This window comes from Gopherus flavomarginatus, chromosome 6 (assembly GCF_025201925.1).
Source record: "Gopherus flavomarginatus isolate rGopFla2 chromosome 6, rGopFla2.mat.asm, whole genome shotgun sequence".
Classification (NCBI taxonomy): Eukaryota; Metazoa; Chordata; order Testudines; family Testudinidae; genus Gopherus; species Gopherus flavomarginatus.
In genome coordinates, this window is record NC_066622.1 from 136539411 (window position 1) to 136668840 (window position 129430).

The window sequence follows — 129430 nt, forward strand, 5'->3', positions numbered from 1 at the left end:
TATAGGTCTTTCTCCAGTGTCAGGAGAACAAGGAGCTTTGACATTCGCCATGTCTTCGGAAGTCATTCTTCATCGACCACTTGTGTGAAGAACCGTGCCAGCCATTGATGAGCACAAGTTCCAAGGTGCTTCAAGAGCTCTGGTGATATGTTGTCATAGCTAGCAGCAGCACCGCTCCTATCATCACTCAGAATTTTGTCTAACGCTGTGGCTGTGAATAGCTCTCGGAGTGGTGTTTCTCCGATGGAACCGACGCATTCGTCATGGACATTTTCGTCTGACATGTTACTCATTGGGGGCCTTTGACACATTCAGCAGACAGCTGGCCGCTTGGCTTGGCATGACAGGTGGTCGGTTTAGGACTGACGGTTGCTGAGCTGTGCCGAGATGATGAATCAAATCCCAGCATTTCCTGCTTTCCATTGTGCCCATCTAGCACAGGGGTTCTCAAACTGGGGGTTGGGAGGTTATTACATGGGGGTCGTGAGCTGTCGGCCTCCACCCCAAATCCCGCTTTACTTCCAGCATATATAACGGTGTTAGAGATATAAAGAAGTGTTTTTAGTGTATAAGAAGATCACACTCAGAGGCTTGCTGTGTGAAACGGGTCACCAGTACAAAAGTTTGAGAACCACTGAGCTAGCGACTCGATTAGGTGATCAGCAATGTCTGGATCACCAGAGGATTCAGACTGGCTGAGCAGTTTAGCAGGTTCACCATCAAGGTCCAGCGTGTAGACCGGATGGTGGCTGCGCAGTATGGATGCACAGATAGCTTTGAAGATGGCTCCAAACGCAGCATCACCATCAACAAAGAGACGAGATGTGGGGGCAGCCCTTGAAAAACACAAAGCCTGGGTCGGTCAGATGGACAAAAGCTTGGGGCAGTGGACACAAGGTTTTGTAGCAGAGGGGACCTTTTGACTGCTGAACCAGCCAGGAAGTGGAGGATACTGACTGCTGGAGTCAAATAAAGAGACTCCCTATTCCCGAGGAAAAGCTCTTAATAAGATGGTGTCGTGGGGTAGAAACACTCCATTGTGGGATGCCAGGTTGAGGCAGGCAAAGGGGTAGCTACAGCTCAAGCAGCCAGAGTCTGCAGGGCCCGCCCTTGCCCTTGGGGTGGTGCAGCTTAGAGACCAGAGTCCTTAGAGCTGCCCTTGAGAAGTTGTGTCCACCGTATGGGAAGTGACTGCACCTAGTGGTAGGTGCAGAGGTGGGTAGGGGGCCTGGGCCCACCCTACTCCACTAGGTCCCCACCCAGAGCCTTGTTCAACCAGTAGTTCTGGGTTCAGGCTCCGTTTCCTGTTTCAATCTTCGTGTTCCCTGGGCCGCTTTCTATCCTCAATTCCTGCTCTATCAGTTCCCTTGCGGGTAGCTCCTGTCACTCTCGTCCTCCGCGGCAAGGGGAGTTCCGGCTTAGATTCCTTCAGCCTCAGCAGTCTGGAGCTCCAGCAGCTCTCTGGTAGGAGCCTGCAGTGTACATCCACTCTCCTCCTCAGTCAGTCCAGACTGAGCTGAGCAGCGGCTCTCAACCAGGAGTACGCGTACCAGTGGGGGCACATCATCCCATCTAGGTATTTGCCGAGTTTTACAACAGGATACAGGAAAAGCAGTAGTGAAATCTGTACAGACTAAAATGTCATGCAGACACTGACTTGTCTATACAGCTCTATATACTACAGACTGAAAAGTAAGCACAATATTAATATTCCAATTCATTTATTTTATAATTATATGGTAGAAATGAGAAAGTCAGCAATTTCTCAGTAATTGTGCCCTGGGACATTTTTGTATTTTTATGTCCGATTTTGTAAGCAAGTCATTTTGAAGTGAGGTAAAACTTGGGGGTACACAAGACAAATCAGACTCCTGAAAGGGGGACAGTCGTCCAGAAAGGTTGAGAACCACTGAGTTGAAGCATGCCCAGCAGGGGCGAGGGGACGTGGTCTCTTCAGCTGACGTGTGTGGTCAATCTTAGGTAGGCCAGTGTGGGGTAGATACACCCTGTCACAGATGGCTAAGAATTGTCATTATTAAATGTAAAGGAAGCCAGGTCAGAGGAGGGTGTAAAGTGACCAGAATGACCAACCAGAGGGCAGCATCAAGCATGAAGATTCTTGTCAGGATGAATCACAAGGAATTTTTCTAGACCCTCTTTAAGGGCAGCAAGGCTCTACCAGACTGAGCACAGGGCTGGATGGAAGTCAGGAGACCCAAGCTATCTTCCCAAATCTGTCACTGATTTACTACAGCCTTGGACAATTGTTTAATTCTCCCCTGAAGTAATGGGATGGTGATGTTCACCCCATCTCTGTGTTGTGCTTTGAGGTCTATAGATAGAAGGTCGGATTGTCAGTTCCAAGCTGTAGTAGAGCAGGAAGGTTGGAGTGAAGGGGATTAATCAGGGAATCAGTGTGACCTCTTCCATCTTTTGAATCCCTTGTTACCACCTGAGGAACATAAGAACAGCCAGACTGGGTCAGACCAAAGTTCCATCTAGCCCACTATCCTGTCTTCCAACAGTGGCCAGTGCCAGGTGCCCCATAGGGAATGAACAGAACATGGAATCATCAAGTGATCCATCCCATCACCCATTCCCAGCTTCTGGCAAACAGAGGCTAGGGACACCATCCCTGCCCATTCTGGCTAATAGCCACCGATGGACCTCTCCTCCATGAATTTATCTAGTTCTTTTTTTGAACCTTGTTATAGTCTTGGCCTTCACAACATCCTCTGGCAAAGAGTGCCACTGGTTGACTGGGCGTTGTGTGAAGAAATACTTCCTTCTGTTTGTTTTAAACCTGCTGCCTATTTATTTCATTTGGTAGCCCCTACTTCTTGAGTTATGAAAAGGAGTAATACTTCCCTTATTTACTTTCTCCACACCGGTCATGATTTTATATCCTATCCCCCCCCTCAGTCGTCTCTTTTCCAAGCTGAAAAATCCCGGTCTTATTAATCTCTCCTCATATGGCAGCCATTCCATACCCCTAATCATTTTTGTTGCCCTTTTCTGAACCTTTTCCAAGTCCAATGTATCTTTTCTGACATGGGCCGACCACATCTGCACACAGTATTCAAGCTGTGGGCGTATCATGGATTTATGTAGAGGCAATATGATATTTTCTGTCTTATCTACCCATTATCTATCTAACATGCCACGGTTGGGCCTTACTGAGGGGTTAATAGGAAGCAGCAGATCTGTTGCTTCTGGCTTGTCTTCACTGGAGGCCGCCCAGAAGCAGCAGTTGCGTTTCCTCGCAGCACAGAGAGGTTTCTCCCTTAAAACATCCAGTCGGCAGCAAGGCAATGAGGGCCCTCTCCTCCCTCCCCGAGGAGCCGAATGTCATGCCAGATGCTAACCTCGTCGGAAGGAGACCAGGCCAAATTCTCTGTGCTGCCCAGAGCAGTTTATATGTAATTAATTAGTCTATGGCACTGGCTGAGCTTTGCTAACAAGGCAGCAGAGGGTAAAAGGCCATCGAACAAGTGACTTGCTCGTCAGCTCTAGGGTGCCAACAGTCTTTAGCCGCACCACCCAAGAACGCTCCACAGACAGTGGCTCCTGGAGGGCAGCAGTTTGTACAAAATAGATCCCAAAGGGGCAAAAAGACTCCGGCTCCCTAGGCCCTGGGAGACAGAAACCCCGCCCCGTGGAGGAACCCGAGCCCAGCAGCTTGGCTTTAGTTAATCGACATGTAAACTCCTAATGGGTTTAAAACGAGCCTAAGAAGGAAACCAAAGAATGTGTGGGGGCCCAGCAGTGCTTCTCATAGGTTCCAGGAAGTGTTACTGACTAATCTGGTTAAGTCCACACTCAAACAAAACTTGTGTAGGCAGAGTTCAGCGAGCAGCTGAAAGGGAAGAAAGCAGCTGCTGCCGCTGCCTGGCTCAGAGGCCGTCCCAAAAGCTAGAACACAAGTGGGTGTGGAGATGATCTTGACAATTCCTCCCTGCCCCCCCAAGAAGCTAAGTCAGAGGCTTGGGGTTTTTCGGGCTTGATCTAAGGCTGCAACCAAAGCAGCACATGGATGGCCTCCCCTATGCCAACTCCCCCCATCCAAAGGCAGGTTTTGGTGACACAGGCAGGCTTTTCCTTTCTGGCCTGCCACCTTCCTCCAGTGTTTGCACCTTCCCCACTCGCTGCTATGGAAGGGTAGATCATAGCGTCACCTCCACCACGCTACCAACCCATCGCTGCTCTTACCTTGTCTTATATTTAAGCAGAAAACTCTGAGGCAGGGCGCATCTTGTCACGTGCCTACACCCACACTGGACTGAGCACAAGGGAGCCCTGAATGCTGCTTCGGGCCTCTGGGTGCCCCCCAATACCAGTAACTTCCCTGGGGTCCCCAGTTTATTGGCAGGGCTCTCCAACAGAAACAAAACCTAGGCATGCCTCCGGGCACATCCTCTCCTGCAGCGTCTCAGCCTGAAATCCAGCCAACCTGATAGGAGCCAGACGAGTCGCATGTCTTCAGAGCCACCTGCCCTGGCTTCTGGTCAGCACCTCGTTCTCTTGCTCCCTCCCAGATTAGCCCAGCTCCATGAAAGCTGAGCGCTTTGCGGTGCTCAGCGCTACCTCATACCCCAGCTCACGGACATTAACCACTGGGGCATCAAACCCCGATCGGATTAAACCCCCAAATCCTAATACCATTCAGGATGAGCAGTGGAAAGAGTGTAGTCAATTTCAGTTTCACTTGCTGGTTTCTCTCCCAGTAGCAGGATGCTGTACTGTTTATAGGACAAAGGTTATTCCTGTGGAAATGAATGGTTTCCAAGCTCAGACTTCAAAAATAACCTCATGGAACCATTTCTGCTGACAACAGGATATTTGTTTCCATTTAAATTAAAGAGTGGGTGGGGGGAGGGGGGGATGATGTGACCCAACGGTATCTCTCCAAGGACAGAGACAGAGAGAGAGAAAGAGAGAGAGAGAGAGAATTTAGACTGAAAGTGGATTTCTTCTCCTCATCCATCTTCCTCCCTTCTTTTGTAGGCTGTCATTTCCCCTCTCCCAAGCTCAGATATTCCACTCTCCCTCGCTCTGACCTTAAAAGAATTTATTACTGAAGAGTGTAAAAAGATGACGACTGCAAAATCATTCTGCATTACTGGGAAATCATTGCAACATTAGCTCAGTAATATGTTTTTCATAAGTGTTCTCTGTGCTGCCTCTCCTGTGCTCCCCCGCCCCCGATTTACTTGTTCCCTGCAAGCATACCTGCAAATTCCCCCTGCAGCCAAGGGGCTGACGTCCCTGAGGACAGAAACTGGCCCTGAAGTACTTAAGTTCTCTTCTCCTTTCTAACTTCTGAGCTGCCCTAGCAGTTCAGAACAGGTGCCCCCCCCCCGGTAAGACCTATAGTCTAGCTAATTGTAAGACTAAGGAGAGACTGGTTGATAAGCAAGGATCGAACTGCAGCTCTGATAACGAACGTGAATCAATCCATCCCACTTTCTTTTGCAACCACGCACAAAAGAACACAACCAATTATGCCAATATGTTTAATGCACTTAGAATACACGTGAGAAAAAATGTTTAGTGATTCACAAAAATATTACAAAAGTCACGTGCAGGTGGACTGCACTGGCACTCCAATAACAAAGTAAGAATTTACATTAGGAACTAATATAAAATATTTAAAAACCTCTGCTAGCTTAGCTTTCCATTTTTAATTTTTTTTTTTTTTTTGGTTAAAAAAAGTCCAACTACAAAATACTGACAGACTGACTGCAGGAACCCAGGCTCCTTGCAGATCGATTCTGTAGTGTCCTTAGAATTCTAATAAGAAAAATACACACAAACGCACGCAAAAAAGAAAACAGATGAACTACAGAAATGCTCACCTCTGCTGATGGCTGCAAAAGCAACCACAGCAGTCAGGGTTCTGTCCATTTTATGTAACTCACAGATAAATGCTTATTTTCTCCTAGGTTATCCAGCTCAACAGCCTTCCAACAGTTAGTGTCGTCAACAACAGAAACAAAAGCTCTATCTCTTTACAAAAATATTTATAGGTAAGGAAAAGGACTTGGTACCCAACCCTGGCCCTGTGGATATAAAAGAGTTTTGAAAAAGCAAGTAAATCCCTTCGTTGTGAATATGGCTAATCATTCCTTTAAACATCTCCTCCTCTGCTTCTGACTACAGCTGAATCCAAGCCCACAGGGACTTTAAGGGAGGGTGGGAGCTGGATTTGAATGCATTTGGGCCAGTTAAGAATCCTGCATTTGAAATGGCAGGTTCCTAAGCACAGGAAACAGTCTGGTGCCATTGAGCTGTAAATTGCTGCTTCAAGGAAAGGCAAAAGGACAAAATCCTCAGATTCTGTGATCAGTCACTGCTTGAAGGACACAGTCGTTTAAACTCACTTCCCCTGTCTTCTGTCCCCAGTGGGCTTGACATTCTGTAAGGCAGGTGGTATCTTGAAATTCTGTATGTTGTTACAGAGGAAACCGGCAAAGTCACCTTGGACCTAATCTGGACCTACTGGTACCAAGAGACTATTATACTGTGGAATATTCCCTGGATTCTAAACCACTCCACTGTCAAGAAACAACCAACAGCCACAACTCTTTATGTAGGACCTTCATCGAGGCAACGTTTTGCCCCCTCCACTGGCTCTGCAGAAGAGCATTTACAGAGCCGTGCTGTAGTTGGGCCTTGGGGAAGAGAACAAAAACCATGTTGCTTTAACAGCCCCCTTAGCAGAGAAGTGCAGAGAAGGGAAAAAAAAAAAATCAATGTTTGCAAAATAGAACAATCAGCGACAAAGGAAATTTTACTCCTGCTTTTAAGAGGGTGTTGAAAAAAAAAAAGGAGAAAAAATTATTTAAGTCATTTAAAAAATAAAAAAGCATTTGACAGTGTCCTTTTACCATCTACCACATAGTGATTTCTATATTTGTGTAACAGTTATCAGGGACCTAAAATTTCAACCGTGAATAATGAGGCACAGAAGATTATTTAACACTTTTACCATCTCCCATTATCTCATGGAGGGAAGGAAATAGGCACCTTTATGGCAGACTTGAAATGACATTTCTAAACTAATATGCCACTTTTTATGATTTTATGGTCTGTGAGCAATTTTAGGCGAAATAGAATGGTACTAGAAATGAATAAGTGGTGACGTGTATTACACAACAGGTTAATTGCCTGAGAGATACAGGTCAATATGGGGGCTCGGTTTAAAACACACCGCCTGCCACAGGCTTATTCTCGGTTTGAAATTTTGGACTCGCACGGAACGGAAGCTTTCCAAAAAAGGAAAGAACGAGCATATCCCATTATGCTATGGAAGTGTCACAAAAATAACAAGCTGCTACAGATCTCGCTGGAAACTGCAATAGTATCAGAGACCTAAATTAGGCTTAAAATGTTAGGACATGATGACTCGGAACAAAAACATGCAATCCGGATAGATTCCTGTTCAAACATTTGCTCACCACTCATCCCTCACGTCCCTTGCTTTTATTAAGCAGGGAGATCTCTGCTGCTTAACAATTAGTCTGCTCCTGTCGTTTAACAAACTAGAAATAAGGTGCATTTTATATACAAGTGAGGGTGATTAGCCATTGCAAAATCTACCAAGGGAAAGAGCGGATTCTCCATCTAATGTCATCCGGCTAAAAGATGCTTTAGACAAATTCAGGTTATTGGGCTCAGTGCATGGGTGACTGGGTGAAATTCTGTGGCCTGGGTTATACATGAAGGCAGACTAGAGCAAGGGTGGCAACCTATGGCCCTGGAGCCACGTGCGGCTCTTCAGAAGTTAATACGTGGTTCCTTGTACAGGCACCGACTCTGGGGCTGGAGTGACAGGCGCCAACTTTCCAGTGTGCTGGGAGGAAGGGGGGGGACTCACTGCTCAACACCCGGCTCTGCCACGGGTCCTGCCACCACTCCACCCCTTTCCGCCCCTGACCCTGACCCTGCCGTGCCCTTGCTCCTCCCCCCAAGCCTCCTGCATGCCACGGGAGCAGGAGTGAAAGTAGAAATAGGGACTTACCAGTATGGGGCTGGGTTGGGGCCGGCTCTGGCCCCCAGAAGGGGTGGGGATGGGGGGGAGGGGTCAGAGCCAGCTCCAGCCTGTTCTGTACCAGTAAGTGCCCTCTCCTCCCCCGCTGGGGTAGCAGCAGCAGCAGCAGCCGGGGGCTCCAGCAGCAGTTTAAAGGGCCCAAGGCTCAGCCGCCCGTACCGCCCCAGGCCCTTTAAACCACTGCCGATGCCCCCGGCTGCCGCTGCTACCCCAGGGCTCCGGCAGCAGTGCTCTGGGGACTATTTAAAGGGTCCACAGGACTCCCCTGCTTCTACCGCCCTGGCCCTTTAAAGAGCCCCCAGAGCCCTGGGGTACCAGCAGCAGGACTCTGGGGGCTCTTTAAAGGGCCCAGGGCAGTAGAAGCAGTGGGAGCCCCGACCCTTTAAATAACCCCTGGAGCCTCGCTGCCGCTACCCCAGGGCTCCAGTAGTGGGGCTCTGGCAGCAATTAAAGAGGCTTGGGGCTCCAGTCGCTGCTGGGAGCCCCAGGCCCTTTAAATTGCCGCCTGGGGAAGCCGGGCTGCCCTGGTACAGTGCACTGGCTCTTGCCGGTACGACGCACCGGGGTGCACCAGCTTACTTTCACCTCTGCATGGGAGGTGTGGGGAGGGAGGGGCAGGTGCTGATTGGTGGGGCTGCCAGTGTGTGGGAGATGCTGGGAGCGGCGGGGCTGCTGATGTATGACTGTGGCTCTGTGGCAATGTACACTGGTAAATTCTGGCTCCTTCTCAGACTCAGGCTGGCCACCCTTGGGCTAGATGACCTAACAGCCTGTACTATTTCCCGCCCCCTGAAGTTGCAAGAGCAATCCTTGCTAGCAGCTAGTTACAAGGCAACAAAACTGGGGTTACGACTTTGGACGTGAACATGTGAGGCAGGAATAACCAGCAGGTGCAATAACCAGCAGGTGCAGGACGAGCTGTTAAGCAACAAAGATTCCTTTTCCACATAGGCCTTTCGTAGTAATAAAAAGGCCAGAGAGAAGGAAGAGAAGACGTCGCTCGTGCCCACCACCGGAGAAAAATGTGAGCAGCAGCCATGTTTTTCTAGATGGAGCGTCTGAAAGCGTTTTCCTTGGAGGTGCTGCTGACTAGTCTGGTAAATGCACAGCACATGAGTAATGATAACGCAGCTCATTCAATTAAAGTCACACAAGGGGATTGAGAGAGAAGCAGCAGTAACTTCTGTAAACTGTTAATGATTAAAACAGAATAAGAAGCAGCCACGTCATAATTTCACCTTCCATTTGCTAACAAGACAGCCATTTGTGGACAATGTCAGAGAAAACAAATATGACCTTTCGCTCTCTCTATTATAAATGACACTATTGTAGATTTAAAACATTCTCAACTTGCTGTTTATGTCAAGTGGTTACGCTTTGCGCGGACAATCAGCATGGACCGAGGGCCAGTTTCCATGTGAGCAGATCCTGTGTGCCTCACTCACGTCAGCAGGACTGAGCATTGGAAGGAGGATTTGCTCACACGAATCCCTTCGCAGAACTGGGTCCTAAGTCAGATTCACTTTCGTTTTAGTGAATTTCACCGCCAGGTTTGCTTGCAATAGCGCAATTTGCAACACTTGGGTCACGGACACTGCAGGTCAATGTCTAACAAACTATGCATCAATTCATTACGATGTTTAAATTCCATCCTCTAGTACTTCTACTGGTATCAAGTTTTGTAAGAAAAAAAAAAGTTTATTTCCTCAAAGACAATCATGTACCCTGTGACCATTCAGGGGCTACAGATTATTTAAAATGTAGGGCTTTAGCATGTTATCTCAAATCATTCTTGGCAAATCTGTGTACAATCAAACCAACCTACCACTGTTCTCAAAGCCATTACACAGCAGATATCCTAGATCTAAGCCACAGAAAATATTACAATAGGTCACACCAGTTGCAAGGGCTCTCTGGTTTGCTGAGAGCTTAGTTTCTTTAATACTGTAACTTTTTTTTAAACAGTGTGTGAGGGGAAGAGTGTTTACAGCTCTTGTTTGAAGGTGGCTGTCCCCATGATAGACTTTCAAGTCATCACAGGTCTGCCATAAGGAAGTATTCCTATCTATCTGCATTGGGAGATTTCTCTCTTTTTGGGGGAGTAGTGGGAAGAGAAACCTCTACATACTTCTTTTAAAGTACAATTTACATTCAGACCGCAGCTTCCAGCCAACACAAATTGCATGGCTTGTGTTTTTGTATAATCCCTGTTCAAATCTCCGCCAGCCTGAACAAATCTAAAAGCAGCATGAGTGGAACTGCCATTCTCAGCAAGACTGGCCTGGAAAACCACCTTGGAATTAACACTTATGTATTTCCCTTTTCAAGCCATTTACTCATTTAAAAATATATATATATTCAAAAGTTCTCTTTTTTACATGTCACCCCTCCTCCCCCCGCCCAAGACAAAAACAACTAGAAAAGTATCAAAACTCAAGATCTCGTTTAGCTGCCAACTGAATAGTCTTCGGCACGACTGCAAACTTCAACTGCATGCGGGGAAAAATGTTACGGGAGACGAGTTCTCTAAATATTGATTAATGTGCAACTTTCTTGTTCTAAAAGAATGGAGACAGGAGTGGGACAGAGTCAAAAGGTTTCCTTTCACCAGTGAATCCCTTGCAGAGAGGCTGGTAATAGGCCGGAGATTGCTATTTTAGCAATGATTTATTTAATTGGTTTTTTATTTATTTTACTTGCTAAACTAATTAGGAAGACCTGACTTCCTTTCCTTGACACAAACTGTAATCTGGCAGCCTGCAAGGCTTTAAGAATAGGGTTTGTGAAAAAGTGTCTTACAAATAAAAGGTACCTATCTTGCCAACTGTTCATAACTCAAATACTGATGACTGTATATAAATACATGACATATAAACAAAAACACATGGATAACAGCTGGGATTTCCAAAGCACTCAGGTCACGTCTACACTACAAAATTATGTCAACCTAATTTTTTACGACATACAGCCACCGGAGTTATTAAATCGCTCGTGCACTTGGCTCCTTGTGTTGGCAGCACACATCCTCCCCAGGAGTGCCTGTATAGATTGTATTGTCAGCGTTGGCCATTGCAGGATGGCTTCTGAAAGCCAATAACAGTCGACATAAGCAACATAGTGTGTACACTGACATTAGGTCAACCTAATTACATTGACTGTGACGCTACCCTGCTTGGGGAGGTGGCATTACTAAATGGGTGCAGACAGGCACTTACGTCGTCAGGAGCCAAACTGGACAGAAAACACTTCCACAGCTAGGTTGACACAAGGCAGCTTACATTGACCTAACCATGTAGTGTAGGCCAAGCCTCAGTGTGCTCCCTTCCTATCCCCCTCTGAAGCCAACGAACATCCAACCCACAGCATCAAACAGGCATGAATGCAGAACGGAAGAACAAACGTGGGAGAGGCAGATTTGGAAAATCCTGCAGAGAGAAGGTATTTTACCTACAGTCCAGGACTCGCTCACGTGTCTCGTGGAAAGGTTTCAAAGAGTCTCAATTTGAGTTAGGGCAGAGACACAGAACTCAGAGATGGCCTCCTGGTCTCTGCCCCTTTGTGACTTCTATGGGAACAGCAGCAATTGCTGACATGGACAAATCACCCTAGGAAAGTCCTGTTCTTTCAGCTTCTCTTAATGAGACTTTGCAGCTGGAAAGAAGGAGGAGGAGCCAGCCCTGTGGCAATCAGCCAGCTCTCCAAACACCACGGGCAAGTGTTTGCCATTCTACAATGGTTCATGGACCACTTTTTGAAATCTGTGGATTTAAGGCAAAGTCTTCATTGTCCACTTTCCCTCTTTTCTGATTGGTATGATGCCACTATTTCTTCACAGTGAGGTGGGGAGGGGAGTCTATTTTGTGCCTGGGTTGGTAGATTTGCATGTCAATTTTCAGTCTCTCTCTAGTCCACTGGCCCCTGGAAATGCATCTACAGCTCCCACAAATGTTAAGGAACAGAACAAACCGCCACCGCGTACACATTTCATACTAAATGGGACGCTGAAAGCCAGCCCAAGATTCTCCTGGATAAATGCAGACTGCCACAACACAAAAATCACTCTGACTGGCCCTGAGATTTGAAACGCTGCTCTTTAAAAATATGATTTCAAGATGACCCTTTGAATTCAGACAAAATTACAGACTCATTTACATCTAAATTGCTTTCATAGCTTTGTAAAAAGGAAGCGGATAAGCAACGTAGGATCTGGATTTGGCTTGACTTAAATAATGATAAAAATAATGGTACTTGTACCTCCCTCTGAGAATCTTGGTCCACTTCACAGATGCTAATGGTCTAGGCATCCCAAACCCCCCAGGAATATTATCCTCATTTGCAGAGGAGGAAGTGAAGTGATTTGCCTACACTCACACAGGAAATCCAGAGCAGAGCCAGACCCCTCGGCTCCTAGATACAGGCCTCCACCACAGGACTATACATCCAACAGCAACCAGCTCCAAAATATATTTTAAAAATGTTGACAAAATCCCAGTTTGTTGGGAAGAAATTAAGACAACCACCACCACCAGCTTCTGTGAGGTATGGGCCAGTTTTAGCCATTGTGGTTTGATCAAAGGCAGTCAGTTGTTAAAAGTTGTTGCCACAGCCATGTTAAGACCACTGTATTATGTACAACCAGAGATGAAGAAACAGCCATGTTAGCTTGTGAGTGAAAAAGGGTGGGGGAGAAATCTGCACCCACAGAATTAGAAGTGACTGTATTCCAGTGTGAATCTGCTTTAGAGAACAATCCAGGATTGGCAGGGGAAGGACTCAAGCATAGGGTAGCCTGCAGCCCATCTGTAATGCACCCACCAACAGCCTGCTCTTTGGTACCAGGATGCAACCTGCAGAGACAAAAGCTCTCAGCACGCATGCTCCATCTTGGTCTAAGGGAGGCCGCTGGGACCAAGAGGGAGTTGCATGTTGGAAGCAGAGCCTGAAGCTTATACTACAATACAGCTGGGGGGGGAGGGGGGCTGGTTACAGCCTGCTCGTCCCCCAATCGTTAAAGCAAGGTTTAAGGCCTTAACACATGGCTACGGTCCCATGTGCACCAAGAAAAAGCAGCAGGTAGTTAGAGTCTGGTAAGATGGAACTGCGCTAAGGACAACTGTGCTGTAAGCGAGTCCCCAGCAGGGTTTGTTTTGTGGTGTAGGTAGGGCTTTCTTCCAGGACTCCGCTGGTGGCTGCTCTCTGTTGATGGGGAGGGTGGACAATTTAGAGCAGCCCCCTGGTTCCTGGAGCGTGGCCCCTCTGAACACACAGGTCCTTTCCCACTTCTAGGATTCAAAGGGATTCTGTACAATAGCAAGGAAGAAGTACTTGACAGCATCCCTTGAAAGATAAACATTCTGTAAACAGGAGATCTCCTCCTCTGCCCCAGTAGTCTCTCTTCCTCCTGCTCGTGCAAAAGCAGAGGTCACAACCTTCTCTGGGGCTCATGCATACATTCATACACTAGGACAGGATGTGCAAGAAGAAAGTTCCCTCTGTTTGCAGCGATACCAGAGCTAATCAGACTGAGCTCAATGCTCAGACCTTTCCTAATTCTAGCAGCAGGGAGGGTTTCAGTTTGTTTTTTGACTAAACTTGATTTAAATGAAGCATGCGAGCTTCTGGCCTCGTTAACACCATTCTGTTTCTGAAAAGACAAAACAGCCCCTGGAGGAACAGTTCTGCAGTCAGTAAAAGTTTGGCTAACCAAAAGGATTCTAAAGTCACGTAGAGAACATTTAATCCATGTGCTTGCACCTGGCAGAGCGCGTATGTAAATAAAGGCGTACAAGGTATCGACACCCTGGGCGAAGACTGCAGGTATATTTGTAGCCCCAGCTAGAACAGGGAAAAAATTCTTACCACTACTTTTCATAGTTAAATATTTCTCACTTGCACTCAAACACACGCAGGCTGTTCCTGGAGAGCTCAGCCCAGGAAAGGATGGGAAGAAAGGGACCAGCACTGTCCAGTTCTGTCTGGGTTGGTGTTGTGTAACTCCTCTTCTGTTTGCAGCGGTTGTGCAGCAATCTCCTTTATTTGAAGGCCTAGTTCTTACTGCATTAATTATCCTGTGAGTCACTGAGCAATGTACAGTCACTCGGCTCTCCCAGATGTCAGAAGGGTGTAATTCGGCTCTAATGCAGAGGGTTGTCAAACACAGCATCTGGTAAGATGGAGACTTTCAGTTTCTTTTCAGGCCAGCTGTACTCTTTTGGAAGTTTAAACTACGAGGCAATAAAGGGACTCAGTTAATGTATTTCCCTGCAGCCTAAACCGCATTCACCCAAAGCTATTCTGAAAGCAGGCAACCCTCCGTTTAGGAGCTACGTTTTATTTTATTTTAAAGCAAAGGGCCACTAAGAAAACGTTCCTTCCTCCCCCATCAGTATGTTTTGGACAGCAGTGGACATTAGATAATGTGGTTTGTGTCTCTGCTGCCAAAATAAAGTTACGAGATTCCAGCCCAAGCGTTGTTCATTTCATTCGGTGAATTCTGCCAGGGTTCCTGTTCCCACCACCATTTTCCCTCCCCTCCCGCATCTCAGTGAAAGTCTGCAACTTGCAAGAGTATTTCCCTTTCCACTTCACTGTTTCCTCCAACTACCCCCAGGCCCCACGAGCCCCCTTTGTTTGCTTTAAAGCAAGAATCGGACAGCAGCTTTAAGATTCTCTGCGTCATGTGATATACGTGAGGCTGTATGGTTCTGTATGTAGCAGGCAGAAAGTGGCGCAATGATTCACATGGCCAGCAGCTAGTCATGCTGTCCTGGCGGAGGAGAGCCAGTGTTTCTGAATACCGTCTTTGGGCCACTTTATTTATGGCAAAAAAAAACCCAAACCAAACATCTGGAACAAACCCCTTGACTTTGCAGTGACTGTACCCTGGCTCATGTCCACACACACAGCTGCCCTGACTATTAAGAAAGTGTTGGTTGCAATACCCAGCATAGGAACTTGAGCTCAAGTCTGATTTTACATACCACTGCTTCCAATGGCTACTTCTTCATGTGGAAGGGAAGCCACAAATATTGCAGCTGCTCTGGTTCATCCAGTCCTAGCTCCACCCCACCACAAAGACCCTCCTGTTGGAAAGCAACCCCAAAACTCCTGCTCCCAGAACCAGCATTGGGCAATCTTGGACAGCTGTCTGAGTAGTCCTTAGAATGTACTGGTCTGACCGTGACTAACATGCACGTGCCAGAACAGCTCCGCCAAAAACAGTTTTGCTGTGGGATGTACTGAACTGCCGGCCCGCTCAGAGAAACAAGATGACTGGCCCGCTCAGAGAGTCAGTGTCCCTGCATCAGTTCGTTTGAGCAGGAAGCAAATGGAAGGGTGTCTACACTAAGGGTAAGCCCAGGCATAGCTATGCTGGGCGGCAACGGGGTTTGGGGCTATCATGGAGTTACAGGATAAGCGTCTCAGAGGAGGAAAAAGATCCTAACTCCATTTCATTTTTGCTTCCCGCTGCTGGTTCTGCAGAGGAAAGTCAGAGTGGAAAAAGATGTAAAGAATAGAGGGGGGGGGAAGAGATGCAGGGCTGATTAACATGACAAATTCCTAGATGTGTACAATGGCAGCCTATTTATTTAAAGCTGGCTCTAGTGTTTTAGGGCTTGTCCAGACTACACATTTGCCCCATTCATAAACATGCAATGAGCTGATCTTGAAAGCTGGTCCAGGGAATAGGATTGTCCCAGTCACCCCCAGCTTGTTCAGACAAAGCACGGGAATTTCTGGAAAATGAATTGCTTTGTTTTTAAAATTTTGCTGCATGCACAGCCTAGCCCCAGCTGACAGAAGGATTTTACCTGGTATTTGAACAGGGGCCTCTACCCAGGATTCTGCCTTGACTAAGGAGGACCATCTAAATGAGAGATGCTAAATTCAGAACTAGTGCAGTGAGTTCCTTTCCCACAAAAGTTCTTGGGCCAAATTCAGAGGGGACACAGGCGCCCATGTAAACTATGGCTGTGTCTACACTGCAGCCAGGTGTGAGTGGTGGCTCCCACAGACGTACCCACAGTAGCTGTACTCCTGCTAGCCCACGAAAATGAGATGCAAGAACGTCGTGGAGTGAGCTTCAGCGTCAGCTGCACAAGCAATTGCTTGTCTATGAAAACACGAGCTGCCATTCACCCCACCACCACAGCGTAGACTTGCCTCTGTTTGGTACAAGGGTGTTGGAGAGTGGGCATAAGCAGTAAAGGACCCCAAAATTAACCTTCCACCATTCCAGTAATTGTATTTTTGGGGCTATCTGCCCTCTCAGTTCCTAAGTGGACACTCAATTTCACTCCTCTAGTGAATAAAAACTGGTGCAAGTTACACTACTTGGCCAACCATTTTACAAACCTCTGTATAACCTGCACCCTTATTTTTGGTCACTATCTGATTTCGCCTATGGGCCCCTCTTCCAGCTCTAACTTCTCATGCACTTAACAGACAATCATTCTAACGTTAACGAAGAGACACAAAGACATAGCATGAGTTTCTGAGGTGCTCAGCCAGACTTGTGTGGTGTTGCAGTTGGTATTCATTTCACTTTCACCTGGCTCATTACACCATGAAGGAGAGGTTCTTTTCCTAGAACCCCAAATTGGATTTTCATTCTACCTAGTTGGATACCGGCAACAGCCAAAGGCTTATGAAATCTGGTGGGATTTTGGGTGATGAAAGATCATAACAATCTAAAGTATCCCCCACCCCTTTTCTTTTAAGCTGGGAAGGTTCCAAAATGGTAATGTCAGAGAAGAATATGTCAGAAAACATTTTAAAATGAGTAATGTCAAAGCAATGTGGAAGCCAGTGTCTCATCCTTTGTCTGGCACTACAGAACCACCCTACGTACAGCATTAGCTTCCCAGTAAAGCTAGGGAACACTAGCCCTAGCAAAGGGACTCCAAAATGGTCACTTCTGTGCTAGCAAGTCCCTGGCACAAATGATTTTTGGCTTAGGTTTAAATGGATAAGAGCTGGCCTGGTAATTCACTACACTGCTAGCGAGGTGCTTGATCCACTGCTGCGCTCGTTCACAGGGCATATATAACCCTGGCATTATGTCAGCTCAGGGTTAAACAACTAGAGCACTGAGGTTTTTCTGGGAGGAGAAGCAGGGAGGGACAGAGGGACAGGAGGGCTACTTTACAAGCCTAGAAAAGTTTCTTTAGAGTCCGCAGGGAGCTGTAAAAAATGGGATAAAAATATTACATGTCATTGCTGCCACTGCTCTTTGAAGGGAGGCAGGATATTTATGTGGAGTGCAGGGGAGAGCTGGTGTTAAATGCTCTTGGAGACTGGGTCACACGATGGGGAAAGTCCGTCACCGTGGTGCGTCCCCTGCTGCTGCAGCTCAGCACTGCTGGCTGGCCGTGTGTGTCTGTGCGCCACACGCAAACTTCACAGAGTTTGGGAGGGAAGGGAACTAATGAGGGACAAGCAGCAGGTATTAAATAGCCCCTCCCTCCCCACCCATAAGAGGTTCTGAAGTGCAATATGAAGTGGCAGCAAATATGCTGGGTGTTCCGCATTGCTCTGCAGGCCCCAGCACGAAGTGTAGTTAGCGCCACAGCTGCACAGAGAACGTACAAAGGGGTCATTCAGCCATGCTGCTGCAGGGGTGCAGTGGCCAGGGCTGCCGCACAGCTCTGCTCCATTGGGGCTTTGGCTGGGGGACGGCAGCATCCCAACTCCTGTCGGGACCCCCGCCAGTGAAGGCTACCTGGGGAAGCGTGCCGAATCAGTGCATTTTGCAGCAGCGGTGGCCATGGCCTCGCTAGCCAACACCCCCCACTTTTGGGGCGGTGTTGGATGAGCTGCAGGTCCCCAATTGCCTCCGCAGTGCCTCCTCTTCCGGGTGGCCTGGTTTATGCCAGCAGGTTCAAAGGGTGGCTGAGCCCTGAAGCTGTGGGAAGGGCTGGAAGCTGCCAGACTCCAAAACTAACAAAACAAGCGAACTGGGCAGCTTTTCTCTCGGCCAGATATGGGAGCAACGCAGCCTTACTTCCTCTGGAGAAGTCAGATCTTCTAAGTCTTCCAGCATTCTTTCCACGAACTCTTCAGTCAACAGGATCTGCAAGGGGAAGACACTAGTTTACTCTTTTACACTCCAAGCTTTATGTAATTGCCAAGCAACAGACGCCTTTCTTCTGCACAGAGGGGAGACTGTACATACTTTTCTTTGGCGACACAAAGGTTTGAGGCCTCTAGCTCCTGGCTTTACTCCCCCCCGACAACCCCAACCACTGCAAAAAATGCTAAGATTACAAGGCAATCTTTTGCTACCATCAATTATCTCCCTGTGTCTAAAATTAGAGGCTCAGCTTCAGAGAGGAAGGGGGGAGGGAGGCAGGGGAGGGCAAAAAGGGGTCAAGCGAACAATTGCAAAGGAAGGCAGTGGGAAACAGAGACATTTTCATTGTCACAGTGGAGTTAAGTCTCTAGTATAATTGGGCTACAGCTGGTGGAGGGGGACAGGGTGGGACAGCCTGGAACCTGCACAGAATCTGCATTTTGGGCACCTCGAGGACTCTGATCTGGAGACCTGGCTTGTTAAATGGTGTACCATTTAGAAAAAACACAGATTCAGCAGGGGAGGCATTCAGAGAGGTGCCCAAGCCAGGAGCGGGAGGGTGCGGGATACGCAGCCTGGCTCTCGGACTTGGCTCAGAAAACCAGTCCTTGGTCCTTCCCAAATGTGCAGCTCCCCCGACTCCCAGTCAGAATTGCTCCACTCTCCCCCCAGCCGTGCTAGTCTGTGTGAGAGTTTAGGGGAGTGGTAGAAGGGGGAAGGCTCAGGCATTTTCCAGGAGAGGACTAGCAAATGTGAAGTTCCTTGGACAATAACTTCTGACTACACGCCCCCAAAAATAGAAGGCCAGACCCTAGCGGGTGTAAGTCAACATAGCTCCACTGAACTCAGATATGCTCACTGATATCAGTGGGTCCCGAGTAGTAAGTGCGGAACCAGGATCCTCCCTCGCCCTTTTCTTAAAAAGAAACATGCTGTATCAGAAGGTGCCCGCACACACAGCTTCTCTTCAGCATGGCTTTTAGAGGGCCAGAGCTAAACACAAGCCCTGCTGATGTGGGGTAGCATGATGGAGGGAAGCAGTCAAGGAGAAGGAAATCACCACCACACATGGGTCCGGTGAGGGGTGCTGGGTGTGGTGTTGCAGGGTTTGGGTATACAGCAGGCTATACATTTTGCAACTTGCAGCTCACAGCTCTGTTCTTTCTCTGCTTCTCCTTGTGTTCCTTTTTCCTCCCTTCATTCCACCCTTTCCTTTTACAGTCTGTCTCCAGCACCTCTCCATCCTATAGTGACCAGCATTCCCGCTTCACTTCTCTGCTATGCCTGTATTGCACTGCATTGCATTCTCCCTCCTCCTCTGCTCACTCCTTACTCATCCTCTCCAAATCCTCTCATGGGTCCCCCACTTCCTCCCCTCTGGCCCCTCAGCTCTGCATTCCCTGTCCAAGAGCTCAGGCAACTCTCCCCAGCTCCCAGTGCTGAAAGGGAGCAAGGCCCACCCCCAGTTCCACCCCTTTTCTGCTCCCCTCCAGCTCCAAACTGGAGATCATCTCAGTGCTGGGTGCTGACAGCCTCCCTTGCAGCACGGAGCTCGCTAGGGGAAGTGCGTAACAGCGCTGATGCTGCAGATTCCCTCGTAAGTTCTGATCTATATACTAGGAGCCCATGGCCCACACTCTGAGAACCCCTGAATCAGCTAGATGGACAGAAAAGGCACTGGCCACTCAAGCTACTATCATACATGGCAGTGGCACTGGACAAAAAGGAAGACCTTGTCTCTGCTCCAAAGAGCTTTCAGTTCAACTTAGAGTTTAGATTCAGTACCCAGTTTGTGGTGTGGTGTGGAGCCACTCCTGAAGCCCAGTGGAAGCTGTGGCAACAGAGTCAGTGGCATCACATCACAGACCCACATGCTCCATGAGGCTTTTTGGCTACAATCAGATGATTCCGTGTCTATTATTGTCTATGCTGGGCCTTAGACGGTCATCTCTTTGGTTGGCACACTAAACCCAAACATCTATGAGCACTATAGCAGGGCTGGTTTATACTGCTGTGGGCAAGTTCTTTGGTGGAGATGGTAGCCCTGGCGCACGCTGAACTGGAAAAACCTGCACATCCCAAATTCCCCCCACTCCCTCTTCTCATGCTACTACCTCCTCCCACCAATCCCCAATTCCCCCACCTCAACTTATATGTGCGTCTTCTCCAGAGTCCAGGCATCTAATTAGTGAAGCCATGCCTGCGCAGTTCCACTAAATAGGTGGGTGCCCTTCATTCTCTTGTGTGCGACCATCCAGGCACGCACTTTAGAGGGAACTATCCGCGGACCACCTGAATGGAGCTTGCGGACCACAGATGGTCCACAGACCAGTCTAAGAACCTCTGCTCTAGAGGTTAGCCTCAGCAACTACAATAGTCTGCTACTTACTAAACTAATGGAATTACTCCCATAGCTCAGGTGGGAGGAGGTTTGTACACTCTATACTGAATGTCCAAGGGTTGATCCCCACTGATGACAGACACCTACACTGTTAGCATGATTTTTTTGTACTTAACCAGTGATGGTATGCACAAACTGTATATAGTGTGTGAGACTTGGTGCCCAATATCAAGATTCAGTCTATTAACCACATCTGTCAAGTTGCAGATCAACCTACATACTACGATGATTGGCACTCAAAAACCACATCAGGCTAATCTAAGGCTATGATTTTAAGTCTACAGGTGCAACTGCATGACTAATGCACGATCTCTCACTTCTGGGGTTCAAAGCTATTGAAAGGGCTTGAAATTCTTAACTTGAAACAGGCTGGCTCTGACCCCAGGCTACAATAGTACATTTCACACAGCTGTTTATAGTCTGCCACAGTTGGTAAATCTCCGATCAGGAAAGAGTCCCTCAAATTCAGCTGGCAAGCAGACCACAGCACCTTTCATCTTCAGAATGCCTGGCTTGTAAAATGGTATAACATACCCCAAAGTAAGTTATACAACAAGCCCTTAAGAAATCCTCCATCCATAAAGCTGATGCTTCTAGACTGGATGAGCCAGCAGATCCAAAGTTTGTGACCTGCTTCCTTTCATCAACAACATGGCTAATTTCCTGCAACTCTTGGGAGCAGATAGCACGGAAAGTGTTCCTGCTGAATTCCTGCCGTTAATACTGTACAGCAGAAGAAGGAATTCCTTTAATTCAAAATGCACCTAATCAAATTCCTTGTAAATAGTGCTCTGTGCCATGAGCAGACCCCCCAGCTCTCTCATCTACCCTCCCCGTTTCATTGTGTTGTCTCTCATTTAGATTGCAAGCAGCTCAGGACAGAAGCCGTGTCATTTTCTGTGATGCAACGGCACTATATGAAAAAGGACATGAGTTCTAAACAGACACCCTGCTGTATGATTTCCACGATAGTTTTCACCAGCGTGTCACACATACAAGTACTGTGAACAAACAAGGGGGGCGTTTCTCTGGGGGGTGGAATCCCATTGCTATACTCCGAGGAAACTACCAGACCTTCCTTGTAAAGGAGAAGATAATTACACCTGCCTCAGGCACCATATTGCTGCATTCAGGGATCTTACATGAGGATTCGAAATGCTATCTACCAGGAAGGTCTCTATGTGCACTAAGGAGCTGCTAGGACTCCCCAACTCTGTTTCATCAGCTTTAAAACTCCACCTGGACTGGCCCTGGGGAAGGGTCCTTTTTGGAGCCTGTAAACATTGTTCTACTGCTCTTCTGGATAGGATCACTGCTGTGTGACTATGTACAGCTTGGCTCAGCGATGACAAGGGTCTGAAGGGAGACAAGCTAACAGTGCATGGATTTTAACGGGGCAAGTGTTAAGGAGGGAGAGGACTTCTCTAGGGTGCTACCAGTGGCTGGGAGTAAAGCTAGGCAGTAAAGATCGGACCTTAATGGATAATTTAGACTGATTAGCAGGAAAAGCTTCCCGACAGTAAGATGCATTAGGCTAAGGGATAGTCAGTTTCTCTAGGAAGCGGCAGAAGCATTTGAGTCATCCAAAATGAGACTGGATGAAGCACTAGAAAATGTATCGCAGGAACAGCCCTTCATTGGCCTCTCGGGGAGGATCTAGATCAGTGGTTCTCAAACTTTTGTACTGGTGACCCCTTTCAAACAGCAAGCCTCTGAGTGTGACCCCCCCTCCCATAAATTAAATACACATTTAACACCATTATAAATGCTGGATGCAAAGCAGGGTTTGGGGTGGAGGCTGACAGCTTGTGACCCCCCCCCACATAATAACCTCGCCGACCCCGAGGGGTCCCGACCCCCAGTTTGAGAACCCCTGGACTAGATGACCTAATAGCTTCTTCCATCTTTAATGTACGATCTTAACACAGTCTCATTAAACAACGGGAGGTGATAATACAATGTGCTTCCTGGTTTGCTTGTACAATGTTATCACTTCTACAGTACTAGCGTGATGGATGCTCTAGACACAGTGCTATATTACAGATACAGCTGGTAGCCATGCCGAGGGTTAAGGTTTCCTAATACTCATAAAGACCCTGTTTTCACCTGTTTATAACTTGGCCACTCTAAACATTCAGACTGAAATTTCCCATGCCAGTATCTGTGCCTCACTGGAAAGGTTCCAGTAAGAATGATGCCGTCATTCCAGAGAACAAAGTTTAGGAAAAATATTTTTTGACAAAAGTTAAAAAATTCTTACCCTTGTTATGCTGAGAAGCCCTACTGATTCCATGCTTTGGAGGAAGGACTAGAAATTTAGCAGAAGGTCTCAATGGGTTCAAGGATGTGCCTTTGCTGACCCCATGAAGATGAACCCAAATTGGTGGCTTTATAAGCCTCTGAAAATTGCCATATGCATGTTTCAAAGAAGTTTATTAGTCGCTAGTAACAAAATTCTCTGAAGATTCCATCTTCACTGAGCATGTTCCAGCCCCACAGATCATGCTTCAGCCCAAGGATACCGGGGCTGAGCAGTACTTTTCTTGCCATTATACCTCCTTGCTGTGGGGGCCATGGTGGCACCAGAGTTGCCCACACAATATTAATTCGGACCTCTTTTGTGTACACATTATGATACGGTCTTCAATTACAGCAGAACCTCAGAGTTATGAACTCACTGGTCAACTATGTAATCATCAGCAGCAGAGAGACAAACAAAAAAGCAAATACAGTACAGTACTGTGTTTAATGTAAACCTAACAACAAAATAAGGGGAAAGTTTAAAGAAAGATGTGACAAGGTAAGGAAACCGTTTCTGTGCTTGTTCCATTTAAATTAAGATCATTAAAAGCAACATTTTTCTTCTGCACAGTAAAGTTTCAAAGCTGTATTAAATCAATGCTCAGCTGTAAACGTTTGAAAGAAAGAACCACCATAACATTTTGGTTTGGTGTGTTGCCTGGCCCTTTATTTTTTACTGCACACCATCTAAACCTTGCACTGAATCTCTCTCTTAGACAAGCAGATAGCCCCTAGCACCAAAGCATTGCAGCACCTCACCATCCGATGCATTTATCCTATGAAGTAGGGCAGTGTTGTTATTCCCCCTTTTACAGATGGGAAACTGAAGCACGGAGGTACTAAGGCCAAAACTGTCAGAAGTGTCCACTAATTTTAGGTGCCCAACTTGAGAATCTCTTAGGACCTGATTTTCCAAAGAACTTAGCATTATATAGCACTTTATATATTCAGAGGACAGCTCCCATGGACCTCAGGTGCAGGCTGGGATGCTAAGTGCTTTTGCAAATCAGATCCCAAGAAAATTAGGAACATACAATTAGCGACCACATGTGAAGCTTTTAGTTTAAGTGACTCGCCCAGCACCACACAGGAAGTCTTTGGCAGAGGTAGGGACAGACTCCAATTCTCCAGGGCAGTGTTCATCTGCCTTCACCATGAGACCATCCTCTCTCTCTGCCTGCAACCTTGCTTCATTCACTACATACCTTCCAATTTGCGGAAACAAATGCTGCACAGGTCCTATAGAAAACAGCTGCATTCACTACACAGCCCTACTTCACTCCCAGAGCCTGGTCCACGAGGTGCAGTGAGTGAGATATAGTCCAGTGGAGAAAACCTGATCATGTAATTGAAGATTGTAGCATAGTGTACATGTATAAGGGAGTCAAATTAAGGTTGTACAGGCAGTCTTCAGGCAATTCCTAACTTCCGGGTGCTTGACTGTGCAACCTAATGGACATTTGTACCATATAGTTTTTTTTTTAAATGTGCTACGTAGATTGGCTTGTATGTTTAACAGATACTGCAGTAAACACTGATGGGTAACATCTACAACGCGCACAATCAAAGCCTCCCACCTCTCTTTCCTAGAACAATGACTGCCCAGAGCAGCAGGAGCAGAAATTATCCCCATCACTCACCATCTCTCTGGAGAGAGTAAGTGCTCCAAGTAAGCAAGATGGGGTCATGAAGAGTGTGCCTTGTGTTGGGCAGGTAGGGAATGCCACGTTAAAGCAGAAATGTTTTGCATAAGCTAGTCCTGACTCCCAGCGTTTGAGAGCTAAAGATGGCAATTCCCAGCGGCTGATGCATGCATGCTAACTACCTTTGACACAAGCTACCCTAGGATAACATTAATATGTAGTAAAGGTTTGACAAACATTATTGGGACAGATTAATTTCAACGGTAAATCTCCACACATACTGTCTAAACATACTCAAGTAAAGGGTTGGGGGGAGCATATGTCACTCTCACTCACCTTGAGCAGGTTTAAAGGTAGACAAGTGAGATTTCCAATGAGAGGTTCAGCACATCCAGACAATTTGCCCCAAGAACTTTTAATATATATCAACACCATCCCACATTAATTGTGTTGAAGCCGTTGGGAATTACCAGCCTTAACTCTCTAACCCTGGCAGTTAGGATGGGCACCTCTTCCTTATTGTTTCTTTGCTTACCTGGAGCATTTACTCTCCCCAGAAGGGGAAGAGAGGTTTTGCTCAGCATTGTGGTCAGGCTGTTGCCTTGGGACAGCCAGTGTTCTGGGGAAAGGGGAAGGGTCAAAAGCCTTGTGGAAGTCTTTGGTCACGCACAATGTTAGAGACTGGCACAGTAGTTAACACATAGCCAAAATCTCTAGTGTTAACAAGTAGGACTTCAGGAATATGTCTGTACCTTTGTGAATCAAAGTAATTTTTGTATTCAATAATACAAGAGAGAGTGGAAGAAGCTAAGAAATAACCCAGCCTGACATGACAGACCTTTATGAGAATTTAGCTTTTATAAATAATTAAAAGGTTACTTTCAGGACAAATATGCCAAGTATTTGGGAAAGGTTCCAGTTCGACAGCTTGGGGAGAATGAAATAACCTCAACATCCCCAGAGCGTGGACAGCAGCAGGGCAAGCTTCCTCACGTATGCCTCCGCTACTATGCCTTAAACCTGAGCTGGAAGGATGACTTATAGGAATGGGGTGTTCTGTCTCCATGGTCTGTAGTCAGTCCTTGATCCGTCTGCTGAGACTGCAAAAAATGATACCGAATAGTGCCAGCCGCGGTGGTGTTTTGGTGGTATGAACACCTGTCTATTAGGAATGGCACTAGGACTGGACCTACCAAACTCAAGCCATATAAGCTAAACATCCATCAGATGCTAGTGACTTTCAGTCTGCTGTGGAAGTAGGCAAGCCAGAGCCGGAAGTCCATACAGCATACTACTTTGCCAATCCCACCTTTGAAACCTGGTGCCAGAGCACTCCACTCCGGCCATATCTGTAAACAGTGGATGCTGTGTTTAGTCTGCAGCTTTGGGTTTTCACTGTAGCAAGGCTCTGCATCAATAGAAGCTAGTAGTCTGGGGCTACTGCACAGTCTCGTAATCAGGGCTTCTCAGACTCTCATAAACTGTTCCTTCCCCATGGTATGGAAAAAAGTCTACATCAGCAGAGTCTTGCAGCTTCCCTTCCTCTGCACAACTGCCCAGTTTATACTCCTTCACAACAAGCCGTCACACCACAGTGATCTGCTTTCAGCCACGGAATGACCCACTCTGGAGCCCATCAATGCCTTTGTGTGGCTGGGGTCTTGGCAGAGTGATGTGAGGATTCCCTTCCAGGCTTTACTTTGATGACACCAGTGCTCACAGGCCCTGCTACTCCAAAAGCTAAGAGGAGAAACCAGACTTGGGAATTGCCACGACATCTCTTGCATACCACAACTTCTCTTGCCCCTTAGGCTGAAGCCAATGGACTTGGCTTTAGGACCTCGCATTTTCAATCCCAACCCCTCAGCTGCTGCTCATTCAAAAAGTGATCCCTCCTTCTTTACATTAAGGCAAGAGTCTCAGGCACCCCACCAGCTCTACACAATGTTGGTGTGCCTGCTAGTGTTCTCTGCTGGGCCCTGCCTATCTGCAGTCTGAGCACCTTACCTCTGCTGGCACTAAACTAAGAGACAGGGCAATGGCCAGCAGCAAGAGGGGCAGGTCCCAGAAGAAGTGAAGACCAAAGAAGTTCCCCAGTGTAAGAAGCAAGGTGGGGACTTGCTTCTGCAAAGAGCTGCATCCTACCTCCCAGCCACCAGAAACCTTCCTTCCTTCCCAGCAACCCCATGTGGCCCCAGTAAATCTGCAGGTCCTAGTAACAGATGTTTGGGAATTAGCTCATTCCATAAGGGTTAATATTAGTTATATGCCTGAATGAAGGCATAATTATTGCCGTTCTCTACCCTTTAGAGGCTACCCGTCAGCTCTACACATTAATACATTTCAGGAAGTGGTGTAAACTCAAACAAACAAATACTGTTATGTTTGGAGTTAACACAGTCACAAGATCTTGTGTGTCATGTTTTGGTGAGCACAAATACCAAACAGTGAATGAGCCATCCTTAAACCGACTGTTCCCTGTCAACCATTGTAAGAGTGCTGTGCTACACAATCAGCTCCTTTAGGAGTTACAGATTTGCATGTATGGTTTCCTGCACATTTGTGAACATACACACTGTGATGCCTTGAATACTAGCCATGGCCAACTTAATGGTGATACTGGAACAGTGGGATTCTAAATAGTGTTCAAACAGTAGTGCACCTTGGAGGAACAGTGTACAATAGAGAGAGATAGAGCGCGTGCACCACGCGTCTAATTCTTTAGAAATCGAGCTTTCCTCCCAAAGCTATTTTATTGTTGCTTGGCCATAAACAAGACTAGGAAATGGCTATGACATCCCACCATTGGTGGTCTTAAGCTAACCAGGGTTGACCCTTGTTAACATGTGGATGGGGAAACTCCAAGGGAAATCCAGGGTGCTGGTGCAGGAAGTTGTGTGGTGATCTGAGGTGATGATGGTGCTATAGGATGATGTGCAGCGGTTAGTGCCCTGTTTTGGGGTCAACACAAGACAGGGTTCCTGAACACTTCCAATCACTAAAGAGCCCATAACTTTTCCCAAGGATTAAGCTGTTAACCCTGATGGCCCCAGCTAACTATTAGTTTAGGTAACTCCATTCTGCCTCCCTAAATTCCCCTATTAGGTTTCACCCCTAAGGTATTTACACTGTAGTGGCAGGAGGCAGGAACCAAAATATGTAGAATTTCTAAAGTGATCCAGGCCTCTGAGAGATGAAAATTGCTGTATTCATTTAAGATATTAGAAAATGCCAACCAATGTTTTATATTTCAAATTCCATTCACCTAATGAGGAATAGTTCTACATTTTTAATAATTTCTGGAACTACTGAGAGTATCATATAACAACCAGGTGTTGGTTGTCAGAGAAGCTGCAGCAGGATGTATAGCTTTGTTATAAGATTTGTAGGTCAGAGAAACCTGCACACAGGGATTGCTTTTTGAAGGAACTGAAAAGGAAGGAGGTAAAAGAGGAAGAAGGAAAAAAAGAGGCTCTTACTTGTAACCAAGGCCCATGTGCTGCATAAGGATGCTCCTCTGTAGCAAAGGCTCCTTCTACTCCTGTCGATACAAATGTGATTGCTGTATCCCCTGTAATACTTTTATATGTAAAGTGCCGTCCATGTAACAGCCTGCCCCTGGAGAATAGAACAAACATATATATACGGAGGTCATAAGCAGGTCAGTACAGACCCACCCACAAGATATACACTGGAGCATCTGTGATCACTTTTAGGAATACATCACACTCCAGTAACCACTAATTCTCAGTGAATGTATGAAGAACTTTCACAGCCTTGTCCCTTAGTGCAGGTCACAAGTCTCTTCTGGAACTCTGGAAGTGCACATGTGCTCTCACATCCTCAGACCCAAGGTCCCACTTCCCAATGCTTCTAGCCCAGGAAGACTGAATGGGACTTTATTCACATCCCATTTGCACCAGTCCCTGCCACTGATGCATAAGGCACAGTACTCCCAACTTCATCAGCTCAGAGAACACCAGCAGAACCGACTCCAGAATTCACATCTCTTCTGTGATGGTGCAAAGCAGTCCCACTAGGATAACTCCTACACATTAATAGCTCATGTTATATATTAATCCATTACCTTGTAACTTATTAAATTTAGTCTGTGCCAGTTGAGTCATGTTAAATAAAATGTTTAGGAGAAGAGATACATGTTTGTTCATCTATAATAAATAATACTTAATTACGATGGTGCTTTCCGTGTGGGAATCTCAAGTCACACCAAAGGCATTAAAGTTCACAGCCTCAAGGAGATGTGAATATGTTATCCCCATTTTACAGATGGAGCTAATTAAGGCACAGAGGAGTTAAGTGACTTCCCATGTGACCTGGTATAAACAACTAGGGATAGAATCCAGATCCTATTCCCAGCCCTGTGCATTAGCCACAAGTCTATCTTTTCTGGAAATCCAGGAAAAATAACCTGAATTAACAAAAGGCGTGAATTTGAAGTGGATTAGTTAAATCGTATTAAATCCCTGAGTGGATGCTATTAATTAGAATTAAAATGGCCTTAATTCTGAATGAGGGTGTTCACACAGGTATTTAATGCGGTTTAACTAATCCTCTGCAAATTCACACTTTTTGTCATTTGGATTAACCTTCCTGGATGCACCCATGTAGACAAGCCCTTAATTTATGATGTTGCACAATTCAAATCATAAATATCTAGTGATATCAGGCTGACCAGTACATCTGAGAGAAAAGAGTTAAGAGGCAAGTTACTGCATCCTTCATTGCATTTTTAATTTTAAAGTACTCCACAAAAATTATTATTGGTAACTCAATAAGAATTAGTGGCCTTCAGTTTATTCAAAGATCAGAACTCTCTTACAATTTCTGTCAAAAGCATTTAAACAAAAAAGTCATTAGCTGAATTCTCTGGAGATTTAGACAGGTCATTAACTGGCCAAAACCCTGATCCCCTCCTTAGGTGCAACTTCTCAAGATACAACCTTTACAGTGTATGTGCAGTGCAACATGTGCATTTAGGGATACAAATGACACAATTTACATATATAAAACTGTGTGCACAACTGATGGCAAATGTTTAACTTTAACTTGTGCAGTTATAGGCAATGTCTTAAGGGATTTATGTGACAGGACCGTAGGAGCCGTCCCTTAGTTTGATAAGATACTTAGCAGCATTGATCTGATCAAAAAACCCTGTTGTTTCAATCCCCAACATAAAACATGGGAAACAATTTTGGCATGATGAACTTATGTGCACAACAGAAAGACAAGGTGGATGAAGTAATATCTTTCACTGGACCAACTTCTGTTGATGAAAGAGACAAGCTTTTGAGCTACACAGAGCTCTTCCTCAGGTCTGTGGATAGTGTCATCGGTTTCTAATGTTTCTGGCAAAGTATCTCAACTGTTGTTTTTTTTAAATCTATACAGGAACATCTGTATGAAGAAACAAGGCCACAAGGCAGAATTACAGCCATTAAAGCAGAGCTCAGAAAGAAACCATCTCCTCTCACCTTAGACAAAGTGGAATCAGTGCTCCAGACTCCTGGTTGAATTTCAGGTGCACGCTCTCAAGCTGTCTTGTGCGGATTAGCTCATGAGGAATGATAGCTGCTGAGCTCTCACTCTCTAAACTATCCTTACGGCTTCTAAGAGAAAAAACAGAGTGTACCTATTTAGAACCTGAGACCAACATTCCAACTATTGTCAGCCTTGTGAAAAGACAGCAGAAAAATTCAATGATTATTTAGAGCAGTTCCATGACAGCTGTCTAACGGAAGGACACAACAGCAGCTTGCCAGAAGGACACAGCTAATTTGCAAGTCACCTGTGTCTGCATTTTACAAGTGTGGCCCACAGACTACTGATCCTAGCATGCAATGCTTCATCTTGATCTAGTGACCTTAAAAGTTCTGGAAATAAAGTTTAATAAAGAATGGGAGTAAAATTATACCGTGAAGCCAGAAGCACGACAAAATGTTCTGTATGGTACAATGCTGTATGGGCAGAGACAAAGCCTGTGGGATCTAGCAGGTCACCCCACACCCCATTTCTAGTATTCTTGAAGAAACGGTGCTGTCTGGAAAGCTCTGTGCTGTCCTGACTCACTGCTATAGAAGCTTAGCGTTAAGAGACCTATAGTAAAGAGACAATCTGAATCAACCCAACCCTTTTCCTTCATCAGACCAACCAAAGGCTTTAGATGTTGCATAACCAGTTCTTAAACACTCAACTTCTGCTAGTATTAAGTACAATATTCAAAGTACAAAAGCCACACACAATTTACAGAATATTTGTAGACCGTTTTCCCTTTGAAGTAGAGCTGCTTTAAAACAATGCAGTCTTTATACTATATTTTACAAGGGCAGTACATTACACAAGGTAATGTTGTTTAACTTAGAGGTTACCTTCTGCAATTACGAACTTCACAAGACAGAATCTTCAGTATAATCAGGAAGATATCTCAAAATATCGGATCATAAACTAAAATACTTTATAAGTTCAAACAGTAGCATTATAATTCCTTGTGTGTTTGTAGAGAACACAGGAAAAGATGGTGCTTCATCCAACAATCTTACATGCAATAGGAAAACCCCTCCCCCCAAAACACAGCAAACGAAAAGCACTGAGTGATCAGAAGGACTGGGATGAAGCAAGGGGGGGTGGAGATCTTGGTTTAATAGAGGTAACACATTGCTAGGGTCTCATCTACACTACACAATCACTGTATTTTGTTGGGGAGAGGAGAGGAGAGAGGAAGGAGCCTGGCTGACAACACTCCAAGCACCTGTCCCCTGACAGTTAAAACATGCTTCTAATTTCATTCTGCAGGGCAGACCAAACAAACCATGTTACCATGTCACAGCACAGTTCAGGATCATCATTAAAATATGACCTGACCCTTTCTATGTTGCAAGATGGAGCCTTGTCTCAGATGCAGAGTGTGAGAATCATGATGTAACAGCTTGTCCACCACTGTTGATTCGGGGTGTGTCCTCACTGCAGAGTTCACCAGGGCTCTCACTCCCCTCCCCATCCACATCCCTCTCACCTGAGTTTGATACTTTGAACTAGGGCTAGCTGACTCAACTAAGGCTATCAGCTAAAACCTAAGTGAGGCTTTCACGAGGGCTGGTAACTTACTCCCACTCTGCAGTGAGGAAACAAGCTAAACCACTCGAGTGCTGACAGTCTTCCAATGCCTTTCCAAAATTCCAACCTGCCCTCTTGTGCCCAGAAGGGCAGACATGTTCTCCCAGTTGATTGGAAAAGAAGCAGAGCAGCACAAGAGACCATGGTATGTGTCCCCTGCAGCCCTAGTGACACACATGGGTGAGTGCAGCACTGGTGAGGACACACAGTAACTAGGCTTTGCAGTGTGACTATTCCCATCTGGGCTAGGCTAACCCGGGTGCTGAGCACCTGAATGCCAGTCACCAGGTTAACCCTGCAGCGAAGACACATCCCTTTGTAGTCTACCTGGCATCTAAACCTGGGAGTTTAAACTGGTTCAGCAAACACATTTTACAGCTCCATATAGGTGGGGCCTTAAAGCAGTGGAATGGGCTAGACACTGAAGAAAACATTTTACAGTTTGATTACCCAAGAAGTGCATGGTTGATTAATGATCAATTGACCTTAACCTAAGGTTTACCTGAACTCCCTTATCAGATCTTATATACACATGACGCTGTGGGAAAGTTAGGCTTTGTCTACATTGCCAATTGAACCACAAAACTTTTGTCATTCACAGGTGCTTTAAAAAGCACCCCCCCATGCCCCCAAAAGAAAAGTTTTGCTGTAGCAAATGGCAGTGTAAATAGCTCGTGCCCACAACGTGAACCCCGCATGGGCGGTGGGGAGAAAAATTTTCGTTTACACTGCCTGATAAAGCCTTAGCCTGTCACCTAGAGTTCCCAATTATTCGTTACCAAGCCCCCCAATGGGATGTCGGCCACCAGAAATATGAGAGATTTTAGACTTTAAGTTTATCAACTAATATGTGCAACTGCAGAATTTGTGTATATGTGGGCATATCCAGACTTATTCAGCAATTTAGTTAGTAAAGATGAGAGATTGGATATTGGCCCTTTTCTACTCAGACTGGTTAATGTTTTGAGCAGCTTCTGCCAGGAAATTTGAGTTTAGACTAGGTAAGCATTTACAGAATCGAATTCCATAGCGTTTGCCATAAACCTAAAGCATGCAAGCTCTCTGGGGTTGGGGCCGTTTTTTTGTTTTGTTTTTAATTCACTAGTCTGTACAATGCCTAGCACAATGGGACTCGGATTCCTGATTAGCCCCCACAGGCTCCAATATAACAAACATCACAACACTGGGAAGGCAAGGGCTGGGCTTTGTAGGTCATATTAAAAACTCTTGTTTTTAAATGGCGAATGCTGCTTGTGCTTTATGTGCTCACAAGATGACACTAACGCACGCAGGGGTCGGCAACCTTTCAGCAGTGCCGAGTCTTCATTCATTCACTCTAATTTAAGGTTTTGCGTGCCGGTAATACATTTTAATGTTCTTAGAAGGTCTCTTTCTATAAGTCTATAATATATAACTAAACTATTGTTGTATGTAAAGTAAATAAGGTTTTTAAAATGTTTTAAGATGCTTCATTTAAAATTAAGGAAAATGCAGAGCCCCCTGGACTAGTGGCCAGGACTCAGGCAGTGTGAGTGCCACTGAAAATTAGCTCACAGGCTGCCTTCAGCACCTGTGCCATAGGTTGCCTACCCTGAACTAACGTATAACTTTGAAATACAACGAACAGGTTTTGTCAGACCCTAAATAGTTAAGACTTTACATTAATCAGTAACCAGCCATTCCGTTAAAAAGGTGAAGGTGTGAAGCAATATGGCAGTTAACACTTAAGTAATATCAAATAATCAGCAATCCCTTCAGCTAAAAACCTTTCCCAAATAGTTAACACCCCCGTGTTTATTATTGTTGTTTTTTTTTAAATGTGGGTTGTTCCTCTGATTGTGGTCTGGGGTGGGATCTGTTTATGTTAAAAAGAGTAAAGCTGGGGTAGCTGAATCAAGGTTTAGGCCCTGTCTACACTGAAACTTTCTGAACACTTTGTGACATAGGTCGTTCTAGATGTGTGTCCACACATGATGTAGTTAATACAAGTCACTAGCCACAGTAGCTATGTGGCCTACATCACTGTATTCCTATAATCAGGTTGTAACATGCCTTTTGCTGTCTAGATGTAAACCCACAATTATGAATGTGTAGCAGAGCTGGCCTATTCCCATCCTTGCATAATAAGGCACCCAAGTGCATTGCCCCCAGTGTGGATACTGCTGTTGCTCTGTGCACACATCCCCAGGGCACATGCTCCTCTGCTGAGGTAATGGGGACAGTTGCCCAGATTTTCCCAAAATGCACCAATATGAACACAGGTAGGCAGCATGATGGGTGCAGACATTGTGGGGGCTGGGTGACAAGACAGCTACACTGAGGACACAACTCAACCACAGTTTGTTGTAACTGGGTCAGATGAAAGTCACAGCCTGTTTATAACGCACTGGGCCTCTACACTAGGAAGACCATATGCATTTCTAGCAACGGTGCAGCTGCCCCAATGTAGTGCTTCTAATGTAGACCTGCCCGCAGTTCTCTCAGTGTGAAAACCTAGCGGATGCACAAGTAGTTTTTACCTTGATAATAGCTAGTAGGAGTAAAAAACTATCCATGTCTCATCTCTGCTAGGATTTTACCTCGACATAGCTAACTCGAGGTACAAAACGCCTCACCTTTTATGCAGTGAAAACAAAGCCTTGGACTTCTTTTTAAATTCTGTCTCGGTTTTCCCATCTGAGAAGTGGAGCTACTTCCCTCAATTGCAATAATTAACAGAGTGGCGTTTATAAAGTGTTTTGAGATGTTCCAATGGAAGGTGCTACAGAAAAGCCAAGAATCAGATCTGACTTTCAGATTATCGAGTGTGCACTGGACACAACTCTGCAAGAGACATTAACATTCTTTCAGCAGGAATGGAAATCTTTGTTCTGGCCTGTAGAAAGGGTGACGGTCCAGATGAGGGGTTGATGGAATTGCTGGGGCGTTATTAATCAGAAGCTGACGGCGTGGCTTTCCCTGCCATGTCTAGCTTGTAGTTTCAAATTTTAAAGGAGACTTTAGAAACACTTTGGTTTCTAGCACCAAGATATCCAATTTTATGATTTTGTTTACCCATAACCTTTCATTTCCCCACCCATCACCAAATAAATCAGGAGCAAAGGCTGGTGTAATTTTTAGTGTTATGACTTAGATCAAGCTGACTACTAGGTACATCGTTGCAAACTTTGTCTATTCCAGATTTAATACTTCATCCAACCCACATAAATAATTCTTGTTTCTCTATGTCCAGAAAAAACAAGTTGGCAAAAGCCAGGGCTGCAGTGTTTGGAAAGGCAGTACATTTAAATGTAAGCAGGATACCGGAAATGCCCCAGTTTGAGGATTGCACATCTAGCATTTTATAAAATTGGAGGGGAGTTGGAGGAGATTAAAGCACATTTCCAAGTGATTGAAGACTTGTGGGAGGTGTAAGTGTGGGCAGTTGTCAGATTAATTCTTTAGATGATTAAATTCTTTTTGTTTCTTTAAAGCTGTTTGTAGCTGGGTTTGATGTCTCCTTGTTCTGGGCAAGTGTATTGCAGCAGTTACCAAGGTGACTTTAGCTGACTTTTAACTATTTTTTTCCCCCCAGCTTCAGTTTCTAGCAACAGCCTAAATCTGTTTTTTTCTTTTTAAATCTTGTGAATGAAGATTAACAGCAATAGTTAGCCAAAGCCACATCAGATTTCTAAAGCTAGGCTTCTATAGCACGAGTGGCCATACATGGATTGCAGCCTCATTCTGCTTCAAGCAGGGAGAAGAGGCCTTGGGGAGACTACAGGCTCCAGCATGTGAGGCTCCATCTTGATCTGAGTGGCCAAGAGCTGGGACCTGTAGTCGCCCCAGGCCCTCAGTCCAAATTAAAAAAGGTGAGGGTGACTGCAATCTGCTTCAATTTATGCCAATTAGCAACTGCCCTTCAGGCTCCCAGAAAATTGCCAGTATAATCGTTGGTTGCACAAGTTTTGACATCTCTTCTTTATGAAACAAGTCATGTTTATAGCAACCTCTTCCCAAGCTGTCCCAATAGCTATTTTATAGGTTTGGCTGGGGTAAGGGGACTTTCTCTGTGAACAGCAATGCCAGTGGATAGGGTGCTGACCCGGGACTCAGGATTCATTTGTGGCTCTGTTACTGACCTATTCTCTGACCTTGGGTATGTCCCCTCAGCTCTGGGCTTCCAATGCCCCTCCAACCCTTTGTATGTCTTGTCTATTTACACTAAGCTCCAGGACAGGGACTACCTTAGTATGGCTTTGCATAGTTCCTAGCATAGTGGGGCCCTGAGGACATCAACTGAATGCAGCACATGTAGCAACAAGCCACCCCAGCCCTCAAATCCATTTTGAAAATTGTATGATAACTTAATACACTGAGGGTCCCTGATTCTTCCTGTAGCTAAAACTGGATTGGAATCAGGAGATCCGAGTTGTATTCCTGGTTCTGCCACTGACTCCCTGAGGGTTCCTGAGCAAATCACACAACTTCTGTATGCCTCAGTTTCCCCATCTGTATAACTGAGATAGTGCTTCCCACACAAGGATGTCATAAGGATTGGCTACTTAACGCTTGACAAGCACTTTTTGATTCTCAGATGGAGTGAGCTACAGAAGAACAAGCTATTATATCAGTGACAGCAATATAGTACAACAGGCAGTGCATTTCCAGGTGTTCGCTACACTATGTTGCTGACTAACCAGTCAATCTTCAGGCCTATGCCTGATGAGATCCCTGAAATGTATTAACACCCTAAAACGCACCTGCTTCTGATCTGCACTGCATTTGTTACTCAGGCAAGACTCCCACTGAAACTGATGGGAGCTGGCTTATGTAAGAATAGCAGATTGAGAAAATAAGCTGGGAGATCATGGAGGACTTCAATCTGAGTGACGTGCTAGAGGATTCATATTGCCAATACTAAAACGTCCTTGGAGTGCTTAAATATCAGAGACGACAGTTTCCTAACTCAAAAGTGTTCCAGCCAACATAGGGGAATCCTGTATTAGATCTCCCATGGACAGCCAAAGAGGAACTGATCACAGCACTAAAACACTAATGGTAGCGTCGGTACAAGCGATTACAACTTGATTGTACAACATTGATAACGTGCAAACAGAACGGAGTCCAGACCAGTAAATACACACACACGGTGCTGTAAAAATTCCACAAAGCTGAAAACAATCAGCTAAAGGGACAATTTAATCAGAAAAATATGAATGGTGATTGGGTGTTGTTTAATAACACTTTATTAGAAGCGCCAAAAGTCTCAAGCAAGGGAAAAGGTCATGCTAGTTAAAAAAAAGTGCAGGTTACCAGCTGTAACTGGAGGTTCTTAGAGCTGTTGGGTCCCTATTCGTATTCCACACATGCATGCCGTGCGCCAAAGTCCAGAAATTCTTCAAAGCAGTGCCGTTGTCCCGCACATGCACAGTAGCTCCCCTCATGCTCCCAACCAAGGCTATAGGAGGCAGTGTGGGTCAACACGGCTCCAGTTCCTTCTATCACTGCAAATCCAACAGGATCTGAAGTATAGGGGATGGAAGGCAGGTAGTGGAATAGATATAGGGATGATATCTTGAAAAACCTCCACTTCTTTGAGTGCTGGCCCCTAGGTGTATTCCACACATGGGTGACTGGATTGGCAAGCAGTGTTCAGACTGGAAGAGGGTGTGTGGAAGATGGCAATAAAAAGGTATTTGCAATACTGCCATTCCTACCACTGCATCCACAGCCAATGTCGCAAACGTGTGGACAGAACTCCAACTTGCTGCCTTGAAAATGTCCTGCAGTGGGATGTCAGATAGCGATACCATGGAGGCAGCCTGTGCTCATGTGGCGTAAGCTGTGATACCTGCAGGGCGAAGGATTCTTGCTATTTTCTGGGGCCTACTCTACACTAGGACTGGGGGGAGGGGAGAATCTAAATTACACAACTTCAGTTCTGTGAATAATGTCGCTGAAATCAACATACTTAGATCAACTTACCGTAGGGTCTTCACTGCAGTGAGTTGACTGCTGCTGCTCCCCCGCCGACTCCGCCTGCACCTCTCGCGGCAGTGGAGTACGGGAATCAACGGGAGAGCACTCAGAGATGGACTTATCACGTCTAGTGTAGACGTGATAATAGACCCCCACTGGATTGACCGCTGCCTGCCAATCCAGCAGGTAGTGTAGACATACCTAAGATGCATCCCGAAACCCATTTAGAAATCCTCCGGGAGGATAGGGCTTGCCCACCTGACCTTTCTGCTATGGCAATAGAAAGTCTCAGATCTCCTAATGTCATTGGTTCTTTGCAGGTAGAATGCCAGGGCACCGGACGTCAAGGGAGTGAAGCCTCTTGTCTTTGGAGGAAGCACGGGGTTTCAAGAAACACACAGGTAAGTATCATTTGATTGATGTGGAACTCAAACCATCCGGGGGCAAAATTGGGGATGTAAATGAAGAGAAAACTCTTTGTGGAATACTATACAGTGGGTCCGTCCTGAGGGCACCTAGCTCACTAAACCCTCCTGGAAGAAGTGACGGCCACTAAGAATGAAACCTTCATGGATAGGTGGGCCATGTCACATGTCACCATATGTTCAAAAGGTGGACCTATAAGTGTTGACAGAACAAGGGTAAGGTCCCATTGAGGCATAGGTATAAGGATTGGCGGGAAGGTCCCAATCAAGCCTTTCATAAACCATACAGTAGTTAGGTGGATAAAGATGGAATGTCTTTCCCCTAGAGGAAGGAAGGCATTAATCACCGCTAGGTGTACCCATAGCGAACTAAGAGCGAGACCTGAAACCTTCAGGGACAAGAGATAGTCTAAGACAACCAGAATGCCCGCAGAATCTGGAGAATGTTGGTGGAGTCGTGCCCAGGCCAAAAATCATCTCCATTCGGTTGGGCAGCAGATTCTAGTAGAATCCTTTCTAATTTGGTTAAGGTTTCCTGAATGGGAACAGAACATGAGCATTCTAGTTCTGATGCCCATCCAAACACCAGGTCCCAAGGTGGAGTAAGCCCAGACTGGGATGTTTGATTTTACTCCCGTCCTGGGTTAGGAGATCCAGAAATGGCCAGATCCTGATTGGTGGGTGGGCAGACATTGTTAGTCATTCCATGAACCAGATCTGTCTGGACCAGAGGGGTAAGCAATGTAATGTTGAGTAAGTGAATATACAAACGGTTTTTCAAAGTCAAAGATACATGAAGAGAGTACTTTTCCTGCTGCAGGGAGTACTGCTGCTCTAATTCTTTATGCTATTTAAGGTCTCTGGATGAAGAGAGCTAACCCCAATACTAAGGAGTAGTACAGTCAGTCAATATTGTATTTTGCCAAAGTAATTCAGTCTCAGTAACAGGAGGCCTCACTCAGTTGCTTACACTTTTGCTGAGAAAAGGGTCAGATCACTGGGGAATTGGGTGAAAGGTATTGGAGCACTGGCACAGAGAGTTGTAGCCAGCAGTATTTTTAATCTTAGCTTGTATATTTCATGAGCTATAGATTGATATTCTATCCCCTAGCTGATGACTTCAGCCAGTTTACTGATATAGTGTTTACAAATACCATTGCCCTCTGTGATGAGATGTTCACCCCACACTAGCCCTGGAGGGGTTAATATAGGCAAGAGGTGCCAATTAGCTGTTGGCTGCACCTGGAGGGAAGCTAGGATGAAATGAGGCTTAATTGGGGATGAAGCTCATCTGGTAACAAACAGGTGGGAGCTTCTATCAAGCCAGGGAGCTGGCAAACAGAGAGGGTTGCAGTGGGAAACCCTGCAGACATTCCCTGATATATGGGAGGGCGGGGGGGAAGAGCAGGAAGCAGTCCAGGGATGGAGCAGAAAGGACTGGGAGAATAGACCTGAACTGCTGGTTCAAGTATCTCTGGACTGGAACCTGGAGTAGGAGGAGGCCGGTAGGAGTGGTGAAGTCAGCGCAGGAGACAGGGAAACTGCCTGAGACTGTGTGGAGAGTGACTCTGGTGAGACCCCAGAAGGGGAAGATGATTGTGGCTTAGGAGAGAAGCGAGAGAGGGGCCGCAGAACGAATGATTGAGGCCAGGGGCTGAGTGACCCCTGGACAGGGCACAGACAGCGGCGAGTGAATTCCCCAGAGGAGCCACAAGAAGGTGCTGCCGAGCAGTGAGTAGCTGACCCTGTTACACCCTCACAGAGGGAGAGTGATCTAGAGGGTTCAGAAAGGGGGCTAGGAATTAACAACTCCCAGGTTCCAATTTTGGCTCTGCTTAGAACTTCTGGCCTTGGGCAAGTTAGTTACCCTCCATTTCCTCATCTGTAAAGTGGAGAGAACACTTACCTACCTCCAAGTGGTGTTGTGAGGATTAATTGCCAGTGCTGTGAAGGTCTCTGCCCAGGATCTATTACATTAAGAAATTAAAATAGAGAACAAAGCTTGACTCTACGAGTGCCATTGATCTTTTACATCAGGAGTCTGAACAGTATCTGGCTCCTACACGGATTCCTTGCACCTTAGATTGCGAGCTTCATGGTGCGGGGACCATCCCCTATCATCTGTCTGGAAAGCACTTTCGATGCTGCAGGTCCTACCCAGCAAATAATGCACACTAATGAATATATTTATGCATATAAGCCTCATTTTCCCCAAGCAGTGAAGCAGAGTATTATGTGATCATGGTCCAAATGACAAAACATTTCCAAAGATTACCAGACATGTTTTTATTTAATTTCTATGAACTGATTAATAGGTGTTTATGAACGGAACGAACAGTCATTTTGAGAAACAATTGTCCAAAGCACTTTTAAACCTCGGGAGTGTTTTCAGTCATATCTTCAGAAGAGGAACTGCACTGTCTACAGTAGTAAATACAAAAGAAAGTCCAGTCCTGTGACTCGTGCTACAGCTGCTCTGAAGAGTTTAGACCGAAACCAATTTTTCCTCAAGGAAGCTTTTCTTAGGACTTTGGGACAAACTGAACTGGTATTAAAATCAGTGGAATTACTTACATACTTACAATTAAGCACGTGCTGTGCTGGACTAGGGCCAGAGCGCTGAGCACACTGCAGGATTGAGCCCCCTCAGCAACCAAAAAAAAGTTACTGTTTCTGTAACTGGTGTTCTTCAAGATGTGCTGCTCACGTCCATTCCGTAATAAGCGTGTGCACTCGCACACATGCACCGGTGCTGGAAGTTTTTCCCTCAACAGTATCCGCAGGGGCCAGCTCTGGCGCCCCCTAGACTGGCACATGCATGGTGCGGTATAAGGGACACCGCTGGCTCCCCCCACCCTCAATTCCTTCTTGCCACTTACACGCTGGGGCTGGGACAGACCCCCCCAGGGTTTTTAGGGTGGTGTAGGAGTCCTTGAGGCCATGCAACTTGCTGTCTGTTTGCTCCTCAAATAGGGCCCCACTGTCGAAGGGCAGGTCCTGCAAAGACTGCTGGGCCTCAGTGGATGGATGGGACCAGGAGACCATGATTGGGCTGAGCGGTGGCTCTTGTCTGACTGGTGACGGTCACTGCAACCTAAAGCCAACCTGTCCGAGCGAGATCGTCTTGGCTGGGCTCTCGGGGAACGACAGCGTTCAGCAGATCTGGGTCAGATACAGCTACTCATCTGGTACCAGGACATTGAATAGGACCGAGAGTTACTACAGGCTGGTTACCGGGAGGATCGTCCTGAGCAGGGCAATGACAGCCCAGCGATCAGCAGTCTCTGGTGTCGGTACTGGGCCCTTGGAGATGGTCGGGGCTGGTCCCAGAGCTCTTGCTGGGTGGCACATGCCCCAGAGGGTCTGCACCAATCTCCTGGAGAATTACGCCTCCAGTTCCTCGATTGGTGCCCCTGGTGCAGGAACTGAAGAGGGCTCAGATGAGCCTGCCTCTCTTGTTCTGAGGCATGATGGCTTCAGGCAAGCGAGCAATGGCAGGATGTCCCTCTCGATGGGGAATAGTACCACTGAGACTGGGACACACAAACAGGTCCCAACGCGGGTTTCCTCGAGACCGGGGTACTGCTGAAACTGGTGTGGTTGGCACCGGGAGTGTCAGGATCTCCTGAGCTGCTAGAAGGGCGTTGTGCATTTATGGCACCTGATGCTGGCCTGGCCCACATCACTATCCAGGGTCACAGGCAAACCACTGGATGGGCTGCACCACTCGACCAAATTCCCAATGGGGGCATTGTGCTGCCCGGCACAGGTCATGGCTCACCCCTAATCCTCTTCTTTTCCTTGCATGAGGTAGGAGATCTTCCTCTCTGTCTTTTTTGGCTTCTCCAGAGCCGTGGAGGGGGACCGGTGCTGGCTCGTGGACTGCGCCGGCGGAGCACTGCGCACAGAGGCCATGGTGCTCGATGAGAAGTCGGATTGCTGCTCCGGTGCCGAAATGAGTGCCGACTCCATCAACAGCGCTTTCAGATGGATATTGCGCTCCTTCTTCATCTTAGGCTTGAAGGACTTGCAGATACAGCACTTGTCACATGTGTCCTTTGCCTAAGCACCTTAGGCAGCTGGTATGTGGATCACTGATGGGCATAGGCTGTTTGCAGCAATCACAGGGCTTAAAGCTTGGGGACCGGAGCATGCCCCATCCCCTGGCTGAGTCCCGTCCAGGACTAACGCAGAGTTGAGAACTACTGCTAAGAACTACTAACTATATACAGCTCTATTACAGGTTTTCAAAGTTTGCATGAACTGAGCATGAAACAACGCTAGCCGAAGCAGCAGAAGTTTCAGCACCATCACTGGTGGCAAGAAGGAACTGAGGGTGTGGGGAGTCAGTGGCGCCCCATATACCGCACCATGTGGGCGCCATTCCAGGGGGCGCCAGAGCTGGTCCCCTACAGATATTGCTGAGGGAAAAACTTGCAGCACCAGTTCATGTGGTGAGCACACACACCTCATGCGGAATGGACATGAGCAAGCACTCAAAGAAGAAATATGGGTCTTAGAATACAAATGCTTCAGTTGCAATGATGCAGGGTTAGCAAATGACACCCAGGTCTGCATCCTCTCTGCACAGTTTTATGCATAGAACTATTAGAAAACTAGAATGTTTTGCTGATTTAAACACTGACGGATTATTGAAGGAAGGAAAGACAGTGGTCAGCAACCGCAAGTCTTTGGAATAAACAGCACACACTTTTTACTGCATAAAGCTACTGGAGTTTGCCTGTGTGTCAGATTTTAATATTTTACTGTCAGCTAGGTGCAAATGTTATAACCTTAAATTCTGTGGACTTCAACATTCAAAGTGGATGAGATATACTTTACCCTGGCTGAGAGAATACTTCTGTCACGTTCCTGAATAGCCTCCTAAAGCACTTATTCACACGGCTTTCAAAAATAGCCACAACTTGATATTTTACGGTCTGGATAAACAGTGCAGTGTATGATCACACACTAGTCACATCAGTGTAGTTTCTGAGGACTCTCACAATAATCAATATATCTAGCCTCACAACACCCTTGCGAGGGAAGGTAGAGCTACTATTCCCATTTTACAGATGTGGAAACTGAGGCACAGAGAGGCTAAGGGTATATCTACATAGGAAAAAAAAAAAACCTGCAGCTGGCCCGGGCCAGCCGACTCAGGGCTGTGGGGCTGTTTCATTGCTGTGCAGACTTCTGAGAGGAGGCTCTCCCACTCTGCAGGGTCCTAGAACCCATGCTCCAGCCTGAGCCTGGAAGTCTATATAGCAATGAAACAGCCCCGGATCCTGAGCCCCACAAGCCCAAGGCAACTGGTGTCTAGTTGCTGCATAGACATACCATAAGTGACCTGCCCAAGGTCACACAGGAAATCTGCAGAGACTCATGCACCCTGTCTTTAAACCTTGCTGTTTGTCACTGTAGATACTTGCATAAAGACTGGAGATTTGATTTCATCTACACATGCAAAAAATTGCCACCAGTTGTAGCAGTTTTATATCAGTGGTGCTGAAGCTCTTCCCCCCATTTGATCTAACACGCTCAGAGTCCAAGGATACTTTGTGATTGTCTCTTAGGGCAGGAAGCTGCTTAATCAGGTTGAATTCTTTAGCCTTGTCTATACTGGGAAATGTGTTAACTAATACGTTTTAACTAGCACACACAACTGCCCCATGTCTTAAATGAGATTTACCGTTGCACTAGTTAAAATGTATTAGTTAACACATTTTCCAACATGAGTCATTTTCCCAGGACAGAGAAGGCCTAGTCGAGATTTCACTGCACTTTCTTCCATGAACATGGTGATTCGCGGAAAAGGCATCAGCATGAAGTGAAAAGCTCCTCTTTATAAACCAACGTCTAAGGTAGCAGAAAGAACGCAAGACACGGGGGGAGCATATGGCTGTTTGATGTCAGGGGTGGAGAGCTCTTTTAGCACTGAGGGTGCTAGCTATCAGAGTGACTCCAGGAAAAAGACACAGCATTGTAGACGCTGTCTTCCCCTAATGAGATCTGCTATTATGGAGAAACAGGGTAGCTATCTGTTTCCAAAGTGGTAACTGTAGACTGAGCAAAGCAACTTATTGATCTTTCAGCGAGCAAATACTGGGAAGCAATCATTCCCCATCTTTTTCGCTTAGGGGAATTACTGATAAGATAAGGAAATGAGATATGTTCATTACAATGGGCACTGTCAAGGTCAGGAGGTTCCATATTTGATTCACCTTCCTCCTTGCCTTGAGCTGTTAAAAAAACAGACATGTCAATATTTATGCAGGTGTTCCGCCTCTCACCCTTGCTGAAGTCCCCCTCCAATGCTTCAGTGCTCTGTCTTCAGTAGAGACCTGTTTATCTGATCCCTGAATGCCTGTCTTGTCTGAATTATAGCTGCCGTCCGGTATTAGTGCTTGTATGTCAGACACTTTCTCAAACTGACAGTGACCCCAAATGTTTTGCTGTCCCTGAAAAGTTGTGAACATAGGAGATGTACTGCCTATTTAATTCCACACCAGTAGCACAGTACTCAGGAGCAATCCTGTAACAGATCAGCAGACATGCATCATGGGGGAAGATTTTGGGTAAATTTCAACCTTCCAAAGAGCAGATGTGATAGCCAAATAGTATCTTATCCAACAAGCAGTTTTTAAAAAAAATTAAAATTTCCATGGGGCCACTCTTCATGGAGCAAGATGTTACTCAATATCAATAGAGATGTCAGAATCTGGCCCCACAGTATTATTATACTGAATCTAAGAATGATTTTTAAAATGATGAAAAAATCTCAAGTGCCTTTTTAAAATACAGCCACGCCACATCTATTTCATGTTACTTGATATTTATATAGCATCATGAATTAAGAGAGAGACCCTGTGACCCAAAAAGATTTGACCAGCCAAACAGGGAACAGAAAGGAAGAAACAGGAGAAAGGATGAGAGGACTATAACAAAGTATTAATAATGATATTACTTTGGCTATGATGTGTCAGTTAAGAATGATCTAGCACAGGAATGGCAGCGAACAGTGGGAGGTGAAGGGAAAGGAGCAGTTTGAAGGACACTGAGCATTTCTGACACTGGAAAAAGGAAGATTTCACGCTGACCTCTACTCTTTGGACAAAAGCACCAAGGCTGAAGGAGAAGGAAAAAAAAAATGTAGCAAAAAGATGAGAACCATGCAGTAAAGATGAAGTGTAGATGACAATCCCCTCCCATTATTTACTGCTTTTAATAACTGCTTTAGAAATCCACCCCCACCAGCCATGCCCTGCCACCTCCCCCTAAGAGAAAACATGCATTGAGTCCAGAAAGTGAGACGCTCCAGATACAACCATTCAGGGTAGGTAAACTGTGGTGCTACTATGCTTGACAACATTGCTAAACTGTCTTCCTCCACTGCTCTCTCTCAGGGCAAACAGTGCCACTGGTAACTGAAAATGAGGTCTCACGTTCAGTGGGTGGGGAAGCCCTCAAAAGGCAAAAATGATCAAACAAGTGCAGCATGTGCAAGTAGGCCATTTGCCATGCACTCACCAACTCAGAAGTTACGTAGGAAAAAGATCTACAGTGTCATCTAGTCCAGCTAACTCTCTGGATGATACTGCAGCTATTTTCCCTACAATACATTCTCCGGTGCTTTTTCCAGTCCAACTTCAAACAACTTAAGCGAAGGGGCTTCTTTTGGAACACTATCGCACAGTACAAGATCTCTCTTTATTTACTATGCCATTAAACCACCCTGAAAAATTCATCTCCCTCTGTGTTTCTAGACAGCAAGTATCCACTGTTACCCTTTCCCCTACTCCTCATGCAATGGTCCCGCCAAGCCATAATCTCATTTTCACTCTCAACTCTTCTACTCTTCCCTTTCCCCAAATCTGAAGAGCATGGGATCCTACTTACGGTGCTCGATCATAGTTCAACCCATTCTGTCTTTGGGCGTTTATTGGAGGTAGAACCGGTTTGCTGTTAATCTCAAGCCCTCTCCGCAAAGTCTCCCTGATTTGCTCTGTATCTGCAAAGAGAGTTTGTTTGAACATGATTTATACACACACATCCCCTCGCCCCGCAAACATCTGCTAATGAGAACCTGAAGGAGTCAGCTTCTTTTGGCGTCTGTTTCCATAACAGTATTAAACTGAGCTCACCCCTTTTTCCTGGGTGCAGAAAGAGGTGCTCTCCATGACACCTAAGGCTTATGAAGTTATTTCACTGCAGTTCATAAGTTCATCCATTTTGGTGCCCCTAATATATATCCAACCTTCCAGCAAGGAAGGATGGAGCCTTTGGTAAGAAGTCACCCAGAGGGGGCAATATTAAGCAATTAGGTATCTCATCCACCCCTTTTCATAGGGAAAAAGTTCTCCCTGAACCGCCTGAATTCAAGACATATCCATGTCTACGCTACGAAATTAGGTCGAATTTACAGAAGTCGAATTTTTAGAAATCGATTTTATACAGTCAATTGTGTGTCCCCCCACTTAAGACCATTAAGAACATTTACTCGGCGGAGTGCGTCCACAGTACTGAGGCTAGCATTGACTTCCGGAGCATTGCACTGTGGGTAGCTATCCCACAGTTCCCGCAGTCTCCGCCGCCCACTGGAATTCTGGGTTGAGTTCCCAATGCCTGATGGGGCAAAAACATTGTTGCAGGTGGTTCTGGGTAAATGTCGTCAGGCCCCCCCATGAAAGCAACGGCAATAAATCGTTTCTCGCCTTTTTTCCTGGGTTACCTGTGCAAACCACATACCATGGCAAGCATGGAGCCTGATCAGCTCACCATCACCGTATGTCTCCTGGGTGCTGCCAGACATGGTACTGCATTGCTACACAGCAGTAGCTTATTGCCTTTTGGCAGCAGAGAGTGCATTACGACTGGTAGCCTTCGTCATCGTCTCCTGGGTGCTCTTTTAGCCGACCTCGGTGAGATCGGTTGGGGGCGCCTGGGCAGATATGCGTGCTCCTGGCAGGCCTCAGTGAGGTCGGCCGGGGGTGCCTGGACATAAATGGGAGACGACGATGGCCAGCAGTCATACTGCACCGTCTTCTGGCAAGCAGCCAGGAGACGACAGTGGCTAGCAATTGTACTGCACCGTCTGTATAAGAGAGATGGAGAGGATCAAAACAATAAAGAGATCAGATTTGTTTTGTATTCATTTGCTCTCTCCTGCCTCTGTGAATAGCGGGGGGAAGGATAGCTCAATGGTTTGAGCATTGGCCTGCTAAACTCAGGGTTGTGAGTTTAATACTTGAGGGGGCCATTCTGTGTGACAACCCTGTAAGCCAAGTCATCAGTCACCCCTTCCTCCATCAGAGCAACAGCAGACAATCCTTTCACGCCTTTTTTCAGTGCAGACGCCATAGCACGGCAAGCATGGAGCTCACTCAGATCACCGCCGCAATTATGAGCACTATAAACACCACGCACATTATCCTGCAGTATATGCAGAACCAGAACCTGCAAAAACAAAACCAGGAGAGGAGGCGACGGCAGTGTGGTGAGGAGAGTGATGAGGACATGGACACAGACTTCTCTCAAAGTACAGACCCTGGCAACGTGGACATCATGGTGTTAATGGGGCAGGTTGTAGCCATTGAACGCCAATTCTGGGCCCAGGAAACAAGCACAGACTGGTGGGACCGCATAGTGTTGCGGGTCTGGGATGATTCCCAGTGGCTGCAAAACTTTCGCATGCGTAAGGGCACTTTCATGGAACTTTGTGACTTGCTTTCCCCTGCCCTGAACTGCAAGAATACCACAATGAGCAGCCCTCACAGTTCACAAGCGAGTGGCGATAGCCCTGTGGAAGCTTGCAACACCAGACAGCTACTGGTCAGTTGGGCATCAATTTGGAGTGGGCAAATCTACTGTGGGGGCTGCTGTGATCCAAGGAGTCAACACAATCAAAGAGCTGCTGCTATCCAGGGTAGTGACTCTGGGAAATGTGCAGGTCATAGTGGATGGTTTTGCTGCAATGGGATTCTCTAACTGTGGTGGGGCAATAGACAGAACCCATATCCCTATCTTGGCACCCTGTCTTGGCACCAGAGCACCAAGCCACCAAGTACATAAACCGAAAGGGGTACTTTTCCATGGTGCTGCAAGCACTGGTGGATCACAAGGGACGTTTCATCAACATCAATGTGGGATGGCTGGGAAAGGTATATGATGCTCGCATCTTCAGGAACTCTGGTCTGTTTCAAAAGCTGCAGCAAGCGACTTTCTTCCCAGACCAGAAAATAACCACTGGGGATGTTGAAAAGCCTATGGTTATCCTTGGGGACTCAGCCTACCGCTCAATGCCATGGCTCATGAAGCCGTACACAGGCAGCCTGGACAGTGGTCAGGAGCTGTTCAACTACAGGCTGAGCAAGTGCAGAATGGTGGTAGAATGTGCATTTGGATGTTTAAAAGCACATTGGCGCAGTTTACTGACTTGGATAGACCTCAGTGAAACCAATATTCCCATTATTATTACTGCTTGCTGTGCGCTCCACAATATCTGTGGGAGTGAGGGGGAGATGTTTATGGCGAGGTGGGAGGCTGAGGCAAATCGCCTGGCCGCTGATTATGCGCAGCCAGACACCAGGGCGGTTAGCAGAGTACAGGAGGGTGCGCTGCGCATCAGAGAAGCTTTGAAAATCAGTTTCATGACTGGACAGGCTACGGTGTGAAAGTTCTGTTTGTTTCTCCTTGATGAACCCCTCCCACCTTGGTTCACTCTACTTCCTTGTAAGCTAACCACTCTCTCCTCCCCCCTTCAACCACCGCTTGCAGAGGCAATAAAGTCATTGCTGCTTCACATTCATGCATTCTTTATTAATTCATCACACAAATAGGAGGATAACTGCCAAGGTAGCCTGGGAGGGGTGGTGGAGGCAGGAAGCACCAGGTGGGGTAGGGGAGGAGGGAAGGACAAGGCCACACTGCACTTCAAAAATTACTGAATGCCAGCTTTCTGTTGCAAGGGTAGTGCTCTGGGGTGGAGTGGCTGGGTGCCTGGAGGCCTGCCCACTGTGATCTTGGGCATCTGGGTGAGGCTATGGAACTTGGGGAGGAGGGTGGTTGGTTACACAGGGACTGTAGCAGCGGTCTGTGCTCAAGCTGCCTTTCCTGAACCTCAACCATACGCCGGAGCATATCAGTTTGTTCCTCCAGCAGCCTCAGCATTGCCTCTTGCCTTCTGTCAGCACGCTGATGCCACCTATCATCTTCAGCCCGCCGCCTGTCCTCGCATTCATATTGTGCTTTCTTGGACTGACATTGTCTGCCTCCATGCATTCTGCTGGGCTCTTTCAGTGTGGGAGGACTGCATGAGCGCAGAGAACATTTCATTGTGAGTGTGTTTTTTCAGCCTTCTAATCTTCACTAGCCTCTGGGTAGGAGAAGATAGTGTGAGCGCTGAAACATTTGCAGCTGGTGGAGGAAAAAAAAAGGAGAGTAGTGTCTTTTTAACTACATTTTAGAGAAAAATTGGCAGACTTTCAGGGTAAACCTTGCTGTTAACATTACATAGCACATGTGCTTTCACTACAAGGTCGCATTTTGACTCTAACTGAGAGTATGCTGGTTTGGTGTGAGAGATCTTTCATGCAGGGCCAGGCAACAGAATTTGACTTGCAGGCAGCCATGGTAAGACATAGTCTTTTGGCTTCTTTAACCTTCATAACATGTGGGAATGGTTTCAAACAGCAGTGCCCTCATTTGCCATACCAAGCAGCCATTGGGTTGGCCATTTAAAAGGAGGAGGGGCTGCGCTTTTCGGGCTAGCGTGCAGCAAAATCCAACTAACTCCCCTCCACACACACCCAATTCTCTGGGATGATCGCTTCACCCTTCCCCACACCGCGTGGCTAACAGCACAGAACACTTCTGTTCAGCCACAGGCAAACAGCCAAGCAGGAACAGGTACCTCTGAATGTCCCCTTAATAAAATCACCCTATTTTAACCAAGTGACCAGGAATGATATCACTTTCCTGAGGATAACAGAGAAAAATAAGGAACGGATGCTGTTTGAATGCCAGAAAACACTGGGACCACACACTACCATGCTGTTATGAAATGATTCCAGACTACATGCTACTGGCCTGGTGTGGTAAAGTGTCCGACCATGGAGGACGGAATAAGGCTGCCCTGCCCAGAAACCTTCTGCAAAGGCTTTGGGAGTACATCCAGGAGAGCTTTATGCAGATGTCCCTGGAGGATTTCCGCTCCATCTCCAGACATGTTAACAGACTTTTCCAGTAGCTGTACTGGCCGTGAATGCCAGGGCAAATTAATCATTAAACACATTTGCTTTTAAACCATGTATCATATTTCAACGGTACACTCACCAGAGGTCCCTTCTCCGCCTGGTGGGTCTGGGAGGCAGAAACAGTTCCTGGCTGTCGGGGAGAATGGCTTCTCCGCTTCCTTGCTGTGAGTGATCTTCCTCGTTCCCAAAATGCGCATCCCCGTTGCGTGCTACTCCACTGACGGAGTTAAAGCACAGGGGTGGGGTAGTGGTGGCTGCATCTCCTACAATGGCATGCAGCTCATCATAGGAGTGGCATGTCTGGGGCTCCGACCCGGAGCGGCCATTTGCCTCTCTGGTTTTTTGATAGGCTTGCCTCAGCTCCTTAAGTTTCACGCGGCACTGCTGTTGGTCCCCTTATAGACTCTGTCCGTCATGCCCTTTGAGATTTTTTCAAATGTCTGGGCATTTCGTCTTTTGGAACAGAGTTCTGATAGCACTGATTCATCTCCCCATACAGCGATCAGATCCCGTGCCTCCCGTTTGGTCCATGCTGGAGCTCTTTCGCAATTCTGGGACTCCATCATGGTCACCTCTGCTGATGAGATCTGCACTCACCTGCAGATCGCCATGCTGGCTAAACAGGAAATGAGATTCAAAAGTTCACAGGCCTTTTCCTGTCTACCCGGCCAGTGCATCGGAGCTGAGAGCACTGTGCAGAGCGGTCACAATGGACCACTCTGAGATAGCTCCAGGAGGCCAAAACCATAGAATTGAGACCACACTACCCCAAATTCGACCCGGCAGGGTCGATTTCAACGCTAAGCCCCTCGTCAGGGGGAGAAGTACCAAAATCTATTTTAACAGCCCTTTAAGTCGAAAATAACGGCTTCATGGTATGGATGAGTGCAGGGTTAAACTGATCTAACGCTGCTAAATTTGACCTAAATTCATAGTGTAGACCAGGGCTAACTCTTTGATGCTGTAAAAGCAGCAAAGAGTCCTGTGGCACCTTATAGACTAACAGACATTTTGGAGCATGAGCTTTTGTGGGTGAATACCTACTTCATCAGATGCATGTAGTGGAAATTTCCAGGGGCAGGTGTATATATATGCAAGCAAGCTAGAGATAACGAGGTTAGTTCAATCAGGGAGGATGAGGCCCTGTTCTAGCAGTTGAGGTGTGAAAACCAAGGGAGGAGAAACTGGTTTTGTAGTTGGCAAGCCATTCACAGTCTTTGTTTAATCTTTTGATGCTGACAATCAGGGCCAGCTCCAGGGTTTTGCCTCCCCAAGGAGCAAAAAAAAAAGAAAGAAAAAAAAAAAGAAAAAAAAAAGCCGCGATCGCGATCTGTGGCAATTCAGTGGGAGGTCCTTTGCTAGGAGCGGGAGTGAGGGACCCTCCGCTGAATTGCCGTCGAATACCTTAAAGTGCCGCCCCGCTCCAGAGTTGCCGCCCCAAGCACCTGCTTGGTAAGCTGGTGCCTGGAGCCGGCCCTGTTGAGAATTTTCCAAACCAGGTGACACAATGGAAGTTTGTCCCTTTATCAGATTAAAAATGACTCCCTAAACTTCTACATTAGGCTTTGCAAATCTGTCAGTTAATGTAAACACATTCATGTGAGTGGGCTCCACGAAAAAAAGGAACTGAACAGAATTTTACACAGGGCAAAAGTTCATCCTGAAACTTAATTTTCACATTTAGCTTCAAATACACATTCAATGCAGTCCTTAAGTTTACATTTTTTCAATAATGTCTGATAGACAAATATATTACAGGGAAATTTGCATGCAAGCCTTCCTAAGAAGCTCCCTCTACTTTTGTGAAAGGTTGGAGTGAAATATTCTATATAAAGCATTTCAGAATCATCAGAAGGGCATAACAAATATGACTTTGTATAGATCTCCCAGATTTTTCATTTGGGTGACCAGGGAGGAATTGGTGTCTTATGTACTATGACTTACATATCCCCAAGACTGCATTTCTCAGTTAAAAAAAAAAGGGAAGACAAGAAAAATATTAATTGATTATGTCTACAGAAATCATCATCATTACTTGCTTTTAATGTCAACTCCTCCTATAAATCAGACTTCCACACATTTTATTGTAATAAATTTATATGGATTTGAAAGATCTCATTTAAACAGGACTGAAATTACACACACTCATGTATGCACCACACATCCACCCCATGTGTAACCCAAAATGCCACTCACTATAAGGTCTCCAGTGTTCTCAGCCTGTTCTCCAGAGCCCTTTATTTACAGGTACCATTTGAGTTATTGTTGCGACAAGCAATGTCAGTCCAAGTTGACAGCCAAAACTTGGAAATATTATATTAGAATTAGAGCCAGGTGGGGGAAACAACTATTGTGCACAGGTGTCTGATGAACCTTTTTGGTTTCACATCACATGGGCTTGCTTCCTGAGTTTTATTCTGGACCTTCCGATTGGCATTAACCCCAAACAAAGCTAAACTCGGACAGTCACCTGAAACAATAAATTCCCTCCTTCCCTGAAGAGGGTGAAGTTGAGCAGGGTTGGGGTTTGCAATGAACCCCAAGATTGGGCACAACTTTAATGTGAACTTTCAAGCTCTATAGAATAGTCCTAAGGCTATGCAAACCAAATGCTTCAAATACATGAGGAATATCCCTGGGAAGGGGGGGGGGGGGGGGAAGAGAAGGAGACTGACTCAGTCAAGTCCCTCTTACCTTTCCCAGACAGCCGTCGTGGCTGCGTTCCAATGCAAATGCTTCTACTATCTTCGTCATCCTCTGGGGGCCGGCTCAGATCATCCCAGGCACATTTGGCGCTCACTCCACTCAGGTTCGAACCATCTGTCTCAATCCCTTTATCGACTCTCTCCTGCTTGAAAAGATCCCAAGAGCCATGACTTTTTTGGGTGTGGTTTGGATCTAAGCAGCTGTCAGAAGCACAGTCTTGCAGTGCACCTGTTACCAGCTGAGTGTAAAACAGCTGCTTTCCAAATCAGCTCCCGGGTGACCAAAGCTATGATCTCTGACATGCTTCTAAAAGACCCAAAGCACAAGAAGCATGAATATACTATCTCTGCAAAATGACCAGATTACTTCCGCTCTTCATTCAATTCTTAACCGTGTATCAATGTTACAAACCACAGATAAACTCAATGAATGTAGCAATGAGCAATTACTGTTTGTGCAATGATCTGAGGTTTTGCATAACACTCCCTTTAATTACAAACACATGAATGCCTTGCACGTCTGGAGTTAGAATTTCCCAGCACACAAGAGACTACTCTGGTGCGGCTTACACCATGGGTATGTCCACACCTGACTTTTTGGACATCAGATAATAAGTGCTGACTAAACTACTGTATGTTCTTAGACACCACAAGTTTTCCAGGACACACACATTTCTTGCTAGCAACGTTCAGACGTTGAGCCGCAGCCAAAAATTTAAGTGTAGGCCTACCTAGTGAAGGAACTATTTTTAGTCTGGATTTCCAGCTTTTACCACTAGGGGATGCTGTTGAGCCAAACCACTTTGAGGTTTCAGAGTGGTAGCCTTGTTAGTCTGTATCAGCAAAAACAACAAGCAGTCCCTATGGCACCTTAGAGACTAACAAATTTATTGAATTGCCTCATTAGCACTGACCTCCCACTTGGTAAGGCAACACTCATCTTTTTATGTACTGTACACACACACACACACACACACCCCCTACTGTATTTCTCACTCCAGGCATCTGATGAAGTGGGCTTCAGCCCGCAAAAGCTTATGCCCAAATAAATGTGTTAGTCTCTAAGGTGCCACAAGGACTCTTCGCTGTTTTCATTTTAAGGTTGAAATACAGAGATGAACTCAGCTTCTATTCATTGTATGCATTTGAATGCAAGTGTGGAACTTTCTTCCTGGTTTCAATTTGTACACAGTAAAAAAAGTGACCGTTTTGTCAGCACCACCCACATTTTAAATAGAGTTCTTGCTTCAGTGTACTGACTCAACATGCCTGGATGTTAGATGCTCTGAACTTTGTTTTTCAGCCATCAGATTTTAATGGAAACTTACACGCAGTACTTGTATCCTCAGAGTTTCCAGATTGCCAGTGCAAGCCTCATTGCAGTGGTTTAAAAGGGGCTGGTTTTGTTCAATAACTTTATTAATGATCTGGATGATGGGATTAATTGCACCCTCAGCAAGTTTGCAGAGGACACTAAACTGCGGGGAGAGGTAGATATGCTGGAGGGTACTGATAGGATCCAAAGTGACCTAGACAAATTGGAGGACTGGGCCAAAAGAAATCTGATGAGGTTCAACAAGGAGAAGTGCAGAGTCCTGCACTTAGGATGGAAGAATCCCATTACTGCTACAGGCTGGGGACCCGACTGGCTAAGCAGCAGTTCTGCAGAAAAGGACCTAGGGGTTACAGTGGATGAGAAGCTGGATATGAATCAGCAGTGTGCCCTTGTTGCCGGGAAGGCTAATGGCACATTGGGCTGTATTAGTAGGGGCACTGCCAGCAGATCGTGGGAAGTGATTATTCCCCTCCATTTGGCACTGGTGAGGCCACACCTGGAGTACTGCATCCAGTTTTGGCCCCTCACTACAGAAGGGATGGGGACAAATTGGAGAGAGTCCAGCGGAGGGAAACGGAAATGATTAGGGGTCTGGAGCACATGATTTATGAGGAGAGGCTGAGGGAACTGGGGTTATTTAGTCTGCAGAAGAGAAGAGTGAAGGGGGATTTGATAGGAGCCTTCAACTACCTGAAGGGGGGTTCCAGAGAGGATGGAGCTTGGCTGTTCAGTGGTGGCAGATGACAGAACACAAAGCGATGGTCTCAAGTTGCAGTGGGGGAGGTTTAGGTTGGATATTAGGAAACACTATTTCACTAGGAGGTGGTGAAGCACTGGAATGGGTTACCTAGGGGAGGTGGTGGAATCTCCTTCCTTAGAGGTTTTTAAGGTCAGGCTTGACAAAGCCCTGCCTGGGATGATTTAGTTGGGGTTGGTCCTGCTTTGAGCAGGGGGTTGGACTAGATGACCTCTTGAGGTCTCTTCCAAACCTGATATTCTACGATTCTATGAAGAGGCTGACTCCAAGCTAAAGTAAACATCAACCACAAGCGTTTCTATCCAGTTTTACATTGCATTACTTATGCACCCCATGCTCACTTTCAGAGGTACCTCAAGTTCAATGTCTGCAATTACCAAATTCGTGCTTATGTTGCGAGGTCCCTGCATGCTCTGGACTGGTGACATAAGGATCAGGGCTACGAGTCAGCTCAATAGGGGGAAAGTCATTCTATTTATAGGCAAAACTGAAGCCATCTCTAAAAGTTCCACTAAACCGGTACAAATTTCTCAGCACTGAATAAAGTCAGGTTCCCCCTTCCCTTGCTAACATCCTTCAGTGGTGCTACCAACGCCTCTGCTTCTATGCATTCCTCAAGGACATCTCAATAAGAGCAAGAAGCCTAGCAAACTGTGAAGCAGCAACTTCAGGCATTCAGTTAAAGAATGGTTCTTCAAGTGGTACATACACACTCCAGTATCAGCAATGACGATTCCTTATCTCTACCTTAGAGCTCTACTCTACTAGGTGCTTAGCGTACTCAACTCCCATTGACTTCCGTGGGAAACTTGGAAGCACTCAGCATTTTGCAAGATCAGTCCCATAACAAGAAGCATCTCTGCTAATCCCTGATGTACCTCTGTCACCCACACTCAGCTGCATATGCTGTAACCCACAAAGCAGCGTGGACTGTTCTGGTGATTGTGAGATGGATTCAGAGCAGTCCAAGATCCACACAACTCAGTTGGAGGCAATCAACGCTGCTGAGTATATATATAGCTGTCCTCTTAGGACCTAAGTTCAGCCCTGGCTTACCTGGGCACAATTCTCAATAACTTCAAAACAGCAAGCATGTCTGCTTATGCCCGTGGTGCATTTGGTCCCAAGCCTGGCTAACATGTAGTTGTCTGGAAGAGGTTGGGAACCATTGCGCTGAAGACAAACCTCCCCTTCCACACAAGACAATGCAATCTAAACACAGGCTAGACCCCTCATTAGTTACTGGGCAGCTGGGCATTACCAGCTCTCAGGAAAGTGGCGAGGTTTTCTCCTGAGAAACATTTCCAATCACTGTCAACACCCAATGCAACTTCAGCCTCCACACCCCCATTCTGAGCATGCAGCTCACTAAGGCCCATCACTTGCTGTATGTGTCATAGAATCATAAAATATCAGGGTTGGAAGGGACCTCAGGAAGTCATCTAGTCCAATCCCCTGCTCAAAGCAGGGCCAACACCAACTAAATCATCCCAGCCAGGGCTTTGTCAAGCCTGACCTTAAAAAACTCTAAGGAAGGAGATTCTACCACCTCCTAGGTAACCCATTCCAGTGCTTCACCACCCTCCTCGTGAAAAAGTTTTTCCTAATATCCAACCTAAACCTCCCCCTCTGCAATTTGAGACCATTGCTCCTTGTTCTGTCATCTGGTACCACTGAGAACAGTCTAGATCCATCCTCTTTGGAACCCCCTTTCAAGTAGTTGAAAGCAGCTATCAAATCTCCCCTCATTCTCCTCATCTGTAGATTAAACAATCCCAGTTCCCTCAGCCTCTCCTCCTAAGTCATGTGCTCCAGCCCCCTAATCATTTTTGTTGCCCTCTGCTGGGCTCTAATTTTTCCACATCCTTCTGTAGTGTGGGGCCCAAAACTGGACACAATACTTCAGATGAGGTCTCACCAATGTTGAATAGAGGGGAATGATCACATCCCTTGATCTGCTAGCAATGCTCCTACTTATACAACCCAAAATGCCGTTAGCCTTCTTGGCAACAAGGGCACCTGTTGACTCATATCCAGCTTCTCGTCCACTGTAACCCTAGGTCCTTTTCTGCAGAACTGCTGCCCAGCCATTTGGTCCCTAGTCTGTACCAGTGCATGGGATTCTTCCATCCTAAGTGCAGGGCTCTGCACTTCTCCTTGTTGAACCTTATCAGATTTCTTTTGGCTCAACCCTCGAATTTGTCTAAGTCCCTCTGTAACCTATCCCTACTCTCTGGCATATCCTACCACTCCTCCCAGTTTAGTGTTACCTGCAAATTTGCTGAGGATGCAGTCCAGGCCACCCACCAGATCATTAATAAGATATTGAACAAAAACGGCCCCAGGACTGACCCTTGGGCACTCCACTTGATACCTGCTGCCAACTAGACATGGAGTCATTGATCACAACCCGTTGAGCCTGAAAATCTAGCCAGCTTTCTATCCACCTTATAGTCCATACTTCCTTAACTTGACACACATTAAACATGGGCCTGGCACGGTACTCAACACAGCAGCAGCCGCTTATGCCTGCACAGCCCTCTGCTGAGTCTCTGTTCTGCAGCACGGCAGGAAACATACATTCATCTGCTTCTGTATGCACCTGGGCAGGACAGGGGCAGGAAATGCCAAGGATGTAGACTGTTTATACCCAAATAGATCAATGACCCAAACAGAAAAGGGAAAGCACAGTCAGAGCCTGATGGGAAAAAAGCAGTACTTCTACACCTCAGCTTGTCATGGCTGACTTGCGTGTCAGGAAGTTTGGTTCCCACCCCGAAACACACACTTTTACTTAGAACCTCTATGAACAAAAATGTGGGCACTAGGGGGCACCATTGTGCAAAGAATAGTCTAGCACTGTCTTGGCATGGAAAGCACTGACAGGCAGAAACTAAATATTACAGACAATCCTTTAAAAGTAGTAATCAAATCTTGCTAGCTGGAGTGGAAGAACAAAAACAATACCGAGGTAGAACTACACTCCCATACCTCAGGTTGGGACCTTTTCAGATCTTGTCAGCCCCGGTCAGCACTTCATGGGAGGCCAGGATAAAAGGGTGCTGGAAGAAACAGCTTGTGACTCAGTAAAGTGGCATCCTACCCCTCCCCCTACCAAGTTAATACTGAACCAACACTCCAGCTTGGGGTTAACCATGATGAGCTGCTGGTAGTGCTGTGGAATACACAAGAGGTAAAACTGAAGTTCACTTGGGCTCATTCAACATCCTATGGCATTTCCTGTATGAGTAGGGGTGTTAATCAGGCCCGATTCCTGTTCGGTTCATTTCATCCTGCCTCTATTCTCTATAGATTCTAACGAAAAGGATTCTTTACAATCTGCCATAAGCTTCTGTGTAGTGTTGCTTCCACTGTTAAACATCCATGTTTCAGCCATGAATTTCCATGGTAGGAGATCATGTATCTTTCAAGGTTTTGTATTAGTGCCTACTACCGTCAAATCTGAGCACAAAAACCCCACACATTTGTTGGATTTGTGGAACTATGTTTCCGTCAGATTTTGATTAGGGTTTTAAATGCACATTCCCCTGGGGAAATAAAAAGAATATAATTTGGTTTTATTATACAAGCTTTCACATTAAAGATATTGAATAGTTACGTAGGACAATTAGACACAGATGTATGGACCATAAGACAGATGGTAGCTAACGTAAAACCTGTTACATTGGGCCAAATCTTGAGTTCTTTACTAAGGCAAAATTCTTACTGATGTCAGAGAAACACAGAATTGTTATAATGAATCGTATCTATGGCGCAGCTAGTCCAGTATCTTGTCTCTGACAATGGCCAGTAACAGATGCTCCAGAGGAAGGTGCATCAGGATCTTTTCCTGATCTTTAGTAGTTAGACTGGCTTAAACCCTAAAGCCTGAAGTTTAATATCCTTTCAAATTTTGTTTTATAACAACTTTCTTGATAGCCTTGAAATCCATGCATCAGAGGGGTAGCCATGTTAGTCTGTATCCACAAAAACAATGAGAAGTCTGGTGGTACCTTAAAAGACTAACAGATTTATTTAGTCATAAGCTTTTTGTGAGTAAAAAACCCACTTCTTCAAATGCATGGAGTGAAAATTGGAGATACAGGCATAAATATATATTGGCACATGAAGAGAAGGGAGTTACCTTACAAGTGGAGAACCAGTGTTGAAGGCCAATTTGGTCAGGGTGGATGTGGTCCACTCCCAATAATTGATGAGGAGGTGTCAATACCAAGAGAGGGAAAATTGCTTTTGTAATGAGCCAGCTACTCCCAGTCTCTAATCAAGCCCAAATTAATGGTGTTAAGTTTGCAAATGAATTGTAACTCTGCAGTTTCTCTTTGAAGTCTGTTTTTGAAGTTTTTGTTTTTGAAGAATAGCAGGATTTTAAAAGTAGCTATTGAATGTCCAGGGAGATTAAAATGTTCTCCTACTTCCTATTGTATGTTACCATTCCTGATGTCTGATTCGTGTCCATTAATCCTTTTATGTAGAGACTGTCCAATGTACATGGCAGAGGGGCATTGCTGGCACATGATGGCATATATCACATTAGTAGATGTGCAGGTGAATGAGCCCCTGATGGTGTGGCTGGGTCCTATGATGGTGTCGCTAGAGTAGATATGGGGACAGAGAAGGCAACGGGGTTTGTTACAGGGATGGGTTCCTGGGTTAGTATTTCTGTGGTGTGTAGTTGCTGGTGAGTATTTGCTTCAGGTTGGGGGGCTGTCTGTAAGCAAGGACTGGCCTGCCTCCCAAGGTCTGTGAGAGTGAGGGATCATTTTTCAGGATCGGTTATATATCATTGACGATGTACTGGAGAGGTTTTAGCTGGGGGCTGTACATGATGGCCAGTGGTGTTCTGTTATTTTCCTTGTTGGCCTGTCCTGTAGTAGGTGATTTCTGGGTACCCGTCTTGCTCTGTCAATCTGTTTCCTTACTTCCCCAGATGAGTACTGTAGTTTTAAGAATGCTTGAAATCCACATTCAATTTTGTTTTGAATCTTTCTAAATTCCTGGCCTCAATGACTTCCTGCAGCAATGAGTTCCACAACCAATCACATGTGTGAGAGTTTTTTTTTTAAATTGGTTTTGAATGTCTGACATTGAAACGTAATTGAATATCCCCTTGTTCTTGAGTTACAAAACAGAGATAAGTTCCCCATCCATGTTCTCTATACTATGTGGATTATATACCTATATCCCCTCTTATCATCCCCTTACTAAGATAAAAAGCCCCAATTTTTCAATTTCTTCACATACGAGTTTCTCTAAGCCCTTGATCTCTCTTATTATCTTTCTTTGAACCCTTTTCTAGCTCTGCAATACTCTTTCTGAGATGGGATGACAGTACTGTCCACACTATTCCAGACAAGTCCACACCATTGATTCACATCAAGGCATTGTAAAATTTTCCACTCTTTTCCTTAGGTACCTTAACATCTTGTTCGCTCTTCCCTCTAAAAAAAGCTGTACATGCAGCAGAGGACTTCAATGAGCTGTCTACAATGACACCCTTTCCTCAGCTGACAACTTAATTTAAAATCCTGTAAGGTGGGAGAATTTTTTACCAAGACAGTATTTGGACAAACTGAGTAAGGACTTCAGGATTTGGCCCTTCATCAACAACTGTAGCACCTTTTATCTTGAAGGATCCTAGAGCAGTGTTTCTCAACAACCAGCCCGTGGAGCAGCGCTGGTCTCTGAGATCTCCCTGATACAGTTTAGGAAGGTAGCAAGCCGGTCCCTGGTATCAAAAAGAAACACTGTCCTAGAGCATTTTACAGCAATACTTAAAAGGAATCAATCCATTCATGGCTGAAATGCAGACATCTCTAAGGTGGAATGCAGTTCAACAATGCACAGCAACAGTAAGCAGATATATTCAATTTTGTGCCTGGCAACAGTTAATCATGAGAACTACTTTTCCTCAGACAGAAGGTTAATGGAGGACACAGGAATTATCCCTAACTAAGAAGGACTGTGGGAGGATCCACTTGAACGAGTAGTTCAACTTCACAGAAAATGGGAGGGGCTAACTAAAGACATACTTGCAGATGAGGATCAATCTCAAATATGGTCTCTCCTCTTCGCATATCTGTTATCAGCCACAGGCCTCCAGCACTACAAAGAAAGAAAGGCAGTGAACCAAAGTTACTCATCCTGACCAGGAGCTCCCACCATTATGGTGCTTAATCAGAACAGGTGCCTGGACGAAACAGGTAATGGACGGACTTCTTGTAAGACCCAGAGTGCCCCGTGACCCTTTAAATCCAAGATTACATAATGAAAGTGCATTATACTGCATGGTTGTGCTCAACACTACTCAGCCTTGCATTGGAGACTCTCTCCTATTCTTGAATCCTGCTTAAGTTTTCCAAAGTTCAGAGCTGCTGCACAGCTCAGGAAGACAGTTAATATGGTTTGATCCCATTTACTTTGCAAGACTGAATTAAGTTTTAGCCTTGCTAGGCACTGAGTTGTAACCAAAGTAAAATTTCAGTGTTTACATTTAGGCTAAATTTAATAAGATCATTGCCCAAATTGACAAAAATATTTAGGTTAAATACCTTTGTCAATCCATCCTAGATCAGCAGAGTCACATTCAGTATCATAACTAGCTTCCTATCGTGGCTAATGTTCTTACATTTTGCCTGGTTAGTATCCACAGTGCACATAAATGGTTCAGAGCAGGCTTAGCTTTTGTTAGCAATGAGGGTTGAAAGGCTCAACACCTCTCCTAGCAGAGGTGACGGGAGAGTTTATTGCAAAAAGAGGCATCCTGAATTTTCACTTTGGGTCACAAGCAGCATAGATAGTCTACGTCAGTTTAGAGCTGTATTTTTGAACTGATTTACTAGAATTGCTGCAAAAGCTCATTTGCTCATCGAATATGTTATTGAAATCAAACACCTCTTCTTGCCTTAAATGTTCACCTTACACTTTCCTTCTACACTAGATGTTAAAATGGTAAAAATTAGTATTTCATATTTTCTGATATGTATTCGTGATCACTGGTTTATCATATCACTTTGGGATTGGCAATTGTTAACTACAAGATGCTATTCACTGCAATCTCTGAAAATTGTGATACTACAGATGCAATTCCTGGTTACCTAAAATCAAGGCAGCTTTTGGCTTCAAAACACAGGTATTTCTTGGTTTTTGGCCTATCCCTGGAGATACATTTGAAAGAAATGCCCATTCTAGTAGAGCTGGTCAAAGAATTGCACTCTTTGTTTTGTCTTTTTGAGCATTTAACAAGGAGAATGAAATGGCTCCACACAGACTTTAAGCAGTCAGGGTCAGACACTGTTTCAGTGTCTTGGGGTCATAGGAAAAAGGCTTGCATCCATGCTAAAGTTTTCCTCCCTGGGGCATCCTCAAGGACTGTCTGCCCCTGTGCTGAGAGGAAGGGTTCAGAGTGAAACAGAGATATCAGCCTAAATCTGGACTCTCTCAGATATCTAGCCTGGACTTTTGAAAATAAAGCACTTTGTTGGGGCTAGAAAAGCCTGAGAAGTTTAATGGAGCCTTGGCATGTGCATGCAAAAACATTTAATATAAAACCTTTTGATCTATTACTGTACCACAACACCTTCCTCACCTTTAAAGATATGAGAAAAACATGTGACTAAAACATCCAGTGATGTGTAGCCTAGCCAGCAAATACGGTAACAGTGATCTGCTGCTAATTCTTATATCTTTAAAACCACATCTTTCTTTGCCCAACACTGACTTGGGTTTTTGCAAGACGGAAATTACACAAAACCAGTCTTACTAGGAAAATAAGTACCATTCCTCATGTGAATTAGCCCACCTGATCGGACTCAATAGTTCATTTATAGAGATGCGGTCCAAACTTTGCTAGTACTCTAACAAACTAGGCTCCTTCCCTCTTATTTTGAGCTGTATTGAAAGGTCACCTCAGCAAATTATTCTGGCTTAGCATCTGGTTCTTTTAGGAAGAATTCATGAGAAAATGCCACAGGCATAAGAGGAAGGAAATTAAAAGTCGAATGTCTCATTCTACAGTAACTCCCCACTTAACGTCCTCTCGCTTAACGTTGTTTCGATCTTATGCCCCTGCTCAGTTACGGAACATGCTCCATTTAAAGTTGTGCAATGCTTTGCTATAACATTGTTTGACTGCCTGCTTTGTACACAGTTGGCAACCCCTCTATCAGCTCCCCCACACCTAGGGTGACCAGACAGCAAATGTGAAAAATTGGGACGGGGGTGGGGGGTAATAGGAATCTATATAAGAAAAAGACCCAAAAATCAGGACTGTCCCTATAAAATCGGGACGTCTGGTCACCCTACCTATGCCCCCCTCATAGCACCTCCCAATCGCCAGAAGACTCCATGGATCAGCGCCTTCTTCCTCTGCACCCTGTGGCAATCAGCTGGCTTGCCACGTTCAGGAGAGAGGGGGAAGGAGAGAGGACTTGGCGCGAAGGCTCCCACTCCCTCTCCGCCTCTCAAACGCCACAAACCAGCTGATTGCTGTGGGCAGGAGGGAGAAGCGAGGACTTGGCGCACCTCCCCTCTCCCTCCCCTTCCTCCTGCCCCTGGCAATCAGCTGGCTTGCAGTGTTCAGGAGGCAGGGGAGTGAAGGGGGGGATGAGCAAGGACACAGCATGCAGAGTAAAAGGGAGGGGGAGGCGAAGAAGAGATGGGTTAAGGGTGGGGGTTTGGGGGAAGGGGTAGCGTGGGTGGGCCAAGGGTTGAGTCTCCCGCCCCTGGTGCTTGCAGAGCAGGGGAAGCTGCCGCTGGGCAACATGCTTCTCCTAACCTACAGCACCTTCAGCCTCCTTGTCTGCCTCATTGTCTCCAGTGCCAGTGGACTGTCTCTGTGTGGGGTAAGGCAGGGGCACCTCCCAACTATAATACTGTATGGGAAAAAATATTTCCCTGGAACCTAAGCCCCCCATTTACATTCATTCTTATGGGAAATTGGATTCGCTTAACATTGTTTCACTTAGAGTCGTAGTTCTGTTCCTGAAAAATGCAACGTCAAGTGAGGAGTTACTGTACTCTATTCTGAACAAGTGGATTCCCACATCTCAGACTCTGTAGGTAAGGAAAGAGTTGCACTGAGCTCCCACCTTCCACAAAGCAAGTTTAAATAAACAATCTACACGTTACAAATAAAACACAAATGACAACATTGCCTCCTGTTAGGCACCATTTCTGCCAGGCTGCTTGGGGTGATAAGCATTTATGAGCACTTGCTTCAGAAGTAAGGTGGGGCGCTGTACTTACACGGGCACAGTCCGAAGCAGCTCCAAGATCCCCTGTCCGTTCCACTGCTGTGCTGCATGCAGCTCCTCAGTGCAAACCCCAACGATCTAGAGCAAGAACAAATGGACTAAACACAATGCAATAGGTGCAAACATACCGAGTGCCAATGGAGTGAGTGTTGGCTGGGTAAGATTCGGGGGCGCGAGGCTGTTCCTTTAAGCTAGTTGGAGCTATAAAACAAGCCTGGGCTTGTGCAGAAGAACTACTATCCAGCCTTTAAGCTGTCGTTCACATGAGCCCTCATGGCCCCCGCCCCTCTGTTTCAACTTGCCCCTCCTACATGCCCTACGACAATCAAACTTTAAAATAGGAAAGTATCTCATTAATTTCTTCATTTTCATGATAATTTTTTCTTAGGGATCAAAACAAAACCACAACAATAAATCATCATACAAATGAAGGGGAAAAATAAATGCTCTCCTTGGGAATAGGGTTGGAGGGCTGGATCCATGAACGCAGGGAAGTGGGCTATGCACGACAGAGGGATAGGGGCTGCAGAGCTGTGAAGAGCAGAGAGTCAGCTAGGAGCTCTATTGCTTAGCCTTGCTCCCTGGTCCCCATCTCACCCAGGACCACCTTACTGATCCCCCCATTATCTATCCCTTCCCCAGCCAGTCTTCCTCTTATACAGTAAAGCCCAAAAGTCAAGTTTTAATCTGACAGACTTCCTCAGGCCCACCACATGGGGAATCCCTGCTGATGAACTTTGCAGCAGAGTTGCAAGCTGTGGGTCTCTGATTACATGGGCTTCAACTTTAGGCTTCGCTTGGTCTCATCCCTGACCCACTCCCCATTAGTAGTAGGGGATACGAACAGGAAGGGAGCTGTTCCTACAGGAGAAGCTGCTCCCTGTAGCATGGGAAAAATCGAAGCAGCTGGTGGATCCAAGCAGCAGCTAGTTTTACTGGCATAGCTCAGTTAGGATCTCCTGAATAAGGGGAAGAACTGTTTCAATTTAAAAAATTTAATAAGTGATCTAAGATGTGAGCGAGAGACATTTGGTGAAGGGGGAAGACAGCCGATTAGCTAGAACCCAAAGAAATGAGATTCAGGGCTATGTTTCAAGGAGTCTTTTTTTAAAAAAAATGTTTCTTTTGCACATCAATACTTTTCTTAAACATTAGCTTGTTAGATGGAAAATTTCACTGGCCTCCGAAGAGTTTTTTGGATCAAATTTGCAGACTAAAATTCAACCATTAAATATGCAATTAAAATTCAACCAATAAGTGTTTCCTGCTCTAGGTGCAAATCTCAATGCAACCTTAACTACAGTGCCACCTACTGATGCTCCTATAATATTTTAGATATAATAAGTATTTTTGCTCACTGTGTTTTATTTTCCCATTGATTATCCAAGTTTTATTGGACCAAATACATATTATAGTTCATTAAATACCTGGCTGCATATTTCAGTGGGTCAAATTACTTTTCTATCAGCCCCAGAAAGGACACAGCTCCATTCCTGATCTGAGAACTAGAGTGCACAGGATGATACCTCCTGGTTATAAGCAAAAGAAGAGTGAAAACCCAGGTAAATCCCATCTAAAAACCTGCTGTGACTCCTCAGTGACAAAACCTCTTGATCATCAAAAAAGCTGCAGGAAGAAAGGTGGAAATCAGACAAATAATCATTAAGCCGAAAATGCTGCAGAATGTTGCTATTTATCATCAGAGAAGAATGTGATGTCAGCTCTGTACGGTAAGTATTACTTCCCAGAAAACAATGACCAGCCCAGCCATTACTTTTCTATACCTGTAGGAAATTAACAACCCCAAAAGGGGTCTGTACTGGTTGCATTTGAGGATCTTCAGTCAGCAACATATGCTGGATTCTGGATTCACTGTTGTCCAAAGGACTGTGCCATGATACATGGTCACCACTACAGAAGGTATTTTCTGTGGAAGAGGAAAAAAACAAAGATATTTAGTAATAAAACTGCAGCCAGTATCCACCCATGCTGGGTCTTTGGTCTGCAGGAACTCATCCTTAGAGAAGGAAGGTTATTTAGCTAACAGTAAGACACTTGAATTTACACTTAAAATTGATCTGTTTCTGATCACAGACCTGCTACAAGCACAGTGCTCTGGACTGACGACCACCACCACTGGAAGACAGGCTAAGAGCATTTGTCTTGCTTCCATCTATTATTATAACCCATTTAATTTCTCTTGGAGGGACATACTAATGAGACTATAATGAGACAAAGGCATCTAGCTATATTGTATGATTACTGAATTGCAAATCATGGCCATAATGAACAAAAAGATGCCAAATGGCAGATGAAGTTTATCATCTGCAGAAGTTCATAGCTAGGCTTTTACAAGTCTGGCAAGAAAGCTAAAATCATTTTCTCCTGCAACTACATGTTTTAACTACTCTGGTGCTGCAATTTGAATTGCAGAGTGCCCTCTCATCTCACTCCACAATGATGGAAAAGCCTCTCGATGGCTATAAACTTCACTGTATGCTGGGATAACTGCAACAGATTAGGATCCAGAAATTCCTCCTTACCCTTCCCTGCTATGAGTGTGTGACAATTTCTCTCCTCTCCTGCTCAGACAGAAGAGGAGGAAGAGAGAAGATTAGCTCCATGCACTGTATCTGACGGCTGTTAGGCAAGGTATTCAGGGGAGTGGCACAATGGAATCTGTTTATATAGGAGAGAAAACTTCACAGTAAAGGTATGACGCTTGCTACAATCAGAGTGAAGTACTCTGAAATGCAATGACACAACTCAGACATTTTCACTTCAATATTAGCAGGTTCCCCTGTGAATGCCACCAGAGTTAATTCTGTACATTTTGTAAATTGAGAACCCTGTGTTTGGTTCTCATCCCATGCTTGTAGTTCTTGGTACTTTGACAGTAGGTACTAATTAACATTCCAGAGACCAAGTTCCGTCCTCTAACGCAAATATGGGGTTTCCAATCTAGTCAGTGGATATGGGCACTGTGTGCATGCCTGTGAAATCACAGTCTATCACACTGCCTTCCCTTTCTGTAGGAATGTTTTATAAAGCCAGCAGTGTCTCAAAGGTAGGGAGCCTGCTGTCCTCACAATGGAATGTTCTAATGTCACAGTTGTACCAGAGGTGAGAGGAAACATTTTCCTTTAAAATTAAAAATCACCCAGAACACTAATCCTGCAGAAAGGAAAATGTGAATGGTTACTTTAAAGTACTGTTCCATCTGGAATACTGCCTATGGGATCAGAGCGTGAGCCCGTTCAGAATAGGGACGTTGTCTGCTCTGAAGTTCTCTCACCCTCACTATTCACACACACACACACACACACACACACACACACACACACACACACACACACACACACCCCTTTTTGTACCATTAGTGGTATCCCCTCCCTACCGCACCCTCCAGCTGCATGACCACCATTCTGAACATTTCCTTTGAAATAAATATCTGCGTGGCCGACCTCTCAGTTCTTATTCACTGAGCAGTCCTGCCGACTTCTATGGCACTCTTTGGGTGGGCATGAATTAATCCTGTTGAGTAAAGGATGTTTGCCTGTAATTGTGTCATCAGCTAACATTAGACAATGATGGATTAAAGAGCTCTGGACTAATTTACTGTGGCAATTCTTAGTTTCTCCACTAGATGTCCCCACTGTTTATTCAAAAGTTTAGAAGTCATCTTTTACAGTTGCGTTTATTGGACAGCTGATTTATTTATTTTTTTTAATCAAATCAAAGTGAACTCCAAGTACCAAAGGCAACTTGGCCAGAGAGGTTGGGTGTGGAACAGAAGTGTTGTCATAAGTAAGGGAAAAGATTTCACATGTTCAAACTAGAGAAGAAAAAAAGCATCAGATAAGAGCTGCTTAAAAACAGTTTAACACTGTACATAATAAATTAAATGCCCTGAACTCTTCAACTGAAGGGAATGAGGGATACACATTTTAGTGCATGGCTCTCTCACCCCTTTCTTTTAGAGTTACTGAGACAACAACAAGATTGTAAAATAAAAATTAAGTAAGATTTCCAAGTATCAAAATTCAATACATTTATTTTTAACTACAGCTTGAAATAGTGTTTACAATTTCATGAAAGATCCTTCCAATATTTTCCAGTGAGCCAGACGATTAACTGAGATCTGGCCGATTAACAATTTTTTTAATGATAAAAGCCTTTTGGTCACAGTTTTCAGGCATTAAACAAAGCCACAAAAGAGCTCATTCTTGGGCCCTGTCTTTATGCCACAAGATTTTGCACATCAAATGCTCACTCAATTCTATGCTGATCGATCGCTAAGTTTCACTGCTGGTACTGCTTCTCCTGGGAAATCCCAGTCCATTTAGAGCAGGTTTTCAAATGCAAATGTCTCTGCTGGAAACCCACCTGTTTATGTCTATTCGAACTCTGAACACTTGGAAAATGTTTTTCTCTTTCTCTTCCCCCTCACCCCCCTACCACAAAATTCACACTGACTGCTTAATTAAACCACAAAAAACCTAATGTGCAAATAACATGATCCCCAATTTAAAACCCACAAGAGCCAGGAAATTCAGAGTTCAGCCTTGAAACTCCGCTCTTAATTTACTGCACTGTAATTGTAGCCCATGCAAGACAAACTCTTGTACAGAAACCATCGCTATACCTAGGCAAGTCTGAATTAGAGAAGTTTCAACAGCGTGAGCCAAGAAATTATAGGAACAAAAGAGGGCCAGATACATCATCTAGGTCCACTTCCTTGTGTGGAGGTAACAGCTGACACGACCGACCGTCTTCCCTGGCTGGCCCCCTTCAAACTTACCACATTATGAAAAAGTGCAAGAACAATGAAAGTCTTTATTTGTGAGAGTTTAAGATGGAGAAGATTAAAAAAAAAAAAAAAAGCCCCACACCACACCTAGAAACTCCAAAGCTTGATTCTCCAATCAAAAGTTAAATTAGATTCAAACAAAGTTTTGGCACAGTCACAGTCGCATCAGAGCGCTCCCTACTACCCAAAACCTTAAAAGCATGGAAATAAGAAGTTAAAGGAAAAGCCCCCTGCATCATTTGCCCCCTTCAAATGGCCTATAATACCACTGATGAGAAACTCCAACACTTCATAAACCTTCTCTCCCCTCTCCAAAGGCATGCCAAAAATGTAGTATGTACGCCAGCTTCACGAAGTGCGCATACTCACGCAAACCCAAGCAGGAATAGGCCACAGGCACTACATCAGGTAAATGGGAAACACATGAGGTGCAGTGGGAGAAATACCTTTCCTGCCCAAACGTGAAGTGTTGCATGCTCGAGGGGTCTGCCTCACAGAAACAGAAACCTTCAGGAAGGGACCTTGGAAAGGTCATCTACTCCAGCCTCCCGCACTGAGGCAGGACCAAGTAAAAGTGTAAGGGAGCTGACCAGATGCCTGCTCCTTTGGACCAAACAGCATCTTTCTATTACAGTGCACTTCCATTGTTCCCATACTATGGGAATCATCGTAAAGATGCAGCAATTCATCATCTCCAAACTCATTTTTACAATCTTTGGTTTGTACTCAACTACATCTCTAAGATTGTTTCTCAAGCTGGCTCTCACTAGACTCTGCCAATTTTTGTGATTCTGCAGCCACCACTTCCCATTCTTCACACATTTCTCTCCACAATAGTGTGTGACAGTTACAGAACGGGACACCAGCTATACAGGAAGCTCTGACAGATGTACAGAACAATACTGCAAGAGACAGATTTTCATAGGTGTTAGATGCTACAGCAGGCAAATTTTCAGAAATATGTGAGTTGTTTGGTAAAGCATTGATACCTCTTAGGCAGGCGTTGCCACTCCTTGCAGCTTTTCTGGAAGCTTCCATAGGGTCGAAATAGTGATTATACTGCACCCACTGGCATGATATCTAGCCCCTCTAATGTCCTCTGTCATGGCTCCCTCTTAATCATTGACAGGCTATGCAGATTAGCATTACTTAGATCAGCGGTTCTCACACTTTTGTATTGGTGACCCCTTTCACATAGCAAGCCTCTGAGTGCAACCCTCCTTATAAATTAAAAACATTTTAATATATTTAACACCATTATAAATGCTGGATGCAAAGCGGGGCTTAGGGTGGAGGCTGACAGCTCATGACCCTCCCCCTCCGATGTAATAACCTTGTGACCCCCAATGTGAGAACCCTTGTTTTAGATATACTTTTTCCTATTTGGGTGATTTCACATTTTTTTTGCAACTGCTGACTACAACATACCCTAACGGGTTCTTTCTTGCATCTTGCAGTTTTGTTTACACATGCTTCCTAACAACGCAAAATGTAAGAAATATTTATTTGGGGCTGGAACCTAAATGATAGATGGTGGGGTTTATAATAAAAGTGGAGAGATGCCATTAGTTACCACAAAGCAAACACCTCCTTGACTACCATCACAAGAGAGGAAGCCACCAATCACAGGACAGTCATGCTAGGATCATGATGGGATTGAAAGCTAGGATCATGATGGGATTGCCCTTTCTTCTTCCATCTTCCACTTTAACTCTCTCCCTACACGAAGCTAACAGGAGCCCGTTTTGCCCAGAGGAAATAATTTTATATAGCAGGTGAGGAATTTAATCTGCACTTGCAGTAAGCGGGGGGGGGGGCGGGGGAAGAGATAGTTCAGTGGTTTGAGCATTGGCCTACTAAACCCAGGGTTGTGAGTTCAATCCTTGAGGGGGCCCCTTAGGGCTCTGGGGCAAAAATCTGTCTGGGGATTGGTCCTGCTTTGAGCAGGGGGTTGGACTAGATGCCCTTCAGAGGTCCCTTCCAACCTTGACATTCTATGATTGTCCTGGCAGTTGGGAAGAAGCCAGTTGGGGTGTTTGTGCCCCAGGAGATTTTATGGAGGTTCTTTTTGGGGGGAGGGTTGGGGTTAAATGGAGGAAAGCATCATTGGTTGGCACAACAGTGTGAGGTGCGCCAATTGTGTGGGATGGGAGGTATGAGACACAGATGGGAAGGAAGGCAGGGGGATGGGACTAAAAACAGACCAAGCTTTAAAGCAAGACGGCTTTTGCTCTCAGTAATTCAAATTGTACATGCAACACACCAGAGATTTACCTTGGGTACAAGTAAAGAAGGATGGGGATGGAGGAGTGTTCCAAATGCTCTGTTCTCTGCCAGCACTAAATGTTTTAAGCATGTTGTACAACTCCACCGACACATCAAAAACAGCTACTTTACAAAAGAAAATTTAACTTTAAAAAAATAAAATAAAGCTAAGTAACTAGAAAAAGTTAGAAGCGTCTCTTTAAGGACGTATCAAATCTGCGCACTTAGAACAAAGCACAGAAAGGGTGCTGGGAGTTGGCTAAATGGAAAGCTGTGGTGAAGACCCAAAATACTTTGCACTGGCAGGTGGATTTGAATAATGAATGGGGACTGGAAAGAAAACATTTAAAACTGAAAACCAACATTTAATGTTAGTGCTTTGGGGAATCTTGGAAATTCCTGAGAAACCATTTAACATAATTTTTATACCAAACTGGAATGTGCTCAATTTCTATTAGGTATTTGTATTGACTAGAGCTGGTTGAAAGTGTTTGATGCAACATTTACTCTGACAAAAAACATTGATTCTATGGAGATCAAAACACTTTCTATCAATTCCAAAATTTTTGATGGGAAATTATCAAAACATTTTATTTCAATAAGGTCAAAACATTTCATTTCAACTTTATAATATAAAAATCAAACCATTTTCATTACATTATAGCTTGAATGTTTCAATTTTTTTTTTATCATCAATATTGACAAGTTAGAAACATTTCAATATGGTAGAAACAAACTATTTCATTTCACAAAAAATTCAGATACACCTCTACCCCGCTAAAAACATCCTTACCGCATTATAGCTGAAACCCTGTTATATCGGGGTAGGGGTGGCAGGGCTCCAGCGGCGATTTAACGGGCCCGGGGCTCCCCACAGCAGCCAGAGCCCTGGACCCTTTAAAGCACTGCTGGAGCCCCGCTGCTACCACACTATGCATGAACCCGTGCTATATCGGGTCGCATTACAGCGGGGTAGAGGTGTAATTCTACTTTTCATCCCAACTGGGAAATAACATTTTTGAAATCTCTATTTCCTGTGAGATGGGAATTCCCTTTTTTGACCAGCTCAGCGTTCATGTTTTGCAATGTCTTTAAGACAGTAATACCAGATCTACTCCACTTTTCTCTATATCAGCGGCTTTAACTTATCAGTACCAAACTTGGTTTTACAGCCCACATTAAGCAACTGAGCCCCCTTTTTTGGAACGGAGTCATAATTCAGGGGTTTGGTCTGTCATAGTGACACCATCCAACAGCTCCACAACTAGAGCTGGGAACATAATTCACAGCAATGTTCCACACCTTTGTTTTTTGCCTTTGGTCATTAGTTGTCCTTGAAGAAAATTGTGATTTTTCTCCAATATATGTTACTTGCAATTAGCCACAATTTTACAGGCAATATTAATGCCAGGAGAAACAATAATTCAAAGTCACAACTGTGGCCTGGTGATATTTTGCCAACAGTTTGTTGAACATATTCAACATTTAACAGGTGCCAGTTCTAAATAAGAAACAGGTCACGTCATTTCAAGTTTGCTTTTCCACACTCATTCTTCAAGATCTGTTTTAAAAACCTGCCATTTCCACAAACATTCCAGTTAGTAAACCTTTTTCACTAGAATATTCACATGAAGTAAGTACAAAAGGAGAACAAACTCAGCTGGTGCAAAACAAGTGAATAGAAAACTTTTCAGCCTAATTTAACAAAAAGCTTTAGAACAACAACAACAACAACAAAAAGTGTGGTGCTTTACACAGAGAAAGTTTCAATCCAGGGAAATAGATTTCTACTCTGCCCTCCCTCCCACTCTCTTCTCAGCCGCCACCTCTTAGGAGTTTTAGACTGAGAGCTGCAACATGATTAGTAGCTAGGCACTAAGGATATACAAAATCTCTCACTGCAATTAGATGAGCTGTCCGTTGCGTTCAAATCAGTACCTCCCTCCTGCCAAGTCAATGTAATAATGCCAGCCTTGTAGTACTGCTTGTCATCAGGTGATACTACTGCAAGGAGACTAAAAAGTTCCCTTTACACAAGTGTAATTGGCAGTTAGATCTTGCAAAAGCTGCTGGGATAGTTTATAACGTAGTTCTTTAAGCAGCTGGTGCTCTGACGCAAGTCAAATGTTTGTCCGCTACCTGAACTTTTTTCACCGCAAAAACTTTTCTGGTCAAAGCTACTGCTTATCCGATATAAAATAGAAATGTCACATTCTGCATTTTCTTGTTCCTCTATGACAATCCTCTGTTGTGGGGCTGATACACCCCGTCACTCTCTGCGGGCGGGGGAGAGGTGCATTACAGCCCCCGGTCTCGGGCTGCATGGCCCTTTGGCCTTAGTTCGTGACCTGGCCCTTGCACTCAGAGCAGTGCAGCCCAGTGGCCAGAATCAATAGTGCAGGGGAGCTGGGCCGCCACCACCCCGGGGTGGGCAGTGACCAGAATAGGGGGACGCGGAACTACCCTCTCCACCAGTTCCCAACCCATGGCCCTGTCGGTGGCAGGGTTGCCCACCACCAGCCTGAAGGGGATCCTACTGAAATGTGCAGAGCCTATCTCCAGTTCTACAACCGTTTCCTCACAGTTCCCCTGGGTCGCTTCCTAACCGATTCTTTGCAGTTTGCCACCTCCAGGTCTCCGCAGTCTTTCCCCTCTCTGCAGTGTCCCGAGCCTGTAGTTGGGGTCTGTCTCTGGCAGGCTGGCCTCTGCGTCCTGGAGTGCAGATGTTCCTCCCCAAGGAGTCAGCAGTGCACCTCCCTCCTCACCAGTGGCCAGCCCAGACTGAGCTGCTCTGCTGCTTTTTATATCCTGTGTCCAGTTGGACCATGCCCAGCAGAGCCGAGGAGGCGTGGCCTCCTTGGCCAAGAGAGAAGGGTTAATCTGTGCTGTACCAGTGTGGGTCTGACACACCTTGTTACTCCCCCACACCTGCATGCCCCTCAGTATCACCACTGCCTAATCTCTTCTAGTCTCCTGCGCTCATATCCTTCATTCACCATGGGCATGTTTCACAAAGACATGAGAAGAATGGAGAAAGTTCAAGTTAAATTTAAAACTTTAAAACTACAAACAAAGTGTATAAAAACCAGAGACATCAAGGTGAAAACCAGTTACCCAACTGCACAATCTTACACTGCTCTTTAGACTCCTTTCTCCCTTCCGCTGTTCTCTCTCATCATGCTTACTTTAAATGTAGACTAAATTCTGCAGGACCGTGTATCTTTCATTAGTCTAGAAAGTCCTGTGCACAGTTCTGGTGCTGAATAGGTGTTGCTCAATTAGTCACTCTTTGCTTTTATTCAAAATTGATGGAAGTTGGTTGAAGGGCAAAAACATTCCCATCCCTTTTCTACAGGCAGCGAGTCGTTTCTCCATGTACTTGACAGGGTTAAGGATTGTCTATTCTCCTTCTACTTTCCATTTTCAAACTCTGTTTAGGGTCTTGGTCATAGTTGTGATGGATGGGACTTTTTTGAAAATAATCAAACCACACTTAGAGTTTCATAGGGACTGTCGCTGAGTTGCACAGAACATGATCTCTCGTCGGGTCCTGAAAATCTTTGAATTTTCAGCAACACAGGCCAATGATATATTTGTCTTTTATATTTTGATCCCTAGATTGGATATTACTTAGGTAGAGTTTAGTATCCTGCATTTCTTTGTTGTCTTAGTCTGGGTACAAGACATTTATAATAAAAATATGTGATGGGGTGTGGTAGCGATGGTTACAAGATTACCACATTCCTCCCAGGGGCCAGATAAACACTGTCTGTATCACAGGAAAGTCTGGAATCTCATCTCTCCAAAGTGGAAAAAAACAACAACAAAAAACCACGTTTCTAGTTCTGAGTTGGGACATTTCACTGGGGACTAGTCAGGAACCTGAAGCCAATGTCACTTTGGGAGAAAGTCCATCTTCAGGGAGTGTGGAGGAGGAAGTATTGTGGCAAGATTTTACGTAGTCTGAGGCTAAGATATTGTGGAATGTGAGATGGATCCCTGATGCATTACAGAGCAGAATGCAGATGATGCAGCCAAAACTTTAAATTAAATGCAGTTTATCATATAGTTGCAGAAATACAGGAATTTTTCACATTGATCTCACCACCACTACCACCCAGTATGTGTAATTTATCTCCATATAAATAGCTTTTCTTCAGCATGGTTTTAATATTCAGGCTTTTTTTGTTTTGTTTTTAAATGTGGCAGTTCATCTATAAAGTAGATTTATTGTAGATTTTCAGTAGCGATTTGCCGTTTTGAACAGCTACCACCATTTGGGAAGAATTAAGTACAGATGAAGGGCGCAACTCTGTAATATGTTAGCCATAATTTTTTTTTAAAAACCCTCACTGTATTTCCAAGTATGATCACTAATAGATTAAGGATAGTCTTATGACCACATCTGATATATGAATTAGACACCTAAAATTAAGTCTAAAACACTTTAGCAAACAGTCATAAGAAACTGTTACTCAAAGGTAAATAAAACCGTAGAATAAAGAATAAAATCTCTTTCAAATCCATCTGATGGTCACACTAATTTAAAATAATCTAAGGATGATGAAATTACCATAATTAGAGTAACAACGTATACGAGGCTGTCCAGCATTTAACAGATGGACTGCAAAGAGGGAAAGCAACAATGATGTCATCTGCAGGGTTTGTTGGCAGCATTGGTCTAATTCCATTTCCAGCTTGAGTTGAATGTATTTTGGGAACAGCTCCCACAAGGAATTAATAGAATTTAAAAAACACGATATATGTGCATTACGTAAAAAATAATTAGAGCTCTCCTTCCTGTGTTTCTCTTCTGCAGTTTGGTTTTGCACTCACTTACCTTCTGTCTGGAAAATGGAAACAGTAGGGAACTGCCACAGCCTCAGGAATATAAAGTGGTACAAAACTGCAGAATACGTCACATTGTGCTGCCCGCCAAAGACATGCACCGTAGACAAGATGCCTTAGGAAGAATTAAATCCCAGGAGCACAATTAAACAATGCCTCCGCTGCAGGGATTCAAATTGGGCTCTTAGAAAGAAGGGGGCCTAGACAGAAGGTTCTCTAAGAAAAATGTGTGAAAAAACTGATCAGCAGTACCATAAGTACTGCTGGGCCTTTGTGGTTTGAAAACTGAGTTCCTAAGCACAGAACAGTGACTGATCTTGTATTTTCAATCTGCCAGTCAACTGAAAAAAAAAAAAAAGTTCTTTATTGCACAGCTCAAGCTTAATGACTTCAAAAGTCCAGTCTGTTTTTACATCCAAATTATGTTAAATGAGCCTTTCAATAGAATCCAACCAATTCATACAAGTTAAAGATTATAAAGACCTTGCTGATCATCCAGTTCGCCCTGACAGCAGGTTCAGGGGGCAAGGGGTGTGGCCTGTAATACTCTACCAGCAGAAAGAGGATTCAGGCTTTCCCTCAGCATTAAACACTGTCATTCAATTCTACTCAGAGTAGGGTTAGGCAACATGGGAAAGCGACCGAGGCCGATTTATATTATAGCTTCCATGGGCAGACAATTAAAGATACTAGTTTTTTTAGTGCGGAGTAAGCTCTAGATAATATGACGAATAGCAGCGATAAGAGTGCAGCTAATATATTCCAGCATTCACATCTATTTTATTGTAGAATTTTAACTATTTCCTAAATATATTAAAAGTAACTGTCTTTGCCTCTGTACCTCCTTTACCCCTTCTCCTGCCTGTCAGATTGTTTATTTCTTTGTTAGGCATCTTGGTCTCTTTGCTGGTTCCTTCAACCCTGTTTCTCTTTCCTGGCTTGTGTTTTCTTCCTCTTTCTATGCATGGTCTATCTAGGGGCTTCTACAATCCTACATCACTGTAGCATCTGAGCACCTCTCATCTCTGGATTTATCTTCACAACACCCGTGTGAGGGAAGAAAGCATCAGTTTGGCCGATGTACGTAGCAGAGGGGCATTGCTGGCATATGATGGCGTATATTACATTGGTGGACATGCAGGTGAATGAACCGGTGATGGTGTGGCTGATCTGGTTAGGTCCTGTGATGGTGTCGCTGGTGTAGATATGTGGGCAGAGTTGGCATCGAGGTTTGTTGCATGGATTGGTTCCTGAGCTAGAGTTACTATGGTGCGGTGTGCAGTTACTGGTGAGAATATGCTTCAGGTTGGCAGGTTGCCTGTGGGCGAGGACTGGCCTGCCACCCAAGGCCTGTGAAAGTGTGGGATCATTGTCCAGGATGGGTTGTAGATCCTTGATGATGCATTGGCACTCTCACTGAAGGACTGTCTGGATATATGGACTCTCTACTCAGACCCTATGCCACCAGTACTCCCAGCTATCTCCGCGACACCACTGATTTCCTGAGGAAACTACAATGCATTGGTCACCTCCCAGAAAACACCATCCTAGCCACCATGGATGTAGAGGCTCTCTACACAAACATCCCACACACAGATGGAATACAAGCTGTCAGGAACACTATCCCTGATGATGCCACAGCACAACTGGCTGCTGAGCTCTGTGCCTTTATACTTACACACAACTATTTCAAATTTGATGACAATATATATCTCCAGATCAGTGGCACTGCTATGGGCACCCGCATGGCCCCACAATATGCCAATATCTTCATGGCCGACCTGGAACAACGCTTCCTCAGCTCTCGTCCACTCACGCCCCTTCTCTACCTACGCTACATTGATGACATCTTCATCATCTGGACCCATGGGAAGGAGACTCTGGAAAAATTCCACCATGATTTCAACAGCTTCCACCCCACCATCAACCTCAGCCTGGACCAATCTACACGGGAGGTCCACTTTCTTGACACCATGGTGCAAATAAGTGATGGTCACATTAACACCACCCTATATCGAAAACCCACCGACCGCTATGCCTACCTTCATGCCTCCAGCTTCCGTCCCGGACACATCACACGATCCATTGTCTACAGCCAAGCACTGAGGTACAACCGCATCTGCTCTAACCCCTCAGACAAAGACCAACACCTACAAAATCTCCACCAAGCATTCTCAAAACTACAATACCCGCACGAGGAAATAAGGAAACAGATCAACAGACCCAGACGTGTACCCAGAAGCCTCCTACTGCAAGACAAACCCAAGAAAGAAACCAACAGGACTCCACTGGCCATCACATACAGCCCCCCAGCTAAAACCCCTCCAACGCATCATCAAGAATCTACAACCCATCCTGGACAATGATCCCACACTTTCACAGGCCTTGGGTGGCAGGCCAGTCCTTGCCCACAGACAACCTGCCAACCTGAAACATATTCTGACCAGTAACTGCACACCACACCATAATAACTCTAGCTCAGGAACCAATCCATGCAACAAACCTCGATGCCAACTCTGCCCACATATCTACACCAGCGACACCATCACAGGACCTAACCAGATCAGCCACACCATCACTGGTTCATTCACCTGCACGTCCACCAATATAATATACGCCATCATATGCCAGCAATGCCCCTCTGCTATGTACATTGGCCAAACTGGACAGTCTCTACGGAAAAGGATAAATGGACACAAATCAGACATTAGGAATGGCAATATACAAAAACCTGTAGGGGAGCACTTCAACCTCCCTGGCCACACTATAGCAGACCTTAAGGTGGCCATCCTGCAGCAAAAAAACTTCAGGACCAGACTTCAAAGAGAAACTGCTGAGCTTCAGTTCATCTGCAAATTTGACACCATCAGCTCAGGATCGAACAAAGACTGTGAATGGCTTGCCAACTACAGAACCAGTTTTCCTCTCTTGGTTTTCACACCTCAACTGCTAGAACAGGGCCTCATCCTCCCTGATTGAACTGACCTCGTTATCTCTAGCTTGCTTGCTAGCATATATATACTGCCCCTGGAAATTTCCACCACATGCATCTGAAGAAGTGGGTATTCACCCACGAAAGCTCATGCTCCAAAACGTCTGTTAGTCTATAAGGTGCCACAGGATTCTTTGCTGCTTTTACAGATCCAGACTAACACGGCTACCCCTCTGATACTTTATTTTAATTGAAAACCTAATTTTGTTAACCAGCCCTAGTTGAGTCACTCACACTTCCTGTCTCATGCTCAGTTTGTGTGTGTTCTTCCCTGGATCTGTAACAGCAAAGCTGAAACTGAAGAGGCATCATGTGCAAAGGGAACAGAAGTGGATTGAACATGTTTGATGCCGCTTCTGGGGGCTCTCAGGCCTTTCTTAATGTTAATAAGGGAGCAGAATGGCCATACTGGGTCAGACCAAAGGTCCATGCAGCCCAGTATCCTGTCTGCCGACAGTGACCAATGCCAGGTGCCCCAGAGGGAGTGAACCTAACAGGTAATGATCAAGTGATCTCTCTCCTGCCATGCATCTCCACCCTTTGACAAACAGAGCCTAGGGACACCATTCCTTACCCATCCTGGCTAATAGCCATTAATGGACTTAACCTCCACGAATGTATCCAGTTCTCTTTTAAACCCTGTTAGTCCTAACCTTCACAACCTCCTCAGGCAAGGAGTTCCACAAGTTGACTGTGCGATGTGTGAAGAGCTTCCTTTTGTTTGTTGGTAAACTTGCTGTCCATTAATTTATTTTGGTGGCCCCTACTTCTTATATTATGGGAACAAGTAAATAACTTTTCCTTATGCACTTTCTCCACATCACTCATGATTTTATATACCTCTGTCATAGCCCCCCTTAGTCTCCTCTTTTCCAAGCTGATAAGTCCTAGCCTCTTTAATCTCTCCTCCTGTGGGACCCGTTCCAAACCCCAAATCATTTTAGTTGCCCTTCTCTGAACCTTTTCTAATGCCAGTATATCCTTTTTGAGATGAGGAGACCACATCTGTACACAGTATTCAAGATGTGGGTGTACTGTGGATTTATAGAAGGGCAATAAGATATTCTCCATCTTATTCTCTGTGCCCTTTTTAATGATTCCTAACATCCTGTTTGCTTTTTTGACTGCCGCTGCACACTGCGTGGACATCTTCAGAGAACTATCCACGATGACTCCAAGATCTTTCCTGATTAGTTGTAGCTAAATTATCCCCCATCATTGGGGTTATTTTCCCCATTGTGCATTACTTTACATTTATCCACTTTAAATTTCATTTGCCATTTTGTTGCCCAATCACTTAGTTTTGTGAGATCTTAAAGTTCTTCACAGTCTGCTTTGGTCCTAACTATCTTGAGCAGTTTAGTATCATCTGCAAACTTTGCCGCCTCACTTTTTACCCCTTTCTCCAGATCGTTTATGAATACATTAAATAGGATTGGTCCTAGGACTGACCCTTGGGGAATACCACTAGTTACTCCTCTCCATTCTGAAAATTTGCCATTTATTCCTATCCTTTGTTCCCTGTGTTTTAACCAGTTCTCAGTCCATGAAAGGATCTTCCCTCTTAACCCATGACAACTTTAAGTAAGAGCCTTTGAGGGACCTTATCAAAGGCTTTCTGGAAATCTAAGTACACTATGTCCACTGGATCCCCCTTGTCCACATGTTTGTTTGACCCCTTCAAAGAACTCTAATAGATTAGTAAGACACGATTTCCCTTTACAGAAACCATGTTGACTTTTGCCCAACAATTTGTTCTTCTGTGTATCTGACAATTTTATTCTTTATGGTTGTTTCAACTAATTTGCCTGGTACTGACATTAGATTTACTGGTCTGTAATTGCCGGGATCAGCTCTAGAGCCCTTTTTAAATATTGGGGTTACATTAGCGATCTTCCAGTCATTGGGTACAGAAGCTGATTTAAAGGACAGGTTACAAACCATAGTTAGTAGTTCCTCAATTTCACATTTGAGTTTTTAGAACTTGTGTGAATGCCATCTGGTCCTGGTGACTTGTTACTGTTAAGTTTATCAATTCTAAAACCTCTAGTGACACCTCAATTTGTGACAAATCCTCAGATTTGTCACCTACAAAGGTCGGCTCAGGTTTGGGAATTTCCCTAACATCTTCAGCTGTGAAGACTGAAGCAAAGAATTCAGTTTCTCCGCAATGACTTGTTAAAGTCAATAAAGATGTTTGCATGCAGTTATAAACGTTAAATGAAGACAGATTTAAACAATTCTGTGCAACAATGTTCTGCCATTAGGCTTGTGCATAAAAACCTGAAGTTACCTAAGGAATGAGAAACTATAAACAAAGGTGCAAGTGTAAGAGGAAATACAAGAAGTCAGATGTGTCAGTGAGATCTAATTTTTTCCTGTTAATCTAGTTGATATGTAAAAATGATTAACCTGACCACAAAGTGTGCTTTGAGAGTCTGTCCCAAGTGTCCTAAAATTATGTCCACAAGTCCCCATTTAAAAAGAAAGCAGAAACGTCCAGTTTTCATTAACTCTGTGGTTATAATCTCAGAAGACAAACTATTGCAGTTTCTCTCTGGATGACCAAAAAGAACAGGAGTACTTGTGACACCTTAGAGACTAACAAATTTATTTGAGCACATTTATTTTGTGGGCTAAAACCCACTTCATCGGCTGCATGAGGCTGGATAAAGGGTGTCAATGCAGACGAGTAGTTTTTCAGAGCTGCTGCTGCTGCCACCATTTGCTCAGTCCCTCAGTTTCCTGGTGTCCCGGAGTCACCGGGCAATGCTCTGGAACTACTCCATACAAAGCAAGTCAGGACTCTGGGGGAAGCATGCCTCCTCTCTGTGAGCAGGGCAAGAAGCTTACACAGTCAACCTTCCTGGGCCTGACCTCGGAGCATTCAGCGCCGCCTCCTCACACTGTGCGCTTCCCACAGTGAGTCCGCACAGGCAGGGCTCCTGGGGAAGCCAGAGGGCCCTGCGCCCCCGACTCTGCAGTCAGATGTGAATCTCAGCCAGACAGGAAAAGAGAAGGTTTATTAGACCAATGGTCTCCAAACCTTTTTGACCGCATACCCCACCAGTAAAAATATTTTGAGTACGTGCCCCCTGCTCCCAGCCCAACTGTCGAAGCAAAAAAACCAAAAACAAAAAAAGCCGCTCAGACTCCCGGCTGTACTGCCATGCAGGGGGGCGAGGGGGGGAGAGAATAAGGGGATGTGACTGTTGCAGAGGGCCAGTGTGTTGGCCATTTTCCATGCAGATACCACCTAGATACTTAAGAAAGGAATAGGGGAAACTGAGGCACCCACACAGTATTCAGAGAAACATTAAGAACATTCCCACTTCGTCACACCTGGCTTCTTGCTTCCTGATGGAAGGAAAATTCTTTCTTGGATGAAGGCTCTGTCCTTCCTTGGGTTGCAGGAAACAGGCCTCTACAATGTCCTCTGGCATTATCTGCAGTTCAGACTGTCTGGGCCTTTGCTATTAAAGCTGGCTGCTCCTGCTTCTCGGAGGGCAAAGCTAGCTGGACAAAGGACACAGGCCCCAGACAGCCTGAGCTGCAGATAATACCAGAGCACGTTGCAGAGGCTGGTTTCCCTCTTCAAATCAAGGGACAGAGTCTTTATCCAAGGCAGAGTGAGCTTCTGCAACATTCTCTTCCACTTCTTTATCCTAATAGAAGGGCTACAGAGGCCTCTGAGGTACTCATCCAGTGAGTGGAGGAAAGGAGAAAGGGTTTAAACTAAGGCTGTCGATTAATTGCAGTTAACTCACATAATTAACTAAAAAAAATCAATCACGATTTAAAAAACCCCCAACAGGACTCCACTGGCCATCACATACAGCCCGCAGCTAAAACCACCCCCCAACACCCCTCAGTGCCCCCCTATGGGGGTGTGCCCCACAGTTTAGGGACCTCTGAATTAAACTATCAAGAATTTTGGATTGTTAAGTTCACAGCTTCTCTCGTTCCTAGTAAGTGGGTAATGCCTGTCACCCAGGGGGCACCAGTCTTGTTGCCTGAAGATCCAAGACTCTAAATCCACCTTTCAGCTCAGAAAACCAGTAGTTCTACCTCCATTGGTAGAACAAGTTGGCAGTTAAGCTTCTCTTGACCACTTGGTTTTATAGCTTTAACTTTTATTTGTTTTTGTGCCGTAGCAACGTCCTTTCATCTTCTGGCTCTGCCCCTCCCATTCTCTGCCCCTCCCATTCTCACCTCAGGAATCAGCTGAGCATTGAAGCTCCGACCCTCTGGGTCCTCCACTACCGCACCTTTCTAGGGAGTTCACCCTGTTGGGGGGTGGCGCGCAGTAGGGCCCGGGTGCTCCACTCCCAGCTCTGCTTTGGCCCCACCCCCAACTCAGTCCCCCGCCTCAGCCCCAGATCGTGACCCAGCCATGGCTCTGCACCTATCCCTGGCCTGGTCCCAGCCCCACCTCCAGCCTAGGCCATGGCTCTGTTCCCGGCCCAGGCCCAATCCCAGCTGTGGTCCCAGCCTTGTGCCCCTTACTCCTGTCCATGTCCTGTCCTGTCCTGTCCCATCCCACCCCCCACAAGCCATGGCCCCACTCCCGGCACGGTGTGGACAGAGGTGAGAAGGCACGTGAGCATGAAAATTTCCAGGACCACTGGTTTAATTGCATTTATGCTCTAAAGAACAGCAAAAGTGGTAATATTGCATGAACTTAAAAATTCTGTGAAGCAACATTCTCTGTGTAATCTTACACAGTGTTTAAATTTATTCTTGTTTGTGATTTCCTGATTAGCTCTGACTAAAGTCTTTGAGATGTATCATCAAAAATCAATATGCTGCTGCAAAGTAGTCATACTAAATGAAACAAGGAGGACGGCCCAGCGGCTAGGGCGCTAACCTAGGACTTTTGGGTCCTGGGTTCTAAGTCTCAGCTCCACCACAGTCTGAGACACCTTTGACAAATTGCTTAGTGTCTCTCTGCCTCAGTGCCCCATCTGCAAAATTGAGGATCAGCATTTCTTTACTACCCGCAGCGTTCAGACGATAATTACAGATTGTGATGTCTTCAGAGAGTGAATTGCTTCATGTATCTTATCTAGAGATAACTCAGAAGCAGTTCCTGATATTGTATTTGCTGTTCCATGCATGACTGTTACTATTACCCATATTATGGTAGTGCCCAGAATGTGCTATGTGCTGGCTGCACAAAGAAACAGTCCTTACCCTGAAGAGTTCACAGACTAGGAAGGAAATCTGACAGTTGTCACTGCCATTGCACCTTCTTATCTGCCTTCTCTTCATCGATAGTGAGACCAAAAAAAGCTAGAAGACTACAATTGCATGAGGAAAGGGAGAGGGGAAAAAAATAAAAAGCAAGCAGAGCTGTAATAAAACCCCCTTCGGTGCGCTCTGCCCAGAAAATTCACAATGTCAAAACAGTAGAGGAAAGTGTTTGATAAGTGTTGATCAAAGACTAAATGCAACAGCAATAACGCTTCATGAGAACCCTATAGTAATTATATCAGGGAAGCAGATAGGTGTTTAGCCCCCTCCCCAACTCGGATCATTAGTTAGTCAGTTAGTAAGTAAGTAAATAAATAAGGTATGCAGAACTGAATCCTGAGACCAAAATAGACACCCTAAGGCTTTACCTACTCTCAACTTCCTGTTTCCCCATCATTACTTCTGCAGGACCAGCTCCGCTGGGGGAATATTAACATAGCTAAGCCTGTGGTGTTTTGACCACCATCTCATCTAGACTACCTTGAGCAGGGTTAGATGTTAGTTAAAATGCCAACAGGTAGTCTAGAGTTACGTTTTCATCCCTGGAGCTTCATGGTTAGTTGAACCAGTGGGAAATTAAGAGAAAAAGCTTAGCACAGACCTAGTGTAAGTGTATTGCATGTGTAACTCTTGGAATCGTTTATTTCAAGAGTGCATATATCCATCCCTACAAAATTTAGACTCGGAATCATTCTACATATAGCCAAATAATTTTTCTTTAGTCTTTTTAATGCTGACTGTCTGACTGAACTCTGGAGGCAGAAACGCTCTATTCTAGATCACTGGCAACATTAGCACAAGCTTCCCCTATACTACCACAAAAGCCTTCTCTCATATATGCAGGGAGTGAGAGGGTAGTTCTATCTGCACACAATCAGTGTTTGGCCATCTCTCCTGCGAGTCTGGACAATGATGTCAACACAGGGCTTTTTTGGGGGGGAAAGGGGGTGGTGTAAAATGATCCCTCTTACAGGAACTGGGCTTAGACCCAAATGATTTCACATGGACCACTACACAGCTAATCAGTAGGGCAGCCTATGCAGGGGTTCCAGTCCCCACTCCCCACCCAATAGTCAACAGGGGCACAGAAGTAGCTCTCTCGCTCTTCGCGATGCAGCCAAGTCCTTGTGGATACATTTGTTGAGATGGCTCCACGGCCCATGGCTTTTAATTGAAATGGTGAGTGTACTGCTGTTTACTTCTATGCATATGATGTGATGCATGTGCGAGTGTTGATATGGTTTAATGTGTATTGTGTGTAGTGTGTGTGTGTGTACACACATGTACCATGCCCCTCCAAAAGCAGTCAAATTTAAATTCCTGTGCACGCTCCTTGATCATGATCGGTTTTGGCCACGACCACCTTGGCCTAAATTGGAAACAGGGACTTGAACTTAGGTTTCCACACCCCTTCACAGAACTGAAACATGCAGTCTACTTACACAGCTGAACGCTACTCACCTAAGGCAAACAACTGGCCCACAGTATATTTTATAAGCACTTCACTGTGTAGAAGTTCCAATGTTTACATGCAGCAAAGTTAACTGCATAACTGGTTTGTTAAAACAAATTTATGAAGTAGATTTATTCTTTTGTGGAGTTGAAACGCAGCTAATCCCCTCCATTTCTAATCTAAAATTCTGAAATACTGCAGGGAATCCAGGGACAGTTCTACACTGGAAACTGAACACATGTTTCAGAACCATAGCAACCAGTAAAAAAAAAAAAAAAAGATAAATGAGTCTGGGATTTAAAAACAAAGCATATATAGAGTCAGAAAAATAATATGAACAACTAGGCAACTCTTTGGCTTTATTCATCCTACTGGGAGGAAATAAGCAACATTTTATACAAGCTAGACAAAACTCATTTGTATTCAGGGAAGCACCATTTTACAGAAGAAGGTGCCTGTATAAAAGAGCATTTACAAACATGCATGTAAGGACACGGTCATTTGGACAGAGCATAGACTTGTAGATACTAGTGACTATGAGGGGACGTGTCTAGTGATTAGAGCAGGACTCTAGGAGTCAAGAACTTATGAAGTCTGACTGCTTTAGGTTGTATGGCCTTAGTCAAAATTACTTAACCTAAATGAGTCTCTCTTTCAACAGTAAAAATTAACATGCTCACCATAAAGCAGGTTGAGATAGTCAAGTGCTGTTACTACTCATTGGAATTGGGATGAAGATGAATTTGGGCAATCCTCATTTTAGTTGTGTTTGTTGTTTTTAAAGAGATACTGAAAACAGCTCCCATTGACTTTAACACAGTTGTTCGAGTTCTGCACCTCTGGGGAAAAAAGAGCACCTTACATTATGCCTAAATAGTCACTATATTCAGATCCAAGTAACAGTGATAACGTCTTAAATCAGTTACACGCACAGAAGCAAAATTCTCCACCTCGCTAGTATGAAGCATGTTCTGCCAGGCAGGTAAGTGCCATGGAAGCTCTGTCAGTTCCTCACATCGCAACATTTGTTACCCGCAGCTCAGAGACACTCAAAGCTGTGAAATTCTTTCCTACGGTCACTTTGGAAAAGGAGAATCTAATAAGTTATTTCTTAATCTTAAAAAAAAAAAAAAAAAAAAAAAAAAAAAACCACTAAAAAAGATGAACTTCTCACTGATCACTAGAAACAAGGGCCAAGACGTGTCAATAGGGTTTTCTGAATCTGAATGTCTTTGCATTAATTTTTGTCGTAGTCCGGATGACACTTATTGACGTGTGTGAATGGTACTGGTAAAATCAATTCTATGTAGTACATTTTAAGAAATGTGACAGTTTAATACGTATCAAAGAATAATTCAGTGACAACAATAATCTAAGAGACTTGAGCTCTACTTACAAAAGCAACTTCCCTCCATGCGGTAAAGTAACAACCAAAATCCACATTAAGCTTCAGCACAGGAGCACAGGCTGCCCTACTTAATCAAAGTCTTCCTTTTTACCTTCACTTGTATTAGCCTAGGAGCCCCATGCATGGGCCAGGGCTGCAAAGTGCTAGCCATTGTACAAACGCAGAAAAGACGGTCCCTGTCCCAAAGACTTACAACCTAGTGTTTATTGCAACGAAGAGCTTGTACAAAGAGGCATACTTTGTCCATCACATGAATGACTAGACACATCACAAGTCTTAAATACTATTGTTCAATATTTAAAATAATTATTTTTAAACGGTCATTTACAGATATCAATTTTCAAACAATTTGCAAGTAGGAAAACTACAGGGAAAGTTTAAGTGTGCTTAATCCATAGCAGGTCTCCCTTCTAAAAACCTGATTTGCTGCTAATATTTTTGAAGTCAGTGTTTGATTTAAGAAACTGACAAACATTCATTGTTTTAAGCTTCACAGACAACTAGTATGATGCATGCTCTCCCTTGCTGTTTTTATGTTATGTTTATCATGTACCATTTACTAGCAAATCTCTCCAAAATCCAACTGCTTGCATGCTGTAGGACTATCAATGGTTTTCTCAAGCCAAGAAACATGGAAACTGTACAAGTTCTCAGATACCCAATAGGTTAATCTTTGTGCTACACAAATACAGTGCTACATGAATACAGTACTACTTTCATGTGGCAATTAGGTAGATTATTGAAAACAATTAGACTTGAGAATGAAGGTATTGCATAGTTTCATTTAAAAAACAAAAACTTTCAAAACTGGTAAACTATTTTATAACTGCAGCACAGAGTTAACCACAAACCTGAAAGGCCTTGAACAGATTTTCCATTGGAGCAGTGTTCCCTCCCCTACTCCCCCTCAGCTTGGACTGAGGCATAAATCTGTTCTACCATGAGATATTCCCAATGAAGCCATGAACCATGGCAAGTTAAGGTCACTGAATGGTGAACAGTTTCATTTAAAAAACAAAAAATCGTAGAAACTTTGAAACTAAAAATAACAGAGTTGGAATTTGTGGTCATGGTCAAACAATGATAAAATCAAGAACAGATAAAGCTACAAACAAAACAAAGATTTGCAGACTTGGTTTTGTTGAAGCACAGGAGCCAGTGCTATTTAATCAAAAGCACAAAGCATCAAGTGTTTGTTACAGTGAACAGAAAAGCCAAAGCTTGAAGAATTCTAACATTCAGTGCAGAAGAGAGATTGTCTAAAGTAAAGCAGCAACGCAGAAAAAGTAAGAGAAACAGAGAAGTGCGACACTTGTGTGCTTAAAAGTGTTCATCACGAAATCTAATGCGACTGGGGTGAGAGCACAGGTACCACCTGTGATACGCGTTCTAGAATCATGGGTAATGTGGTACTGCAATTTTAAACAGTCGTTGGTTGAATTTTGCCCCCACTCTCCTTCATATGAAACTACTCAGTAACAGTTAGGGTATAACATCATCCCACGCCCCCACCACTATAGGATGTGGTAAATACTTAACACAACAAAAAAATGACTTATTCACAGGTACGATTTAGAGTTGTGCACTAACAGGCCCGTGGGGATCCTATTGGGATCCACAAAGTTCCCTAGTGTGGGTCCGAAACATGACTCCGTGCACAAGGGCCAGTTAGTGTGCACTAAAATTTACATCCCTCTAGTGCAGACTAGTGCACTGTGTAGACGAGCCCTAATTCATTAACTGGACCAATAGATTTGGAGCCCATTACCAGATGTGGCTTTGAGACCACCATCAATACCCTGGGCCAGTTTTATCTTTTCTACTTGTTCAGAGTGTGAAGGACGGAGTATTAATCAAGTTGTTTTGGTTCAGCAAATGCTTTAAAGATCTTTTGTAAATAGTAAAACCTCCATAGGTTTACAAAGTACTATTGATTTGATATCCAGGTCCTTACCCATGCTGATTGCAGTGGTATTTAACAGCCACACCATGCAACTGGATGGGCAAAGAGTTCTGAGTAGGAAACATCTGAGCATAAAATAAAATGCTGTTAGTACCATAACGTGCCTTGGGCAGATTGTGTTTCAAGGAGAAAGAACCTACTTTCTTTCTGAGCCTCCCCACTCTCCCCGCCCCCCCCCCCCCCCCCAACATGCTATAAAAACTCCACGCCCCACCTGTGCTACAATAACTGTTTTTCTCATATCCAGTAGATTAAAAGACAGGGCCGGCATTAGGGGCAGCGAACAGGGAATTGCTGGGGGCCCCACAAAGCTAAGTTGGTTGGGCTTTGGCTTTCTACCCAGGGCACCAGTAAGTCTGATGCCAGTCCTGCTTTCTTGTTTATTTTGGTGGACCTCCTGAAACCTGCTTGCGGCTCCACAGGGGCCATGGACCCCCTGGTTGAGAATCGGTAATCTAGACCATCCCTGACAGATGTTTGTCTAACCTACTCTTAAAAATCGCCAATGATGGAGATTCTACAACCTCCTGAGGCAATTTATTCCAGTGCTTAATCACTTCAACCATTGGGAACCATGTGCAACCTACACCGCCCTTGCTACAATTTAAGCCCATTGCTTCTTGTCCTATCCTCAGAGGATAAGGAGAACAATTTTTCTCCCTCCACCTTGTAACCAACTTTTATGTTAAGTTCAGTTATATTGTACAACATGGGAAAGTTGACATTTCCTAGGAGATCTTCTATATCACTGACACAACCCTGAGGATTTCCATTTGTCTCAGCTTTAACCCCTGCCTCCGTAAGATCTCATATCACAGCCATCTTCTTCCACCACTGAGCAGCTCCTCATTTGTCTAGAGGAGTAACTAACAGGTAATCTCAAAGACTCCCTTTCCTATCGAGGCCTAACCATTCTGTACCTTCAAGCAGCTTACGGTAGGGGGAACCTAGATTACCTATACAGTAGCACAGAGATCTACCAATAGGCTGGCGAAAGCAACACATTTATTTTGACCAAACAGCATTTTCACACAAGACAGATCTCAAGACTAAAACGGCAGAGATTTAATTGAATAAATACAAGATTCAAATCCAGCACTTTGACATTCACGTAACCCATCAGAGTTAGACTGATAGAAAACAAGGCAGCAACTGTTTAATGTTACAGTACCTGACTGGAAGACGTATCTGGCTAAGCCTTGCATTAACTCTGCCGGCCACGTAGGTGGTGCTGACTCCCCCGTTTCTCTCTTTAGTCGAAATGTCAACTCGAATCCAAAACCACTTGGCCCATCCGTTCCTGTAAATCTGGAGGGAAGGAAAAGCAAAAAGATCACATATTTCACCTTAACAAGGGTGGACCTAAGGATTATGTAGATGTGAGCAGCAGCAGATATGCCTGGCATTGGTTTTCAAGAGGTTATGCCTTTTCTTCCTTGGACGAATGAGGAGTTCAGAGTTTCTCTAGCTGTGTTTAAATCTACATGCATCCAAATGGCACAGAATCATTAGGTTAGCTAGCTAGTTTCTGCATAAAACTAATACAGTAATTCGGAAATTTAAAAAAAATCTAAACACAGTATTCTGGGATATGGCATGGAATATTCTGTACTGGAGACAGGTCAATGGAAAAAGGTGAAAAAGTCTTACTATAAGCACTGATTTAATCCCTTCAGCTACTTCAGTGTGTGTTGTGGATGTTAGCAGTCCACTGGAACTAGCATTACAGGTCCATTTTGTCCAGAGTATCCAGGTAAGGTAGGCAGCACTAAAAGTGTTAAACAAGAAACTGACTACAGAAGAAACAGAGTGAATGCTTGGTTAATTACTTTAGTAGGAATTAGGCGGCAGGTTTATTGGATTGTATTTTGCAAGCTCTACTCAGGAGAGTAAGGCCACTTTGGCAGAGGTGGGGAGATCAAGTCTGAAATGTAGGCAAGACTGTCCAGTGGAAAATTAGTAAAGCTTCTGATATTGTCTCACATGACCTTCTCAGAAACAAACTAGGGAAATACAACCTAGACGGAGCTACTACGAGGTGGGTGCATAACTGGTTGGAAAAAACTGTTCCACAAAGGTAGTTATCAGTGGTTCACAGTCAAGCTGGAAGGGTATATTGAGTGGAGTCCTGCATGGAGAAGTTCTGGGTCCAGTTCTGTTCAATATCTTCATCAATTGTTTAGATAATGGCATAGAAAGTACACTTATAAAGTTTGTGGACAATACCAAGCTGGAGGGTGTTGCAAGTGCTTTGGAGGATAGGATTAAAATTCAGAACGATCTGGACAAACAGGAGAAACATTTTGACGTAAACAGGATGAAATCCAATAAAGGACAAATGCAAACTACTCCACTTGGGAAGGAACAATCAGTTGTACATATACAAAATGGAAAATGACTTCCTAGGAAGGAGTACTGCAGAAAGGATTCTAGGGTCAGTGGATCACAAGCTAAATATGAGTCAGTAACACTGTTGGCAACAAACAAACAAAAAGCAAGCAAACAAAACATTCTGTGACATATTAGTAGGAGTGCTGTAAGCAAGACAAGAAGTAATTCTTCCGCTCTACTCTACGCTGATTAGGCCTCAACTTGAATAGTGTGTCCAGTTGTGGGCACTACATTTCAGGAAAGATGTAGACAAACTGGAGAGTCTCCAAAGGAGAGCACAAAAATGATTAAAGGTCTAAAAATCATGACCTATAAGGGAAGACTGAAAAAACTGGGTTTGTTCAGTCTGGAGAAGAGACGACTGAGGGGGGCAAAATGATAACGGTTTTCAAGTACATAAAAGTTGTTATAAGGAGGAGGGAAAAAAAATTGTTCTCCTTAACCTCTGAGCATAGGACAAGCAATGGGCTTAAATTGCAGCAAGTGTGGTTTAGGCTGTGGCATTTCCATCATCGGAGGTTTTTAAGAGCGGTTATAAAAAAACCTGTCATGGATGGTCTAGATAATATTCAGCCCTGCCTTGAGTGCAGGGGACTGGACTAGGAGACCTCTCCAGGTCCCTTCCAGTCCTATGATTTCTGGCTTTAATATCATTAGTCCTTCATTCTGAGCTCTACATTTCACTCACGCAGAAAGGAAAATGTCTGCTCTCACAGATGCCAAAGATTGACAAAACGTCAGACTTGCTCTGAAATTTCTAAGTCAGATGTACAAATATTTAAGTCCACAAAATTTGAGACTAGTTAGTGACTCTAGCCTCCTTCATACTAGTGCCATCACATCTTTTATTTGCTTGTTATGGCTGTGCCAGGAAGTTCAAAGCAGGCATATCACAGAAACAACCCTTCATAAGCCAATATCATTCTGTAAAATGAATAAATTTGCAAGAAATTTTAACTGGCAAAGTTCATGGAAAAAGTGAATTTCTTGGATCCAGGTCCCTTGCTGACATCTATGAAAGACAGAATGTTAACACCTTCTGCATTATATTTATACTAAAAACACCCAAACAGGGCAGTCAAAAAGCTGACCAGAGTATTCCCCAGTTGTGGTGCAGGGACCACCCGTGATGTTCAGAGCACTTCCAGGTGCCATAATGGCAAAGAATGTGTCCCTTCACATAGAGATACTTCCCAGAAATTCTGGGATGGACAACAGCTCTCAGGATTTTGAGACTAACAAAAAACCCCAAAACTCAAGTATTACTGTGTGCTCTTTAGAGCTGCATCATTAGGCTTGGCAGAATTTTTGTTTGTTTGTTAGTTTTGTAATTGCAACAGATTGATTTTTTATTACTAAGCCCTTTTTTAATTTTTATCAATTTAAATTTACAGTTGTAGGAAATTACAGGGAAGTCAAACCGTAGAGTATCAGACAACTTAATGATAGCAGATGGTTATAAAGCTTTAACTTTTTGAATCTAAACATTAAAAACAAATTGTCAACATCACATCAAAATATACAACATGAATACCCTTAAACCACACTCTAAGTTCTTAAGCAGCCTTAAGTTTCTTTCTTTGCCTATCTGTAAAGTTCGATTATTGATAGAAATATTTTCATGGGTTTGTTGTACAGTGAAATCGATATTTACCAACATTTACAGATAAAAGTCAAATCATGCCAAGCCTAATCATAACGATCTTGTCGGGGTTTCTTTGATGCAAGTTTCATCCAATTTGCAGATGATAAAACTGGAGAGGAAGCAATATACCCAAGGACAGGGCCAAGCTATGAAATAACTTGAAGAGATTAGAGCAGCTGTAACTGCAGGCAATGAGAGACTAAGCACAGGGGAGAAAAGAAACAGAAAAGAAAAATGTGATATCTAACTAATCGGCTCTACTCTCCACACTCAAGCATGTTCGTTTTCATCTTGACTACTTAATACACTCCATCACTGGCATAGAGAAAAAGCGTATCTGCTGCAAACAAGACAGACCTGGTATGCAAGAATGGCTGGTCAAGGGGTGCAAATACATAATTCCAAGAAGCTAATGTAGCTTGCAGTAACAAGCCACAATAAATGCATAATTACAGACTGTGCATAAACCATGGAAGTGCTTATTGGTTACCCAGACAGATTGGGTGTGGAATTGAATTTTGATTAGCGGAGCCTGTCTTAAGTGAGCACTTATGAGGACCAACCAAAAAGGCTGCTTTAGGGAAAGTGGGCGAGGTAATATCTTCTATTAGACCTATTTTTGTTGATGAGCTAGAGAAACTTTGGAGCCAAAGAAAGCTCTTCTTTAGGTCTGGGAAAGGAACTCACAGGTCACAGCAAAATGCAAGGTGGAACAGATTGCTTAGCATCAGGGCCGGCTCCAGCTTTTTTTTTTTTTTTTTTTGTGGGGGGGGGGAGGGGAGTGAAGGGAGAGAAAAACCCGATTGACTTGTCACCAAATTGCCGCTGACGAGGAAGACAGGGATTGAAGGACCCGCTGCCGAATTCCCGCGGAACACTGAAGTAGGCAGATTGACATGCTGCCCCACAACAGATGGCTGCCGCCCCTTTCTATTGCCCACCCTAGGCACCTGCTTCCTTCACTGTTGCCTGGAGCAGGCCCTGCTTAGCATAAGTAGTTAACACACACTGTAAGAGACCATTCAAAGCAGAGTGGCCCATTAATACCTCTGCAGTCATAGGACAAAAAGAAGAGGTTAGAGGATTACAGACTGTTGTAATAAACCATAAACCTGGTGTCCCTATTCAGCTTATGATTTTTGGTGTCTAGCAGAGTAATGAATTTAAGCTCCCAGGCTCGCCTTTTGAAAGTGTTGTGCAGGTATCCTTTGAGGATGAGGCACCATTTGGGAGCAGTAAATCTGTGAATACTGCGAGAGCTCAGTGGACCAGGCCAGGGGTTCAACACTCCAGGGAGATGCTCGCAGGGCTCAGGTGCGCTGTGCTAACCTGCAGAGTGTCAGCGGGGCACCGACTTGCATTGCCCATGACTAGTGCAGGTCCTGATGCAGGGCAGGCACAGACAAAGCTTCTTCACACTAAGGGCAGGAAGTAGTGAGTTGTCTTGCATCTCTGAGTATCCCCAGGAAGCATTACACTGTCCTAGCTATGAAGAATGTTCTCTTCAAGGCCACTTCCAAACCTTACATCAACTATCATGTTCAATCACTTGAAGCTACCATATAATGTCATCATCTGAATTAACATACACCTCTACCTCGATAAAACGCTGTCCTTGGGAGCCAAAAAATCTTACCACGTTATAGGTGAAACCGTGTTATATTGAACTTGCTTTGATCTGCTGAGTGCGCAGCCTCTCCCCTTCCCCGCCCCCGGAGCACTGCTTTACCACGTTATATCCAAATTCATATTATATCGGGTGGCGTTCTATCAAGGTAGCAGTGTATTTATTGTTTCAGGGCCAGATGCACAACCCTCTCTCAAACTGGTGAGCACTTAGTTGGAAGGTGTGTTTCAGATTTACAGGAACATTGAAATTCCAGTCTGACCAACATTTAGAAATTAAACACTGCAGATGGGGGAAGGGGGAGGGAGGAAACAGGGTGGGAACACAGAACTATCTATCCATAGACCCCAGGTACATAAACTGAGAGCTCCAATACAGCATTAAGTTTCTATATTAACAGACCCCGAATACCTCACCTAGTTTGGTTTATGCCTTGTTACTGCTGAACTATGCACTATTGAGTGAAAGACATTTTACCAGAAAATAAAAATGCGAGAAAGAAGGAATATTCATACCTGTTCCAAATTCCAGAGACACTAGATAGGAAAAACCCTCTAGGTACATCCCGTTATTTCTGCCTCTTCCAATAAAGGAAGCTTGTTATGGTTACAACTATCCTGATTCTTAAGCATTCCGCTAGCCATATTTTCACAAAAACAGACATTGATGGGGGAAATCTTGGCTTGCCACATGTCAACTGGCTAGCATCAGTGACATACATCAGGCACTTTCATATTTTAACTACAGCAGTAATGGAAGATTCTTATGTCTGCCAAGTCAAATCCAACCCCATATTTAATAGTTAAATATTATTTTGTCATATGAATAAAAATAAACCAGAAAGCCAGAACCATATACTACAGGCCATTCTTTGGTTAAGAAATCCCTTTATCTGTTCAGCAAATCAGACCAATGGAACGAACAGACCACATTTTGCACATACACTGCAGAAGTCTGGCGTGTTCTTTTAATGAGGTAAGAGTTTCACTGATCATGACATTTAGTTCCAGCAAAGGAATCCAAAGACATAGAGGCCTCTTTATTTATGATCAGCATAGCCAGCTTCCTTGAGCCCCCTGCCACTCAGTGCTCTGCCAGGACCTCTCCAGAAGCCACACACAGAGAACTGAAAAGCTGCTCCTCTCCTCAGCAGAGTATCCAGGGTGTTTTTCACATCAAATAACCCAGCTTTAAGAGGATCAAAAGCCAAACTAGCACTCTGCATTAAATCAGCTCTAAAAACTAGAGCCTTTTAGTTTAAAGCAAAGTTGCTTCCCGAAGTGCGTATGTTCTCACTGTAGCAAGAAACAAGAAAAGGTTCTTTTCATTCCAGTGCAAAGATGGCAGTATTTCAGTTTGCTTCTAAAAGCTATGTGAGAAAGACACACACTCCTGGACAAGTAGCAGAGTGTACTAGGTGTTTACTTTTGAGAGTGAGTGTATAAACATACCTGGCACATGAATCCCTGAAAACGGGCATTTACAACTGGAAACACTGACTCTTAGCTATAGCCATGCCAGCTAGCAAATGAGAAGCACTTCAGAATGTTTAATTTAATCAGAGCTTCACTTTCACAAGTTACAGAACAGGTCTAAACAACCATTTCTGGCCCCAATAATATGATCCGTCTTTCACAAGAAAGCTAGGCTAGCAGACAGGGCAATGACCATTGACTCAGAAACCCTGAGTTCAGTTTTCAGCTTGGCCATGTACTTCCTGTCTGACCTTGGGCAAGTCATTTCAGATATTCTGTGCCTTTGTTTCCCTCTGTAAAATGGTGACACTTTCCTACCTCACAGGGATGTTACAAGGACTAAATCTTACTATTACTTGTGAAGCATTTGGATACTATGGCAGTGGTCCCCAACCTTTTTTGTCTGACGAGTCACGGAGGACCATGGCGGCAGATGAGCATCCACCGAAATTCCGCCGACAGGGGGCAACGTCAACAGGCGTCGCCACTGAAATGCCAACAAATGGCATCATCCAGCGGCGTTGCAGCCAAAATGCCGCTGATTTTCAATGGTATTTCGGCAGCAATGCCTCTGGATGACGCAGCTTGTCGGCAGCATTTCAGCGGATGCTCGTCCGCCGGCCAGTACGCAGGCACACTTAGACACTCCAGCGGGCACCATGGCGCCCATGGGCACCGCGTTCGGGGACCCCTGTACTGTGCCATTGAGGGCTATATAAATTACCTAGACAGAGCTCCCATGAGTCTGACATCAGCAACAGCTACTGCTCCTTCCTGTGCAGAGACAAAAGTTTTCCAAAAACTCTGCCCTACAAGTGATCTGTAATTGCCTATCTACCCTTTTGCCTTTGTAAGTATTAATTACTATTAGTCTGTCATTTTCAAAGGATTTTAGTTATTCATTGAAGAAGATAGCTAAGTACAAGGCCATTGACAGGGAGTTCAGTTCACCTCCCACTTAAGTCAATAAAAGCAGAACCGGGCCAAAGTATTTTAGACTCCAAATTCTAGTTATGTGAATAAGTCTTACAAAAGATAAATATGACATTAAAATGGAGATTTTTTTTCTGTGCCAGTGTAGGTCTACAACCCACCCCTCAAAAAAAGTGTGCTAGTGCACGGGAATCAGAAAGCAACACTAACCTGTCTTGATTCACAGTCCCAAACTGTGTGAAGTTCAACGTTTTAGAGATCTCATTTACATTTCACCATTTCTGCCAAGTTAATACTACTACTACTACTAAGAAGGCTATTTAAAAAAATTTGAGAGACCCCCGTAGGCCATGTACCAGTATCTCAGTTAAAAGACGGTCCTATAGTCTTCATTCTCAGCAAAATATTGGTCAAGAGCTTATTTGCTAGCACAGGGGCTCAGATTCAGAGGGTCACCCTCCTAAAATAAAACCACAGAGGCACTCTATATGGAAGTAATATATATTAAAATAAATACACATTCCAAAGGTAAAAAGCTACCCCATCTTGCTTAAATCAGGAAGTGAAATTTTGTTTTAAAAATACAGCTGTAGAAACTGTGCAGAAAACTGATTTGAGAAACTTGTCAAGATTCTAAGCAGCACAGCCTTCTCCTTGCAAATAGATTTCTTAACACACGCCACAACCCCTACCCCAAAGACTTAAGCATCCAGAAGAAAATCGCTAACATGGCCAAACAATTTATTTGCACAACACAATTCTCGGACTGCCCCTAAATGCATCAGTATTTTTTTTTTTAAACATAGAAGTTGCCATTTATTTTCTGAATGCACAACTGGCTGCACTTGTAATGTGCAGATAAATTTCATATTCCAAGGAAATCTTTTCATAACCTTCAATAGGAAATTCCCCAAAGTCACGCAAACAAGAATCTATGAATTTTTACTACCCTAATAGCAGCAGAAACTTCATAGCTAAGCAGAGAGAAAATAAGAGTGCTCAAATCCACTCATAAGGATTTGGTTTAACACAAATCATACTGTTGCAAAGATCAGATGACAAACACTGCCTCACATTTAAACTTTTCCTGCTACACTAGTCTGTGCCTAAGAAACGGCTTCAAAGAGAAAGGCCACACTTAAAGTCACTAAAAACACTCTTGAATATTATGCATTTGCAATCAAATATCAGGGAAGTCTTTTGTAAACAGCCTTGCTGCAAGTTAAATAGTTTTCATAAAATTATTCCAATAGCTAAAGCTAAACATGCAGTAGCATCCAAAAAGCTTTTTATTTTTATTATTAGAGAAGAACCTACTTAATAAATTGACAGCCAGCTACCCTCCCTCCCCACCCCCGATTCAGACAGCACTAGAACAAGATTAAGAAATTGTTTCAATTCAAACCAATTTGCAAAGGGTATTTCTGGTTACAGCAAACTACCATTTAGGGAGGGAAGTTATTCCATGGAAAAAAGACTTCAGTGCAAGTTCCACTCTGTTATATACGTTTATTGATTACACACATTTCATGGCTGAGTTTTCCCCCAAAACTCATCCAGTAGCAATCTTGCACGGAAGGTTGTAGATTCTTATGCCCAAATAAATGGGCTAGTCTTTAAGCTGCCACTGAACTCCTCTTTGTTTTTGTAGATACAGACAAACACAGCTACCCCGATACGTTTTCTACTAACACTCGGAAAACAGGATACTAAATGAGGATACAATGGATAAAGCAGGGGTGAGCCCGATAAGGGGAAGGTACCTTGGGTAAGTGTGTAAATGTATTTCCCATCACATTTATTTAGTCGCACTAGAAGAGGCAGTGCTACAACAAAAAGAGGTAGAGTTATCTGCTTTTCGTTCCCCTATACAGTTAAGTGGGGGTGGAGGAGCAGTTTGTTTATATATACAGGGATATCCATTTAATCCTCCTGAGAGATCTTGAGGAAACTTTCAGGGAGGTTCTCAGCAATCCTCTTCCAAAGGTTTCTAGGGATGGCAGCTTTATTTCTTCCTCCACGGTAGGACACTTTCCCATGCCAACCGGTGATAACTTCAGCAGGCACCACTGCAGTAAACAAGTTAACGGCATTCCGGCCTGGACAGCTTCAGGTCTCCAGCAGCAGAGGTGCTCTCTCTGTGCCCTTGTTCCCCTTGAGTGATATATCAGCTAAAATCACCATCACCTGTGGAAAACAGGGCGAGCATCCAGTGTCATTACTTGACACTCTTCAAGTCTTGCTACACGTGAAATTCCCCCCTCATTCCCCTCGCCTCTGGTGGACCATACTCACCATGGCCAGTACCGTGAGTGGTGCCGTGCACAAGCCTTCTGAAGCAGAAGCATCAATAAGCAGGTCTTGTTTAAAACTTTAAGGGAGTAAGAGAAAGCAGTTCTGAACCCTAACTTTCACTTTCCCTTGTGACTATAGTGATAGTGGTACCTCTGGGTGTTTTATCTATAGCTGCTGCCGTTGCAGCCTTGAGTGGTTCCTTCTCCACACCCATGGAACACCTGAGCCAGATGATAAGAAGAAAGAAGAGGACTTGAGGTGACACATTAAGTGAGACCCTACAAATCAGTGCTGCACCAGATCACGAACAAAGGGCAGGAGGGTGAATATTGCAGACAGCCTGGGGAAGGAATTAGTGGACAGAAGAAAGGCCCAGGAGTCCCAGCAGGACAAGGAGAGGGAAATGCACCAGGACACAATGGGGCTTCTCTGCCAGCAAACACAGATGCTTCAGACTCTTGGGATCTCCAGATTCAACAATCCTGGGCTCGACTCCTATTGCAGTCCCTACACCCCTCTCCCAGCTCAGCATTCCATACGGCCTCAGGGCCTACACACCTACCGCTACCAACCTACACCAGGAGAAACCACAGACAGCCACAGCTTGACCTACACTGACCTGTGACAACCATGGGTGCTGTATGTGTAGATTAAATGGACATGAATGTTCTTTCCCCTTGTTAACTTACATAAAAAAGTAATAAAGTAAGGAAATGGATTTGTTTATAAATTGCACTGATTTTTTGCTTGCCCTGGTTTTGTTACCCAAAATTCTATTGTTTGGAAAATAATTCTTCTTTATTCGTTCCCAGCATATGCTGCAAAGAGCAATGAAAGCACCCACTTCAGTACTTGTTACTGTGCAGTGTGACAACTCAGAGTATTAGTGACAGTAATAATCACAAATGTATAGCAAGAACAACAAAATTATGTGATGCATCGACAGTGTTATATTCATACATGTACACCAAGCACCACACAATTCTTAACAAGCCCCAAAACACCAAACGCCAGGTACAGCAGAGTCCATCACAATGCATTACTGTGGCTCACTGTTAAAATGCTCTTGCAAAGCCTCCCTGAACTGTATCACTCGGTGTCAAGTTCTTCTAATAGCCCTTATGTCTGACTGTTCAAACTCAGCCAATAGCCACTCTACCCCTTCCCTATCCCCCAGGGGCAAGTTTTCCCCCTTTGCTTCACAGATATTATGCAGGACACAGCAAGCAGCTATAACCATTGGATTTTTTTTCCCTACTGAGATCCAACCTTGTGAGTATACAATGCCAGCGTCCCTTCAATCTACCAAAAGCACATTCAGCTGTCTTTCTGCACCTGCTGAGCTGGTAGCTGAATCTTTCCTCGATGCTGTTGAGGTGGCCAGTATGCGATTCCATGAGCCAGGGGAGAAAGGGTTTGGCTGCGTTCCCCAGGACCATTATTGGCAGTTAAACATCGCCAATGGTAATCCGCCGGTCAGGACGGAAGGTCTCTGCTTGTAGCATTCTGAACAGTCCTGTGTTCTTAAAGATGCAAGTGTCATGCACCCTCCCTGATAAGCCAAGGTTTGTGTCAGTGAAGCATCCCTGGTGATCCACCAGCGCCTGCACAACCATGGAAAAGGAGCCCTTTCTGTTGACATACTCTGTGCAAGGTGGACCAGTTCTAAAATAGACACGTGAATGCCTATTTGCAATAGGCATTGCTGCAAATCCATCGACTATGTCCAACACATTGCAGAGACTCTCAGTCTGGCATAACAGGTGGTGATTAATGGCTCCAGGTGCTTGCATGACAATGGCCCCCATAGTGAATTTTCCAACTCCAAAATGATTCCCACTGACGGGCAGCAATCCAACGTTATAAGTGTCCACAGTACGATTGCCCCTTGCTTCTCCACTGTCAGTACAGCTCTCGTTCTGATGCCCCTGTGCTGGAGGGCTGAAGTGAACTTGGGACACAGATCCAGGAACACGGCCTCCCACTGCCAAAAGTTCTGCGGCCACCGTTCATCATCCCAAGCCTACATTACGGTGCAATCCCAGTCACTGCTCATTTCTCAGGCCTAGAAGTGGTGGCCCACCATGTGCTGCTGATCTGTGAATGCCATCAACAACCTCGAACAGGTTCTCGGTCTGTCCCCCAGCAATCTGTCCTCTAAGCAATCATCATGTTCTGCGCTGATTCGATTCTTATCGTGGCTCTGTAAATACTGGAGGATTGTGTAGGAGGAAGGATGGACAAATAATCCAAAATGAAGAGCTGATCTAATAACTAATTAGTTTATTACAACAAAGAGTCCTGTGGAACCTTATAGACTAACAAGATGCCAAATGACTCTTTGTTGCTTTTTACAGATTCAGACTAACATAGCTACCCCTCTGATACTTAGTTTATTACAGTAATGCCTAGAGGTCTCAGACAGTGATCAGGGCTCTATCACACTATACTGTACAAACATTGGTGTCTGCTATTAGTTTCCCCACGCCCCCATCAGCTACATTATGTAGGTAAAATAAATCATATAGGAAGCATCTTTAGTGTGCCACTTGGATTCAACCTAAATTCTTAATTATCACGAAGAAAAATTTCTTCAAAAGCAAGGAAAAAGTCTTGTTAAGGCACTGACTGGAACTCAGATTTAGGCTTTAGTCTCTAGTCTCAGCCATACTATATGCTTCCGGAATCCTGAGTGATTATGGTCAAGCCACTTAATCTGAGAGCTGTTTCCCTATCTGTAAAGGTTGGGATAATACTCCTTTGTCACCCAGGATGATGGCAAGGTTTGCTCAGAAAACGTAGCTATGAGCACCATAGAAGAGTCTATACATTAAACAAGAAAAGAAACCCCAGGCTTAGCCTTGATCTCATTAGAGCAGGGAAAGGAAAAGAATTAGACCAATAGTGACAGTAGAATACCAGAAGGGAAATTCAGACAGCTGAGCTACATTTTATCCTTAAAATTTAAATTTCTCCTGAAAGTTTATCCTTCTTTAACTCTTAAGCTTTCAGGGGCATGGATTCTGCAGTGTATTTACTGCTTTCGAAAAGCTGTCCATAGTCCATTATTTGTGCCACAACCTTAAGAGACAGTTTTTACACAAAGGGTAAAATCCTGGCCACTCAAAGTCAATAGAAAAATTTCCAATGGAGTCAGGATTTCCTCCAAAGATTTTAGTCAAGACCAAATAGCCTTGTCTCTTTGCCAAGCAGTATTAGTTTTGGAGTGAGTCAGTTTCTTGCTGAAAGAGAAAAAGAGAGGTTTCATGGACATGCACATCAAACAGCTATGTATATTTATAGCACATTTCAGTATCACCTTCATCATAATAATATAATCATAACTGCACTAATCCAGAGTGTGTTTACCTCAGGGAGACATAAACTATACTGCAAAATATGGCAACCTAACATATAGCTCTTCACACCCATTTTGCTAAACAGAACTCCCTATCCATCTTTCAACAGTAAATTCTCCATTACCCATAAAAAAGATTTTAAATAGAGAAGTGAAGCATAGCCAAAAACATACAGATGTAAGTAACGTATGAAACATCAATTTAGGGGTTATTCACGAGGCAATTTACTAGCATTAGTATCATTATGTCAAAATAAGCTAAATCGAAGAAAGTCCACTGTGATTCCAAATAAGAGTGGCTACACAGGGGGTAACATCAAGATAGCTATGGCAGGGTAGTTATACTGGTACAGTAGTGCTGGTAAGTTTTCCTGTGTAGACAAGCCTTTAGTCACTGCAAAAAAGGAAGAGTAACTGGAAAGTTAAACTGAAGTTCAATACAGACCTCTTTCAAAGCAATTTATAAACCAGGTTTATGCCACAGAATAAGCAGTAACAGAACATCTATCATGGCATGGGATCTAGATGGAAAATTGTGTTTCTACCATACCACTGTGACAGGAAAACAAAAACAAAAAACACAAACCCCCCACACACAGGTGTGAATCAAGACATGCATATCTTACATTATTTACTTTGTCAGTATCATTATTAAGGCATGAAATAGATAACAAAATATATTCCCCCTTTGATATTGGAGCAGGAGTGTACACACAACTAGAAAAGCTGAAGTAACAGCAAGAACTTGGGGGGGGGTGTTAATTACACCAACAGGAGAGCTCTCTCCCATCAGTTCAGAGCAGCTAGAGGAGAGCTTACAGAGGCCCACCTTTGTCTGGGCAGGTGCACCACAGTAAGCCCTCTAGCATAGACACTGTCTAAAATGGGGCCTTGCATCACATGGACAGTGCCTGCATTCTATTCACCACAATTTATCCTTTTGAGAGGTTTCCTAGAGTGCCTGTGATCCAACACATCCAGAGGCGGAATCTCTGTTACTACACAAATTATAGGATCTTTTTCACCAGAGCAAAGTGAGCATAACACAACTGATCAGATATGGTAGACTGTGCATTCACTTTACACAGGTATAAATAACTTAAGGCAAAGGGCAATAGAAAAATCAGGCCTTCAATGTCTAATAGAGTGTAATCTACCCGCACCAGAGTAAATACAAAATTTGATGACGTGGGTTCTGTAATTCTTATGGTAATGTTCAGCAAGTATACTGTTGGGAGCAGCAAGTTTTCAAGCCACCAAGCCATCCCAGACTTATTTACGTTGGGATTACAAAGAAAGCATTTGAATAGTGAACCCACTGACAAGAATGAAGTCACACTTTGGGGAGCTGGAAGAGAAAACTATTCCCACCTGCAACAAATGCCCCTTCCTTATGAGCAATGGTGGATACTTTCACAAGACCTCTGTTTTTAAAATTTGAACTACAAAGAAAAACTAAGCAGCAGCAATAACCTCAGAAGTCTATGTAAATTATTGCCACAAAGCAGATAGAGGCATTTAGAAGAGATTTGAGGTAAGTGGATTTTTCCTTTGCACTTTAATGAAAATTTCTTACTTCCTCGTCTATAATTAAGAGACTTTCCTTTCTGTCTGGCGCGTGCGTGTATATATATCGAATCAAGCCCATCCACACAACTGGAGAGTTTAATATGAGCCACTGTCCAGCAATGGAAGCTGAGCATCTTGTTAGGTCCACTTTACCTTTTAAACTCCTATAAACCTTCTTATTCAGTTACTGTTATTCTTGTTCCTCCATCAACATCCAAGAGTATCCAGCTTTACAAGTCATGGGTATGACTGGGTCTCATCTTTAGAGATTACTCATTGTGTTCCACCTATTAGTGCTATTTGTCTACTAGTATACCTAGTGCTTCCTCCATCTCCACTCCTCACCGCCAAAAAATTCCCTTCGCATGTTTTCATGGAAATCGAGCCATCCCCTAAGTATTCTTTTCTCAAACATGCGCCAAATCTACTAGACTTTTTCTAGTTGACATGGACCTGGGTCCTACAGCGCCAAGCTGTCATTTGAAGAAGTTAGATTCCCAATCTCGTCCCCTGGGCTGACAGACGGAGCATGCTGAACGAGACGGGACAGCTCTGCCTCTCTGCACCAGTGACCCATCAGATAGGTTCTGAAGGAAACCCTGCCTCTCTCAGAGAGGAAAGCATTTTGGATGAACACACACAGGCAGAGGATCTGCTGACAAACATTCAAGTCAAATTTTAAGGAGAGGAAAAAAAAACCAATTTGGCAGCGTGTGGTCTTTCTTCAGCCCCCTTCACTGTGTGTCACGAAAATGTTTTTGCATGGTAGAGAAGATGCTTATCCTATGAGGATGCACATGCAGATGTGTTGCTGACTGAGAAGCTGGCTTTGCCTCCAGCAATGCACAGCTATAAACCTAGTTACATTCATTTTATTGAAAACAGACCACCTTATAAATTCAATGACTGGGCTGTAAATGTTATAATTTCCCTCCACACTTCAAAAAAGTCTAATTTCCAAATCCAACACAAGAAGAATGTGCTTTGGTTCCAGCCTCTGCACGCACACATACAACAGCACAAGGCAGACTTCTCTGTAGGTGGCCCAAGACGTCTGCATTATTAATGGAGCTAGTTACCTCAAACAAATGAGGTTTCGAAACCAAATATGCTTGGGGGGAAGGGGGATGTTTCCACATGGTGACCACAGCTTCAAGGGAGGTCTATTGCCAACACAGAATCAGAAGGCTTAAACAGCCCTAGTGCATTACCTCAATGAGGTATCTGAAAAAGTTACCTCCGAAGTCTGCGTGATGGTAGGTGTGATGCTTGGTTTAAATTATTCTTTCAGATGTATCAGATTTGCTTAACTAAACAAACATACAAAGAACAAAAACGACAATTCATTAGGTATATGGATTCTGCCCTCCCTTGCCCCACCCGTCAGGCAAAAGGCTGAATGAAAAGAGGAGCATTACCTTGAAGGTCAATATATTTCATCTCTGATAAACAAGCAGGAGAGGAAGGCAGAGGAGGGAGTTCCAGGGTAAAATGCCCCCTCCATAAACTCAGACTCCTTGCCTTAAGTCCCATTAACTTGGATGTAGGACAATTGACTCAAGCTCCTCCCTCTCAGCTGAGCTTAATACTCATCTCTACATTTCCCCCTCCTCTGTAGCAGATGCTGTCTCAGGTGAGGATGCCCAGAAGAAATACATTTTTGGATGTACTGGCTAAAGCTCCATTCATGACAAGACAAAGTGATGGGGGTAGAAAGTGGGAAGCATTTGAGAACGGGCAGAAATCTGTCAGAGCAATACTGACCCTCCAGAATTTTACTGGACTTACTGCTGCTCTTTAACATGCACATCTCAACACAATGGTCAGAAACACCTTCCATTTTTTGCCAGTCAAAAACAACTGCAGCTTCCTGAGATATGGACCCAGTCATGACAACTCATGCTTTAGTCATCTCAAGGTTCACTACTGCACAGTGGTCTACCTTGGCCTGGCTGTGATCATCACAGGGTAAACTGGAGTATTGACAATTTAAGCAAAATTGCTGACTCGTCTTTTCCAATGCCTTGCTATAATAATGGAGGCCACCAACCAGCCTAATTTTTTTTTTATTATTATTATATCCCTGCTATCAATGGAAAGGAGCAGAGAATTTGGTTCCACAATGGCTACGAAAGGTGCTATTCTTTTAATGGACGCCCAGAAATTCTGTGAGCACATTATGAAACCATAGATCAGGAGTGTCAAATCCATTAACTGGGGAGCGCAGAATTTAAGGTTTTCATTATGGGGTAAGCTGGAACATACGTTCAGGACTCCATGCCACCTTAAATCCCCAACCGATTTCCCACCAATGTCAACAGCACATTTGCACACAGACCAAGGATAGAATATGGCATGGACTTCATTTAGTAACTACAATGAATTATTTGGCCAGTACTTTATGTGTTACAATTCTGGGCAACTGCACTTGTATTCCCTTCCATAGTCCCTCCAGGGCACTCATTCTAGGCTCCCAGCTCCTTAGCCGTCACCTCCCCTGGGTAGAGACCTGCTGCACAGCTCCCCATCTATATTGTGATATCCCGAGCAAGCCAGACTGCCTAAAAGACTAGCCAGTATCTGTGCTTTGCTTTCTCTCCAAAGGTTATAAAAACAGGATAATGCATGCAGTTGCAAGTTACCATAGCTCTTCATCAGCAAGAGCATTTATTCTCAAGGTGAAAGCATTTCAGAGAAATGCCTTAAAAACCAATACAAGAACCTACACACATGCCTTAGATCATACAAACTCAAACCTCAGGCTCTGGTAGGTGTCAGCCTCCCTGAGGGTTTTTTCACCTTCCACTGCAGCATGGAACATGGGTCACTTGCAGGTTTAAGCCAGGGTTATCAAGCTATTAAAATTAATCACACTGTTAATAATAAAAAAACATTTATTTAAATTTTTTTGATGTTTTCTACATTGTCAAATATTTTTATTTCAATTACAACACAGAATACGAAGCGTACAATGCTCACTTTATTTTATTACAAATATTTGCATAGTATTTTTCAATTCACCTAATACAAGTACCATAGTGAAATCTCCATCATGAAAGTGGAACTTACAAATGCAGAATTATGTACAAAAAATAACTGCATTCAAAAAGAAAACAATGAAGAACTTTAGAGCCTAGAAAGTCCGCTCAGTCCTACTTCTTGTACAGCCAATTGCTCAGACAAACAAGTTTGTTTACATTTGCAGTAGATAGTTCTGCCCATTTCTTGTTTACAATGTCATCTGAAAGTGAGAGCGGGCATTCATATGGCACTGTTATAACCAGTGTTGAAGGATATTTATATGCCAATATGCTAAAAATTCATATGTCCCTTCATGATTCAACCACCATTCCAGAAGACATGCATCCATACGGATCATGGGTTCTGCTAGATAACTATCCAAAGCAGTGTGGACTGATGCATGTTCATTTTCATCATCTGAGTCAGATGTCACCAGAATGTTGATTTTCCTTTTTGATGGTTTGGATTCTGTAGTTACCGTATCGGAGTGTTGCGCTTTTAAGACTTTTGAAGGCATGCTGCACACTCCATCCTTCTCAGATTTCAGAAGGCACTTCAGATTCTTAAACCCTGGGTCAAGTGCTATAACTGTCTTTAGAAATTTCACATTTGACAAAATGCAAAGAAGGTATCAATCTTCAGTGAAAATGTTCTTAAAAACCAACAACGTGCTGCGTCATCATCTGATACTACTATACATGAAATATATGGAAGAATGCAAGTAAAACAGCAGGAAACATACATTCTCCCCCAAGGAGTTCAGTCAAATTTAATTAATGCTTTAAAAAAAAAAAAGGAGCATCGTCAGCTTGGAAGCATGGCCTATGGAATGGTGGCCGAAGCATGAAGAGGCATACGAACGTTTAGCGTATCTGGCATGTAAATACCTTGCAATGCTGGCTACAAAAGTGCCACATGAATGCTTGTTCTCACTTTCATGTGACATTGTAAATAAGAAGCAGACAGCATTATCTCTTGCAAATGTAAGCAAACTTGTTTCTCTTAGCAACTGACTGAACAAGAAATAAGACTGAGTGGACTTCTAGACTCTAAAGTTTTGCATTGTTTTGTTTTTGAGTGCAGTTATGTAACAAAAAAATTTACATTTGTAAGTTGCACTTTTATGATAAAGATTGCACTACAGTACTTGTATGAGGTGAACTGAAAACTTTTTATCATTTTTACAGTGCAAATATTTGTAATCATAAATATAAAGTTAGCACTGTACACTTTGTATTCTGTGTTACAACTGAAATATATTTGAAAAAATGTAGAAAGACATCCAAAAATATGTAATACATTTCAATTGGTATTCTGTTTAACGGTGCAATTAAAACTGCCATTAATATAATTTTTTAAATTGCAATTAATTTGAGTTAATCACGTGACTTAACTGTGATTGAACTAGGGCTGTCGAATAAACTAGTGTAAATGATGGATTCTCTAACTTGAAGTCTTTAAATCATGAGGTCTCAAAAGATATTGCTGGCAATCGCCATATCTATCACACTTTATTGTTGCATTCGGCAAGGGAAAAGTGCCCAACTTTAGAACCAGCAACATTTCTATCCTGCTCCCCCCGCCCCCCCGGCCAACAATCTGTATTTCCTCCCCTAGCAACACCTGGCTCTCTACTCAAACCACTTTCCTTATTCAATCCACTACAATGGTTACCAAAGAGTTAATGTTTAAGTGTCATTTGACTTGAGATCTAACAACCTAGCGAAATGAGACCTTTCAGTGTCCTAGCTGTCAGATTTTGAATGGCATCATTTAGCCAGTATTCCGGTTCCACTACACCACTATGCCCCGCCCCCTGAAGTATGGGGGTGGGGTTGGAGTGCCATGCTGGTGGGGGCTGACACTGCACTTTAAGACTACACCACTGCACAGTCTCACCTCATAGTTTGTTATATTTCAGTGGTGCTTCATGTAGTTTGTAAAGCACTTGGGGACTCTTTAGGATCTAAATTTCAGGCTCTGGGCTGCCAAATTGAGGTCAGAGGAGTTATATGAGGGGTTACAGAACTAAGAGGCCCACTAAAGAGACACCTGTCAGCACTATCATAATCTACATTCAGACAAAATCACAAGAGGAAGACAGTTCTCACTGACAGGAGAGTGTACTGATTGCAACTTTCAAAATACCAAAATCCCAATACCAAAACAAAACCCATCAAATTCAATAACAGCTTTAAAGAAAAATTCTTCTCCTCCGCAATCCCATATTTGTTACCCTTTCCAGTTTTTGCACCTTTAATAGCCATAACTAATACAGACCAGGTGAATTGATAGGGTATGAGCAACTAGTGCATGCCATGGAGTTCTTAGCAGTTTGCATGTACTGTTACCTTTAGTAGGGAGGTGCCTCGCAGAGAGACAACATGTTGTCTCAGCATGCAATGCTCCTTTTTGATAAGAGTGGAGAACAGCTCAAATCAAAAGGAGCGTTGCCAGCTGGTACCTGTTGTCTCAGCAGGTGGTTCTGTGCATCTGTATTAGAGCTGATTGCAGCTGCCTTCATCTCTGTTTTATGCAAATTTGCTGCAGCAATTAGGCTTCTGCCAAGCTGCCAGAACAGTCCACCATATGTGTGTAGATCAGGACACAAACTTCATCGTTTAGGAACTTGTATTAAAAACACCCGAACATAATTTATGAGCAGTATTGGAGTTCTCTCCTCTGAAGAGAGCAAATGTTAAATTAAAAAAGCCACACACCCACAGTCCTGATATAAGTTGTGTTTTCTGCTGTGACTTGATACTATTTCTTTGCAGATTTCAATACCACTGAAGTTATTCAACCCAGTCAGGGTTTTTACAGCACGCAGGTCTCTTGAGGGGATAGCAACATACCCCCAGTAGTTTAACAAGCACTTGAAAAGAGGGTAAGGGGAATCTTGTGCTGAACTGCAGGCCTAGGAAGTGGGATATGGCTCTGCAACAGACTCACTGTGTGACCCTGGGCAAGTCACCTCCCCCTTTGTAAAATCGTGATCATCTTTTCTCTTTTCCACCCTTTATCTGTTTTGCGCATTTAGATTATAAACATTTTGGGGGCAGGGCCTCTCTCCTATTGTGTATATACAGGGTCCTAAACTCAGCCAGGTCTTTAGGTGTTATTATAAAAAACCAAAAATAATCTACGTGGAAAGAAGGCAGTGTATTACAAAAAGGAAGATGAATTATTGGAATAGAGGTTATTCCTCTTTGAGTAGGAAGTAGATTTGTGTGACCTTGCAGTAGACTTAGAATGTGATTTAAACAATAAATAATAATATACAGATAATACCAATGTCTATTTATGCATTTTTATGTATTTAAATTTTCATAGCTGCAGGAAATTATGGAGAGAATCAGACAACGGGTGACAGATAATTTAATGACAGCAGATACGGAGATTAAAAAAGTTAAAGATTTATAACTGTTAAAGCACAAGTTTCAGCATCACATCAATATACAAAATAAATATCCTTAAACAAAATCTCATAAGTCCTCCAGCAGCAGTTTTTTTACTTTGCCTTTGTAAATTTCCAATTATTATTGATGAGGAAATGTCCACTGCACCATACACACACAAACCAATGAAAAAACATTTACCAGCATTTACCAATACAAGTCTAATCCTTCCAGGCTATCTTTAAGAGCGTTTCAGATACCTTTGACAGGTTGAATCTTATACATTTATAAATACACTACCACTATGCCATATATAGACTTCACAAAGTTACACATCCAAAAGGATTGTACTCTACAACACTCTATGGCAGCCGTCCCCAACCTTCGGACCGTGGCGGCGGTTGAGCATCTGCCGAAATGCCACCGAAATTCAGCGGCATTTCAGCGGCAATGCCTCTGGATGATGTCACTTGTCAGTGGCAAGCAGCGTCATCCAGAGGCGTTGCTGCAGAAATGCCGCCAAACTTTGGTGGCATTTCAGCGGATGCTCGACCGCTGGCCAGGACGCAGGCACATTTAGATGCCCACGCGGGCGCCATGGAGCCTGCAAGCACCGTGTTGGGGACCTCGGCTTTATGGATTCACTGCTTTCTACAACAGTGGGGTCCTCCCCTGAAACAAGCTACAAACAAGTCTGAATTTTAAAGGCAGAGAAGTTAAAGAAAAAGGAGAAACTTTTTCAAAAGATTAGGAACGGGATCTCTGCTGCCACTCAGGTAGTTGTGCGTGAAGTCCCAATCAAAGACCTCTGGTTCCATAACACTGTCATGATGTAATGATTTAGGACAGTGAGGGCAATCAAGCCACCACAGCTGGTGTCATGGCTGCCATTATACTATGAAACACTGATTGCTTTTTAAATGAAAAAAGTTCTCCCACTTGAAATTCTTAAAATTTCTTCCATGTTATTCTGTGGCTCCTAAAAACAGACCTGTTTTCTAAGCAGAGCATAACCAATATTTAAACAGTACAGGAAATAGTGCTATTTTAACTGAAAATAAATCTGTCAGCAAGGAGTCACATGGAGAGCTACACTTCAGACTTTTCAGGTTCTTATTAAAAAATATAAATTAAAGTCAACATGCTCACTTCATTTGCAACATCTGTTTGTTATTTCATTATTAACACACATATAGGGGGCCCCCCCAATTCAGGCTGGGTTCACTCCTAAAAACCTTTCAGCTATATTGCATTATAATTGGTCTAAATTGTACAGAATAACAGAAGTATTACCAAAAGAGTCTGAGTGCGCTAGGTCACAAGCAGAGAGATTTAAAGGCTTGCAGAGCTTTTGGACTGGGGTGCATTTTGTGTAGGAAGAAGACAGTGTATTTTATAACAGGTTAAGCAGGGAGAAGTTATGAAAATACACACTTCTTAAAAACCTTACAGACTGCTGTGATCTGGTCAGGTTCAGTACTCTCTGCAGCCTATGGAAAAATTCCATTTGATTTCAGTGGGCTTTGGATTTGATCTATAGTGTACTACTGCAGGCTCCACCTTAAAAAAGATCTGTGGTTGTGTGGCAACAGTGAAAGTCATCCAAAACAACTTTAGTTCTACTTTATACCACTGCCAACCTCTTCCATGTGACCATTTTACCCTCTTTAAGGACTCTGAACCGAATTTTGTTAAAGATATTTTCATAAGGATTTCAATAAGTTCACTCCCAAAGAATGAGAGGCTCTTTAAGACAGGGAAGCCACTATATTTGTTCAGATTCCACGCAGACTGAACTACAGCACACCAGGTTTATATGTTTGTCGAGACACTAAAAGATTTTCAACACCCAGCAGAAGCCACTGAAAGCTACTTGGTGCTGATCTCTTTTTAAAATCTGGCTATATATGTGGTCTTTTGCACTTAACTCCACCGTGCTCTTACCATGAAAATCTCATAATTTAAGGTTCTGTGTGTAGGCGATTTGTAACTTTGATATAGTTACTGTATTTCTAACAAAAGGTATGTTTGGAGATGTGTACCAGTTGGCCTTTGTGCATCCACGAGAATTAACACAAAGGTGGAGTTTGGTTTAAATGATATTGCAGTGTCTGATTAAGAGTAAGGGAGACTAGTAAACTGTTTTGGAGTTGGTGATTACCCCATGTTCTTTGGGGAGAAGACTGACAGTTTCTGGCTCTTCTTAGTGAGACACTGAATTGTTAATATTAGGATCATTAGGTCTTTCATCTATGGATTTTGAAGTGCTTCACAGAGGACAGCAAGTATTATCCCCATTTTACAGACAGGTAAACTAAGGTACAAAGGTGAAGAGACTTGCCAGGTAGGGTTGCTTGAGGGTCCTTGACTGTGCATGTCCCCGCTTTGTAGTGTTTGGAAGGTTGGGTTTAAACTGAACCTTAAACCTTGAAAATCTGAAGTTAGGGATTGAGGGGGTTGGTCCCCAAAGAGTACATAATATTAAGGATTTTTCAACCAAAAAGAAAAGCTAGCTCTCAAATCAATCTGAGAGGTGGGGGGGGGCAGGAAATTGCTCAGAAGCCTTAGTGGAGTGTGCACGCTCCATAAGGAGAGAAAGACTGCTCCTCCAGTGCACACCACACACCTCACCAGACATGGTTCTCTATCACCCTTCATTTGAGCCACAAGAGCTGAATATCTCAATAATCCCCCTGCGCCACAATCAGCAAAATATATCTCTCCACTGAGATCAACCAATCTGGAATTTCTAGGCCAAGTCATTTGACCAGATAAAAAGTTAGAAGGTTTAACTTTTGGAAAATTCTACTTCACATTCTGAACACTATTTACTAGGTTGCTTCTGGAAAGTTTAGCCCACAGTAGATATCTTGTCCTAAGAATGACACTTAACGTTTCAGGTACATCAGCTTGGTTTAGGTAAAGATAGAGTACGTGTTAAAGTCAGGTTGAAGAAAGCAGTGTCCTTAGGTAATGTACTTTTTGATGGATAAATGCACTTATCCAACACAGATATCTTTAGGAGGGACGCCAACTCCATACCCTACTCATTACCATTCCTTTCAGGCAGGAGTTTGAACAAATTGATAAGCATTACACTGTGCTCTGAAGGTCAGACCTGGGCTCTGACAAGACAACATGCAGCAGCAAGACATCTCTCTGCATAACATGTTAAGGTTGATGTGTCCAGGATAGGGTCTCTTCTGTCCCGAGAGAAAAAAGTCTCTACCTCACCCTCCCTTTCTCCTGATTTGCCCCTGCTTTCTTCTTGGCCTACATTGTTACTGAGTAGCCAGTAGAGTGGGGTCAACTGGGTCAGTACCAGGCTGGTCAAGGTTTCCTGCCAGGTCTCAGAAATGCAGATGTTTTGTCTAATCAGCTTGTGAAAGATATTATCTTAGCTGACAAGCAACTTTGCATTCCTCAGCAAGACCTTAAAGTGTCTGGCTGTGGATACCTACTCACTTTGCCTGCTGCATTGTGGATGTGGGGGAAGTTAAAGGAGCTGGCTGTGTGCCTGCGAGACAAAGCACCTGAGAGAAAAACAGCTGGCTGGAGCTTAACCCAGGCAAGAAAGAGGTGGTAAACTTAGATTAGCTAATTTAGACCCCCACAACCATACCAACAATCAGGGGTATTTGCCCTTCAACTGCAAAACACTACAATTCCAAGATTCACTAGATCAACTGTCTCTGCTCCATAAAAGCTAGGTAACAACAGGAAGGTCTCTCCACTCCTGGCTAGTTAGAAGACTAGACACACTACTCTGAGAAGGCTTGGAAACCACAGCCCATACGTTTATCAGCTACTGTTGCTTGCTCTACCTCTAATTAATGGTCAAGATCAGTAGAAAAGACCAGAATAAGATCTAGCCTGACTTTTCTTAGCCTGATGCAACATACCTGACAGAAGCCTATTCACCATATCAGAAGCTAAAAAAGAGGAAGGAGAAGGAAGAAAGTAGCAGGGAGAGAGGAACCATCTCCATGTGTGAGCAGCCCAACACTAGCGGAGTGAGAACAGAGACCAAATGATTATTTTCTTATGCTGCTATTTCTGTATCTTGGCACCTTTATATTGAGTGGCATGGGGTCCCAGCATCTACAAATGCCTCCTATGCCCACACACTGATATTAAACGTTGCCTTCCCAGCTCAAGGAAAGGTGCTCCAATGGCATTTTAAGGAGGTGGTTCTTAACAGGTGATTGGTGAGGGTTTAAGAGGACCACAGCGGAACAGTTTAAATATCAATAAAGTATCAAGCAGAAGAAAAATAAGAATTTTATCAGAAGTTAAAATCATTAAAAAAATAAGTTAACCAATCACATTCTAAAGTAGGCCCTGGTCTTGCAAGGAGAACTGTATGGTAGACTCCTACACCCATGAGGAGTTGCAGTTCCCTTTGCACGATCTTGGTCTACAACGCAAAAAATATGCATGTTTGACCCACAAACAAGATGCTGTTTTACTGTCCCTCACTCCTTCTCATCCACAATATATACAAAGCACAACATGCAGCAATAGAATCCATAAGACACTCACTCGTGAACTCTGTTGTCTCCATACAAGTCACTTAACCCAAAGCTGACATAATGCCAGTGCTCAGGAACATTCAACGCTGGGTTTCCCAAGTTCCTGTACATGCTAACGTAGTCCAGAGGATCTGGTCCCCCCAACCTGTAAAAAAACACAAAAGGAAGCTCAGTATAATATTGGAGAAAGACAATTTTAACTGTTTTACATGCTCAGTATCATTAGTCCCATATATATTTTTTTTAAAAAGAAAGCTATGCAGACAAAGGTGAATTTTTCCATGTATTATCACAACTGTCTTGTTATGACACTTTCAGCTGTGCTTTTTATTTTCATGGGAGCCTTGAAAGGCTGTCTTATGCTAAATGAATATGCAGTCTACACAGATGCTGGTATGAGCCTTTCAGACAAAGGCCTGCTTCAAATCACTGCAAGTGACAAAAATGAAATTAGCATACTCGAATTCCCTCTGGAGAAAATAAAGAATAAGGCGAAGTTAAATCCAGAGTTTTAAGCATAGGAAGACAGGGTGCATGCATCTCATATGCTGAGTGTTTTTAAAGTTAAAGCATGAAACTGTCTGGAGGACCATTACTAAAAAAAGTTTTTACAAAACACTCAAAATGATTGAAAAATAATAGAAAAGTGGTGATAGCAATACTCACACTGCAAACCTTTAACTCAGTTCAGAAATGTATACTCCCACTTTTTCTAAGTCATTCTGTTTCTTAAAGTAGAATTAGAAAAGATTGAGTTTTAAGAGAATATTGCATACGTTTGAAAGCAAACAAAATGTGAATACCGGAGACAAAAGTCATTCTCTCTGCAAAGTTATGTTATTAATGTCCTCTAAGTACACTAAGAATGTCAATTTAGAATGACTTAAAAACATATCCCACAGCATCAATCTAAATATTAGAATTGGTTGCATAGTGGAACACTACTTACAGTCAGAATATAGCAACTAGCAGACTACTTAATGGAATAATCCATTTTATATAAAAATGGAATTTGCAGAATATTTTACTGCTGTAAGATGAAAAAGAAATTTGGTTGACATTAGCAAAGTTAGTAGCCTCATTAGCAATTTGTAGTCACATCTGGCTGTGCAGAGAGAAAGGTAACTCCCCCGTTCACATGCGAAAACGTGTTAAACTGTTTTCCTTGCTATTTGCACTATCATAAAACAGAAAGGACAGATGAAGACAAGAAGAAAAAAGATGTCAGCCACGTTTATGGAACAGAGCAAATAGCTGTTTAAACATTTCCTGTCTGATCTACCTGTAAAAAGATCCAAACAAAAAAAGAGGCAAGAAACTAAAATGGCCACATACAACCATATCTCTTCTTATACCCTAGCCCCCAACTCTTTGTATGTTGTCTGGTCAGGCCTCGATCCTGTAATTTATTGCTCACAGGCATATCAGGGCCCTAGACTGTAATTTCATCAGGGCAGAGGCTTGTCTGTAAGCACACTTAAGTACACTCTGCATGCTATACAAATAATTCACCAGAACAATCCATATGTTGCATAAATATCTGAATCATCATTATTTTCGGCCTTCCAAATACCTCTTCAAATACTGTCCTCGGCAGGAGTATGCTATAATGCACGCTTTGCAATTGTACTGTAATCTTCATTTCTCCATATAAAGGTTCTGACAAAAAGTTGTGATAAATGGAAGTGTTTAGAATTTTTTTGAAAATTCTAATTGCATAAAGTTAACACGTTAGCATAGGAAATAAATGTGTTACACCACGTTCAGTTGGATAAGGGATGTGAGCAATAAGGTTAGCCTCAGGGAGAAACTGTACTTGCATGAAGAATTCCCTGTTGACCAATGTTAAACTTCCTGGGCTTCTGTCATGGAGAAATACCTGATGAAGTATTCAGCTAGTGCAGTGGTTCTCAAACTATTTACTATCCGAGGCCCCAATGTGTTATGTGGGCTGCATCCAATATTACCTGTATGGTTCTGAAGATGTCACATAGGCCGCACCTCTGTGCTGACTGGGCCGCAAGTTGAGAACCACTGAGCTAGAGCCTCCTAAGGGATGATTAGTGAAAGGAGGTAACATGATACATTCATTAGAATAGGAACTAATATAGCACTACTAGAAAAATGCCTTGAAACGATAAAATATGGCAGGAAACAGACTAGTGAAAGAGTGAAGCTGAAACAGTCACCCTCAATTCTACAAAAACTTTGAACACTTTTCTACTAAAGCAAGGAATACAACTAACAATGCTGCTCTATTGCCTGAAATTTTACATTCTGAAGGAATGTTACTTCGGAAATATTTAACCACTTCTCTTAATAAGAGCAATCATCTGAAGATTACAAAGAAGAAATTTCCACTCACATAGGTACAGGAGTGCTTCCAAAAGCTCTGAGAGCTATCTGGATTAATTTCCAAAAATATGCAAATAAAACATGTTAAAAGGACACACCTGTCGCATGAAGTATTTTTCATCCATCAGTTTTTCCCCCCTCAAGAGGTAGCATGTCACTTGGTTTTGCTGGATGTTTACATAGATACTTGCCTTGCTTTGCAAGCCAGAAAACACTTTACATACTGCAATACTCTTTAAAAAAAAAGTTGTGAATTTTTTAAAAAGAGACTGATTATGTATAATTAAAAACTGATTAGCTTTCCAATATTATTCCTGAGGCACTGAGCTATTTCTTCTTTTAATCTAAACCAGTGATAGCTCCTGAACCACTGAGGTCTGAGTAAGTTAGAGATCAACATTACCCAAAAGAACCACAGTGCTGTGAATTCATTGTTCCATTACTACATAAAAATAAAATGTAAATGAAACAATTATTCTCACAGCAAAATTGACCAAATAATATTTTATAAACTATAATTGGTTAATAACATAGTAAAAGCATCCTGATTTATTAATAACTTAAGCTGGTTAATAATTACATCACACCATGTTTTAATATCATGTGCACATTAAAGAGCCACTTCCAGCTCACAAGCCTCAATCTGACTATCACTGATCTAGCTTACGGCCCAGAGGGATGAGGGCAGAAGACAACATATGCACGAGTGAACAGCAGCAGTGAATTCAGCAAAGTTTCCACAAATGTTTAAAGACTCCCATAAATAGGTCATCTCCCCTTCATTACACTAGGTCTACTCTAGCCCTTGTGCCAAAATCTCCTCTGGGAGACAGCTGTGGAGTATACATTTGTACCACCGGTGCTCTGTTAGTGCTAGAGGAACTCTCACTATTATAATGATCACCAATTAAACTGCACACATGGTAACAATGGTGATAAACATTAGAGCCCACCTCAGATCTGACCACAGAAAAGCAACAGTATCATCCCTGCCATTAGCTCCTTTCCCAGGATCTAGGAAGTTAGTGCACACAGATCTCATTCAATCAGCACCCTGGTATTTATTTATTCTTAAAAACCAAAGAGGGCTTCATCATCATCATCACAGATCCAAATCTATCTTCGTCTCACACAAATCTTGAGTCATTCTAGTCGACATTGGCATAAACTGATGACAGAAGAGAAATACTGACTCCTAAACAGAAGTGACTGGAAATTCTTGTCGCACTTGAATGCTTAAAGGAAGGCATCTAAATCTATATTGCTGTAACTGTAGTGACCTGATCTGCCCACTTACGTTAGGTATCAAACTTGGACAAAGTTAGCCTGCACTCACACGGGAAAAAAACCCAACCATTTTTATTCCAAGCTTCCTCAGATATTCCACAATTTTAGATCTACATCCCAGATTTGGATTAGCAGCCAATGAACCTACAAGAATCAGACTCTTCTCCAAAAAGCACTGGTCTAGATTCTCATAAGAGCAGCACATCTTTGCAAGGGTACCAGTCTCTGCCTGGTTCTGTCAGAGATGGGTACAGGAAGAACCACTTTTCTATTTCTACCTAGCCAGAGGAAGACCTGATGAAATCAAAGGGAAAAATGCCAGAATGCAGGGAGCCTTAATTAAACTTTTTCAAAGCACCAGAAAAAGTTCTGCAGGGAAAAATCCTAAACCTGCACCAGCCAGGATGACCCACTACAGATTTCCAAACCAGGGTTTGTGGCCCGCAGCTGTCCGCAGAGAGGGGACAGTGTGCCTAGGCCTGGCTCTCCTTGGTGCCAAGTGAGGGCAGATTAAAATGAAGACCAAGAGTAGATCACAAAATTAACTCCCCTCAGAACAATGCACCACCTCATGACACCCCCCCCATCCTCTCTCACAGGCCCAGCCAACTCTTCCCACTCAAGGAACCTCCCCCAGCATCTCCCTTTCCCACCCAGGGAGCCCCCCATTCAAGGCCCCCTAACCTGGTCCAGCCCCCATTCACCCAGGGCCCCTCTGGCCCAACCCCCCCAACCAGGATCCCCTTCAGGGAGCCTGCCCTCTCTGACAAGACCCTCCCCATCCTTCCCCCCAAACAGGGAGCCCAGCCCTCACTCAGGACACCCCCTCATCCCACCGCCCCCAACCAGGGCCCCCCACTCAGATCAACCTCTCCCACTCAAGGCCCCCTACTCACCCAGAGCCCCCCCGATCTCCCCGTCCCAGCCCTCCCTCTAGATCCCCACCGTCCCGGCCGCCCAGCCCCCCCAACGCTCAGGGAGCCCCCCCCATCCCGGCCCCCCCACGCTCAGTGCGACCCCCCCGCAGGATCCCCCCGTCACAGCCCCCCCTCTAGATTCCCCCCGTCCCGGCCGCCCAGCCCCCCCTAACGCTCAGGGAGCCCCCCTCATCCCGGCCCCCCCACGCTCAGGGAGCCCCCCCGCAGGATCCCCCCGTCCCGTCCCTGCCCCCTCACGCTCAGTGCGACCCCCCCGCAGGATCCTCCCGTCACAGCTCCCCAGCCCCCCCTAACGCTCAGGGAGCCCCCCTCATCCCGGCCCCCTCACGCTCAGTGCGACCCCCCCGCAGGATCCCCCCGTCCCGGCCGCCCAGCCCCCCCTAACGCTCAGGGAGCCCCCCTCATCCCGGCCCCCCCACGCTCAGTGCGACCCCCCCGCAGGATCCCCCCGTCCCGGCCGCCCAGCCCCCCTAACGCTCAGGGAGCCCCCCCGCAGGATGCCCCCCCGGCTCTCACCAGTACTTGAGGATGGCGGTGACCTGCAGCGGGTTGGGCTGCTCGGGGTAGAGGCGGCGGCACTCGCCGTAGATGCCGTGCAGCCCCGGCGGGAAGAGCGCGGGGAAGGAGCCGGGCCCGGCCCCGGGGGGGGCCCCGCCAGGCCGCGCGCCCTCCATGGGGCCGCCGCTCCGAGCGGGACGGGCTGGGGGGGTCCCTGCGCCGCGCTCCGGGATACGGGGGGAACCGGCCCGCCCGGCCCAGGCGGCTGCTCCGGGCTCCGGCTCGCCACACACCCGGCCCAGGCGGCTCCGTCCACCGGCGGCTCCCGAGGAGGCGGCGCCGGGCGGGCCTGGCTGTCCGCACTTTGACTGGCGGGCGGCCCCGCCAATAGCAGCGCAGGAGGCCAGGCCTCCTCGCCCAGCCGGGCTCCACCCCCTGCTGAGGCTGAGGGAGGCGCGTGCGCGACCCCTAGCGGCGGCGGCCTGCGGCTGCAGCAGCGGGAGGGAGGAAAGTGAGGCCCTCTAGGGGCGGGGCTATGGGAGCAACTAGGGTAGATGGGGCGTTATGGAGCCCTGTGTGGAGGAGGGAGCTACAGGCGCCCTATTGCAGAGGAGGGGAGTGATGAGGGCCCTATGGAGACAAAGAGGGGAGGAGAGAAGTTGTGAGAGTTGAACCTATGGAGGGAGAAGAATGGGGGCCCAATACAGCAGAGGGGAGCTATGGGGACTCTTTGGGGGAACACTGGAGCCCTATAGAGGAGGAGGAGAGGTGTGGGTGCCCTATGGGGCGGTGATTAGGAGGAAGGGGAAGAATACACCCTATAGGGAAGAATAGGGCAGGAGTGGGAATTATAGGGCCCACATGCTGGAAGAATGGGGCCCTATAGAGTGTGAGTAGAGGAGTGGGTGGGGAAGCTATAGGGACCATTTGGGCAGAGGAATGGACCCTAGGATTGGAGAACCCCCTAAGACTGGTAATATGTTCCCTTAGAGCAGTGGTTCCCAAACTTTAACAAACCACAAACCCCTTTCACTAAAATATCATATTTCGTGAACCCCCCCCCAAAATGAATATTTTGATGGATTTTCTCCTTTACTTGAGCATAAATTATAGAAGCGGTGATCCTGGAAATAACTTGGGTTTTTTATGACATGCTTATTACACACTATTTATTATTACATGATTATTTTTCATTACATTGTAAATTTTATTACATTATGAAACCAGCAACATTCTTCCAAGATTTTGTAGCTCATATCACTTCAATTAAGCCTCCTATATGTTTCATCAATGAGTACCAGACATGAAACAACATGAAGGTATTTAAGAAGACAACTCAAAGAGTTCTTCCCACATGCATTTGGGTCTTCCAGTCCAGGCAAACAACACACAATTACAATAAAGCTTAAACTTGTTATGCCAGGAAGTCATGGTCACAGGGCTCAGGCTGCCAGCCCCCACAGATGGCTCCATGTCCCGAGGGATGACTCTGTCCACCATTACAGAATTTTTTTCTGAGAACCCCCTGATACATTTCATGAACCCTCAAGGGTTCACGAACCCCAGTTTGGGAACCACTGCCTTAGAGACTATGAGGTCCTAGGCAATACTGGTGGCTACTAGACTCCAAGCACAACTAAGAGACTGTATTAAGGATATAGGAGACCAACTCATAGTTTTCAGTGGTGGCCCATTTTTCCCCCTAATCCCACATAGTGACCTACACTAACAGCAGCTGGGCCAGGGCCGGTACAACCATTTAGGCGACCTAGGCGGTCGCCTAGGGCACTGGCATTTGGGGAGGCGCCATTTTCTTTGGCAGTGACCACAGCAGCTGGATCTTTGGCTGCCCCGGTCGCTGCCGGCATTTAGGCGGAGGGAGCTGGGGTAGGGGAGCGCGGGGAGGGCCGCCTGCAGCAAATACGGGGAGGGGGGTGACACACAGGGGAACTCCCTGCCCCGCCTCCTCCTCGAACATGCCGTGACCTCTTCACTTCTCCCGCCTCCCAGGCTTGCAGTGCCAATCAGCTTAGGTGCCGCAAGCCTGGGAGGCGGGAGAAATGAAGCAGCAACAGAGTGCTTGGGGTGCTTATGCTCGTGCGCGGAGCAGGGGTGAGCTGCGGCGGGGGGGTGCCTCAGGGCGGAGGGTGGGGGGTGGGGAGCTGCTGCAAGGGGGGCGCCTCAGGGCAGAGGGGGGGAGTTGCCACGGGGGGAGGTGCCTCAGGGCACGGGTGTGGTGGGGGAGGGCGCAAGGTGGAAGTTTCGCCTAGGGCACGAAACATCCTTGCACCGGCCCTGAGCTGGGCAATTTGTGACAAACACCCTGCTCTTTTGCCATGTACATTCAGAGTGGGAGGAAAATACCCAATGATCCCTGATCAGGTGTTAATTTGGGTGTCTGCTACAGAGTAGCACAGGCAAAGACTTCATCTTTGCGACCCATAGCCCAGGGGTCCTAAGTGAAGCTACATGGCATCCTACACATCCTCCTCCCCATTCTCCCTCATAGAACCCCATTCTTTCCCCAAAGGGCCCAGATAACTCCCCTCCTCCTCTCTTAGGGCCCCATTGCATGCTGAGATCAGAGGCTGCATCTCTATATTAAAGTTGAGGGCAGTTACAAACTGCTCTTGGAACTCTGCCCCCAGTGTGCACCAAGTTGGTAACTCTTGCCATAGATGAACCGAGGCAGTGTCTCTCTGAGAACCTTCCTCCCTGCTGTCAGAACTCACTTGATAATTGACACACCCATAGAGATTATTGTCCCTCAAAGAAGTTGTAGACTTCCAGACTGCTGCACTGGGCAATACAGTATGGGGAGGAGGTGAGCAGCCCTCAGTGGTAAAAGAACAGGCTAAACACTATTTAGAAAAGCTGGACATGCACAAGTCCATGAGTCCAGATCTAATGCATCCAAGGGTGCTGAGGGAGTTGGCTGATGTGATTGCAGAGCCATTGGTCATTATCTTTGAAAATTCGTGGCAACTGTGGGAGGTCCCATATGAAGGTGGATAGAAAACTGGCTAGATTGTCGGGCTCAACGGGTAGTGATCAATGACTTGACGTCTGGTTGGCAGCCAGTATCAAGCAGAGTGCCCCATGGGTCAGTCCTGAGGCCGGTTTTGTTCAACATTTTTATTAATGATCTGGATGATGGGATGGATTGCACCCTCAGCAAGATTGCAGATGACACTAAGCTGCAGGGAGAGGTAGATACGATAGAGGGTAGGGATAGGGTCCTGAGTGACCTAGACAAGTTGAAGGATTGGGCCAAAAAGAAATCTGATGAGGTTCAACAAGGACATGTGCAGAGTCCTGTGCTTAGGAAGGAAGAATCCCATGCACCTCTACAGGCTGGGGACTGACTGGCTAAGCAGCAGTTCTGCAGAAAAAGACCTGGGGATTACAGTAGACAAGAAGCTGGAAATGAGTCAGCAGTGTGCCGTTGTTGCCAAGAAGGCTAATGGCATTTTGGGCTGTATTAGTAGGACAATTGCCAGCAGATTGAGGGAAGTGATTATTCCCCTCTATTCAGCACTGTTGAGGCCACACCTGGAGTATTGCGTCCAATTTTGGTCCCCTCACTACAGAAGGGATGTGGACAAATTGGAAAGAGTTCAGAGGAGGGCAACGGAAATGATTAGGGGGCTGGGGCACATGACTTATGAGGAAAGGCTGAGGGAACTGAGGTTATTTCGTCTGCAGAAGAGAAGAGTGAGGGGGGATTTGATAGGAGCCTTCAACTACCTGAAAGGGGGTTCCAAAGAGGATGGAGCTCAGCTGTTCTCAGTGGTGGCAGATGACAGAACAAGAAGCAATGGTATCAAGTTACAGTGTGGGAGGTCTATATTAGGAAACACTATTTCACTAGGAGGGTGGTGAGCACTGGAATGGGTTACCTAGGGAGGTGGTGGAATCTCCTCCTTAGAGATTTTTAAGGCCCAGTTTGACAAAGCCCTGGCTGGGATGATTTAGTTGGTGTTGATCCTGCTTTGAGCAGGGGTTGGATTAGATGACCTCCTGAGGTCTCTTCCAACCCTAATATTCTCTGATTGTAAGACCAGCTCAGTCAGGGTGGATAGTATTAGAACATCAGCAGCCTCAGCAGCAGAGGATTTTGTCTTAAGCCCCTGCCTGCACACTCAACTTCTCCCATGTCTCAGTCTTAGGCCGAGCAAATATGAACAGGTTGTAGGTATTCAAGACTGGGAACAGAACACAGGAACCTTATTGTCACTTAGCAACCTTAATGGTTTTTGTTGTTTTAGAATTCCCCACCTTTAATTACATTGCTCCTATTTTTCCTTTGCATAATTAAATCAGACATTTTTTAAACTGTGATTTATCAACCGTCTAACCAAGGCTTTTGCCTGCATACAACACACAGTGAAGTACCAGTCTACTACACTAGAAACTAGAGTCAGGGCTCTGATCCTGCAAAGTCTTGTGCATGTGCTTAAGTTTATACACTTATGAATAGTCCCATAAGTAGGGCCCTACCAAATTCACAGCCATGAAAAATGCGTCATGGACCATGAAATCTGGTCTTTTGTGTGGCTTTACACTATACTACACAGATTTCACAGAGAAGACCAGGGTTTCCAAAACTGGGGTCCTGACCCAAAAGGGAATTGGTTAGTGGGGTCACCAGGTTATTTTAGGGGGAGTTGCAGTATTGCCACCCTTACGTCTGCGCTGCCTTCAGAGCTGGGCATCCGGCCAACAGCTGTTGCTCTTCAGCCACACAGCTCTGAAGGCAGCACCCTGCCAGCAGCAGTGCAGACGAAGGGATGGCTGTACCATACCATGCCGCCCTTACTTCTGTGCTGCTGCCTTCAGAGCTGGGTGGCTGGAAAGTGGCAGCTGCTGACTGAGGGCCCAGATCTGCAGGCAGCAGTGCAGAAGTAAGGGTGCCAATACCAAACCAGGCCATCCTTACTTCTGTGATGCTGCTGGAGGTGGCTCAGCTTTCAGAGCTGGGCTCCAGCCACCACTCTCTAGTGAATTTTTTTGAGTTAATCATGTAAGTTAACAGCTCTAATTATTAGCAAATAAAAACAGTTGCTAAGCGATTAGACGATGATACTATGAAGCACTGACTAAGGCTATGTCTACACTAGCACTTTTGTCGGCAAAACTTTTGTCATCAGGGTGTGAAAAAAACACACCTGAGTGGCAAAAATTTCATCAACAAAAGCACCAGTGTGGACAGCGCTGTGTCGGTGGGAGAAGCTCTTAGTTTTGCCTATATAAGTGGTAGTGTAGATGTGGCCTAAGTCTCTCTGGTCACTTATCTGGGTGAACACAACTCTAGGTCTACACTACAGCCTATGTCAGGCAAAACAGATCCCGCCCCCACGCACCAGACTACAATTCCCAAGATGCCCTGGGCCCCCTCACGCACAGACTACAGTTCCCAGCATGCAGCGCTTATAAAGCGCACAGCGCCCAAGCTGCCCTGCGCTCCCTCTCCGCGCATGCGCCCCGGGCTGTCGCTCCCTGGCTGGCGGCTGCGGCGAGTCCCCGCTATGGAGTCCTACGATGTGATCGCGAACCAGCCCGTGGTGATAGATAACGTGAGTCCGGGCCCGGACCCCTCAGGCTGCCACCAGGGAAGGGGAGGCGGGAAAGACACGGCCGGCAGGATCCCTTTGTCACTGGGCCCCGCCCTGCTGCTCCCCCGCCGGGCGAGTCCCCTCAGCCCCGCCCCGTCCTGATTTGGGGCCCGCCCAGACACAGCAACGTGTCAACCGAACTCAATGAACGCTCTCTTTTCCGCTTTTTCATTGGCTCTCGCGCCTGTCAGTCACTGGAGGAGGGATCACCCTAACCTGCTGGTTCGACCGGTCTTACCTCCGTGGAGGTGTTCGGCACGGGAGTGTTTTGATGACCTGATTGGCTCTTTCTGCTGTCACTCACATGGGATGCCCTGTCCCTTAGCTAAACCTGACGAGCCCCGCCACTGTGTAATGTACGTGCAGTGATTGGCTACCATGGCTGTCTATCATAGGTATAGGCTAGGACCCCTCAAGTTCCATGGTCCGTTGCCCTGCCAGGACATCTGACCAGACTGGCAGGTTTGGGGTGAGGGGCTTGGAGAGGCTCTGCCCTGACCAGGCACCCAGCATGCACCGCTGACTTACCCAGGAGGAGTGGACCCTCTCAGAGACACAGCTCCCAGAATGCACTGCTCCATGCTGAGCGTAGAGGAGTATGCCATCTTCATGGAGATAACCGCTCCCAGTGTGCACCCTGTGGGGACAGCTCCCAGAATGCACTGCTCCATCTCCAGACCAGTCAGAAGGGAGGCTCACGGGAATGACTGCTCCCAGGACACACTGCACTGCCATGAGTTTAACAGTCGGGGCATGGCCTGCGGAGATGATAGGTTCTAGCCCATGGCCCTTCTCATTGTTTCAAGCCAGAACTGTAATTTCTATGAGAGACACCTCAGGATTATAGATGAGGTTGGCTCCATGCCTTAGTGATGTACTTTAGAATCCCATGCAGACAGTGGTTTCGTTAGCTCTGATCCACGAGGCCTCTCAACAGCAAGGACTATCCAGTAAAGGGCGAGAGAAGGAGGGGGATGATTTAGAGAGAACCTGTTTTGTTACAATGGGTCACACGCTCAGTCTCCTCCCTTCAGCCCCTTGATGCCAATATTCCAAACAAATTTTACTGTTCACATGTCAAATGAGGGGATCCTACCTGTGCTCTCATCCTTTTCCATCACCTTTGACAAAAGGATTCAGGAGTAATAAATGGGCTTGCTTGCCTTGCAACTCTGAACACACTCCCTGTTTTCTTGTACCTTGAAACTTTAGACCTTTTAGGCTCACTCTAGACATCCTAGCATGTCTGCCCTTATATGGGTGATTCCTAATTTCCCCTTATTCCATTTTTACTGTCCCTCCCAATTGCCATCTGGAAATCCACCCATCTCTTGAACTCTTTCATACCTCTTTGCCGATGTGCCTTTCCCAGTAACTAATTCCAAATATGTTTCAGTGTTGTGACTTGTATATGTCAGAATGGAAGGCGTGACTCTTGTTTCACTCTGCAGGGTTTGACTTGGTAGGCCTGGCTTTTTTTCCTTGTAGAGAGATTTTTCTGAACTGGAATACCATATCTTAATCCTTCAAACTTTGAAACCTGATCCAGACAGTTTGGTCCCCTCATGCCCTATTCTCCCACTAAGTCTGTGTGACCTTGGGCAGGCTGCTTAACCTCTCAGTGCTTTTGTTTTTCCATCAATAAAATGGGAATAGTGGTGCTTACCCACCTTGGCAAAAGGCTTTTGAGCTCCTAGGATGAGAGATGTGGGAGAAATGCAAAGGAAATATTATTAGAACTGAATGCTAATAATATGCAGATGCTACTAGGAGTCGAGCAAGGTATAAAGAGGCATATTAGCATATCTGGTTTCACTTTGTCCCTGACTAGTTAAACTGAGATTTTTTGCGGTATATGTGAGAGAAATAATCGAGTAGTTTATGTTGTGAGATCAGCATTTTTCACTGGCGAGGCTCCTAGATCAGGATCTTACAGTGACACTGCACTTTTGGGGCTGTCCATGAGTGATAGAGGACAGTGCTAGGAGAGAGAGAGAGAGAAAGTGGAAATAATACAGACAATATACTACTGTTCTGCACTTCTTTGTAGTGCCTTTCATCAGAGAGTCTCGAAGGGCCTTACAGAGTTGGGTGTTATCTGTTTTAGGCGTGTAAAATGAGGCAGTGAGGATAGAGAACAGACCCAGAGAGTCCCGATTCCAGTCCTGCTGTTACCACTAGTAATACCTACTTTTACCTATTACTGTTATTTATTGCCAGCTGTATACTCATGTTTCCAGCACCGGGCTTTTGTTGTACAAAGCTGGAGGTTGGGGTTGCTGCACAATACTGGCTTAACACTCCCTCTTTTTCCCATAAGTAAATTGTATATTACTTGAGTCCTCATTCTGCGATGAGTGCCTTGTGAGCAGATTGCTGCACCCCCATGGAGCCTCGCTGAAATCAGTGGATGGGTGGCCTTGGTGAACATAAATGAAACCAATCGAGGTGAAGGGTCAGATTCAGCACTGACTCCGCTGACCTCCGTGTAGTCGTCCCTGCTTACATGAGGCCTGGCCTGAGAGAGGGGAATCAGTGTGTCTTTGTGATCTGAATGTTGTTTTTTTTCCACTGCTGATACAGCACTACTGGATATTGTTTCTTTGAGTGAATGGTTTTTTATGCTCTTGACGTTGTCAAAAGAATATCTACCCAAATGGAAGTGAAAGAGGAAGTGTTATTTCCATCAAGAGTGAGACCAGAGTAGATTTAATCTGTCAATGAATTCCATGTTTATTCAGATCATAAACCCCTTCAAGATTAGTGAATCAGGCCATGGCTACACTGGCATTTTACAGCGCTGCAACTTTCGCGCTCAGGGTGTGAAAAAACACCCCCTGAGCGCATGCAAGAAAGCGCTGTAAAAGCCTCAGTGTAATCAGGGCCGACAGCGCTGGAGCGCGGCTCCCAGCGCTGCAAGCTACACCCGTAAGGGATGTGGTTTACATGCAGTGCTGGGAGAGCTCTCTCCCAGCGCTGGCGCTCCGACCACACTCACACTTCAAAGCGCTGCCATGGCAGCGCTTTGAAATGTCAAATGTAGCCATACCCTTAGTTTTGTAGTCCACTACAAAGCTGGTGAAAGGGCTGTGCTTGGGTAGCACGCTCCCAAAGTTTAGGTATTGTAAACAAAATATATTTTCACTGACTTCAAAACAATCTTTAGGGTTTTTTTCCATATTTAAAATGCAAA

The 129430-nt window shown here is 44.7% G+C and overlaps 1 protein-coding gene across 3 annotated transcripts; it reads right to left on the minus strand.

Annotated features, from left to right (window-relative positions):
• Nucleotides 1–5499: 5499 nt before the first annotated feature.
• Nucleotides 5500–120933, minus strand: SUFU (SUFU negative regulator of hedgehog signaling). 3 transcript variants are annotated; one of them, XM_050958147.1, is made up of 12 exons: nt 120641–120921; nt 115555–115689; nt 90472–90608; nt 66093–66235; nt 64301–64386; nt 61087–61159; nt 52933–53086; nt 45884–45995; nt 29960–30094; nt 27947–28085; nt 18054–18122; nt 5500–14274 (listed from the first exon to the last, which is right to left on the minus strand). In XM_050958147.1, exons 1-12 carry the CDS (start codon nt 120796–120798, stop codon nt 14185–14187), a joined length of 1431 nt encoding a protein of 476 aa, XP_050814104.1. In that variant the 5' UTR covers nt 120799–120921; the 3' UTR covers nt 5500–14184. The 3 variants fall into 3 exon arrangements, with proteins under 3 accessions (XP_050814104.1, XP_050814103.1, XP_050814102.1); XM_050958146.1 differs by having other exon boundaries at nt 52933–53089; XM_050958145.1 differs by lacking the exon at nt 5500–14274 and having other exon boundaries at nt 17458–18122; nt 120641–120933.
• Nucleotides 120934–129430: the final 8497 nt, after the last annotated feature.

Coding starts and splice junctions, on each gene's coding strand:
- SUFU (XM_050958145.1), bottom strand. CDS start 120,798: ATGGAGGGCGCGCGGCCTGGCGGGGCCCCCCCCGGGGCCGGGCCCGGC. Junction 61,160..64,300: donor CTGCTTCGGACTGTGCCCGT/GTAAGTACAGCG, acceptor CTTTCTTTGTAG/TGCTGGAGGCCTGTGGCTGA. Junction 53,087..61,086: donor AGATTGATCCTCATCTGCAA/GTATGTCTTTAG, acceptor CTTTTCAAGCAG/GAGAGAGTCGATAAAGGGAT.